Raw genomic sequence first — 144,179 nt, 5'->3', positions numbered from 1 at the left:
GGTAGAAACCGTTCCTTAAGTTCTTCCTCCCAAAAACTTTCCTTTTAGATGTTCCAATCCATTTTGTTTCAAGAAATGCTTTATAAGATTGGTCTGGAGACTTTGGGAAATTGCTTGATTCATGCGCATATGACCTTCAAGCCAAGATGTCAGACCGTGAGATTTGAAGTCTCGGTTGAAATTGAATTTTGACAGTTGAATTTCAATGGTCGACATCGAAATTTCGACCGAAATAGCAATCCGACGGCCCATGGTGTGTGGCTTGATGGTCCTCGCATTTAATGCGCAAGATCCAAGCAAGACCCGAGACTTTGTCAAAAGAACTTATTAAAAGGTGAAACAGGAAAAAATGATAATATTTTATTGATTTCAAATGAAACTTATCCCTATTTTTATATAGGACAAATTACATATAGACTCCCTGTTTTGTAATCAATTTACAACTACTGCTCCTCCAAAAATCAATTAGAAATATTCCCTTATTGTTAAGAATTGAACTAAATATTGATGTCTTCTAGTACAAAAAAAATAATAATATTGTAGTCCGTCACCACTCTTTCTCCCCCCAATAAATAGTAAAAATTAAAACAAAAACTTGATGAAGGTTAGGACGTTGAAAAAAATAATAAGACAAAAATGGATTAGGTACATAATGTGAAGAGGTCTGGTGGTATAATAAGCTCCAAAATTAAAGAGCAATGTTGTTCATGATTTCTACTTATTTTCAAATTTTATATTATAATACTAAAAATGGAAGGTTTGATGTTAATTAAACATTTGTTAACATGTTCTATGCAAAACACATTAACTGGCGCTCGTGCATTAATGTTCTGTCTGCCATGGAAATGCCTAACAATTGGGTTGAAGGCGATGTCTAAGCACTCGTTACTTCGTATTCTGTTGGAGATCCTATTGGAAAAAACTAGCTAGAACATGGTATAGAGGTAGGATTATTTAATCTATAAAGAAGAAGTTACAATTTGAAAATATATTCTAACTACGTAGAATTGATATAGAAGAAGAAAGAAGATCTTGCACTACTGAAGCAAAATAATGTGAATGATGAAACTTGAAGATAATCATCACAATATGAACCACATATGATACAAAGGATCCCACAAACAATCATGGTGCTCACTCCAGCTAGACAGATATATCATTACGTGATATTTTAAGCTTCTAAAAGGTAAAATCCATTTTCCTGTGTGATCTTGAGATATTTATATTTCTAGGATGGAGATGATCAGTTATAAAATCCTCTCTAACGGAAGATGTCAGCCCCCTAATGTTCATTTTAGAATGCCTTTAAAGCTTACCTTGACAAAAATTACGAAATTAAGAATTAAGAAAAAAGGTAGTCTGTAGGTATGCATACGCTTTCGTAATTGTCAAGTCACTGACAATAGAGTTTTTTTTTTTTTTTTTATACTGAACTGACAATAGAATATTGGTCATTAAGATCAACACTCAACATACATCTAATCTTTACATGGATAGACTCTACAAATTCAAAGTTTACTAACCATAGAGAGACTAGTTCTCATATCTCTCATAGTCTGAGTAATTTTAACTTACACCCCTCAAATCCATCATACTCTAATAATGTATATTTACATAATAATACATTATGATAGGTGCAGTCAAGTTGAACAATTTGCTTCAGGTCTGCGCATTTAATAAGCAGCACTGATCTGCGAACGCTCTAGATGAAGCCACGTCTCCAAAATGAATTCTGGCCCTTGATTAACACCATGTGGTATTTTGCTTATTTTAAGTGGAGTAAAATTAATTTGTTTCTTCCATTGTAAATAAGACTGTTGGAATTTATTAATATAATTAATAAATTAGATGCCCAAGGGCAAATCTGGAAACTCACAATTAGGGCGGTTACAGAATATAGGTTATATATTTGTAACCACTGTATCACTTAAGAGTACATGATAGAAGTGAGTGATTAATTTGTACTAGAGCTTTTCTAGAAAAGAGGCGGCTCCATCTCTCTCCATTTCTCCAAAAAACGCAGAAATGAGAAACCCATTGGAGGTTTACTTTCTTTGCTTTAGATCACGCTTCCATCCTTTCCACACGGCATTTGGGTTGTGGAAATAATTCATTTTCCTAGTGATTGTGGAATCTCCTCGGTAGATCTTTGGTGGTGGAACGAGAATGTGGATCCAAATTTACTTCCGCTGCGTATACTTCATATTTGAGAAAACGAATCCAAGTAAGGACCTTTCCCTGTCAATTAATTGAATTAATATATATGAAGTATTACCAACAAAGACCTACATTAATTGGAAGTTGGTGGGCCCAGAAGACCCATATATAATGGATCCCCAAAACTTGGACTAGAACCACTCATTTGGGCAATGGTTTGATCTGCAGGTTCTCTTATAAAAATCATTCTTTTATGAATTCCGAATATCATATTAATGATTCCATCAACCTAACCATTCTCAGGTTTTCCAAGGCCTTCCCTATTTGCTTGAACCTTGCATTATTGATTATCCATCTCCAATCAGTGATGGATACTCTGAATCAACGATTTTGTTTAACGAGTTTGATGGTTTTGTTGATCTTTCTTGCTTTATTTTTTCCAGGTTCATCTGCTCGATCTAACAGTAGGTTTCAAGATTATCTCATTAATCCCACCTCCAAACTGGATCTATATCCAAAATTTATCACAGCGGAATATATTGGAGCTCCAGCAACAGATTTTTTGGTTCATCGGAAGCTTTTTGGTCGTCGCAGGAGACTTCCTAAGGGAGAAAGTGGAACTCCTCCAAATGATAGTGGGCCGGGAGGGTAAGGGGTCTCAATCAACCTTGATCGTAATGTTGTCCATGGAAATTTTAAGCTTTAACTTCATCAACAGATGTGTCTCTCTTTAAGATACACCTTTTTTTCTTCTTCTTGGGGGCCAATATGCTGTACTGTGAAGAAAATAATGAAATAAAATAAAAATAAGTTTTTATTTTCTGTGATTTTTCTTCGTATTTACTTGAGGAGATTATACTGACGCTGGATATGTATTCATCGAGTTCCATTCATTTAAGTAGTAGAAAAATAATCTAGTTGTATATATTAGAATTTTTTTTGGGTGAAATATTAGAAAATAAATTACAAAACAAGCACAATTCAATCTTGGTGCTAATATAAAGCCTTTGATGAACATAAGAATAATTTTATCTTGGGTAGAAATATGTTGGGATTCAAATTCTTTGCAGCGATAGATGTTTTGGCCATCCTTCAGTTGAGTAAAGATAGTATGCCAAGTGTGTTTCCGATAATCTCATACCGTTGGATGATTTAAATTTCAAAATTGACTTCAAAGCTTGGTTTAGTTCGAGTTGGCTGAAACTGTAGAGGATGTGGATACAATATGTTATACCTTGTAACATAAGATCGTTTTTGGCTTTGCTTTTCAGTCCTTTTGCTCAGTGCTTCTGAGCTTCATTTTCTTCCGTTTATGGTTCTTTTAGCTTTACTGTAAGGCTTGGTTCCACTTGTTGAGGTTATGTTTTTTCTGCTCTTTTAAGACCCCAGATTAGCTTTCAGCTTTCTTCATGCAGTTACAATTTGATCAAGTATGTCTTTTGATTTTAAGAGGTATGTCTCTCATAGAATTGTTGTCCTTCACCACTCTCCCATATTAAGAATTGTGTATTTTCAAAATAGTTTGTTAAGAGATGTTTCTTATCAAAAGAAAACATTAAGAAATGTCTTTCTTGAGGGATCAATAATCATGAATTTTTTTCAAAATAAAGATGTCATTATCTTTTTGATTTTTTATTACTAAAAGGACAAAATATATATATCAAACATCTAACTGTAATTGTCAGAATACGATCATTTTAGTAATTAACCTATAATACAAATGAGCAATAACAATTATTTTTTTAAACTATTATTTCTTGGAGTTTGACTTTGAATAGATTTTTAAGTTTGAACTTCCCTGTCAGCCTCAAACGCACCAACCTACGTAGAGATGTGCCTTCCTCCTTTGGGAACTGTTGGTCCACGGTGAAGTTAAAACTTAAAATATTGTTTACAATATTATTTGTTGCAGTTTGAATTTGAATGGTTTCCTTCTCCCCAACTACCATTGACTGAAGTCTGTTTGTTGAGAGAGTTCTATCCACTGCAAGAGTCGTAGCTTCATTGATAGCTGCACTTCTGAGATTGCCACCCCCAACTTTCCCCTTTCCCTTGCACTGTGTGGTTGCATGTTCCGTTGGATGAAAACAGTCAAATTCAAAGATGCAAAATTGAACATTTTCAAGACGTTTTATGCATGCATTTATTTATTTTTGCACTAAACGCAACAACATCACTCTGGAACTAAGTAGCACCAATTTTAAAATACTTGAAAGAGTAGCAACAAAGGGAAAACGAGTTCCTAATAGTCTTTGTTATATTTTGATTCGAATTATTGTATCTGATTTGGAAGATGGACCCACATAGCAATAAATTTTGGTGGGCAATCCGAAAAATTTGTTTGTGGTGGAAGCGAACTGGAGCCCACCACTAATCTCGGTCTGTGGAAGGGGAGTCTATATATAAGTGTTCGCCCCTTCATTTGAGGATTTGACATTTTCAATTAAAGTTTGGGTGAGTCTTGTAATGCCGACCCGTCCCCATGGTTCGAAAAACCTATTTACCCTATTGTTGGATATATCCATCGATTTATGAACCCGTTAAATCTCTGTGTATTTTTTTGAGCAAATTGCAAAGGCACCCCAAAATGGAGACCTTAAAGCATTGATACACCACTTTATGTTTAAAAAGCACAGAGATTTCAAAATTGAATTTTTATTGGATATATTTGTACAATTTGTCACTAAAACATTTTAGACACTGTTTATTATAGGGATATTTTTGAAAATAAACAGTGATTTAACTGTCTCCAATGATAAATTTGACAAATATTTCTAATGAAAATCCAATTTTGGGGTCTCTGTACTTTTTAAATATAAAGTGGGGTGTCAATGTTTTAAGGCCTCCATTTTGGGATACCAGTGCAATTTGATGTATTTTTTATTTTTTCCATTCGCTATTTTGTGGTGTTTGTTCTAACAATCTTTAAAATCTACAAATTAAATCGCGATCTAACATTGAACAATCAATCTAGTTAATTATATGCACATGACGAAACCATTGGTGTAAGAAAAATGAATCCATTCCAAGACTTCTAGACTTGGGAGTTTTCCTTCACAAAACCTTCTCCATGTCTATTTTGCTAGAATTATTCTTGGTAATGTATATATAAAACTAGCGCTTCCTTAGTTTAAGCCTTGCCTCATCATCCTTTTCCTGTGAGTAATAGAGACTTGGAATCATCAATCTTCTTCTGTCGCTTCATCTGCTCTATAAAGTAGAGGATTTCAACATTGTCGCTTCATCTGCTCTATAAAGTAGAGGATTTCAACATTACCTCTCCAGCACTACCACCAAATAAGATGCAGATTAAGTTAAAGTGGAGTATTCTGGAGCCCAGGTAACTGATTTTTTGGTTTGTTGGAAGCTTTTCTTTTAATGATCCAGGTCCTGAGATGGCCCAGATACTGAAGGCCCCAATGGGTTAGGATCTCGGCCCCCCATGTTCTTAGTTTTCTGCCTACCAAGCCTTTCTGATCATAAACCTTTGAGAAAGAGAGAAGGGTGATATTAGAATTTCAAAACTTTGGCAGCGATACAGAAGGGGAGGCACTGGCAATTAGAAGAGCTTTAGTTGAAGCAGCTGAAAATGGGCTAGATAAAATTATAATACAATCAGATTGTTTGGTAATTATCAGCTCTATTTCTAAAGATCAGTGGTCCTCTCATATCACAATTTTAGATGATATCCTATTTATGAAGAGTAGATTTAAGTTCTGTGTTTTGGAACATGTTCCTAGGTTGGCAAATTCAATTGCTGATAACCTAGCTAGGAAGGCAATGTTAGCTAGGAGCATGACTTTGGTGCCTGTTTCCACTCCGTCATTGAAAGATCTTTGAATCCTTTTTTTCTTCGAGCTTTGCTCCTGATAAAATCTCTTTTAACCAACAAGAATATCTTTCATCAAATAACCTTTGTAGGTTAAAAGATATATAAAAATATATATATATATATATATATATATATATATATATATATATATATATATATATATATATATATATATATATATATATATATATATATATATATATATATATATATATATATTGGTTGGGTATATGAGAATAAGATTTCTTGGAAGGGTATAATAGTCTTTGTGATAATATAACTAACTATTTAACATAATAGGACATATGTATTTTTCAAACAAAAAATGGGTGCCAATGCTTTAAAGTTTCCATTTTGGGGTACCAGTGTAATTTGCTCTTTTATTTATTATCCAAAATAAATTTTTTTGGTAAATATTTAAGATGATAAGAATACAAATGTAAAATTGATATTTCATATTATTTTTTCCTAAATAAAGATGATATTATTTTTGACTTCTTAATTCTAAAAAAAACAAAATAGATATTAAACATCTAACTGTAATAGTTTCTTAACACCATTAGAACTGAAGGGGACAAGAGTAGTTTTATCAAGAATAGGGTCTCTTTAGTAATAAGCTATAGTACAAGGGAGCAATGGCTTATTCCTTTAAAATATTATTTCTTGAAGTTTTGATTTTGAATGGATTCTGAAGTTTGAACTTTCCTTTCAACCTCATTCTCAAACATGCCAACCTCCCTGGAGGTGTGCCTTCCTCCATATGGGAACCGTTGGTCCCCCGTGAAGTTAAAATATTGTTTACAATATTATTTGTTGGAGTTTGAATTCGTACTCCCCAGCCACCATTGACTGAAGTGAATTTGTTGAGAGGATTCTATCCACCATAGGAGTCCTAGCTTCTTCCAAGTACCGAAGGACCCAAAGGGTAAGTATCTAGGTCACCCCATGTTCTTAGTTCTCTCCCTATATATTAAGCCCTTTCTGTTTGTAAGCCCTAAGAAATTTTGGGTTTTGAGCTCTTCCAGAATTATGGATTTCTCTCCAGTGAAACACTGCTTGTACTGTGGAAAGAAAAAACTAAAAAATAAAAAAATAAAAAAATAAAAATGCAAATAGAATAAAAACGAAACCTCTCCCTCTTCTCTTTCGCCAAAGAGAAGATTAGTCTATATTCTCCATTTAATCTTTTTTATTATTTCAATATTTATGGATTTTTTTGAAACACTAGTTATAGGATCTTTAGTTTTTAAAATGTTCGGTAACTTTGATAATTTGCCTTTGCAAAACTCAATCAATGAAGAAGATGGGTGAAGAGGAAATCTCTTTAGCCATCTCGCTAAGATTCTACTTTACAAATATGGTTTAAGCTAAAGGATATTTAATTCATTTTGACATATAAGGGTTTTGGTCATATTTTAAAATTTATTTGAATTCTACGATTTTTCTGTAGTTCTTGGACTAAAATGAGAGTCACTGAGTTTTATGGTAGGTGGGTGTGTGTATATACAAAATTTAAATTAAAAAAAAAAAAGAATAAATGCAAATTGGTCATCAAGTGATAATTTGTCTTTAAATTGACTATTTTTTATAGTATAGGGGACGCAGATGCAAATTCTCAGGTTTTTTAGACTAAAAATAACATAAGACTAAACCTCAAAGAGTCCAGATGAAAACTACCCCGTTTTGAATTATATGGATAGAAGAATCAATTTAGGCAGTGGTTTGATTAGGTTTTCTTATAAATATGATTCTTCTTGAATTCCAAAGATCATATGAACATGATTCCATCAAGTGTGTGAGAATTGTTCTAGTGTGAGGATCAGACCATTCTCAAGGGGCTTGCTTCCCTATTAGCTTTGAACCTTGCCTTATCGATCATCCTTCTCCAATCAGTAATGGATACTCTGAATCATCGATTTTGTCTTATGACTTTGATGGTTTTGTTGATCTGTCTTGCTCTATCTTTTCCAGCTTCGTCTGTTCGATTCAACAGTGGGTTTCAAGATTATCTCACGAGTCCTGCCACTGAATTGAATCCAGATCCAAATTATACCAGAGCTTCGGCAAGAGATTTTTTGGTTCTTCGGAAGCTTTTTGGTCATAGCAGGAGACTCCTTGTACGTTCTCCAATACCTTCAGAGCTTGGGAGTGGTCCATCTTCTAATGGGCCGAACGGGTAATGGATCTCCATCAACCCTGATCTTAATGCCATCTATGGTAATTTTAGGCTTTGGGTTTTTCTTGAATACAAGTTCATCCGGCCGGCGTAAGCACACCTTGACAACATCCTCAGGATAGCATTTTATATATAATTTAAATATACAATAAGGCGTCACCTCTTACTCTAAGGTGATTCAAACTTTTGTTTAAGTTTTGAGTTTACTAATAAATATGTCTCTCTCTCTTTATTAAGATATGCCTTGTTTTTTTTACCAATTTGTTGTACCTTTGAAGAAGACAGACAATGAATAAATATAAGTAAGTTTTTGTGATTCTCCTACTCCTATATAAAGACCATTTGATACATATTTATATAGTCGATGTAATTATAGTCAAGCAGGATACTTATTCGTGGGGTACGGTTTTTTTTTTTTTTTTTTTTTTTTACGGGCTGATACTACTGATTAATCCGGTGTTCGATCCGGGTCGCATACCTGGCTGTGGCGAGTGAGTCTCCCAACGAGAATTTTTTGCATTCACAAGGTGCTTACCACTTAGACTAACCCCGTTGATAAACTTTACGTATGATTTATTTTCAATGAACTAAGGGCCAATTTGGTTACATGAATCCAGAGATTTGAAATCTCTGGATTCACAAATGGGAGATTTATACCTGTTTGGTTGTGTGAATTCATAGATTCATGAAATCTAGAGATTCACATTTCTATACTAAAAACATGAATCTGTAGATTTATGGGTATGAGGTGAAATCCAAAGACTTCAACTCTATTATAAAAGCATTAAATATTTGAACCATGACTTCATAAATGTTTTTTTTTATGATGAATTTATAGATTTCATTCCAAAGATTCACGCTAACCAAATAGTTAATTTTATGAACCATGACTCCATAAATTTGAAATCTCTAGATTTTTGAAATCTCCAGACTCAAGTAACCAAATTAACAGGCTCTAAAGGCATGAAGCTAGGTAGAATTCACAACCAGAAGGTTCATGTGAGAATGGGAATTAAGATTACACCGACTAAGGGTTGAAGACTACCGGGCCGCCACATGGTCCACCATCACCTGGACCACTACCAGCTTCAAGTTTCCTATGAACCAAAACATCTGTAAATGGAGCTTTGATATTGTCCGGTTTACCAAAAAAACTGATCAGGTTTGGTGCTAGGGATAGTGACATAGTCTTCGCTGTTGGGTCGAGCGATAGATGAAACCAGACAAGATGCAAGACAAATTGAAAAAACAATCAAAGATTAGAATCGAATGTTTAAAGCTCTTACACAGTGAGAAAACAGATACATGGAAGGCTATTTATAACTTTTAAGGATGGCCTAATATAGACATCTTGGTGATGTTCATCTGTCATCTTGACTTCTTACACTCCGGTCTGTTACGTTCATGGCCTCATTTTGTCATCTGAATAAATTCCTTTTCTACCAAGACAACATAGAGTTGAAATAGACCTCTAATAAGAATTCAAAGATGCAAAATTGAACATTTTCAAGACTTTCAATGCATGCACTTGACAATAGCATTTGCGTAAGAAAAATGAATCCATTCCAAGACTTTTAGACAAAGCATTAATGAGAACTTTTCCTTCATGGAAATTAACCTTCTTCAAGCCTACTTTGCTTGAACTGTTCTTTCATGTTCATGCAAATTCTTGAACCCAAGCCATATGTGGAGGAAAATTTTTCCTATTTATTTTTCATCTTGACTTCCAATCACACCATCTAAAATGACGTGGATTAGGGAATAACATTCTCTATTCCCTAATAATGTGAAAGAAAGATAAATGTACTCGATCCATAGGTAGAGCAAAAATTTAATATATATTTGTCATCTTGACTTCTACTCACGCCATCTTAATGAGGTGAAAGCAACTGAATAGAAGTGTCTGATTTTTTTTCCTCGCTAAAAGGTCATTTGTATTAAAGGCGGAGGGAAAAAAGAGTACATGCAATCATACAATAATACATAGGTTGAAAGGAATCGTAAACACTCAATCCCACAACAATAAGTGCCCCAAATATACCCAATCTCATAGAAACCTCAAGATTTAAACATGTGTTCACTCATTATTTAAAATGATATTGAGGACTCCGAGATGCATTCCAATCTAATTCAATCTTAATCATGGCTAACCAAGGTGAATTAATACAAAAAATTTCTAGTCTTGCTGCTCAACCAGCCAAAAAAATCAGCTGCAATGTTCGTCTCTCTGTAACAATGAGAGATTTTCCACTGGGTTGAGTTCAAGAATGCCTCAAGACCTCTCCATCTTTGAAGAACACACCATGGAATGCATTGCTGTTGTACCAAAAATACAAATACAACGGAGTCACATTCCACCCAAAGATGAGGAAATTTCATAGTGCAAGTCCAATCTAAGCCATGTATAAGAGCTTCAAATTCTGTTTCAAGATTTGACTTGACACCCAAAAAAACCTTAAAAGACCACAACACCCTTGCTGTATGATTTCTAAAAGCTCCTCCTGCCCCTACCCTTCCTCGGTTGCCCAACAACCTGCCATCAATATTTAGCTTTACCTAACCATGCGATGGAGGGTTCCAAAGAGTCTCTTGGGGAGTAGAGATGCTATTGGTTCAAAAATTCAGACTTAAAGAATGAGATTTTATAATCATACCTTAAGTCATTTGTCTGCCAATAAGAGTGTAGGTATGTTGCCCCATGTCCCTAAAAACTTGCCAATCTGGTGAAAATTGAGATTCCTCAAAGCATTTTAGATTTTACACCAGCTATATATAATATGGAATCAAAATGCAACCATTCAACCATCCAATTCCGAACTCACATTTTTTGGATTGATTTAGCCACCACCCCATAGCCTCTTGGGTTGAGTCCTTATCCTCTAGGATAATGTCAAAGGATGAAGACAATCGTATCCAACATTGACATATAAATGGACAAAATAATAAAATATGAGTTAGATCTAAATTTTAGATCTAAATTTGCCATTCCACGTAAGTCACAACGTGAAGCTAATCTCACTCCCTTGGATTTCACCCAAGTCATCAACAACAATCTTCCCATGCATTAATTTCCAACCAAAAATGGACTGTCTCGGCAGCAAGTGCACATCCCAAATCAATGAATTCCAAACCACTTTTGCTTTTTCGGCTCCAACTAAACTCCTCCCTTACTCCCTATACGGAATCCAAAGTGAAATTTTTCTTAAGCTAAAATGTGATTTATATAAAAATTCGAGATTCAAAATATAAAGTAATAAAAAATGGTAACTTTTATTTATATAATTTCCAATTTGGTGTTTCTTTTAAGCTTTTTATTTTTTTTATTTAATTTATCAATTTTAGGAAATTCCTACTACTCACTTTTTTTCTATGTATTCAAAATGATAAGAATACAAATGTAAAAAATGTATTTTATATGATTTTTTTCTTCTAAATAAATATAATATTATTTTTTGACCTCTTAATTCTAAAAGGATAAAATAGATATTAAACATCTAATGTAATAGTCTTTTAACACCCTTAGAACTAAAGAGGGCAAAGTAATTTCATCAAGAATAGGATCTTTTAATAATTAAACTACATAGTACCAGAAGACAATAGCAATTATTCTTTTAAAAATATTATTTGTTAGAGTTCGACTTTAAATGGATTCTGAAGGTTTGAACTTCCTTCTCAACCTCAAATGCACTTTTCCTGCCTTTTTCCTTATGAGAACTGTTGGTCCACTGTGAAGTTAAAATATAGTTTGTTTACAATACTATTTGTTGGAGTTTGAATTTGAATGGCGTCCGTTTTGCCAATCACCATTGACCAAAGTCTATTTCGTTGAAAGAGTTCCATCCACCACAGGAGTCCTGGCGTCATCCATAGCTGCATTTCTAGATGGCCATCCCCAATCTTTGCCTTTTCGTTGCATTGTGTAGTTGCATGTCTTTCTAGGAAACAACCCAAAAAAAAGGAAAAAAAGTTGAAACAGTCGAATTCAAAGACGCAAAATTGAACATTTTCAAGACGTTTCATGCATGCACTTTTTTATTTTTATTTTTTTTTTGTGGCAACATCATCACTGAGAACTGAGTTGCACCAATTTTAAAATACATAAGAGACTAGCAACAAAGGGAAAAAGTGTTCCTACTAGTCTTTCAAATCTACGAATTAAATTTAATATGCCCATCTCAACACTTGACGAAAGGATTGGTGTAAGAAAAATGAATCCATTCCAACATATGTAGACCTGGAGTTTTCGTTCACGAAACCTCCTCCATGTCCACTTTGTTTGAATTATTCTTGGCAATGTATATATAAAACTAGGGTTTCCTTAGTTTGGGCCTGAATTGCCTCACCATCCTTTACCTGTGAGTAATGGAGACTCGGAATCATGGATCTTCTTCAATCACTTTGATGGTTATCTTGTTAATCTGTCTTGCTACATCTTCTGTCGCTTCATCTGCTCTATCTAGCAGTGGATTTCAAGATCACCCTTCCAGTCCTACCACCAAACAGGATGCAGACTTGGTTAAAGTGGAGAATTCTGGAGCCCAGGTAACTGATTTGTTTGCTCGTCGGAAGCTTCTTTTTAATGATCCAGGTCCTGGGGATGGTCCAGATACTGAAGGACCCAATGGGTAAGGATCTCGACCACCCCATGTTCTTAGTTCTCTCCCTACCAAGCGCTTTCTGTCGTAATCCCTGAGTAGTTTTGAATTTTGAGCTCATTCATAATAATGAATTTCTCTTTAGTAAGACACTGCTTGTACTGTTGGAAGAGAAAAAGAAAAAAAAAAAAAAGACAAAACCTCTGCGTCTTCTCTCTCACCAAATCATTACTATAGTGAAACTCCTATTGTAGATTTTTCTTTTTGGGACGATTGAGAATGTGTTGATTACGTGTATGACGGTTTGGCCTATTTCCATTTCTTGGCTTAACTCCGAATGCTTAGGCTGTTTTGCAGGTTGTTTTCTTTCTCTGTCTTTCGTTTAATGGAAATTTCTTACAAAAAAAAACAATTTATTGAAAGAATCGAACCGGAGAAAAATCTTTATTTTTATTTATTTTCACAGTACAAGTAGATTGAGTATCTCACCCAGGAGAATACCTATTGAAAGCTTAACATACCAACCATGACTATCAAACTCAAAGCATAGCATTACACATTATTTATTTTTAATGAACTAAAAACATAAAGCTAGGTAGAATTAACGTTCAGAAGTTTCATGCGAGGGAGGGAATCAAGATTACACCGGGTACGGGTTGAAGGGGCTGCTTTTAATTGGTCCATCACCACCCAGACCACTCCCAGCTCCAAGCTTCCTATGAACCAAAACATCCGTTAACAGAGCTCCGGTATATGTCCAGTTACCAAAATTTGATCAGGTTTAGGGATAGGGCTAGTTTTTAGATAGTCTCTACTGTTGGATTACCCCAGCCAGAAAGCGGAAGCCAAGAAAACTACAAGAAAGGAACCATAAAGGATTGACTCAATTAACAAAGACGAATACCTCATAGGTAAAAGAAGTCTCTATTCCTTTATCTTTTCCATTCTATTGTATTTTCCGACCAGATCAATAGAGAAGTAATTAACCGGAAGAACACATGATTTGACTCATATGGGTAGAAGAACCAATTCTCTAGTGACTCTTCCACATGAATTAATTTGTTAAAAAGACCACAATATTGGTTGACATGTTGGAGGGCCCAGAGGACCCATATATGTTGGAAAAATGGATCCCCAAAACTTTGACTCGACCAACCCATTTAGGCAGTGGTTTGATCTGGTACTCTTATAAATATCGTGCTTCTTTTGTTCTCCAAAGATCATATGAATATTGATTCCATCAAGTGTGTGAGAATGGTTCTAATGTGAGGACAGGACCATTCTCAGGGACTAGACCATTCTCAGGGACTTCCCCATTAGCTTTGAACCTTGCCTTATCGATCATCCTTCTCCAATCAGTAATGGATACTCTGAATCATCGATTTTGTCTTATGACTTTGATGGTTTTGTTGATCTGTCTTGCTGTATCTTTTCCAGCTTCATCTGTTCGATTCAACAGTGGGTTTCAAGATTATCTCACTAGTCCCACCACCAACTTGGATCCAGATGTAAATTTTGTTACAGCAGAGTTAATTACCGGAGTTTTGGCAACAGATTTTTTGGTTCACCGGAAGCTTTTTGGTCATAGCAGGAGACTTTCTTGGTCTAGATCTCCAGCTAGGGCAGGGCCTGGGAGTGGTCCATGTTGTCGAGGGGATAATGGGTAATGGATCTCTATCAACCCTGATCCTAATGCTATCTATGGTAATTAGTTTTGAGTTTTTCTTGAATATGAGGTTCATCCAACCAGTTTAGGTACACTTTGTCAACATCCTCAGGATAGTATTTTATATAAAATTTTAAATATATGATGAGGCTTCGTCCCTCACTCTAATAGATTTGGAACTCCTGTTTAAGTTTTGCCTTTACCATTAGATATGTCTCTCTCTTTTTAATAAGATATGTGTTGATTTTTTGACCAAGTTGCTGTACTTTGAAGAAGGAAATGAAATAAAATAAAAGTAAGATTTTATGATTTATTTCAGCATTTGAAAAGACTAAAAGTAAGATTTTATGATTTATTTCAGCATTTGAAAAGACGCATGACACTTTGGTGGATCAAATAATACATTTGAACTAGATAATAACGGATTCAAGTCGAAAGAGAAAGTAGGTTAAAAAAAATAGAACAAAACCAAAAGCTTTTCTTATTTATGATCATTCTAAAGCTATGTAATGACACTTCAACCGAGAAAGCATAACATTGTATATAGTTTATTTCAATATACTAAAAGTAGAAAGTTAGGTAGGATTCAGGACCAGAAGGTGCACTCGAGAGAGGGAATTAAGATCCATGACCATTTGATCCACGACCACCCAGAGCACTCCTAGATTCAAGCTTCTTACGAGCCAAAAACTCGGTTAATTGATCCATTGATATATTCCAGTTTAACAAAATTTGAAATAGGTTTGGTGCAAAGGCAGGTGAGATACTCTTCGTTGTTGGTCGAGTGGTCGATGAAACCAGCCAAGATGCAAGAACAGATTGAGAAAACAATCAAACTGATAAAATAATAACGAGTTAGAGTGGCCATTACTAGGCAAGGATCTATGAGAAGCAAACTTTTAAAGCTCTCACAGTGAAAGAAAAAAAAAAAAGATATATGGAAGGCTACTTATAAGCATGGATAGTATGAAAATCTTGGAAACGTTCATCTGTTGGGTCTGTCATGTCCATGCAAATTCCTGAACCTATTCCATAGGTGGAGCAAAACTTTTCCTGTTTATTTGTCATCTTGATTTCTGATCACCCCATTTCTGGCTATATTCTTTATTTTAATTGCTCAGGCATATGAAATAAGTAGTCCGAGGAGGATAGAGATCTGTTGTGTTTTTAAATGAGATCAATGCATAAATAGCGTTAAGATCCTTATAATTTAAGAAAGTTTGACGGTAATTTCAACGTTCTTCACTCAAATACAAGAATCATACAACAAATGAGAGTGTTTTTTTTTCCTACCAAATTTTTTTTTTTCTTCCAGTGGAAAGAGTCAGGATTATCTATTTACCAGTGAAAAGTTTTCTTTATTCGTTGGATGTTCCCTTTCTTGCACTTTTCTACTATACGTTTTGGAGTGACTTTCATCTATGAAAAATGATATAGTGGAAGAGTGTGACTGTGTGAGGAGAGTACAATCTTCCATTTGTCTGGATGGAAAATCAGGACTCCCAAGAATATGGATTTAGCTGCTGATGTATGAACAACTAATCCTTTAGATGTTAATGTTATTTTATTTTTTTCATGCAAAAAATTTAATTTTGTCTAAGCCATGCCTAGTACTACTTCCACTCAAGATCCCTTAACGACCATTTGATCCACTACCCAGGTGCAGGTTTCTTAAGAAGCACAATCCCCGTTAATGGATCCCTGACATACTCCAGTTTAACAAAATTTGGATCTGGTTTGGTTCTAGGGATAGTGAGATAGTCTTCATTGTTGGGTCGAGCGATAGATGAAACCAAACAAGATGCAAGACAGATTGAGAAAACAATCAAAGCGATAGCATAAATTGACCCAGAGTCTCCATTACTAGGCATGCAAGGATTAGAAGCAAATGTCTAAAGCTTTTACACGGTGAGAAAACAGATACGTGGAAGGCTATTTATAACTTATTAGCATGGCTAATATAGACTTGTTGGAGATGTTCATTTGTCATCTTGACTTTTTACACTCCAGTCTGTCACGTTCATGGCCTCATTTTTTTATTTGAATAAATTCTTAATTCTACCAAAATAACAGAGTTGAAAGAGACAATCTAATAAGAATTCAAAGATGCAAAATTGAACATTTTCAAGACTTTCAATGCATCGATCCACTTGACAATAGCGCTAGCATTTGTGTAAGAAAAATGAATCCATTCCAAGACTTTTTAGACAATGCATTAATGAGAAGTTTTTCTTCATGGGACCCTTCTCCAAGCCTACTTTGCTTGAACCGTTCTTGGCCAGGTATTTACGATTGTTAGGAATGAAATTCAATTTGAATTTTGAATTTCAATTTGAATTTTGAATTTCATTCAACTAGGTATGTGTAATAGTAATATTAGGACTCAGTTCAGGCCGCCTCATACCTTTCCTGTTTTGTTCTTGAAACCTCGCTGAACAAGCGTTGAAATGACGGAATATATACAGACAGATTAACAAAGTATAAAAAATAATTGGTAAGTCGTGTTCAGGTCTTATATTGTATTTTCTTCGTGGCCTGTGGTGGGAGGGGGGGGGCAAACGGCTTCTATTCATGATCTTTCTAAAGCCACTGACACTTCAACCAAAGGAGAATAGAGATGATAAGAAATGTATAAAAGGATCGAGGAGATTTAGTCACATTGAGCTGGTCTTGAAAATTTTAAATCTTTGTGTTGTTAACCCTTGAAATGCATGTATTGCATCTTCCTATATATGATCACATATAAAGTGATAATCTAGCTTAATGTGTTTTGTGCACTGTCAAAAAAGAGGGCTGGTAGTAAACGTTGTCCATCAATGTTGTCACCTCAAACCATGGGAACATTGAAACTGTTGAGATGGAGTTCCTAAGGAGATGCAAAATTTTGTCTTAGCACATATACTTAGAATTGATGCTTGAGCATGAGATAACTGGTTGGTTTTGCGAGCCCTTCACTTGATTGAATTTGTTGCTTGTGATGTCAAGATGGGTGAATGCCAGATACCAAAGTGGGCCAATAGATTCTTATGTTGTGTGTCATTTAAGAGGATCACCATTTTTTCACCACAAGAAACCTCATTTTCATGAGGTTAATAAAAGTCTCAAAGTTAAAGCCATGAGTGATATACCGTTAGTATCCATCATCGTCAATGGTGTCGATGTCGAACAAACTAGTGTCAATGACATCTCGTTCATTTTTTCTTAGTTAAAGTTAATATTAATTGTGACCGGCAGATTGCTTCGGTAATTCTAATGAAACTCCTATGTGGAATTTCTTTTTCTGGATAAATGAGAACTGTATTAAAAAAAATTACTTCTACTAATAATAATTTATTATAAGAATCACACCGAAGAAAAACTTTTCTTTTCATTTAATTTCAAAGTACAAGTAGATCTCTCTCCCAAGAAAACACCTATTGAAAGCTTAACGTATGAACCATGATTATTAAACTAAAGCATAACATTACATTGCTTCTTTTTTTTCTCTCTTTAGTAGACAAGCATAACTTTACGTACCTATGATTTATTTTCGATAAACTAAAGGCATGAAGCTAGGTAGAATTCACGACCGGAAGGTTCACGAAGAGGAAATTAAGATTACACCAACTAAGGGCCGATGGCCGGGCCGCCACCTGGTCCACCACCACCTGGACCACTACCAGCTCCAAGCTTCCTATGAACCAAAACATCTGTAAATGGAGCTTTGATATTGTCCGGATTACCAAAAATTTGATCAGATTTGTTGGTAGGGCTAGTGAGATAGATTCTGTTGTTGGGTTGAGTAGTAGATGAAACCAGACAAGATGCAAGACAAATGGAGAAAACAATCAAAACGATAGCATAATACCGACCCAGAGTCTCCATTGGTAGGCATGGATTAGAACAAGCAAATGTTTAAAGCTCTTACACGGTGAGAAAACAGATACATTGAAGGCTATTTATAACTCACCAGCATGGCTACTATAGACATCGATCTTGGAGATGTCCATCTGTCATCTTGACTTCTTACTCTCCGGTCTGTCACTTTCATGGCGTCATTTTGTCAATTGAATAAATTCTGTTTTCTACCAAAAGGTCCAAAACAACATAAAGTTGAAAGTGACAATCTAATAAGTATTCAAAGATGCAAAATTGAACATTTTCAAGACTTTCAATGCATCCACTTGACAATAGCACTTCTGTAAGAAAAATCAATCCATTCCAAGACTTCTGGACAATGCATTAATGAGAAAGTTTCCTTCACGGCACTTCTCCAAGCCTACTTTGCTTGAACTGTTTTTGGTGATGTATTTATCATTGTTAGGAATGATATTCAATTTGAATTTTAAATTTCATTCAACTAGGTATGTGTAATAGTAATATTAGGACTTCTTTAGTTTGGGCCTTGCCTCATCATTCTTTTCCTGTGTTTTTTCTTGAAATCCTCTGCTGGATAGATAGAGCAGATGAAGCGATGAAATGTATAGCAAGACAAATTAACAGAAGTATCAACGTGATTGAGTAAGGTCGATGATTCAGAGTCTTATAGATGTATTTATCTTTAGTAAGACACACTGTGGTGTGGTGTGGGAAAAAAAAAAAGGCAAATAGAACATTTTTTTTTTTTTTGGGTAGGAAGGCAAATAGAACATAAACAAAAGCTTTCCTGATTCATGATCTTTCTAAAGCCACTGACAGTTCAACCTAGGGAGAATAGAGATGATAAGAAATGTATAAAAGGATTAAAATAAATAAAAATAAATAAATAAATAAATGGAAGGCTACTTTATAAGCATGGATAATATGAAAATCTTGGAAACGTTCATCTGTTGGGTCTGTCATGTCCATGCAAATTCCTGAACCTATTCCATAGGTGGAGCAAAACTTTTCCTGTTTATTTGTCATCTTGATTTCTGATCACCCCATTTCTGGCTATATTCTTTATTTTAATTGCTCAGGCATATGAAATAAGTAGTCCGAGGATAGAGATCTGTTGTGTTTTTAAATGATATCAATGCATAAATAGCGTTAAGATCCTTATAATTTAAGAAAGTTTGACGGTAATTTCAATGTTCTTCAGTCAAATACAAGAATCACACAACAAATGAGTTTTTTTTTTCCCCTTACCCAAAAAAGTCTAAATTGTTTATTAAAATAGGTCAATAAATAAATAGTTTTAATGATGATGTTTAGGCAAAAGTTTTTCTTTATTCGTTGGATGTTCTCTTTTCTTGCACTTTTTCACCATACATTTAGGAGTGACTTTCATCTGTGAGAAATGATAAAGTAAAATATAAATACTTAGATGTATGTATTTTTCCTAAACATATAGTGGAAGAGTGTGAGAAGAGTGCAATTTTCTATTTGTCTCGATGGAAAATCAGGACTCCCAAGAATATGGATTTAGCTGCTGATGTATGAACAACTAATCCTTTAGATGTTAATGTTACTTTATTTTTTTTCATACAAAATTTAATTTTGTCTAAGCCATGCCTAGTACTACTTCCACTCAAGATCCCTTAACGACCATTTGATCCACTGCCCAGGTGCAGGCTTCTTAAGAAGCACAACCCTGTTGGACCTTGACATACTCCAGTTTAATAAAATTTGGATAAGGTTTGGTGCTAGCTAGGGATAGTGAGCGATAGATGAAACCAGACAAGATGCAAGACAGATTGAGAAAGCAATCAAAGCGATAGCATACCGACCCAGAGTCTCCATTACTAGGCATGCAAGGATTAGAAGCAAATGTTTAAAGCTTTTACACGGTGAGAAAACAGATACGTGGAAGGCTATTTATAACTTATTAGCATGGCTAATATAGACTTGTTGGAGATGTTCATCTGTCATCTTAACTTTTTACACTTCAGTCTGTCACGTTCATGGCCTCATCTTTTCATTTGAATAGATTCTTTTTCTACCAAAATAACAGAGTTGAAAGAGACAATCTAATAAGAATTCAATGATGCAAAATTGAACATTTTCAAGACTTTCAATGCATCCACTTGACAATAGCGCCCTAGCATTTGTGTAAGAAAAATGAATCCATTCCAAGACTTTTAGACAATTCCAGTGGACATTCAAAACTTAGTCTGGGATGTGGGAACTTCCTCAGAATCCAAATATTTCTTTTTCATGTTGGGAGTGCCGCTTTGGTCCTGTTGATCTTGTTCGGTGCGTTTATGCCCTTTTCACCAAAATGAGAAGTTTTTCTTCATGGGACCCTTCTCCAAGCCTACCTTGCTTGAACCGTTCTTGGCGAGATATTTACAATTGTTAGGAATGAAATTCAATTTAAATTTTAAATTTCATCCAACTAGGTATATGTAATAGTAATATTAGGACTTCTTAGTTTGGGCCTTATCTCATCATCCTTTTCCTGTTTTTGATCTTGAAATCCTCTGCGGGATAAAGCAGATGAAATGACGGAATATATAACAAGACAGATTAACAGAGTTAGGTAGGCTCACCCACCATCGACCTATATTTTAACCAGAAAATCTAATAAAGATACAAAGAAAATAGATTTTGATTGATGGCTGTCTATTTTTACCTCTACATGTAAGTGTTCAATAAAACCTTTTAGGTTAAATTTTTATCGGGAGAAAGACTTTGATGCAGTGATCCTAATCTTGTTATGGAGAGTGTGTGCTAGGGCTTTACCGGCGGCGGAGGAGCTTTCCACAAGAATCGAAAGTTTTGATCCGAGCTGTAGCAGATGTGGAGCTTTGGAATCAATCGATCACCTTCTACTGGACTGTGATTTCGCCCGAAGAGTATGGTTTGCATCTCCCTTTTCTTTCTCTCCTCCGGTGAATCCTTTGATGCATGATGCGATTTCAAATTGGACGAGATGCCTACTTGAGGAGAAATCAGATTTCAGAGAAGCATCATCTCTCATCGCATACATATGCTGGAGAATTTGGAAAGCCCGAAATGACTTGGTGTTTAAGGGATTACAATGGTCTCCTGAGCAGGTGATGGAGAAAGCAGCAATGGAGGCAGCGGAGTATTCCAGAAGCTTCACCTCTTCTCTTCGGGTTGCAGTTCGTCTTCAAGCAGAAGAATCGTCCATAATGATGGTAAGATGGGCTTTTCCTCCTTTGGGCTTCGTCAAAATTAATGTGGATGCAGCTCTAAGTGAGGGCGGAAGTGGGCTGGGCCTCGTTTGCAGGGATTCCGATGGAAAACCCATCATAGGGGTTGCGATCCCTGCCTTTTTTGACTCTGTCCTGATGGGCGAGATGCTGGCTATTAGAGAAGGTATTTTGTTGGCTCTAGAGGAAGGCTTTGTTAATGTCCTGGTGGAATCAGATTCGGCGGAGGCGATCGAATTTGTGACCAACAGGGAACTGATTCCAGTGGACATTCAAAACTTAGTCTGGGATGTGGTGAATCTTTCCTTTAGAATTCCAAATATTTCTTTTTTTCATGTTTAAAAGGGAGGGTAATGTTGTAGTAGACTTCCTTGCTGGTAAGGCTGTGTCCGTAGCGTGCCGGACTCTTTGGCCTATGTTAGATCCTGGGTTTCTTGATCTTTGTAATCTGGATGCCTTGCGTGGGTCACGCGTTAATATATAGACCCTTTTCTACCAAAAAAAAAAAAAAGTGGTCAAAATTATAATACCTTCTAGGTTGTGATGTCAATTGAATATCTGAATTTTCTAGACGAAGATTGAAGTAAAATCGGCTTCAATAACTTTCTGGGCAAGATTTCTCAGCTTTATAAATGGTTTCCCTTAGCTTCTTTCTCAGGGGCAATCATCCTTTACAAGTAATGGCAAATCTTAATCAGTTTTGTCAAATCACTTCTCTTCTTATATTAATCTGTTTTGCAGCTTCTTCTTCTTCTACAACTTTGTCTGCTCGACCTGAGAAGGGATTTCGAGATCATCTCACCAGTCGAAGCACCAAACTAAATCCAGATTTCTCCAAGACAGAAGCTCTGGTAGCAAATACTTTGATTATCAGAAGACTCATTAATGCAGGACCGGGGAAAGGTCCAGGTCGTGGGCCGACAAATGGCTTGATCTCGAGCCCAAGCATGCGCCCTTGATCTTATCATGCATCTCTTGATCGACTTTTGCTTGTATTTTAAATCCTTATTTTTTTTTTCGTAATATTAAATCCTATATTATGTATATAGAGTTTTGACTTTGTTAATTAAAGTTCTCTGGTAGTTCATCTCTCTCTCAAGTCAATGAAGAAAGTCTCTGCTAGTTCAGAAGACAAGCTTTCAATAATTACTTTCTTAGCAAGATAATCTGCTTGTATATGCAAAAAAAGTAAATAAAAGAGAAAGCTTTTCTTCTCTTCTCTATGATACTTGCTGAATTACTACTGGATGTACATTTGATGTAACACCATGGCCACCCATTACCTGAGATCAAATTGGAGACTAAACTTGCTTCCAAACACTGGTGATACTGTTAAAGAACTTTCAAGAAAAATGATATAATTTTAATTTTTAATTTTTGGTTTTTAATTTTTCTAAAGAGCATATGGTTAATCTCCTCATGGTCAGTATCCCCTATCCGTATTATATAAATTTCTCTGAGCATTAGACAAGGTGTACATAAACAGGTTCATACACCTTGGTTCAGAAAATGAAATAAAAATCTTCCTTATTTATATTTTTTGATAGAGCATCACCAAGATCCTTGTCTCCTGAGCATGTATCTTCATAACTTATTATTTAGCTTATTAGATAGATTCCATGAACTGTTGCAGCCGAACACTTTAAAATTTTCAGTCATAAAATATAAATGTTGTATTTGATAAATTAAATTCGATACAAGATTCAAATAGAAGTCATACCAATCAGGTCTTAATATTACAATGAGATGCATGGCTCTAGTGTCCTTTCCCAACCTAACCCACTCCAAGCATACATCAAAATTAATAAATATAACGGTAGGAAAGAGGATCCTAAGGGTTGACTCAATCAACAAAGACCAATATCTCATTGATAAGACAAATCTTCCTTATTAAACGAAACAACAAAGACAATGTGACATTTCATAGATAAGACAATCTTTCTATCCGTATCATATAAGTTTCTCTGAGCACTAGTTGTACTTAAATAGGTTCATACACCTTGGTTCCGGAAAAAAAACGACAATCTTCCTTATTTATTTTTTTATGGTAGAGCATCACCAAGATCCTTGCCTCCCAAGCATGTATCTTCATAAATTATTGTTTAGCTTATTAGATATACTTCATGAATTGTTGCAGCCAAACACTTCAAAGTTTTCAGTCATATAAAATATAAATGTTCTATTTTAATGAATTAAATTCGATGCAAGATTGAAATAGAAGTCATACCAATCTGGTCTAATATTACAATGAGATGCATGGCTCTAGTATCCTTCCCCAACCTAACCCACCCCAAGCATTAAAATTAATCAAAAAATAATGATAGGAAAGGGAATCCTAAAGGATTGACTCAATCAGCAAAGACCAAATCTCATAAATAAGAAGTCAAGAGATCATATCACATTTGATTTCATTTTTCGGTTTTTTTATACATTGTCATTCAATGTATAACTACGACTAGTAGAGAAGTAGTTAGCTAGAAGAACACATGTTGTGACTAATATGAGTGGAAGGACCAATTCTTGTAACTCTTCCACAAGAACATTCTCTGATTTTATTCAGTTAATGAATTAATTTGCAAGACCTACATTGGTTGGAAGTTGAGGAACACAGAGGACCCATATATGTTTGAAAAAATGGATCCCAAGACTTCGACTAGAACCACCCATTTAGGCAGTGGTTTGATCAAGTCCTATTATAAAAATCAATTAATTAATCAGGTTCTTTTATAAAAATGCTTCTTTTTTATTGCAAAAATCATTCGAATAATTCCATCTAAGCGTGTAAGAATATTTCTAATGTGAGGAGCTGTGAGAATCGTTCATACTAACTTTGAACCTGGCCTTATTGATCATCCTTCTTGATCCAGTGAGTAATGCATATCCTGAATCATTGATTTTGTCTTATTACTTCGATGGTTTTGTTGATCTGCCTTGCAAGATCCTATTGACCTTATTTTGTGGTTTTTTTTTTTTTTTTTTTCCTACAGCTTCTGAATTTTATGTTTTCTTCTACTGCTGCCTTTTGGCTCACAAATCAATATCAAATAAGAATATTTCTATAATTGTCATTGATTCCTACACACTAGTAGTTGTAGTAACTCAAGCTTTTTTAGTGGCATGAAAATTGGCACAAAATGATTCATAAATCATATTTAATATTGATATTTTTCAGATGAATGTTGAAACATTGTTGAAGAAGCTGCAAATACACTTGATCTTGCAATTCTGAGAGCTGAAACGTACATAATGTACTTTCTTTAAGGTATTTAGACACTCCAATTTGTACAATACAGGTTCTACAGTGTCTTCACCCCAATATCAGTCAGCTCAACCTTTAAAGTTGCACCCCAGATGTAAAACCATGGCCACCCATATTTAATATTGATATTTTTGTATGATACTTATTGAATGACTATTGGGTGTGCATTTGATGTAAAACCATGGCCACCCTCATAAACTGAGATGAAATTGGACATTAGACTTGCTTATACTGTCAAAAAGCTATGAAAAGAATAATATAACTTCTTAATGAGCATATTGTTGATCTCCTTGTTGCAAGGATCACTTACATATGTTATATAAGCTTCTCACCAGGACCATTGTTTCCCGAGCATGTATTTTCATAAATTACTATTAACTTATTAGATAGATTTCAGCATGTATTTCCATAAATTATTATTTAATTTATTAAATAGATTTCATGAATCGTTAAAGCCAAACAATTTAAAATTTTCAGCTAAAAAATAAAATGAAATATTCTTTTTAATGAATTAAATTTGAAACATGATTGAAATAGAAGTCATACCAAATCAGCTGGTCTTAATATTACAATGAGATACACGGCTCTAGTATCCTTCTCCAACCTATTCCACCCTGAACATTAATTTAGGGAGGTAAATCCAATTGACTGATCAATTAGCTGCAAAGAAGTCAAGAAATCATATCTCATTTGATTTCATTCTTTAATTTTTTGTGTTTTTCATTCAATCTATAGTTAAGACTAGCAGAGAAGTAGTCAGCTGAGAGAACACATGTTCGGACAAATATGAGTAGAAGGACCAATTCTGCAGGTGACTCTTCCACTTGAACTTTCTCGAATTTAATTCAGTTTATGTATTAATTTGCCTCTTCCATTGTCAATAAGACCAATGTTAGTTAGCAGTTGGTGGGCCCAGAAGACCCATATACGTTTGAAAAAATAGATCCCCAGAACTTCGACTATTTACACCCATTTAGGCAATGGTTTGATCTGCAGGTTCTTTTATAAAAAAAAATCTTTCTTTCTAGGGATCCATCATACTAATGAGTAATGATTCCATCAACCTGACCATCCTCAGGTTTTTCAAAAAAACTTCTCTTTTAGCTTTGAACCTTGCCTTGTTGATCATCCTTCCCCAGTCAGTAATGGATACTCTGAATCAACGATTTTGTTTTATGACTTTGATGGTTTTGTTGATCTGTTTTGCTCTATCTCTTCCAGTTTCATCTGCACGATCTAACAGTGGGTTTCAAGATTATCTCATTAGTCCTGCCCCCAAACTGGATCTTGATCCAAAATTTGTCAAAGTGGAACATATCAGAGCTCCAGCAACAGGTTTTTTTATTCGTTGGAAGCTTTTTAGCCGTAGCAGGAGACTAGCTGCTGCAGGGCTTGGGAGTCCTCCAGGTAGAAAAGGGCCAGGAGGGTAAGGGAGCTCAATCAACCTTGATCGTAATGCTATCTATGGAAGTTTAAGTTTTGTGTTTCTCAATAGATATGTATCTCTCTTTAATATATGCCTTTTTCTTGGGACCAATATGCTGTACTGTGAAGAAAATAATGAAATAAAATAAGAATAATTTTTTCATTCCTCTGAATTTTTTTTATAGACCATTAGATTTTTATTTAATTGATGTGATTATTGCCATATTGGATATGTATTCATCGCGTTCGATTGATCTATATGTTAGAAAATAAAAAAAATTTGATGAATATATTAGAAAATTACAAAACAAGCACTGTTCAATCTTGGTGCTATATTAACCCTTTGATAAACATATGAATAATTTGATCTTGAGTAAAAATAGTTTGGGACACATAAAATTGTCTGCAGCTATGGATATTTTGACTATCCTTCAGTTGAGTAAAGATAGTATGCCAAGTGTTTTTTGGATAATCTCATATCATTGGATGATTTATATTTTTAAAATTGAGTTCAAAGTTTGGGTTAGGTCCATCTGGTTGAAATTATAGACGATGTGGATACAATATGTTGTACTTTGTAACATAAGATCCTTTTTGGCTTTGCTTTTCGGTCCTTTTGCTTAGTGCTTCTGAGTTTTCTTCTCTTCCATTGCTCGTCCTTTCAGCTTTGCTGTAAGCTTTGGTGTCGCTTGTTGAGCGTATGCTTTTTCTGCTCTTTTGATTAGGCTTAATCCATTTGGTTTCCATTAGGTAAGAGGATGAAAACTTTGACTCATCTCAAGTGCTATTCCCCGTGAAATTGGGTACTTGGTTCATCTCAAGCCATTACGCGTGGAAAATTACGATGTTGTTGATTCTATCCCTCAAGATTGGTGGGTATTTGATCTTAGTGGAGCCATTTGATATTTTTAGTTTACATAAAATATTTCTCTTTTTTCGTTTGAGCTGACGTTCGTCTAGGACATATTAACATTGACCTAGACTACATCCTCAATGGGTAGTTGTTATATATAATTTAAATATAAGGCAAGGCTTCCCCCTAGCCTCGAGGGGATTTGATATATTAAATGTTATGTTATGTCATATTAATACCATCAACCTAAAAACAATCATCATCAAGATGAAATCTTGAGTCGAAATGTTTAACCTATTAAATTTTGTTAATGAAAGTCGAGACATTCTTTTTTCCTATTTTATAGAGAGGCCGCTGCCTATGCTTTTCCTCCCTTCTAAGAAAACTCTTTCGTGGTTGACATGTTTTGACAAGTTAGGGAAAAAAACGGAATTAGAAAAAAATAAAAAAGAAGACTACTTTAACGATGCTTGAATTCTATTTTAGATTAATTATCTAAGAAAATGATTATGCTTTAAATTGAGTAAATGTGTACAAATCGCGCATATGGGTTGGAAAATTTTCTCCTCCAATAGATGGAGCATCCGGATTCTATTTTGAAATGAAATTAAAAATCTTATAAATTCTACTCAATTATTTTGCTCACCTCTTCTTTTATGATCAAGCAAAGATGAAAGGAAATTTAAAACTTAAAATATAATTAAGATAAAATAAAGAGTTTTTAACTGATGACTTCCTTAAGTCAAGTTGAAACTAGAGGTACCTTCATTAAGTGCTCAATATTATTGCTATTGAATGTATAGATCAATGTGTTGGGAGGTGGGTGATTTCTGGTAAGTAACGGTGGTGAGTGGTTTCCTCAAGTCAAGTTGAAACTTAAGGTACCTTCATTAAGTGCTCAATCTTATTGCTATTGAATGTGTATAGATGCGTTGGGATGTGGGTGATTTCTGATAGGTAACAGTGGTAAGTGGTTTCCGATGAGGTAAGATGTAGGAAGAACATGAGTGAAGGGGGAATCCCTTCACATACCTAAGGATTGGGTATATGTGGGAAGTTTGGTCATAACACATTATACAAGGGTAGTTTAATCATTTAGGTTTCAAATTTTGAATTAGTCAACAGAATCTTACTCACTCTATCAAGTGTGAATAACCACTGATAAAAAAGTGAACCACCAGTAATATTTGGCACTTGCAGGAGATACCTTCAGTTTCACTCCACTTAATTGAGGCCATCAGTTAAAAAAACTCTAAAATAAATCTAATAAATTCCAATCTAGCTCATCACATAGAGGAATTGGTGAACCACTTTAATTCAACCATGAATAGTACATAACTCATATTTCTGAAAAGGATATTGATAGCGTGTCAAATGAGGAAGGAGATGGCGGGTCAAAGGAGCTTAACCTAACCATTCACCTACGCAGGTTTTGGGATTAAAATTAGTATTTATTGTAATTAAGATCCGGTACCAATCTAGCAGATTCCTTAGCTTGGTTGACTCTGTCGAAGAGACATCTACTATTTGTCTAATATACTCTATGGCTCCACAATCTATGTGATGAAGATGTCATTGCTTGTAATGCCTCCACTCGACAATAAATGTTTTTCTACCAAAAAAGCTATACACCAAAATATGACTCTAGCTGCTGATGTATGAACAACTAATCTTTTGGATGTTAATGTTATTTTATTTCTTAAATAAAAAAATAAAAAAATATATTTAGGCAACGGTTTAACTAGGTTCTCTTATAAAATTCATTCTGTTGAACTCCAGAAATCATCCGAATGATTCCAATGAAGTGTATGAGAATCGTTTTAATTTGAGGACCTAACCATTCTCAAAAGGCTTTCCTATTAGTTTGAACCTTGCCTTACCAATCATCCTTCTCCAATCAGTAATGGATGCTATGAATTATCGATTTTGTTATATCACTTTGATGGTTTTGTTAATCTGTCTTGTTAGATCTTTTCCAGCATCATCTGCTCAACCCAGCTGGGGTTTTCAAGATTATCTCACAAGTCCCACCAACAAAGTGGATCTAGACCCAAATTTAATTACAGTGGAGTTTACCGGAGCTCTGGCAACAGAGCTTATGGTTCGTCGGAAGCTTTCTGTTAGTCCATTTAGTTTCCATTAGGTAAGAGAATGAAAACTGAGTCTGGCTTCCATTAGTTAAGAGGATGAAATTTTTTACTCATCTCAAGTATTATTCCCCTGGGAACTTATTCATCTCAAGTCATTAAGTCTGGGAAATAATTATGCTGGGTATTTGGTCTTGGTGGGAGCCATTTGGTACTAATAATTTATATTGAATGGTTAGTCATATTAATACAATCGACTTTGTAGAAAGAAGAAAAAAAATCATCACGAAGATGGTATATGTCTTGAGTCTTTCGACCGAAGGATCCGAGTTAAAACTTGTTTCCTTGGAACTCAAGAAACGCTTTTAATTCAACCCCATACAATACATTTATTTTTCAGTCTCTAGAAATCATATTTCTGGGAAGGATATTGGTGGTGGGTCGTCAAATGAGGAAAAGGAGATGACGACAGGTTAAAGGAGGCTAACCATAAAAGAGGGTCTAAGATGGTGTTGATTTTGAAGGCATTCCCATAGAGCTGACTGAATAATGAGAATTTGGACCTACAGGACTTATGGATGGAAAATCATGGCGTGCATGACTACAGTTGTTGAAGAATTGATACAGAAGACCTAGCCATCCTGAAAGATCATGGAAAACCCTTCATCAGATTACAATTTTGCAATATGCATGACTTTCAAATCCTTTCATCTCAATGTACGTAATATTTGGCATTAAAATTCGCGGTTGCTTCTATAATTTCTTGACAAACTATTCATCCGTCATAAACTCGTACACAAAATATGTTAGATGGTGTTTTTCTAGCTCTTTGCCAACAATGATAATAAACTTCTTACAGTTAAATTAAAGAACCTTGATTCAAGATATCAAATTAAATATGTCCCAAGACGTTTTGTTTTTCTTAATTTTGATAGAAGTGGATTTATTTGAACTTGAAACTTCTTGGAAAGTAACAAGTTAAACTGTCTACTAACATAGGCCAACAAGAAGAAGAAAAAAATCTAAACGATGATACTTACACAGAAGTTTTTCTTTATCCATCGAGGTTAGAGTATTATGCTCCTCTCAAGTGTATTCCTCTATTTTCCATATAATTAAGAGGAGAATTCACCCTTGAATAGTGGTAAGATAGACCATAAATTACTCAAAGGTGGACTCATTCCTAAATGTATTATAGAGTATGAAAAAAGCACACTTCTGTCCTTCCAAGTAAAGGATCAGGAATCCTTGGAATTTGAGTGGAATTACTAATGTATGAATAATTAATCTTTTGAATGTTAATGTTATTTAACTCCTTTTATTAAAAAAAGAGAAAAAAGAAAATGTAAATTAGTTAGTGGTTTGATGAGGTTCTCTTATAAAAGCATTCTTTTTGAATTCCAAAAATCATTCAAATGATTCCATCAAATGTGTGAAAATAGTTCTAGTGTGTGGATCTGACCATTCTCAAGTGCTACCATCATTCAAAATGGCTTTCCTATTTGAACCTTGCCTTATTTGAATGGATACTTTGAATCATCCATTTTCTCTCATGATTTTGATGGTTTTTTTATGTCTTGCTAGCTGACTTCATCTAAAATCACATCTCTCCTGGTAGTGGGTTTCAAGATTATCTCACTAGTCCCACCACTAAACTGGATCTAGATATCTCTAAACCAAAAACAAATACTTTGATTATCCAAAAGCTTGTTAATGCAGAACCTGGGCCGATAAACGACTTCTTGAACCCTAGCATGCGTTTTTGAACTTATCATTCATCTTCTACACCGTCGAGTACTTTTGCTTAAAATTTAAGTCCCATATAATGTAGAGTTTTGAGTTAATTCATTAAATTAAATTCTCTGGTAGTTCATCTCTCTCTTTGAAGTGAATGAAGAGAGTCTCTCCTAGTTCAGAAATCAAACTGGCATTCAATAGTTATTTTCTTTAGCAAAATAATCTGCTTGTATATGTGGGAAAAAAAGAAAAAAAAAAAAAGGGGGAAGGCTTTTCTTCTTTATGATACTTATTGAATTACTGTTGGATTTGCATTTGATGTAAACCCGTGACCGCCCCCATAAATTAAGATTAAATCGTAGATTAGACTTGCTTTTAAACAGTCAATTTTTTTTTTAATAAGGCATATGGTTGATTTCTTCATGGCTAGCATCAGCTACTCATTCATATTAGCTTCTGTCCGAGTATTAGATAAGGTACACATAAGCAAGTAAAAAAAAAAAAAGAAAATGAACAATAATTTTATTTATTTATGTTTTTAGTAGAGTATCAGCTCGATCATTGCCTCTTGAGCATGTATTTTCATAAATGATTATTTTAGCTTGTTAGATAGATTGATGAATTGTTGCAGCGGAACAATTTAAAATTTTCAGTTAAAGCAAAGAATTCTATTTAATGAATTAAATTCGATACAATTTTGAAATAGAAATCATACCAAATCAGGTCTTAATATTGCAAGAACATGCATGTCTCTAGTATCCTTCCCCAATCTAATCCCCTCCGAGCATTAAAATCAATAAAGACAAAGGTGCAAATACCAATATTTCATAAATAAGAAATCAAGAAATCAAATCTCATTTAATTTATTTTTTCATTTTTTGTGTATTTCATCCAATCTATAGTTAAGACTAGTAGAGAGTAGTTAGCTGGAAGTCTGTAACACATGTTTTGACAAGTATGGGTAGAAGGACCAATTCTTCAGGTGACTCTTCCACTTGATCTTTCTTTGATTTTATTCAGTTTATGCATTAGTTTGCCTCTTCTAGTTTGCCTCTTCCATTGTCAAAAAGACCTACATTGGCTGGAAGTTGGTGGACCCAGAAGACCCATATACGTTTGAAAAATAGATCTCCAAAACTTCGACTGGATCCACCCCATTTAGGCAATGGTTTGATCTGCAAGTTCTCCTATAAAAATCATTCTGATGATTCCATCAACCAGACAATTCTCAGGTTTTCCAAGAACTTCCCTATTAGCTTTGAACCTTGCCTTATCGATCATCCTTCTCCAATCAGTAATGGATACCTTGAATCATCGATTTTATCTTATGACTTTGATGGTTTTGTTTATCTGTCTTGCTCTATCTTTTCCAGCTTCATCTGCTCGACCTAACAGTGGGTTTCAAGATTATCTCAGTAATCCCACCACCAAACTGGATCCAGATCCAAGTTTTGTCATAGTGGAGTATATCAAAGCTACAGCAACAGATTGTTTGGTTTGTCGAAAGCTTTTTGAGTTAGACCTAAAAAGAAGAGCACCTGGTGGTCCTCCAACTGGTTCTGGACCAGGGGGTTAAAGATATCTCTACGAACTCCGTTTGTAATGCCATCTACGGTAATTTTAACCTTTGAGTTTATCTATAGATATGTATCTCTCTGTAAGATTTGTTTTTTTCATTTTTTTATTTTTTTTACTGGGACTAATATGCTGTACTATGAAGAAAACTAATGAAATAAAATAAAATGAAGCTTTTCTTTTCTGTGATTTCTCTAAAAGGTTGTCCCATCTTGGGCTCAGACCAAGTTTAGGTTTCAATTGCTACTTGAATCCGTGAAATTCTTTCTTCCCTTCTTGGAGTAGGCGCTCCATATTTAATTGAGGCCAGCCCTTTCATTTTGTTTAAGCCAAAACTAACCATTACCATCAAGTAATGTAAGATCCTTTTTGCCTCTATTTGCTAGGCCTAATTTTGCCTCATGCTTTTGGGGGTTTTTTCTTTCTTTCTGCTATGTTATTTTAGCTTTACTATAAGGCTTGGTGTTGCTGATTTAGTCTATATTTTTTCTAGTTCTTTTGATTAAACTTTACCATCTGGTTAGCTTAATTTTGTGCATCTTCCTCCCCCCACCCTCCTCTCTCCTATGATTAATGAATTTATTTATTCATAAAAAAATAAATAAGATCTTTTTTTTTTGTTACAAATGAATAAGAATGTTCCCATGATTGTCATTCCTAAACACCGGTTGGAATAATTCAAGTTTCATAAATTCCTAAACACCGGTTGAAAATGTTTCATGATTGCATGATGTTCTATTGATGGAAGAAAATATTGGAGATGGGTGACCAACGTGGGCTTCTGATGCCATGATAATATCGCAAAATAAAGAAGAAGACACGAGATTTAACGTGGTTTAACATCCACGATGGTGAAAAGCTGTTGTGGTGCTACTGAGTTACAACTCTCTGAATCTAAAGTTGCCTTGGGTATTATAAGAGTGAGTATCCTTCGCGGATTCACATCCTCTGTAATTCCTTTCCCTACAATTCCCTGTAATTCCCTCTTAGGAATGGCTTACATTCAGGGCCAAAAAATAATACAAAGTTTGGATCTAGAGTCAATGCTCTTTTCATACTTTTTCACCACACATCAAGGTATGTCTACTTTGAATGTTGATAGATGAAACAAAGGTAGTCGCAAATAAGCTCTACCCATATTGTGTCCTTGAGAAGTGTGAGAAAAGTACAAAGCACTATCCCGATGGAAAGAGACTCTGGATTAAAGAATACTGTAAGCAAGCCATTTGTCCAATAAACAATGTTATTTTACTATCATGATAACTCATATAAGATTCAGCTTCGTCCATCATATAGTATATTACAAGTAATTATATGAAGGGAAAAAAATGAGGTCATTTATATATAATTTCGTTATTTTTTATCCATAATATAAAGTCTTGTATTCCATCCATTCAACCAACTCTTTTGCTGCTGGATAAGGAATCCAAGAGAGAGAAGGGAGATGATCATCAATTTTTTTCTATTTTTCCATCTCTTATCTTTGATTTCAAATCTTCACTTTATCAAAGTACATTCTTTTTTTATTGTCAATGCAAAGTTGTTTAGTTGGTAAAACCAGCACCTCTTATTGACGAGGTCATGAGTTCAACCCTTAACGGTATATGTAATATCCCCATCCCCTTAAAGAAAAAGAAAGAAAAAAGGAAAGAAAGAAGAAGCTCCCTCCTACCAAAAACAATTGTGCTTTCTCTGCCTTTTTAGTGTGGAAATTCTCCTTTTCAATTGCGTGATTCTTCCATCTTAATTTGTGGCGTGTTCTTTTCCTTTTGAACATATGGCTTGAATTTATGACTTGTATTTTTTTTTAATTTCACACTACCTTCCATTCTTCAGAGATGACTGTTTCTAATGGAGGTGTGAAATGAATAGGCATTGCACTATTTGAGAAGGTTGACAAGTAAGAATAAAACAGTGACTTCAGATTTCCTTCTTTCTTCCGGAAATATTGAACCAACTAGATCATTATTTTCATACTTAATAGTCCAAGCTGTCCAACATTTCCTCTTATGGGCAATGGGACCTGAAAGTTGATATATATTGGCTTGAGTATAGAAAGTTCAACTGATCACTAACTTACCTCTCTAGGAGTTGGTATAGAGTCTTGACCACATTAAATTGTTTTGGTAGTCACGAAAAATCAAAGATGAAATAACATCATTTTCAAGAGTCTTGCGCCCACTAGATTTGACTAACCAAGGGGTCAAGAAACCAATATCAGAAATGAAACTTACCCAAAACCCTTATAAATGGCCTTCCTTTAGCTTCTCCCTCCCTTTGTATAGGAAAGCTTTGTTGGCTAGTTTACCATGCATCCATTTCCAGAAATGGCAACTCTGAATCGTTTACTTTTCATCTCTTTGATAATGGTTTTCCTAATCTTTCTTTCTTCTTCTCCAACTTCATCTACACGACTTGCAAGTGGTTTTCGTGATCATCCAACCAGTTGCAGCACCAAACTGGATCCAGATTTCACTAAAATGGAATATACTGGACCTCCGGTAATACCATTTTTGCTTAGTCGCAAACTTAGTCGCAAACTTATTGCAGGTTCAGGCAGCGGTCCAGGTGGCGGTGGTTCAAATGGTTAGAATGGGTTCTACAAGCAGTGTCCCATAATTTTTTTTTTTTCATTTTCTCTGGTGCAAAGGAAATTTATTGGGAAGACAACCCCAAGGAAGAGGAAGAAATTTCTCCAAGCCAGGAAGAGGAGGTTGTCACGTAAGTTAAAGCAATCAATTTGTATCTTCTTTGAATTCAGCAAGAAATTTGTTATGGTTATAGTATTGGTGTTGTTAATAAGAGGGTCAGGGGTTAAAGTGTCATTGTGAGACATGGGTATGGGTTTAGGGAATATAAGAGAATATTGGGGTAGAGAGGTCATATGACTAGAGGATACCTTGGTCTATAAATGTAATTGGGAAATGTAATTGCAGGTAATGAAGAATATGAATTGTTCTTGTTTCTTGTCTCTCACTCTCGTTTCTATGTTCTTCTTCTTCTCCAACCCTGATTCTTTCTAAATTCTGTCCCAAAACCCTCTTAATTTCTTCTTATCTCTGAACTCAAGATACAAGTTGTATCAAAATTTCTATGTATTTTAAATTTTCACGTCTCCCAGACTGGTGTGATGCTGGCTAGTTTTGGCATGTTAGGCTAACATGTATTCAGCAAATCCGATCCTTAGATTTGTATTTGTAAGGGAGAAAAAAACATAGTAACCCTAAGATACAGGTTTTGGTCTCTCGGAAGCTTATAAATTAATTAGTACACAGTGGAAGGAACTCGTCACCATGTTGTCAGCAGCGACCTTGATCCTCTCTCTCTCCCTCTTAGGTTTTAGTTTTCATTAATAAGAGGGAACTAAAGAACTGCAAAGATCCCTTTCTCCCAGGATTGGAGCCACGTGTGGGAGGCCGGCGCCCATGCGCCGCGGGCGGGCTCTAGAGGGCTAAGGTGCCGGTCTAGCTGGGGCCCATCCGCGGGGGTTGGCCCCCTGGCCGGCTGCCGGTGTCTTGGGCTCTGCCCCCTCTTAATTATCTCCTTTTACCAAAAAAAAAAAGCAAACTGCAAAGAAAGCACATCAATGAGGAGCCAAGAACCAGTTTCATGTATGAAGGTGGGGAAATCATAGAATGATATATGAGAGACATAAAGGAGGAGGATATATACTATATATATATAGGAGTCTATCCGTTTTATTCTAATAAATCTTCATGTTAGTCTTCTTGGGTGATAGATTTCTAGAGGCAAAGTCTTTTTACTATAGTTTTCTTGCTCTTCGTCCACAAGTCAGTTTCTATGAGGCTTTTTCTTTGTAACAATAAGGTGTGCCCTAAAATGTAATAAAAATTTAGAATTTGTAATTTTATTTTCTGTTATCACTAAATGTCTGATTTTTATTCTTTTTGAAGATAATTTGATACTAAATTGGTGTGGAGGTTCATTAGAAAATTGCGTACATAAGCATTTGATAGAGATGATCGTATATAAACATTGGATGGTTCTCTATGCATAGAGCCATGCATGCATAAAACCTTTTGCCAAAAATCATCATGAAAAACTCAAGAGACCTTCATATCTTAATAATAATACACTAATTATTACACTTGGTTTGGAATCAAAGGGTTAAGAGTGAATTAGACTGGGATGCTTCTAAACGTTCTTAATATCGTTTTAAAATAATGAGTGAACATAGGTTTAGATCTTGAGGTTCCTGTGAGATTAGGTGTATTGGGACAATTATTATTGCTCGATTGAGTGTTTAAGGTTTCTCTCAACCTATGTATTATTATATAGTTATACTTTTTTTTTCTTTAAAAAAAAAAAAAAAGAAGAAAGAAAGAAAGAAAGAAAGTTTTCAGTGTTAATAAGCTGCTATAATATCTATTCACCCATTAAGCATATAAACTTAGGTATTGGTATCCGTATCGGCTATATGAAGTGATATATATTGGTTTTCCATATAATTGATGGTTGATACTAGGGGTGTCAACGGTGCCGTTTCAAGCAGTTTTGTGATGAGTTTAACAGTTTCAGGCTGAAAAACACCTAGCCCAAATACTGTCAATTAACAAAATAACGGTTTCGAACTAGTTTCGGTTTGTGTGGTTTGGGTTTGGGCTAATCAACGGTTTGCGCCAACGGTTTAGACTCGTTTTGACTAATGGTGTATGGTGTATGGGGTACAAGAAAAAGAACAAAAGGAAACAATTGAGCATCTTACCATAAAAAAGCCAAAATTCTATACAAAGCAAAAGTACTAGGTCAGTTTTCATCAAAAAATTAAACGTCATTCAAAGTTGTAGAAAACCCACCACCGCCAAAATAATCTAGTACTAAGTAGCAACAAGGGGCCACCAACCCCCTTCCCCAAGCTCCACTGAATGGTCCTCCTGAAACAAATTCTCAAACCAACAACTCATTTTAAATTCAATTTTGTGCTATGATTGATTATTTTGAAATTGGGTTATTGTTATGTGAGATCATAGATTTTTTTCTCCCCTTCTATGAAATCCATTTCTTTTTTGGGTTGATATTTAATTTGATATGCAAATATTGGATAAGTATTTACTCAATTTAAACAAACTTAAGACATTTAGTTGGACATTCATACTTAATGCTTTTAATTGTCCTTACAAGTAGTAAAATGACTATTTGATATATGAATTCATGCTTAATTTTTCTAGTTGTCTATACCAACTATCTAGTGGTAATATGATGATTCAAATATTATTTAATGTAAAATTACAAAACAGGTTGTAAAATGGGTGATAACGGATTGTGGTTCGGTTTTGGGTTGGTGCAAACTTTGCAACCGTCAACCCAAACATAGCCTATTAAATTTCGTTCTAGGCTAGTTAGCATTATAACGGACTAGTGCGGTTCGATTTTAACGGTTAGGACTATACAATGACACCCCTAGTTGATACCGAGTCAACATCATATCAATTGCATATATATATGCATGGATAAGGAGTGATAAAGTTCAAAAACTCATTTTCTAAGAAATTTTAAAGATAAATCTCCAAGAAATGGTAAATCTTAATCTACCAATACAATAAATATCTATTGATGTCAAATTTGATACTATATTGACTTCATATGTTCTAATATTTCGAACTAAAAGTATGCTCATATAAGCAGTACTTGTTCCAACATGTAGTTTGGTTCTCTATTGGGGGTGAACTCAGGATTTTAATATTATGAGGGGCCAAATAATGATTACAAAATTTGTATCACTAATATTAATATATAGGGATAATTACTATTGCCCCCTTATACTTTGGTTTTATTACTAATCAAACCCTATTCTTTGTGAAATTACTATTGCTCCCTCATTTCTAACGGTGTTAAGTGGCTGTTAACATCAAATATGAAATGTCTATTTTGCCCTTAAAATTAAGAAGTCAAAAATATTGCATTACCCTCATTTATAGAAACTATATTGAAAGCCAATTATATCCTTAAAATCTTATATTTTATAATTAGTTTTGGATTTGGTGGGACCACATACTTATGGTTGTTAAAACTTTCACATTCCACTTAAAATTTTCATTATCACCATGATGAAAATTTTACAAACAAATTAGCATATAAGATGCTAATTGATAGAAAATTTGATAATATATATTTTAGATGATTTTCACTTTTCAAATTTGAATTAAATTTGATATTTCTTAATATTTTAGTTTCCATTTTAAGTTTTATTTAATTACATTCCTTTATTTGGTGATTTCTTTTTAGAGAAGAAAAATCACATCTTTCCTTTATTCGGTGGTTTATTTTTAAAAAGAAAATTTAATTTAATGTTAATTTTTTTCCCATAGTTAATTAAGGGTAGTATTATAACTTGACAAAAGAGTAAATAAGTAAAAAGATAATTGCGGGGTTATTTTTGGGATTTTGAATAAATATATAGATGCCACATCATCACTAAACTAACGGAGTTTAACGGTAGGGGGCATTAGTAATTGTAGACAAATTCAAAGGTTGGATTAGCAATTTTAAAAAGTACAGGGGATAAAGTAGTAACAAAATCAAAGTATAAGAGGGCAACAGTAATTATCCCTAATATATATATTAGTTTTCTACAAAAATACGAAAACATATAAAGCCATTAAAAGCACAATGACATTTATACCCATTACCTTTATCGTTGAAATTTTCCACTTGAGGGGGGCGCACTTGTTAATATTTTACACATGAAAAGAGGGCTAGAAGAATTTCTTAGAAAAGAAAAAAAAAATGAGAGAGTGAGGAGGAAATTTTTAGAAAATTGACCCTTGGCCCCAATGAAGCTCTGCCCTTGGTTCTCTATCTTCTTATTGTTGCTTTTATAGGAAATTTTTAGAAAATTGACCTTGGCCCCAATGAAGTCCTGCCCTTGGTTCTCTATCTTCTTGTTATTGCTTTTACCCCCACCTCCGAATAAAAAAAAAATTTGATTCTCTATCTTAAAATAATATAGGACTTTGCTTGAGTCCACCGTCAAGCGAATCATCTTAGAGAAAGCTTGATTCTCTATCTTATCAACCTTAATGCTCATGGCTTAAGCAATTTCGAAAAGTATGAGAATTCTAAAATTATTTGAAATTGGTAAGGATCCTTAAAAATTCTTAATTTTGCGTGTACATAATTCTTAATTTACCTGTACCTAGTTGCAACGTGGCATAGGACTATTGGAAGATTGTTCTGATGATGATGTGGCGCACATGTGGGGCACTTTTGAGGTGCAACCACGTGGAGTGCTTTTAGACGTGCTAGGTCACTTGTGCCAAAACCGATTTTTGGCCAGCGATGGTTTCGACGGTAACTATGAGCTCTTCCGGCTTTCGAGTCTCGATGATCCATCCATTCTCTGTTAGTCCACGCTGCAGATCTAGAAACCCTAAGGAATGAATTGTGAAGATTCAGCATTTTGATTTTGATTCTTCAAATTAACAATTTTCAGTCTTGCTATTCCCTTATCTTTCGATTCCATGGGATTGAGGTCTGACGGAAGAAAGCTTTCTTTCGATATTCTCAGCGACGATGGCTTAACCGGAGATGAAAATCTCTTGTATAGATCGAATTCTGATCCACTTCATCAACATGAAAGAGATGGAGATCGTATTTCGCCTAACGACAACCCTAATCGTCGGAAGAGGAAGAACAAGGGTTCTAAGAAGAAGAAGAAAGCGATTTCGCCTTCTATAGAAGAGGAACCAGTGATCACCGACAAGGCCGTCGATTCGATTTTTGATATCAAGGAACCGTTTTTATATGAAAATGGTTCATGTACTGATGGATTAGATTCGAATTTACATAGTAGTAGGATTCAAGCCGTTATCTATGAGGAGGTGACAGTTAAGCAAGACGATGGTGTCAGTGTTCGAACTCTGCATCAGGTTTCAGAGCCTGATTTTCCTGTTTTGTATGGAGATCGCTCTCCGTTTCCGGAACTGAGGCAGAGGAATGTGAGTGGCAGTGGCGGATGTGACGAGTCAGCATTGCAGACTGATGAGCCTGAAACGGCTGCGAGCAATACAGGATTGAACTTGTCAGCTCAAAAGCCTAATGGAATTGCTATTTCCAAATTAGGAACTGCAAAATCGCTGGACTGGAAGAAACTTATGGCCGAAGATCCCAGAGGTGAGACAAACTCTTACTAAAAATTCAAATCAATGAAAGTAATGGACACCACAAAATTCATTTGCAATCTCTTTGCCTCTTTTTGTTAAATTAACTATCTGAGATGTTTAGTTCCAGTTACTGGTTAATATACTAGTAAATTCACAGAGATTGTAATACCAAGAACCAGTTTTTCAATCTATGCCCAAATTATAGTTATCTTGCATGCTAAACTCCACGCCAAGCTACACTAGTTTACCTATTTCTGAACAAATTGTTGTTGATCAATGTTCTAAAGGTTTATTGTTTACTTAGTTCTGTATACTTCTAAGGAATATTTTGGATTTATTGGGCGTGTGCTCGGGCCCTGCCTTCAAAGTGCTAGGACAGACTAATAGATTACATACATTCTTTGTTTTGGGGAGCAAATCTCTTCCTTGTTTAGATCATCAAACTGATATTCTATTGAGGTCCTGTCCTCTTTGTTTGCATTGACCACAAAAGAAACATTGGATGAGCAACAACATATGTGACATTTTCATGTTGCCTAGGACTTTTTGTATTTGACTTCGTCTTGAACTTCAAATTTTATTTTTCTTATTTTACTGGGTAATTCCAGCCACCCATACAAGTTACATTTATTTGATTGTTGCCAGACATCTCTTCTGTGGAGAAGTCACCTGTGAAATATTTTTTGGAAGTAATGCATAGTGGAAATTCTCTACGAAGCACAACAGATATAGGCAATGAGAAAGAGCGGGAGAGAGTCTATGATACTATCTTTCGCTTGCCATGGAGATGTGAACTGGTAATCCCTGCTTATCCTTTGTAATTTTCATTAGATTTCCAGTGAATGTTGAAAATTGCACTTGTTCATTGTAGGTCCAAGGCAGCCTTTATATTACCAAAGCAAAAATGGTTTAGTTTCTGTGTATGGATAGAGAGTTATAATTTATTTTTATTGTTTTAGTTATTGGGGTCTGAAAAAGACCCTGCATTGAGGTCAGGGCTTCCAAAATCAATAAATTTTTGGAGTTAAGTATAAATTCAAGCAGAAACATAAAAAGTTTTATCTGTCAAGTGTCAACAAGTGATCATTCAACATTCATCAAGAACTTTCTGGTTTCCAATTACCATGAATTTAGGGTTTTTTTTTTTTTTTTTATATAGTTATTTTTCTGTTTTTAATCTCTAAGTTCTTATTGTCGTTCCAATGTTAATCTCTCTTAAATATATGTTAAGCCACAACAATGTGCACCACAAAAGCAGACAAGTGAAAATGATTAGCCCAATGTTCAAAACCTGTGACCGAAGTATAGAAAATTAGGAAAGGACAGGGTAATTCACATTTTGAAGGCCCTTGGACTATAAATATACTGCCTACAATGTTACTTTATTGTGGTTGATTAGCTATTCAGGTTCTGTTTTCCATTCAACCTAATTTTCTATGTATTGGTATCTTCTGTATGATATGATGGAGTTCCTCATATATTAACCACTTTGTTGCAGCTTATTAACGTTGGGTACCTTGTCTGTTTCGACTCATTTCTTTCATTGCTAACAATCATGCCAGCTAGGGTCGCGATGACTTTCTGGAGGTTTCTTAGTACCAGGTGAGATGCGAGACTTTCAATAGAAGTTAGTCTCTTTTGGTGAACTGTCAGGATATGATAGTAACTATTCACATTTTATGTTTCCCTTCTCTCACTCAAAATGATTATGAGAAAATACCTGTGCTTTGCCAACCAGGAACCCTAGAAAAGTAAGGAGGAGAGAAGAAGAGCATGCAGCCCATGGTTTGGAAGACGACTTCCTTAACCAAACTCTGGGATAGTCACAAGTAATTATAATAGAAACAATACATAGACCACTTCCACTTTCACTGACTTAAGTAAATAAGTATACTCTGTACTACCTAAAATGCCCCTCACAACTGACAATGGAACATTGACAAAGACAATTAACAGTTTCTTTTATTGATGCATTTAGTTCCCATATGTCTGCTTCCATGAACTCCTATGTGGCTTTGCAAAAACTAATGATCTCCTTAGGCAGCATGCTTAGTTCCTGGGTGTGCTTTGATGCATGCCAAGGCATCAAGTGGCTTGCAACTGTTTAAACCTGCTGCACTGCCATGACAACTAATGATGTAATAGAAGGGAGAATTTGGGGAAAGGAAGAAATAGAGATAATATAACTTTACACAGCACTTCATGCTTTATTAGTTTAACTTCTTTTAGCTAACATTTCAGTATTTAGTTTTATCATGAGAACTTGTAAGATTTACTAGATACCTGACAATGCTTGTGGCAGGCAGTTCAAGAGACCATCTGCAGCCGAGCTGTCTGATTTTAGCTGTTTGATTGTCATGGCCTTTGGAGTCACTCTTTTACAAGGAGCAGGTGACTATATTGGGATTCCTTGACCACATTACTAACATTTCACCATATCTATTTTGGGGGTCAATTCACATTGGCGTTTTGGATTCATAAAAATGTGATGCTTTTATTAACTTGAATTTCAAGAACTGTTTCTTTACAAAGTTGTTTCTTGCTTCAGATATCAGTTTAATATATCACATGATTCGTGGTCAAGGAGCTGTGAAACTCTATGTAGTATATAATGTATTAGAGGTGCGGAACAGATCTCAAGATTGTTAATTTTATTCATACATTTATTATCTGTTAGAGATTTTTATATATATATATAACATATCATTGCATTTTTCTGTAGATATTTGATAAACTCTGTCAAACTTTTGGTGTTGAGATGCTACAAACTCTGTTTAGTTCAGCAGAGGGGCTTGCAAATTGTTCACCAGAAAATACAAGATTTTGGCTCTGGAGATTCATCTGGGACCAAATATTGGCTATTGTTACATCTAATATCCTTCTTCTAGCATTGATTTATTCTTATCCATAACCTAATTCTGATATCTCCTCTGTTATTTTCCTTAACTACTGGCACTTATCCATTCATTCATCCTATTGGCCCAGGCAATCACTTTGTCCACATGTATTATTGCTCACAATAATGCCTTGCTGGCTTTGTTGGTATCAAATAATTTTGCAGAGATTAAAAGCAATGTTTTCAAACGTTTTAGCAAGGACAACGTTCACAGTCTGGTATACCATGGTAAGCTTTTCTTCCTTCATCTACTTAGTGAGGGTAGTATTATTTCTCCACAAATGTCAATATTCAGTTTAGAGTGTAAAGATGCCTGAACTCGTGCACATCCTGCTTAGCTACTAGCATGATGTTGAAGTATGTGCCTGGCAAGAGTTAAATGTCTTGTATGGGCCCACCTGGGACCATTTTTGTGTTGAGCTCATTGTCTATGGTTAAAGGCATCTGCAATTATTGGGCTTGCATTCTTGGTTGAGCCATTAACTGTTGTCTCTAGTCCTACGATGCTTTATATATATCTTTCAGTTATGATAGATATTATTCTCATTTCTAAGTTTCAGTTTTACATGGGTCTGGTGACTCTACTCTGACAGTCGACCTGGGTTAACTATGGTGTACTACCACATAGATTAGGGATTTGACCATTCTGGTGTCGGATATGTAGGATTCATTGCATGGCCTTGTGTCAACACTTATGGTCCATATCAGCCATACTGCCCACATTGTATTCAACTTTTTTCCTTTCTATCATCAACATTGAGTTGTCTTAATTTTTATTTTTATTCTTATTGCCTCAAGTAGAGAGGCAAAACGAAGAATGGAGGGAGATGGATTCCCAAGGAAGCAATGAATGTGCCTGTTCCTGGGCAATAAAAAACAGTGGCAAAACAGAGATGGATTCCTAAATCTGCCAAACTCTCAACCATTTTCCCAAGTTTGTTTCTTTCCATGTGGTAATTTGTCTGGCTGAAACATGCCATACAAGAAGTTGATGGGTTGATATCTCCAAAAGTTTTTTGTGTTAACTGTACTGTCTTATGGCAGAAAATTCATGACTCATGGAGGGAAGCCATCTGCACAGACTACGGTCCATAGGCAAAAGACCTCCCATGCTGGATGTTTGTGTTGTCTTGAGTAGTTTAGTAATTGGTCTTTTTGGGAAGGATGGTTTACACTAGAAAGTTTCACAATTAATGAGTGGGTTATAAAAAGGTGAGAGTTTGTGGTTGAGTTTTAAAATAAAAAATATATTTAAGGAAATTCTTGTTCTGGCCTCCTCTTGTGCATATGTCATTTGGAATCGAACTGTGGCACCTTGAAGATACCAGGAGGCTGATTTTTTCTAGTATGTACTTTCCTACTGTTGGTGTTGAATCTACCAGGGTTGCAGATTGCAGATCACACCAAATGATTCAGTCCTGGCTCGTACTGATCAGATCTACATGTACCTGCAAATTCATTGAAAGATACTGTTAGAAACGGAGCCGATCGGCTTGATTGGTGATTCGTCTCTGACGATCAAGCCAGTTGAAGGCTAGATGAGATCCCACTAGAGCTCGAGTGAACCCTTGTTTTTTAAAGAGCTAAGAGCAGGAAAGTTGCAGGTTTAGTTCAAATGAAGTGTCGTACCTCTTTCTCACGCTTACTCCCTATTTATAGATTTTCCTTGCTGATCAAGTTTTATCTGGACCGTCGGATGCTCGCCTTTAGATTGATGGCTATGATTAGATTCCCATGTAATCGGCGGTTCAACCTTGTGTTATATTCGTAACTGTCGGTTGACTTGTTACGAACCAATAATTAATGGGTTTACCCATAACACCTACCATATAACCATTAATCTTACACTTTAGTTTCTTGGGGTTTTCTGTGAATTCCTCCCTGTAGACTTCCCTTTGGACTCCAATTGGCAAGCTCTTATGTGTTGACAGAAAGGCCATAAGCTGTAAATGGAAGAATTCTGACTGCTAAACCATTAAAACACATGGAGCAAACATTTTCTCCCAAGAATTTACCCTCCCAAACAACATTTAAGCTACTTTATCTGTTTCACTCTACTGATCTGTCATATAATTTTCCAGCATCAACATGTTGTTGTACCCTACCATTTAACCTTCTCTTCCCTGTAAACTCTGGCCTATTCCATTGACAACATAATCACAATTTGCTGACCTTTTTTGGAGAACGTGCAGAATCCACTTGTATGTTCTTGGTTGGATTCCATCAATCAAATCTTCACTACTCCTTGATTGGGTTAGTCAAACATCATATGGTTATACCTAATATATATGATGATTTTTCTGCAGGCTTTATTTATAAACTTTCTTAGCTATGCCACATTTTCTTTCCACTCCTCCAAAGGTTACTTCACTAAGAAGCCAATGCTTATTACGAAGGCCAGTTGGAATTGTCATAGCAAGCTAAATTAATTGCATTTTCAAATGAAAAAATAATAAACGAGGGGGTGTTGGGGGCATTGAATGGCCCACAAAATCATGTTAATAAGTATGGGTGTGATGGAAACCACGATCTAGGGTTAGGGTTTCTAATGTAATTCCCTAGATTAGGTGGCTGCCCAGGAGTTCCAGGAGTAGATTGAGGGATTTAGAGCTTCAAACAGAGGTTTTAAGCCTTCTAAAACTCAGTTCCAGATCTGAAACTGTGTTAGAAATGAAATCTCAGATCTGAAAATTGAAGTCAAAGTCAAATTTAGGGTTTATGGGGATTTCGGCTAGGTTTAGGATTGGCTAATATCCTGTGTTCTGTTACCCAGAATGGTTCTCTGTTGCTGTCCTTTTAACTGGGTTGAGTTCCAAATTGATCAGACTTAGCAAATTCAGAATTCTGGATATTTGAATTTTCTGCATGGTATCAAGTTGAAGATGACTTGCAGAATTTCCAAAGTCACCAAAACAAATAAGATTTGCAGAAACTAAGGGTAGGACTAGATTCTAAAGCTTCCTGCGATTCTAATGAGGGGAAAAGGAGTGGAAAGGGGGCTGGAAATCAATGAGTTCTAGTGCAGTTTGGACTGGAAGTCATGGGGAAGAAGGAAGAAGAGGGATGGCTGCTGCAACTAGGGGAGTGACCAGGATGGAGGGGAAACGGTATGGGAGGGGAATGGGGTAAATTGCTGTGGGGAGGGAAGGGGTTCTAGGACCTAACAGTGGGGATTGGGGCAGGGGAGGCTATGGACAGATGGGGAGGGGTTGTGAGGGATGCATGGGCTAAGGGAGGGTGGGGATGATTTGTAACTTACTTGGAAAGACGCTGGAAAGCTGGTTTATGCGCAGGGATGTCTTGATGATTTCTTGAAGCTGCTGTAGTTGAAGAAGAAACAGAAATTCTGAACTCAGAAACTGTCAACCAAGGCTCACTCAATGAAGGAGACCCTGGTCCTTAATATATTCAATTAATCATCAAAAATTGCCTTTGACTTACAATGAGGAGACTATTTATAGCCTAACTGACTGACTCTGACTTAACTTAGGACTTCCTTATCAGATAAGGATTCCTTTACTAACTAATTGGACTCTTAATTTTTTTTAATTAAAAAATTATTAATTAAATAAAAAATTATTAACCAAATATGATAGGGAATCCTATCCTAACTCAACTGGACTCTTTCAAACATGACTTGACTCACAAGTAAGCTTCTCAAACCAAAACCTAAACTCACTCAAAACTGGAAACTGAAAAGACTCAAATCGCAGACTCAGAATTGGAGGTGAATCCAACTCTTAACCAAGCAAAAAATGCCTAAATTACCCATCTAAGGGGATTTCGGCAGGGTTAGGGAGGCTGATCCATCTTGAGGGCCCCACTTGGTGTTTCAGCTGGTGGGGTCTTTGTGTTCTCATCAGGGTGTTTTTTGTACTCAACTCATGTGCCCATGTTTTAGGTCCATTAGTTGGCCAATTACAATGTAAATCCGTCGTATGAAGGCCCAACCCATATGTATTGCCAACTCTAAGTTGTTTCTTTAGAAAAAGAAGTCCTATTTGGTACTGGATCTGCATCAGCAGGATTTATGTTACAAAAATGAGGTTATATGTTCAGTAACATCTACCTTATGCACAACAAAAGCCTTGTCCTAAATGGGGTTGGCTACATGGGTTGTTGCCTTACAATCAGCTCTGTAATATTTACCTTATATATATATATATATATGGTTGGTTGGGGAGATGGACTTTCTGATAGGCAGCAAATTTTCATTGCTGAAAATTGGAGTACTTAGGTACTGTGTGGAAAAAGAGTTGCTGGGTATATGATTCTCCTTATTACAAGTTTATATTGATTGCATTTTTCGATTTGTTTCTTGCATATTGTTCTCCTTTTCTCATCATATCCTGTTATTCCATTGTGCATGGACAGACTCTGTGGAGAGATTCCACATTTCAGCATTTCTTTTATTTGTGCTTGCTCAGAATATTCTGGAGGCCGAAGGTCCATGGTTTGGAACTTTCATTTATGTAAGTATTCTTAGAACTTCTAGGAGCCATATCTTCTATAAGGGGAAAGGAAAGGTTTAACCATCTTTAGCTGACAACATTACATGTTTTATTTTTGAAACTGCAGAATGCTATTCTTGTTTACGCATGTGAAATGATCATCGATATCATTAAGCATTCATTCATTGCAAAATTTAATGAAATAAAGCCCATTGCATTCTCTGAGTTTCTGGAACACCTATGCAAACAGGTATTGATCTTTCGGTTTTAGCATCATCCCCTTTGAGTGTTTTTCATGCAGAATTATTGTGGTTACATCTTCTTTGCATTTTCCGGACAAGTGGATTATCGAAATTTGCATGCAAAAATTTTGAACTCCAAAAGCTACATACAAAATTAAAGGATAAAGGAGAGAGTTAATACTTTACACAATATCCTCAACCTTTTGGTTGCATTGATATTACAGACGGAATCTGAGACTCTTTATGGCTTTATGGTGTGATGAGTTTGCATCTTAGAAAATAAAATTTGTGATGATTAGTAATTGAACCCAACTCGATTACTAGAACATTAACCAGACCTGCCCTGACCAATGAATGGAAAACTAGGCGAGAATGAGACTAGTTTGAAATGAAATACCAGACTACTTTATTGGATGAGTGTAACATGATGTCAAGTGCTTTTGTGTATATTGCTACATGAAATAAAAGGATGGTTCAGAAATAGCTGCACGCTTGATTGTAAGACAATCTGCTTTGGCTGAAATTGTAGTTAGCTGGATGCTCAGCTTGGCTGCAGCAATTGGATATTTTAGACTGCTGGTAATGTGAACCACTTTCAGATCAATTAGATTCCCCTATGATCCCAATAGTGATTCTAACAATATGGTTCTGAAATTCTAACAATATGGTTATCCAAGTTCCTGAATTTCAGATTGGGAACATGGAGAGCGAAAGCTTCTGGTAATTAATTCCAAAAATAGAATCCTTCCTTCCACAATTGTCATCCCCCTCCCCCACCCCGTTTTCTTTCTTTAACAAGTCAAGATATAATTGTTTTTCCATGGCAATGATAATCTTATTTGCTGCTGTTATGCCCAGACTTAAATACTGGATCTGAGGATAAAAATAGAATCCTTCCTTCCACGATTGTCCCCCCCCCCCCCCCCCCGGGTTTCTATTTTCTTTCTTTGACAAGTCCAGAAATAATTGTTTTTCCATGGCAATGACAATCTTATTTCCTGCTGTTATGCCCAGACTTTAAACATTGGATCTGAGGATAAAAAGAAAAACCTTGCTTTTGTCCCCTTGGCACCAGCTTGTGTGGTAAGAGCTTGTTTTGTATTATTTGTTGTGAACAATCTAACTTAAGAACAAGGTTGAATGTTTCATAAACTATGTGTTTTGTGGGTTCAGGTTATCCGAGTGCTTACTCCAGTATATGCTGCTCATCTTCCCTATGGTCCCCTCCCATGGAGGCTGCTTTGGACCTTCCTCTTGTCAGCCATAACCTACATCATGTTAGCAAGCCTTAAGGTGATGATTGGCTTGGGTCTCAGAAAGCATGCAATTTGGTACGTCAATAGATGTGAAAAGCGAAAGCATCACCTCGATTGATTGAGTGGATCATATATATGTCAACCATATACAGGCCAGGTTTGCATTTTGAGATTATAAAAGCAGTCGAAATTACTATTTGAGAATGCATGCCGAACAGTCACAACTACTAAGTCACCTGAACCTGAGAGCCTATCAGTGGCCGGAATACAGTCACAGCTCTACCATCCGTGGTGTTTATGGTTAAACCATCACAGGATTGGTGAAGTGAAGGCGCATCCGTAGTTAGCACTGGCTGCTGTGTGTTCATGCTATAGAGTCTACTTCCTCAAAGCTTATCCAAGGTTGAAGTAATGAAACTTTCCCTCTCCATTGTCACCAATAGTACTTCATACAACAAAAGAGCATCAGTCATTTCCCTGTATCATATGCTGAAATCAACTCATTATACACTGAAAGCTTTGATAGGAAGCCCTAATATTCCTCCCCCATTAAGTTTTTCCCCTTTTTATTTTGGACCAGTTTATCCAATAAAGTGATATCAATGCAATTCGTAAGTTAAAATACATACATTATTATATGATGTAATTTCATGACCTTATAAGTTATTATATGGGTTTTGCTTCCAAGTTTCCAGATTCTGTACAGTTCTAAAGTAAGAAAGTTACTGCGGTTGGAAGTTTGAACATGACAAGAGTTTTAATCAGGAATGGATGGTGAGTGTGACTAGAGAATCCAAGTTCCACCACTGTTCAAGGACAGCAGTGTCCATTGCTTTATTTCTCCATTTTCAAACACAAAGATCATTCTCATCTTAATCTCTTAATGGCTTTTTCAATCCCACCTCTCACTGCCACAGAACCCCTGTTTGTTAAACCTTTGTAAATCATTGTAACGTGGTTTCCGCTCGGTAGATCTCCTCATTCAATGAATGGATTGCATTCAAGGTTTGTGTAAGGGAGGAGCACAAAGGTCGTGGAGTTCAACACCTAATCCTACTACTATGCCTTTTCATCTTATACTCCATTTATTTTGCATCAAAACTAGGTCAGGTGTTGCTAGGCTCGAAATCGTTATTTTGCTAATTGGTTGTGTTTGGGCTAGGTGTTTTTTAACCCAAAACCATTATGCTTTGCCCCAAACAGCATTGTTGACATCCATAGTTTTTATACAACAAGCAATTTATTGGTCCGGTTTTGATTGGATATAGTATATTTACGATTTCACCTTTGTTTTTGGGTAAATATTAATGACTTTACATGAAGGGCATGCTATATACAAATAAAACCTTTCATTTCATTCCATTAACGTGTGTTTCTAACCCTAACCCACAAACCTTAGATGTGTAGCTAGCAAGAGTTAAGGATGCCTTTTCTTTTTTTTGGGTAGGAAATAGTGTATTTTATTAGAAAGAAAAACTAAGATTACAACCTAAACTTAAAATATCAAACAACAGAAACCAGTAGAGATGTTTAGGCAGGGAATTTCTTGTAAAAAAGGCGTCTGAGTGAGAACGCCTTCCTTCTCCAAGACATCAACAACCATATTAGCCTCTCGAAGAATATGACTGAAGGAGATAGATTCAATTAAGCAGCCAACCGTATAATATCTACTATGATTGGGAACACCTTTCAAGGTGCTTCATCTAAGTTGTTCCTCAAGATGCCAATGAGAGCTTGGTAATCAGATTCAACTTCCTTCCATAGTTTAAATTCAATGGCCCAAAGTAAAGCTTGACGCATTGCAACCGCTTCAACAATAAGTATATCTTGGGCAGCAGCTCTAGGACAAAAATAAAATAGCATACAACCCCAATGATCCCGTGCAATTCCTCCATAACCAGCTACCATTCTTTCTTTAAATAGTGAGCCATCAACATTCAACTTAATCTATGGTGGTTCTGGGCCACCCATTTGATCAAAAGGGTTATAGCACTGTGTACCTGCATTGTATTACCTAGCGATGAAATTGGAGACCTTTCCAAATTTGAAATTTAACTTGTGAAGGAGATGTGTTATTATTCAATTCGATTTGCCCTGTATAAGCTTTTCACGAAAGCCATAACTCAATCAAGTCGACAATGGCTACATCAAATGCTACACCAGAATTGCAGGGAGTCACTAACTATATAACTTTCTCCACAATTGTCCCATTGGTTGTTAAGGATGTCTATCAATGTTTTCATTTTAAAAAGAAAAATCTTACAAGCCCAAAAAATAACATATGAGTAACTTCAATAAACCTAGTTTATCGGAGAAAAAAAAAACTTCAAATAAACCTTAGCGAATGATGGTTCCAGTCCTTCAAGATCGTCATTGGTGTGGTAGACTAATAGTAGGTTAAGCTCTTCATGAAGTAAAGAATGTGATAAATGTTGTTATTGTTGAGTTGGGATCCTCAACTTGCGAGAGTAGATGAATATGTTCTTCTCATATCCCTCTATTACATGTGTTATGGTCAAATATAATGGTTCGAACTAAGGAACCAGACCAGATTATTGGGCTAAGTCCATGGGCTGAAATCTGGGACAAAGAGAATCATATGGCACTTCTCGGATTTGGCACTTCTCGGACTTGCCTTCCTGTTAGCTTCTTAGGACTTCTTAGCAAAGAATAGGACAAAGTGATGTACAGCGTATCTCTGTCCTCAGCTATCCTCTCATCATTAAATGGCCCTAACAAGGCTCTCAGCTGAAGCATTAAAGGTCTTTAAAAGGCATTAAATGCCCTTGTTGACAAAAGAGTCCATCATGTGGTCCAAGCTTGTCTTGGAGATTGCATCCACCTTCTTGTCCCCTCAGCCATGGGCACGTGTCATATCAAGGCTAAAGGTGATGTTGACTCATCTATCCACCAACAAATATCTAGCTTATGTAAAATCACTCAAGCAAGTTAGCTTGTCAAGCAAGCCACTCTAGAAGCCATCTCCACCCTCCATCTCGTAAACCAGCATCCAAGGGCCATGAAGCCTGCTATATTTTTAGGTATGATTCACTTATATAATCCCTCACCAAGTATGAACGGGGTAAGCTCTACACACTCCAGCCTTCATCTCTTCAGCTTTCCAACCCTTAAGAGCATGATCTTCATTATCTCTTAGGGTTTTTGGCTCCTCAATGGAGTCTCCTGATTTATTGGCCTGGACTAAATCGATCGTCGGAGGTGGCTTCCCATCCTCAGAAGCAGCCTACTTTCACATTGTTTTGGTCTCAGGAGCTGGAGCTGGATCAGGAGCACATCTTGGAGCCAAAGTAACATTTCTAGCACCAAGAACATGTTTGTGAGAAGAAACCCACGTCTTATCCACCTAGTTAATAGTGTTCTAAGTATTAAAGGAACTCTCATTTTTGTTTGTGCCTATGTGAATATCGTCCGTACAAGCCTAACTTTTTTGACACCTATCAAGGGTTTTATCGAACAGAAATAGATAAGGATAATATGGTAATTATGTCGCTACAGTTAATTTTTTTTCCTTTTCGAACTTAACAAAAAAACCACTTTCGTAATAACCAAAATTATCATCTAAGACTCAAATAACCAATCAACCCGAAAACCCTAATCATCGCTTCTGGCAATGCCGCTAGCCATTAATTTCGGAATTTTTTTTTGCTCAGCTCCAAAGATCATTGGCTGGGAAAGTGAGTCACTCGGAATAGGTATGAATAAGATCTATTTCAGATACGATTGTTGAAATTTCCTTTTGTGAACTTGCATTAATTCTGAAGTCTTTTAATGGTTGCAGAGTTTTTGAGGGAAAAAAAATAATAATAATAAGGGGCATATAGAGTTGTGTGCTTTGTGAAAAATTATGCATTGTTATACGAAAACCAATGTGATTGCTGATTACCAACATCTGGTGCGAAGAAACAGTCATCGATTCTAATACAAATATGACTAGTAGGGATTGTCCATGAATTAGATGTTTATTCAATGTGTTAAACTCGGTTCAGATTATTCAATTGTCCATGATTAGGTTGTTGTAGGTTTCAAATATGGATGCTTGATAAAATAGTCACTGGGTTTTTATATTTCTTTCTTTTCAATGATAGAACTAAACTTTAACCTGAAAAAAGAGTTGTGCTTTGTAGAATATTTTGATATATGGATATGTTGAATCTATAGAAACTTTTGAACTAGATATAGGACATGTAACAGCTGATGCACTTAAAGTAGTAGTTGAAAATCTAATTCCTTTGCACGAAACTGACGGAGATCATAAACCTGAACTCAAGGTTTAAAGTATCCCACGACACCATACGAAACTAGCAAATATGTATCCATATTTGACCTAATCGATACGGTACATCTCGATACGTCTCTCCATTGAATTACACTAAAATGTATTAGCTTGAGTGATACAATATTTGATATAGGACGATACGTCTCTTAAAATCACCTGACCAATACGATACTCGATACCAATACTTTAAACCTTGGCTAAACTGATATAAGGAAGATAGAATAAAATACTAATAGAGACAACAAAACAACATCTTCTTGGGGGTTAGAGGTTCACCCAATGGAGAAGATAGATTCAGTCCCAATGATGAAAGAGAACAAGAATGTGGGCTAAGATTTGGTTGAATCTATAATAGTTTCTATTTATTCTAAAATTTGGCCTTTCCTAAATTTAATTTAGATCAAGAGTATGCAATTATAATTACAAAGAATGAGACATTTTAGCTACACCAGCATGCACCCTTCTTCTTTTTAAGGGTAATTTTCATCTGGACCCCCTAAGGTTTAGTCCATGACATTTTTAATCCAAAAAAATGGACACTTTGCATTTGCCTCCCCTGAGGTATTCAATAAAATCAACTAAGGACAATTTGTGATTTTTATGACCAAAATACCTTCACATCTATTATACCGTAAGATTTGCATATTTTTTTCACAATTAAATCCAACGGTGAAAATATAAAGAGTGGGGTGTTAGATTTTAGACACGTAGATCATTCCAATCAAATGAATATAAATCCATCTGAAAAAATACACATTTCTAAATTCCCAAATCTCTCTCATCTCCTTCATCATCTCCGGTTTGGCGTCGCCGCATCTCTACCTTTTTTCTTTCCCCTTCTGCGCTGCCATTCACTTGCAAACCCAACAAACACAACCGACTTGGGTGGTTGTTGATCTAACCACTTGAAAACTGCCAACCACTCTCCTCCAAAGCTTTTCTTAGCTGATGAAGGTGCCGGTGCCGGTGGAAGAACACTGACTGGAATCACAGTTTTTCGGTGAAGTTTCTGTACTAATTCCAGATATCGACCTTCATATTCGCTGCAGCTTCGGAAGGCCAGGGCCTCACAGGCAATAGAGATGAGTGAGATGCGTTCAACGTCGGTCGTTTAGAGGCGTTTTAACCGAAACCCCTCCATACATGGGACTTGCCTCAAACGGCCGAAAGGCAACCGTGGATGAGAAATAGATCCACTTGGGCGGCCAAGTCAAAGATTCTGGAGATGGCCAGTGTTGGGTTTGAGCTTTGCCACTGAGATACTCAAGCAAGGTTCAAGGTATCGGTATCGAGCATTGTATCGGTCAGGTGATTTTAAGAGACGTATCGTCCTGTATCGAGTACTGTATCACTCTGGCTAATGTATTTTAATATAATTTAATATAGAGACATATCGAGATGTATCGTATCGTATGGTATCGTGGGATACTTTAAACCTTGTACTCAGGTGGACCAAAGAAGCAAACAAGGCAGAGCTGTAAACAGAAAACCAAATGAGTGGGATATCAACGTTGAGTTCTCGTGGGATCTCTGCCGCCCAAAAGGGAGAGAAATCGACGATTATCCAATCTGGGATGTCTTGGGAGATGAACTACTTGAGTTGTGGTTTAAGTAGATCATATGCTCTCTTCAGGTATTGGATTTGTCCCATGGCCATGTTCACGGTGGCTGCAGCCTCTGCTGGTAGGCCATTGACGGTAGGTAAGTGAAGTTCCACCAGATTCAGTAGAGCTGCTAAATCATGAGGAATTAAATGGAGTTGAATTCTGCTAAGATTTTTAGTGGTGGAAATGAAGGAGACACGAATTCCAGCTTTGGCTACAGCTATGGAAAGATGGAGGAACGGGAAAAAAGGTAGAGATGGCGGCCACGCAGGACTGAAGATGGAGACGATAGAAGGAGATGAGAGAGATTTGGAAATTTAGATGTGAGGGTATTTTGATCATAAAACTCACAAATTATCCTTAATTGATCTTTTATATTAAATACCTTATGGGAGGCAGACACAAAGTGTTCATTTTTTTTTTGACTAAAAATAACATGGACCAAAACTCAGGGATCCAGATGAAAATTACTCTTTCTTTAATCTTGAAAATTAAAAAGATAAAAAATGGAGTTCAACTTCAATGCATCGCAATTAGTGCAAACAATCAAGATGGAAATCTTTTCAAAAGTATAAAAATACACTTTTAGGAAATGGACGATCGAGTTAGTTAGTTGCAGGTCTCGTGCATTAATTGCAAAGCACCAAGCAATTTCCTGGACAACGTCTCCTCCTGAAAATTCGACACTTTGTGAAAACGGTATCACTGGTTCAGGTAAGCCACGTGTCAACTTAAAAACGCATCACTCGTCCTTATCCACGTCAAACATTGACGGGCCCACCTAGAGAGAACCCAAGAATCAATATTCGACCATGACTACAACTCGAATGCGAGGTTTCATTGGCCTCTCCTCCATCGTCATATTTAACAGCCCAGATTCATTTCTTCCCGCCTGGGGGCTCCTCCTATATATTCACTTCACGCAGGAGTTTCCAACGTCAGTATTCAACTTTCTTTCTTTCTCTGCAATTCTTATCTTTCTTCGAAGCTTGATTCACCAAAAACTTTTTCAGCTCTATTTTTTCGCGAAAACTAGAGGAACCTTTACATCCAATTCTCGCAAAATGGTGAGTAACCTTAGATGATATTTGTTCTAAGATTTACTCGTTTTTCTGAGTTCCGGATTATTCTTAAATTTCTAAATTCTCGACTTATTTCCAGGGTTTTTCGTTATTTCTTGAATTTTTCTTCTGGGTTTTTCCTTTTTTGATGATTCATTTTCATGAAACTGCAGGTAAGAGGTCCCATGAAAAAGAGAAAACCAAATACGATTCCGGAATGGGTTTCTTCATTTGTTACTTCCAAATTCTATGATGAATGTGAAACTCATCAAGAACTCCGAAAGAGCGAGAAGAATATATTCTGTATCGAGTGTGGAAGATGTTTCTGTCACCATTGCTTTTCTTCTTCTCATCATAAATATCATCAACAGCTTCCGATCCGAAAATATGTTCACAATAACGTGGTTCGTGTCGATGTCATGCAGAAGCATATGGACTGTTCAGATATTCAGGTAAAAATCGATCATCAATTTTAATCCAATCTTGCGTTTAATCTCAAACTGATGCACGACCTCAAAGAAGAACACAAGTAAAACAGATTCAAAAAGTTTAAACAAAATTGCTTAGAAAAAAAAAAAAAAAATTCACTCCTGAAAACTTCAGCACTCTTTAACCTAGTAAAATTGCAATTACAAAGAAACTGTACTTAAATAGATTCCTGGAAGACTAAGAAATACCCAAATCCAATAATCTTTATTAACCATTCAATTGTTCACATCTTGCAGGATCATCTGGCGAATAGTGCAAAAGTCATACTTCTACGTCCTCGTACAAATCTGAAACCAACGACAGAAAGCAGTGTCACAACCTGTGAGATATGCTCTCGATTTGTACAGGAAAACTACAGATTCTGTTCCATCGCTTGCAAGGTAAAATCCAAAAACCCAATTCATAATTTTTATTTTGAATGATCGAAAGAGAAAAGTCTGATCTTAGTTTTGGGTTATGCAGGTTTCTGAATCTGCAGAGGGAAGGAATCAGATTTCATCTAGTGTTCCATCAACGTCAGATCCAGTCTCTGGACGCAAACGCAGGAGAAAGGGAATTCCCCGCAGAGCTCCTTTTTTCTAAGTCCATTAGAAAAAGGAAGAACCTTCCATGGATTAATCTACAGTGGTGTTTGATTAGTAACCATTAAGTTTGGATGGAATCAGACGATTATTTAAGTCTGTTTTGTTTGGGTTAAACTTCTAATCATCTTACGAGATCGTTACCATAACGACTGAATTGTGTTCTCTTCTTCTGTAATTAATGTGTTTGATTAAATTTGTTGGATTACCTGCGTTTGTGGAATGGGTGAGACTGGATCTGTAGAGAGATCCACTGAAACTGAAGATTCCCATCTCTATTCTGTTTAAGTTCTTTCTTGCATGAGCTAGGAGCTGAGCTGTGATCTAGATGATCAATCTCTGATACAAGCGTGTTGCATGAGTTCTTAGCTGAGCTGTGATCTAAGTGATCAATCTCTGATGCGAGGGTCTGGTGCTCTCTATTTATGTATGTTTTGACTGCGGAGTACTTGGATTGATGGGTCATTCCCAACTAGGCATTTTTAAATTGCTTGAAGATCTATAGGTAAGCTTCTATACAATTAGTGATCACCTTTCCCTATTTTGATGTCATTAAAACTCTTTCATTCTTCCTTACCAATAAAATACCCAACAATTATGATAGGAAGAAAATTCTTACCGGATAATAATTAATGGATATAAATTGTATTGAATGCCCTAGCTTATATATTACGATGTAGGCAATTACCTTTTATTGAAGAATAAATTTTTTCTATAAGATAAATATCCAATAAAATTTGTTTAATAAACCAATCATCTTGCAAATTCTTTTGCCTGTAAGTGCTGATCTCCTGTGTTTGCATTTTCTCTCCTTATGTTTTTCAGATGCAGGAGAAACAAATCAAATGCATTCTTCTCTCCTTCTTATGCTTTCGAGATACTGGAGAAGCAAATCAAAATTTTAACTTCACTTCCAAGTCTATAAAGACTTTATCATAGACTTCTTGTCTTCTTATGCTTTCGAGCTGCATGATGCATGGATGGTTATATTGTAATTGTTGAGCAAGGTCAACCTTTAAGTAAAAAAAATTGCATTTGAGCAAGGTGAACCTATAAGAACTTTCGCGTAGAATTCATCAAAAAGGGTGCCGGGGGAATCCTTCTAAGTGCCTAATGCATCCATATATGCTCATGTATGTAAAGATTCAAATGATACGCAATTGTTTTGAATGTCTAATTTTTAACGTAATGAATACTAGGTATTGTAAGTTAAATAATGTTGGTCAGCAGAAGAGAATACAGGAAGCCTCTTAACTAGCTACCATTTTGTAAGTATATCTTGGGCAACAGCTCTAGGACAAAAACAGAATAGCATACAACCCCAATGATCCCGTGCAATTCCTCCATAACCAGCTACCATTCTTTCTTTAAATAGTGAGCCATCAACATTCAATTTAATCTATGGTGATTCTAGGCCACCCATTTGATCAAAAGGGTTCTAGCACTATGTACCTGTATTGTATTACCTAGCGATGAAATTGGAGACCTTTCCAGGTTGACAATGGCTACATAACGCATTGGGGTTGACAATGGCTACATCAACTGCTACACCATAATGCCAATGAGTCACTAACTATATAATTTTTTCCACAATTGTCCCATTGGTTGTTAAGGATGTCTATCAATGTTTTCATTTTAAAAGGAAAAATCTTACAAGCCCAAAAAATAATATATGAGTAACTTCAATAAGCTTAGTTTATCAGAGAAAAAAAAAAAACTTCAAATAAACCTTAGTGAATGATGGTTTCAGTCCTTTAAGATTGTCATTGGTGTGGTAGACTGGTAGTAGGTTCAGCTCTTCACGGAGTAAAGAATGTGATAAATGTTGTTATTGTTGAGTTGGGATCCTCAACTTGTGAGAGTAGATGAGTATGTTCTTCTCATATCCCTCTATTACATGTTTGTGAGAAGAAATCTATTTCTTATTCACCTAGTTAATATTCAAAAATAGTGTTTTACTTTCAAAAAAAAAATAAAAAAATTAGTGTTTTAAGTATTAAAGGGATTCATTTTTGTTTGTGCCTATGTGAACATCGTCCATCTTGATCAGTCATAAACCCCGTCCAGATAAACCCCGTCCAGGTAAGTAAACATCGTCCATACAAGCCTAGCTTTTTGACACCTATCAAGCGTTTTATCGAACAGAAATAAATAAGGATAACATGGTAATTATGTCGCTACAGTTTTTTTTTTTTTTTTTTTCTAAAACTTAACAAAAAACCACGTTAGTGATAACCAAAATTATCATCTAAGGCCCAAATAATCAATCAGCCGAAAACCCTAACCATCGCTTCTGGCAACCCTAGCCATTAATTTCGGAATTTTTTTTTGCTGAGCTCCAAAGATCATAGGCTGGGAAAGTGATTCACTCGAAATAGGTATGAATAAGATCTATTTCAGATACGATTGTTGAAATTTCCTTTTGTGAACTTGCAATAATTCTGAAGTCTTCTCATGTTTGCAGAGTTTTTGAGAAAAAAAATTAATGGGCATATAAAGTTGCATGCTCCGTGAAAAATTACGCATTGTTATACGAAAACCAATGTGATAGTAGGGATTGTTCATGAATTAGATGTTTATTCAATGTGTCAAACTCGATTCAGATTTTCTGATTAGGTTGTTGTAGGTTTCAAATATGGATGCTTGATAAAATAGAAGTCACTGGGTTTTTACATTTCTTTTCTTTTCATTAATACAACTAAACTTTAACCTGAAAAAGGAGTTGACATGTAACAGTTGCCAATGATGGGTTAATAAAGCGGTTAAAGACTCTATCTCCCACGGAGAGGTATTGGGATCGCTCCCATTCGGCGGCATTAATTTGAAGATGTAATCGTGGTGCGCGCAAGCTGGCTTGCATGAACCTCATAAACAAAATGTAAAAAAAAAAAAGTTAAATTTGGTAAAAAAAAAAGGACATGTAACCGTTGATGCACTTAAAGTAGTTGTTGAGAATCTAATTCCTTTGCACGAAAAGACGGAACTTATAAACCTGAACGCAAGGTTTAAAGTATCCCACGATACTAGTCAATACGTATCCATATTTGATCCAACCGATACGATACATCCTAATACGTTTCCATTGAATTATACTAAAATGCACTAGCCTAAGTGATACAATACTCGATATAAGATGATACACCTCTTAAAATCACATAACCAATTCGATACTATATACCGATACTTTAAACCTTGCCTAAACTGATACGAGAAAGATAGAATGAACTAATAGAGACAAAGAAAACAAAATCTTCTTGGGGGTCACCTAAGGGGGGAATGGAACGACCGTTTAAATTTGCCCGCTCCGTTGGGGTCGCGTCCGTCTGGATCGGCTTCGTTTCCGTTTCACCTATGGGGGGTGGCGACCGTTTAAATTGCCCTCCGTTTAGGGGTATCCCGCCGTTACTAATAGGAGAGATATGATATACCCCTTTTTTATCGATTATTATCCGTCCGATAAAATTATCCGATTAAGTTACTTATTTAGATTTATTATTCTTATTTTTATAAATTTGTACCTGTGATATGTGACTATTTTTCTAGATTTTATACTAAAATAACTACCAAAGTTGTTAAATTCTTAAATTTCAAACTTAACCCTCACAAATAAAAGGTTAAAGATGTAAACAGGTAGTCGGAAACTTGTATTCAATATGTATTAATACCCATTTAAAAGAATCTACTTAAGAAAATAAATATCCGATTATTATTTGAATCCGACAAAATCCGTCTGAAAACCGATAAGATATTATCCGAATCCGTCCGCATATAATAGGATTAGATCCGAATCCGGTCCGTTTACACCTCTAATTTTAGCTACACCAGTATGCATCCTTCGTTTTTTTAATCTTCAAAATTAAAAAGATGGAAAATGGAGTTCTACTTCAGTGCTGCACAATTGCTGCGAACAGTCAAGATCGAAATTTTTACAAAAGTATAAAAACACATTTTTAGGAAATGAACGATCGAGTTCATTGCAAGTGTCGCACATTAATTGGGAAGCACTAAAGCAATTTCCTAGAAAACGTCTCCTCCCGAAAATCCCGAAACCGTGTGAAAACGATATCACTGGTTCAGGTAAGCCACGTGTCAACTTAAAAACGCATCACTCGTCCTAATCCACGTCAAACATTGACGGGCCCACCTAGAGAGAACCGAAGAATCAATATTCGATCATGACTACAACTCATATGCGAGGTTTCCTCCATCGTCAGATTAATCGTAATTTAACGGCCCAGATTCATTTAACTTCCCGCCTTGGGTGAGACTCCGATCCTATATATTCACTTCACGCAGGAGTATCCAACGTCAGTATTCAACTTTCTTTCTTTCTCTGCAATTCTTATATTTCTTCGAAGCTTGATTCACCAAAAACTTTCTCAGCTCTATTTTTTCGTGAAAATTAGAGGAATCTTTACATCCAATTCTCGCAAAATGGTGAGTAACCTTAGATGATATTTGTTCTAAGATTTACTCGTTTTTTCTGAGTTCCGGATTAATCTTAAGTTTCTAAATTCTCGACTTATTTCTAGGGTTTTTCGTTATTTCTTGAATTTTTCTTCTGGGTTTTTCCTTTTTTGATGATTTATTTTCATGAAGCTGCAGGTAAGAGGTCCCATGAAAAAGAGAAAACCAAATACGATTCCGGAATGGGTTTCTTCATTTGTTACGTCCAAGTTCTATGATGAATGTGAAACTCATCAAGAACTCCGAAAGAGCGAGAAGAATATATTCTGTATCGAGTGTGGAAGATGTTTCTGTCACCATTGTTTTTCTTCTTCTCATCATAAATATCATCAGCAGCTTCCGATCCGAAAATATGTTCACAATAACGTGGTTCGTGTTGATGTCATGCAGAAGCATATGGACTGTTCAGATATTCAGGTAAAAATCGATCATCAATTTTAATCTATTCTGATCTGCAATTCTTGCGGTTTAATCTCATCTTGGTTGAAAACTGATGCACAACCACAAAGAAGAACACAAGTAAAATAGATTTAAAAAGTTTAAACAAAATTGCTTAGAAAAAGAAGAAAAAAAATTTCACTTCTGAAAACTTCAGCACTCTCTAACCTAGTACAATTGCAATTACAAGGAAACTGTACTTAAATAGATTCCTGGAAGACTAAGAAATACCCAAATCTAATAATCTTTACTAACCATTCAATTGTTCAAATCTTTCAGGATCATCTGGCGAATAGTGCAAAAGTCATACTTCTACATCCTCGTACAAATCTGAAACCAACGACAGAAAGCAGTGTCACAACCTGTGAGATATGCTCTCGATTTGTACAGGAAAACTACAGATTCTGTTCCATCGCTTGCAAGGTAAAATCCAAAAACCCAATTCATAATTTTTATTTTGAATGATCGAAAGATAAAAGTCTGATCTTAGTTTTGGGTTATGCAGGTTTCTGAATCTGCAGAGGGAAGGAATCAGATTTCATCTAGTGTTCCATCAACGTCAGATCCAGTCTCTGGACGCAAACGCAGGAGAAAGGGAATTCCCCGCAGAGCTCCTTTTTTCTAAGTCCATTAGAAAAAGGAAGAACCTTCCATGGATTAATCTACAGTGGTGTTTGATCAGTAACCATAAAGTTTGGATGGAATCAGACGATTATTTAAGTCTGTTTTGTTTGGGTTAAACTTCTAATCATCTTACGAGATCGTTACCATAATCACTGAATTGTGTTTTCTTCTTCTGTAATTAATGTGTTTGATTAAATTTGTTGGATTACCTGCGTTTGTGGGGTGGGTAAGACTGGATAGATCTGTAGCGAGATCCACTGAAACTGAAGATTCCCATCTCTATTCTGTTTAAGTTCTTTCTTGCATGAGCTAGGAGCTGAGCTGTGATCTAGATGATCAATCTCTGATACAAGCGTGTTGCATGAGCTCTTAGCTGAGTTGTGATCTAAGTGATCAATCCCTGATGCAAGGGTCTGGTGCTCTCTATTTATGTATGTTTTGACTGGGGAGTACTTGGATTGATGGGTCATTCCCAACTAGGCATTTTTAAATTGCTTGAAGATCTATAGTTAAGCTTCTATACAGTTAGTGATCACTTTTCCCCATTTTGATGTCATTAAAACTCTTTCATTCTTCCTTACCAATAAAATACCTAACAATTATTATAGGAAGAAAATTCTTACAAGATAAAAATGAATGGATAGAAATTGTATTGAATGCGCTAGTTTATATATTAGGCTGTAGGCAATTACTTTTTATTGAAGAATATATTTTTTTTATAAGATAAATATCCAATAAAATTTGTTTAATAAATCAAGCATCTTGCAAATTCTTTCGCCTGTAAGTGCTGCTCTCTTGTGTTTGCATTCTTCTCTCCTTCTTATGCTTTTGAGATGCAGGAGAAGCAAATCAAATGCATTATTCTCTCTTGCTTATACTTTCGAGATGCAGGAGAAGCAAATCAAATTTTTAACTTCACTTCCAAGTCTATAAAGACTTTATCATAGACTTCTTGTTTTCTTATGCTTTCGAGCTGCATGATGCGTGGATGGTTATATTGTAATATTTGAGCAAGGTGAATCTTTAAGCGAAAAAAATTTCGGGGGAATCCTTCTAAGTGCCTAATGCATCCATATATGCTCATGTATGTAAAGATTCAAATGATACGCAATTGCTTTGAATGTCTAATTTTTAAGGTAATGAATACCTAGGTATTGTAAGTTAAATAATGTTGGTCAGCAGAAGAGAATACATGAAGCCTCTTAACTAGCTACCATTTTGTAAGTATATCTTGGGCAACAGCTCTAGTACAAAAATAGAATAGCATACGACCCCAATGATCCCGTGCAATTCCTCCATAACCAGCTACCATTCTTTTTTTAAATAGTGAGCCATCAACATTCAACTTTTTTTTTTTTTTTTTTTGTGTGTAACATCAACATTCAACTTAATCTATGGTGGTTCTGGGCCACCCATTTGATCAAAAGGGTTCTAGCACTGTGTACCTGCATTGTATTACCTAGCGATGATATTGGAGAGCTTTCCAAATTTGAAATTTAACTTGTGAAGGAGATGTGTTAGTATTCAACTCGATTTGCCCTGTATAAGCTTTTCACGAAAGCCATAACTCAATCAGGTTGACAATGGCTACATTAACTGATACACCAGAATGCTAGTGAGTCACTAACTATATAACTTTCTCCACAGTTGTCCCATTGGTTGTTAAGAATGTCTATCAATGTTTTCATTTTAAAAAGAAAAATCTTACAAGCCCAAAAAATAATATATGAGTAACTTCAATAAACCTAGTTTATCGAAAAAAGAAAAAAAAAAAAACTTCAAATAAACCTTAGTGAATGATGGTTTCATCCTTCAAGATCGTCATTGGTGTGGTAGACTGGTAGTAGGTTCAGCTCTTCACGAAGTAAAGAATGTGATAAATGTTGTTATTGTTGAGTTGGGATCCTCAACTTGAGAGTAGATGAGTATGTTGTTCTTATATTCCTCTATTACATGTTTGTGAGAAGAAACCCACTTCTTATCCACCTAGTTAATATTCAAAGATAGTGTTCTACTTTCCAAAAGAAAAATAGTGTTTTAAGTATTAAAGGGACTCATTTTTGTTTGTGCCTATGTGAACATCGTCTGTACAAGCCTATCTTTTTTACATGTATCAAGCAGTTTTATCGAACAGAAATAAATAAGGATAACATGGTAATTATGTCGCTACAGTTTTTTTTTTTTTTTTCTTAGAACTTAACAAAAAACCACGTTAGTGATAACCAAAATTATCATCTAAGGCCCAAATAATCAATCAGCCGAAAACCCTAACCATCGCTTCTGGCAACCCTAGCCATTAATTTCGGAATTTTTTTTTGCTGAGCTCCAAAGATCATAGGCTGGGAAAGTGATTCACTCGAAATAGGTATGAATAAGATCTATTTCAGATACGATTGTTGAAATTTCCTTTTGTGAACTTGCAATAATTCTGAAGTCTTCTCATGTTTGCAGAGTTTTTGAGAAAAAAAATTAATGGGCATATAAAGTTGCGTGCTTCGTGAAAAAATTACGCATTGTTATACGAAAACCAATGTGATAGTAGGGATTGTTCATGAATTAGATGTTTATTCAATGTGTCAAACTCGATTCAGATTTTCTGATTAGGTTGTTGTAGGTTTCAAATATGGATGCTTGATAAAATAGAAGTCACTGGGTTTTTACATTTCTTTTCTTTTCATTGATACAACTAAACTTTAACCTGAAAAAGGAGTTGTGCTTTGTGGAATTTTTTGATGTATGGATTTGCTGAATCTATAGGACCTTTTGAACTAGATATAGGACATGTAACAGTTGATGCACTTAAAGGAGTTGTTGAGAATCTAATTTCTTTGCACGAAACAGACAGAGCTCATAAACCTGAACTCAAGGTTTAAAGTATCCCACGATATCATATGATACTAGTCAATACGTATTCATATTTGACCCAACTAATATGATGCATCTCGATACATCTCTCCATTAAATTACACTAAAATACATTAACCTGAGTGATACAATACTTGATACAGGACAATACGTCTCTTAAAATCACCTGACCGATACGATACTAGATACCGATACTTTAAACCTTGTTTAAACTGATACAAGAAAGATAGAATGGACTAATAGAGACAACGAAAACAAGATCTTCTTGGGGGTTAGAGGTTCACCTAATGGAGAAGATAGATTCAATCCCCAGTTATGAAAGAGAACAAGAATGTGGGCGAAGATTTGGTTGAATCTATAAATAGTTTCTAATTATTCTAAAATTTGGCATTTCCGAAGTTTAATTTAGATCAAGAATATGTAAGTATAATTACAAAGAATGAGACATTTTAGCTAGGGGTGTAAATGAATAACCGAAATCCGCTTTCAAATTCGCATCCGCATCATTTGTTTAGGGGTATCCGAATCAGTCCGATTATTATCCGTCCAATAAATTATCCGATTAAGTTACTTATTTAGATTTATTATTCTTATTTTTATAAATTTGTACATGTGATATGTGACTATTTTTCTAGATTTTATACTAAAATAACTACCAAAGTTGTTAAATTCTTAAATTTCAAACTTAGCCCCCACAAATAAAAGGTTAAAGATGTAAACAGGTAGTCGAAAATTTGTATTCAATATGTATTAATACCCATTTAAAAGAATCTACTTAAGAAAATAAATATCCGATTATTATTCGAATCCGACAAAATCCGTCTGAAAACCGATAAAATATTATCCGAATCCGTTCGCATATAATAGATTTAGATCCGAATCCGGTCCGTTTACACCTCTAATTTTAGCTACACCAGGTATGCATCCTTCGTTTTTTAATCTTCAAAATTAAAAAGATGGAAAATGGAGTTCTACTTCAGTGCTGCACAATTGCTACAAACAGTCAAGATCGAGATTTTTACAAAAATATAAAAACACACTTTTAAGAAATAGACGATCGAGTTCATTGCAAATGTCGCACACTAATTGGGAAGCACCCAAGCAATTTCCTACAAAACGTCTCCTCCCGAAAATCCCGACACCGTATGAAAACGATATCACTGGTTCAAGTAAGCCACGTGTCAACTTAAAAACGCATCACTCGTCCTTATCCACGTCAAACATTGACGGGCCCACCTAGAGAGAACCCAAGAATCAATATTCGATCATGACTACAACTCGTATGCGAGGTTTTCTTTGGCCTCTCCTCCATCGTCAGATTAATCGTAATTTAACGGACCAGATTCATTTAACTTCCCGCCTTGGGTGAGACTCCGATCCTATATATTCACTTCACGCAGGAGTATCCAACGTCAGTATTCAACTTTCTTTGTTTGTCTGCAATTCTTATATTTCTTCGAAGCTTGATTCACCAAAAACTTTCTCAGCTCTATTTTTTCGCGAAAATTAGAGGAATCTTTACATCCAATTCTCGCAAAATGGTGAGTAACCTTAGATTATATTTATTCTAAGATTTACTCGTTTTTCTGAGTTCCGGATTATTCTTAAATTTCTAAATTCTCGACTTATTTCTAGGGTTTTTCGTTATTTCTTGAATTTTTCTTCTGGGTTTTTCCTTTTTTGATGATTCATTTTCATGAAACTGCAGGTAAGAGGTCCCATGAAAAAGAGAAAACCAAATACGATTCCGGAATGGGTTTCTTCATTTATTACGTCCAAATTCTACGATGAATGTGAAACTCATCAAGAACTCCGAAAGAGCGAGAAGAATATATTCTGTATCGAGTGTGGAAGATGTTTCTGTCACCATTGTTTTTCTTCTTCTCATCATAAATATCATCAGCAGCTTCCGATCCGAAAATACGTTCACAATAACGTGGTTCGTGTCGATGTCATGCAGAAGCATATGGACTGTTCAGATATTCAGGTAAAAATCGATCATCAATTTTAATCTATTCTGATCTGCAATTCTTGCGGTTTAATCTCATCTTGGTTGAAAACTGATGCACAACCACAAAGAACGATTTAAAAAGTTTAAACAAAATTGCTTAGAAAAAGAAGAAAAAAAATTTCACTCCTGAAAATTTCAGCACTCTCTAACCTAGTACAATTGCAATTACAAGGAAACTGTACTTAAATAGATTCCTGGAAGACTAAGAAATACCCAAATCTAATAATCTTTACTAACCATTCAATTGTTCAAATCTTTCAGGATCATCTGGCGAATAGTGCAAAAGTCATACTTCTACATCCTCGTACAAATCTGAAACCAACGACAGAAAGCAGTGTCACAACCTGTGAGATATGCTCTCGATTTGTACAGGAAAACTACAGATTCTGTTCCATCGCTTGCAAGGTAAAATCCAAAAACCCAATTCATAATTTTTATTTTGAATGATAGAAAGATAAAAGTCTGATCTTAGTTTTGGGTTATGCAGGTTTCTGAATCGGCAGAGGGAAGGAATCAGATTTCAACTGGTGTTCCATCTACGTCAGATCCAGTCTCTGGACGCAAACGCAGGAGAAAGGGAATTCCCCGCAGAGCTCCTTTTTTCTAAGTCCATTAGAAAAAGGAAGAACCTTCCATGGATTAATCTACAGTGGTGTTTGATTAATAACCATTAAGTTTGGATGTAATCAGACGATTATTTAAGTCTGTTTTGTTTGGGTTAAACTTCTACTCATCTTACGAGATCGTTACCATAACGACTGAATTGTGTTCTCTTCTTCTGTAATTAATATGTTTGATAAATTTATAGGATTACCTGCGTTTGTGGGGGTGGGTGAGACTGGATCTGTAGAGAGATCCACTGAAACTGAAGATTCCCATCTCTATTCTGTTTAAGTTCTTTCTTGCATGAGCTAGGAGCTGAGCTGTGATCTAGATGATCAGTCTCTGATACAAGCGTGTTGCATGAGCTCTTAGCTGATCTGTAATCTAAGTGATCAATCTCTGATGCAAGGGTCTGGTGCTCTCTATTTATGTATGTTTTGACTGGGGAGTACTTGGATTGATGGGTCATTCCCAACTAGGCATTTTTGAATTGCTTGAAGATCCATAGGTAAGTTTCTATACAATTAATGATAACCTTTCCTCATTTTGATGTCATTAAAACTCTTTCATTCTTCCTTAACAATAAAATACCCAACAGTTATGATAGGAAGAAAATTCTTATCAGATAAAAATGAATGTATAGAAATTGTATTGAATGCCCTAGTTTATATATTAGGCTGTAGGCAATTACCTTTTATTGAAGAATAATTTTTTTATATAAGATAAATATCCAATGAAATTTGTTTAATAAACCAATCATCTTGCAAATTCTTTTTCCTGTAAGTGCAGCTCTCCTGTGTTTGCATTCTTCTCTCCTTCTTATGCTTTTGAGATGCAGGAGAAGCAAATTAAATGTATTCTTCTCTCTTTCTTATGTTTTCGAGATGCAGGAAAAGCAAATCAAATTTTTAACTTCACTTCCAAAGTCTACAAAGACTTTATCATAGATTTCTTGTATTCTTTCGAGCTGCATGATGCGAGCAAGGTGAACCTTTAAGCAAAAAATTGCATTTGAGCAAGGTGACCTATAAGAATTTTCATAAATGCATTTGAGCAAGGTGAACTTATAAAAATTTTCGTGTAGGATTCATCAAAAAGGTTGTCGGGGAATCTTTCTGAGTGCCTAATGCATCCATATATGCTCATGTATGTAAAGATTCAAATGATACACAATTGCTTTGAATGTCTAATTTAACATAATGAATACCTAGGTATTGTAAGTTAAATAATGTTGGTCAGCAGAAGAGAATACAGGAAGCCTCTTAAGCATACAAAGTTTGTGTCTAATCATTATAAGTATATATAATTTGCATATAGCATCGATCTTGTATTCCAATGGTTATCAGTTTGAGATTTCTCAATGGTTCTTCTTAATCCTATCATTCTAAATTTTTGCAATTTGATGAGGTTTGTTTCTGAAACTCATAACTGAAACCAGAAAAATTAAACAGCAACACAACTCGTTAGATATCCTATACGCAAAGTTTGTATAGGAGACATAATCCAGAATTTGTTTGAGGAGTTAGAAGGTAAAATATGAGTATTTAATTAATAAGCTTTTTACTGTGCTTTGATGACTTACAAGGTAAAATATGAATATCTAATTAATAAACTTTTTATTGTACTTTAACTCACAACTTCATGAATCCAAATGAGAAAATTGTGATTTTTTTTTTTTTTGGTTTTTTCAAAAGATGCATTGATGATTTATGGCATAAATAAGTGTGCAGTGTCAATACAATTAAGGACTATAAATATTTGATTTCTTTCTATATAGATAACAGAAGTTCTTACCTTCCATACTTGAATAGTTGATATCTTTTGAGCAAATGAGGAAAGAATAGTTGATTCTTTCAAATATTGGTGAGTTTGTCACTTTTGGTTCTGGTTCCAAGAGACTACAAGAAAAGGGATAAAAGTTACTGTTCAAATCATACGTTGTTTCAAGTGAAAAACAAAATGAAGTACAGTTGTTCATTGGCATAAAAATTACAAAGTTACTACTCTATTATCACCTGAAAATTTCTGGAAAAATTACAAGATTAACTAAAATGAATTAACTAAAATGAAAATTTCTGGACAAAATTGCATTCTTCTAGGTTTGGGTTTATCACCCGAACCAATTTGGATGTATTTACCCGTCCCTTCATCTATTTCGTTTATTTACTCTTGTTTTTACTATTTTTTCTTTGTTCTACAAGATCTCCTTAAATGAACATTTGAAATGGAAACTGGAGTCCCAATTTTTTCAAATTGATTATTTGCTCTTCCCTTCAAAATTCTTAGTTTGATGTGTCAAGGAGAAGAAAATACATTGGCAAACCTAATGATAAAACTGTCGCTCCGGGATTTATCTGTGCTCTCCTCCTCCTCATTTACAAGTTAGAAGAAATCCATATTATAGAATTTCTAATTTTTTTTTCCCATTCATTTAAGGGAAGGATGGATTGCACATTTTTTTTCACGTAAATGAGCATTCGTAAAATTGAAAAGGGGTTGGTATATCTAGTTTAGAAAAGGTGAGGGCATGAGTAATTGAAGAAACGAGGAGAAAAAACTTCCAGCAAAGGAATAGCTGCAACATAGGAAAGGGTGAAGATGTCACCTGACAGGAGGGAAGGAAAGAGAGGTAATGTGGTGGTTAGTTCGAAAACCTAAACTCGATGTTGCTAACTTAGTAAAGTGAAATAGATGAGCGTTAGTTCTATAAAATGAAATTCATTAGCGATTAATCTTGTAGTTTTCTTAAAGTTCTTCCGGTATCCATCACAAACATATCCCAAAACCAACCATTTTTGAATTAATACAATATTTTATCACTGATACCTCCGTTGAATTCGCTCCTGCGATGCGTGCAAGCTTATTCATTTCTATGTTTTTGTGACTTCAGTTTGAGTTACATTTCCATAGTTTACTCCAATATCCAATTTATAATTATAATATTATTGTTATTCTCTTGGAATGTTTTCGTTTCTATCTGAATACCCAATAAAACTCTATTCTTGTTTTTCACAATATAATTCTATCTAACAATTCCTTGTGCAAGACATAAAAACCTTGTGCTGCTTCTTGTTCTTGTGCTTCTACTATCCCTACAATTGTATTTGTCTTCCACAGGTTTTGCATGAAAGTTGTGTGCGAATTTGTCATAAGAATTTCTAGTATAGTTAGTTACATCAATAAAGCTCACATGATGGTGATAATAAATTGATAATTTTTAGAAATAGTTTTTATTATTTGCAATTAGAATTTTTTTTTTAACTCGGGTTTATTCAAGCTAGCTTGCACACCTTCACTCATCCTCATACGAGGATAATTGTTGCATATAATTTAAATATAAAACAGATGTAGATTGATTAAACCTATTTATACCCAATTGATTCTATACATTAACATCCAAGTTAAGTGCCCACCTCATTATGGGCTAAATCTTCCATAATACAAATTGGACAATTCTAGAAATCTGATATATACTCTTTTTTTCTTTTTCAGTAACCAAAATCCGGTATATACTCAGCTGCACATTGAGAATGTTGTACTTCCATGAGGGTGTGATTGATATTAGAGCCATAGTGCAAACTTTCGATGAATTTTTCCAGCGAACAGGTGAAATTTTGACAAAAATATGCCATAATTTGCCCCCCATTTCGGGGGATATTTTAGGTTATTTTGGACTCAAATTTGGTATCTAGCCTAATTTGGTGTCAATACTTCGAATTTTTTTTTTATATGAATTCTTCCATGCAAATTCTCCTTCGTAGTTACATTTAACAAATTACCTTCTGAGACCTAAATCATTGAGACATAATTGAAAAGATTACCCGTTGACCTTGAAATTCCATTACAGAATCCCTTCATTATTTAAATTGTTTTCACAAATTCTTTCATATATATACTCTTCCCTAGCCACATTTGGCATGTTGCATTTTGAAGTCTAAATCACTAGGATATAATTGATAAGATGGCTCATTGATCTTGAATATTTTGCTATAAAATATTTTCCTAATTTGAATTATTTTCAGAAATTATTCTATGTAAATTATCCTTTCTAACCACATTTAGCACATTGTCTAAGCTTGAATCATTGGAACAGAATTGGTAAGATTGTCCATTGACCTTGAAGATTCTTCTATAGAATTGCGAGAGAAATTGCCAAAATATAGCAAATATTTGAGATTTTAGCAATATATCAGTCGATTAGGAGATATATCGTGAGATATTGCCGAGATTTCTGCTATATTTTGCCTGTTCAGTTTCACCCCTAAAAAAATTTTGCTTACTAGCAAACCGGCCAAAATTTGACGATATGTTTTCTATGGACCAGAACAAGTAAAAACAAAGAACTAGAATTGTCTTATCAAAAACCGGATCCGCCCCACCCAAATAGCTTATTGGAACCATAATTATTCTAGTGATTTGTTAGAAGGACGGATATGGTCTGTGATCAATATATTGCCTATGATACGCCAAAACACTTTGAAGGTAATGTGCTTTTGACATTTATCTAAAGTTCCAAGTCTCTAACGCTCTTCACATCTTCATGGAGTTTGAATAACCTCTTATGTGCTCCCCTTAAACTTTCTTGTCATACATTGTGTAGGCCCATGTCTAACTACTAACAAAATAAATCAGAAGTAGAACACAAGTACTTAAACATAAACCCCATACAATATATACGAAAAAAAGTCAAAAAGAGATGATCTAGTCTCCCCTTCCTCCCCTCTACTAAGCCTAATGGCCCTAGTCTTTGTGACTGGATTGATGGTGTCAAAAGAAAACCTCTCCTCTTTGATGGTAATGCAGTAGTTATTCCCTCGATGAGTCCTAATCTTTTTCATCCAGCATATACTTCATGCATTCACCCACACTCGTATAAGTGTGAAACACCACATTATTTTGCCGGAGATAAGCAAAACCTATGAGTATGAGTTTCATTACCTCATGCGAGTAAATATAGAAAGGGCTGGCTGCGTAGAGAAGATTTCCACTATCCCTTGATGCCTTGATCTAATCCGTTTGCTACACTCAAATGAAGATTAGGAAATTACTTTGGAACATGTAGAGCATCCATCAAAGCCGAAAGGTTCCATAAAAGGCACAAAAGAATTTTTTTTTTTTTTTTGGGTAAGACAAAAGAAATTCTAAGCTTATGGAGTTCTTGCCAAAAACCCAAGAAAAATTAATAAAGATGTCTTCTTTGAATTAAAAATTTTCGAAAGATGCCTTCTGCTCCAACCCTGAAAGCGAGAAGGCAAGAGCTGACACAGTCACGCAGACGCTTATAGGGTTTTGTGGTTAGATAACATCAATCGCAAACCCTCCCTCTTCTTCTTCGACCCTCTTCCTCTGGATCTATCTCTGCATCTGGGTCTCATTCCAAAGCTCTCTAATGGCGTCTCATCCCCATCACCACCATTCCAATGGTAGCCATCACAGCAGCTACAGCTGCTGTTGTAGTTGCAATTCTTCCCATTCCTCTCAGGTCTCTATAGATCCTCTTCTTCAATCCTTGGCTGCTTGTCTCCTTCAATCGTCGCAAACCCATCATTATGCCCAGTACAATAAACCCCAACAACATCAGTTCAATCAGAAACAATTTCCCCAAAAACAACAAGACCATCAGCAAACCCAATCGCTCCTTTCTTCTCTCCTCCGTCGCATCGATGCTCTTGAATCCTTTCTCCACCAAATCCCCACTTCTTCTCCTCCACCACCTCGTTCGAGTTCTCTCCGTGATGCTGCTGCTCGTATCATACAAACCCACTTTCGTGCCTTCCTTGTCCGTAGATCGCGTACACTTCGACAACTCAAAGACCTAGCTTTCATCAAGGCGAGTCTCAACGGTTTGAAATCCTCAATCTCCGATGGGTCCCAATTCAAGCCTGAGATTCTCTCAGCGAAAGCCATGAATTTGCTTCACAAGCTCGATTCGGTTCAGGTTGGAATAAAATAGGGTAAACTCCCATTTCTAAATTCCCTTTTTCTTCTTGGGAGTAACGTAATCTGGGAATGTTATTTGCAGGGAGGTGACCCAATGATTAGGGATGGAAAGAAATCGGTTAGCAGAGATCTGGTTCGTTTCGTTGAGTTCATCGATGGGCTTTCAACGAAAAGACGGGAGCTTTATTCTCAAGCAACGAAGAGTTTCAGACTTGCAGAAAATAGTAAGAAATCAAGGGTTTTTGTAAGTTCCCAAGATCCAGTAATGGGCATCCCTCGTAGAGATCTAAGAGGTGAACAGAGAGAGCTCTTGGAGAAATTGAGAAGTCAAGCTCGGGAAAGATCTGAGAATGACGATGGAATGGATGTAGAGCTTGAATCTTTTCATCAGAGTAGTGATGATGAAGATGATCCAAGGAGACCTCCCAACCATAGTGGGATTTTGGTGAAACAGGGTGCCCTTGGATCAAAATTAAAGAAAAATGTGAGCTTTGCAGAGAATGGGAATTTAACTAGGGTTTTTGATGAGTCATATTCAGGTGGTCATGAAAATGTTGTTGACCAAGGATTTACTGATGATCAGAGAGAGCTCATGGAAAATCTATGTAGGGAAGTTGAAGAAATTGGAGGTTTCTCTATGATTGCTGGGGATGATGAGGAAGAGGAAGCATACATGGAGAGCAAAGCTTCTGATGGTGACAGAAACCCTGGAAGGATTCTGCAGAGAGAGGTCATCTATGGAAAAAAGGTTCAACAAAATGGGGGAATTTCATTTTCTGCTCCCTTGCCTGTCCAGATGGAACCCATTGTAAGAGAGGTGAGGAATGGAAGGTAAGCATCTGGGTTGGGTTTGGTTGTGGCTGGTGTAGTAGTTTTTGCTTCTTCTCTTTGGGCATTCATCAGATGATTGAAGAATTTAACTGTGACATGATGTATGAGTTGGGTTGTTGTTCAAATTTACGTGGCTGGCTTTTTCTTCTCTCTTTACTGTGATTGTCAGTTTTAACTTCTAATTTGCTTCTGATCAGGTCCTTCAGACTAATTTTGTTAATTGTGTTCATACACCCAAGAGGAATTGCTGAAACTCCAAATGTCAATTTTGACTGTTGGAATGATTTCTTGAAATAGTCAGATAAATTATTTTTTGTCAAAAATTATGATTTTCTTAAGATGTAATCAAAGATACGATGAGGTAGAGCACGTTGATGTATGTGACGAAGCAGAAACATGAAGCAGAGAAATGAACTTACATTTATGAATCACCATTGGAAGGTTGTACCAAGTTCTAATGTCAAATAGGTATAATCTTATCCCTGTTTTAGAGAAGTGTTTTTCAAGATTTGAAATCTATGTTCAAGCATCGTGACTACTCCACTAACACAGTAACACTACAGCCCATGATATGAATGTGAACCATCTTACTATTTTTTGGGTTGGTTCACTAAAGATCAACACCTCTCATATCATAATGAGAAGTCAGGATATAACATTCTGAACTTGATACCTCATTTTAAAAAAAAATGAAGTCTTGTATAAATAGAAGTTGTCCCTTTCTTTATTTTTTCCCCCTTTCTTTCCATAAGGTCCCTTTCTTAATTGTGCAAGTAAATTGGTTTGGACAAACTTCAGTTCCACTAAAAAAAAAATCTTGTTATTGAGATTGACAGAAAAGAGTACAATAATCCAAAATTCCATATTTTGTTCTACATTATCAAAAATATCGTAGATGGTGAGAGGCCCAAATTGGTTTAGATTAAACACTCATTCTTGACCCTATCGAAGTCAAAATATTTTGACTATGACCAACTTTCAAGGTTAGAGTTTTGAGCTTAGAGCCTATTCGACGTTTAGGCGTTGATCCAATACGGTGGCGGTGGCGGTGTTTAGTAATGTTATTTATATAAACAAAATACATTTATTCTCTACCATTACTATATCGCATATCACATGGTATTACTTGTGCCATTATCATATCATATCAAATGGCATAGTTATATATTATCAAAAAAAAAAAAAAAATGGTATAGTTACATCATATATGGATATTATACCATATTTATATGGCTTGCTACAATTGGTATTTTAAAAAAAAAAAAATTGTTGGCTTTTATATTAGGGGGTGAGACTTTTACATGTACCAAAGGGAGCGTTGAACCAATGACCTCGTGACTAAATAGTATCAGTCATTATCCACTGAACAATCCTTCGAGGGTAAACGATATACTTTTAGTTTGAATAAATTATACATAGTATGAATTGATACCCTTGGTGTTCTACACTCTTAGGAAATTTAAATCATCATAACTGAACTTGTATAGAAAAACATGGGTATTCTAAGACAAGACACCCATAGTGACCAAAATTTGTCGCTAGCACTTCTCCACTACACATAAAAAGTGGGTCCACATGATACCTGTTTGGATTTTTAACTTTAATTTTTTTCAATATTTACAAGGCCCCACCACTACTTTGTGGTGGAAGAATGTCAAGAGAACACTGAGGGGGAAGGGCTGGCGTCTTCATTTTCCCCATTTTCCCCTCTGATCAATCGGGGAAGAATTTAATTAGTTGAAGTCGATGACAGTTTGACGATAAACTCCAACCACTCGAAACCTTAAAATTTTACAAACAATTTAGAAGGGCACGCGAACTTTCCGAGACTGACGTGGCTTTCAGTTACCAACAGTTACAATTCTTCAATCCTGTTCTTTTTTCCTCCATTTTTTCTCTTCTTTTTTTCTTAAATTGTCCATCATCTTCGTTTTGTTAATCTTTGGTTGAATTTGTCTCTCTTACACTTTTCAGATTTAGTTTCTAATTTCTTCAGAGATTTACATTGGTACTGCGGATTCTTTCATCTAATATCAAATGTCGGTAAGTTGTTGATTTATTATCGCGTTCTGTGTAGAATCTAAATTGGGTTTGCAATCCTTGCTGTTCATTGATGCGTATTTGATGTATTAGATCAAAATGATATTTATTAATGCTCATTTTTTTTTCTTTAAATTTGATGATATGTAAAATTAGTGAAGGTATAATGTACATTGTTAAGGATCTGTAACTTATAATTTTAGCTGTGCTCTGTAAACCTGAAGAACTATGTTCCTGTATGGGAAATGCTTCTCGTTTGACCGTTGAAGGAAGAGGTGAACTCCAGAATTTACGACTCTTCATCGTCAAGTTCATTATTTGCATTTTTTTTCCCCTTTGACAGAGACTTCAAGATCGTTGCTTTTTGTTATTGTATGGCATTTACAAGTACTTATTTGGACAATGGCATATTTCATTATAACGGAATTGATGGTATTCTGCTTTCAATGGTTCAAACTTTTTTTTTTTGGTAAGGAATGGTTCAAACTGAGTGTTTATTGTTTTGGGGCATTGTTTAGTTTATATTACATTATGGGTAACCTTTAATCTCCTTTTCTTCTCAGGAGAAACTTTGGAATCTTTCATCTGATTCAATTATAAACCGAAGTGCTAACCAAGAAAAGTATACAAAAAGAATGGCTTTCCTGGATCAGGGCCACTATTTTCAACCCCCCCACCCCCAACAAAAGGAGACAAATTCCAGAATTGTTTACCATATTTTACATGAATTTCTTATGATACCATGAGTTAAATGTCTTGTCAGTAAGTAATGAGAGTAGCTAGAAGAGTTATCCCACTAACTCTTTTAATGTGCCTACACCACAGATTAGCTTGAAATAATCAGCATATTTCACAATAAGTCTGTTCTTGAGTGATTTGGATTGCTTGAAAGAAGATAGATGGAGATCCTTATTTTTGTGAAGATGCTTCATTATAGAGAGTCATAATCACTAGGACATGTTCATTGACTTAAAATGGTTGAATTTCTGTAGTGGTTAATGCTTTAGTTGAAATCCAGGTCTTATGTTGATCTGCTAACAGATGACATGGTGGCATACCACAAGTCTTGCCAGATCTTGACCTAGTACTGCAACTACAGATGCTCTGTTGGTCAATGGCTACAGAAAGGTGTAGATATCGTATTTGGAAATTTTAGAAAAAAGAACTAAGTATACGGACCAAACCCCCAAAACCCACAGTATAAAGTTGCAGAGTTGGCAGCTTCAATCTGAATTTTTACTTTATTAAAAGAGACAATTAGTTGGAAGGCCATCTGCAATAATGCTAGCTCCAACCTCTCCCTTTTGCCTCTTAAGCCTCTTGTAGATACCCCAAGGAATAGGCATGTTATTGTTAGCTGGCTCATCGCATTCCTGATCACGTGTGTAACAAGACAATGGAAAAATGATATCTTTGTACCGAAGAGATCTTTTGATAATTTTAAGTCTCAAATGATTTGTACTTGGTTACCTTGCTCAACTAAATAAAGAGATAGCAAAAAGAGTGGTTGTGTGGTTACATGATTTTAGGAGAAGATTCCAAAAAGATAATTATGGGGAGATTGCATCAGTTGGAGATTCTTAACACTTTGCTGAGCTATGAGGTGAACTGTGGGTTTACTGAAGCCTTCATGTTGCTGAGCTGTGAGAAGGTAACAAAGTTGCTGATTCAGCATGCTCCTGCAAACTTGACTGGGGCTGGTTCATGAGGAGATGAAAGGATTTCCTTGACAGTGGCTTGGTGAAGACATCCGCAAGTTACTGGTGGGATGGGATGTACCAAGATACAATAGAAACTGACCTTCTCATGCACAAAGTGGTGGTCGAATTCTACATGCTGTGTCCTGGCAATAAAGACTGGTTGATAGTCAATCAAAAGAAGCAGAGACATCATCACTGTGTATAGAGTGTATCACAGTTGTGAAAATGAAAAAACGAGCGTATCAACTGCATGATAGTTGATTATTTGAATGTTCTATGGTCTCAACAGGGGCGGGGGTGTGGGGGAAAGAATAGTTCATGGTCTGCTGTGTTGTTTTTCCTTTACTGTCTCAGAACATTTGATTTCTTTGCCAGCTGCATGCAAAAAGACAGATATGATCGTGAGACATATTTAGCAACTCCAACTCCTATGCCCAACCAATTTCTTGTAATCTTCCACATAGATAAATTGTTGCTCCTTATTTGATGCATCTATTCTTTTGCATTTTATTTTTACCATACTGCCTTTATTTCTTAGCTTATCAGGAAATTAAGGGCATTTCCCCCTATAATTTTGAACAGCAAGACAGCAGTATTAGTTGTCACCTTCTTGGCTAAACCATGCATTATCTGAAGTCTCGGATGTTGACGGTTAACCCTCATCATGATATGGGCATATAGGACCTGATCAAGGCATATTGAAGTGAATGATCATGTAGAGAATGAAGGAGAATCCAGGGACTTTACTTTGCACTTTTCATTTTGGACTGTCAATGGTTATCGATGCCTTTTTATAAAAGGAACTTTTTCTGATATTCTTCCAATATCTGTATTAGAGTAAATATATCTTTGTCAGCACTGAGAATTCAAACCAGTCATATTTGTTACAGCTCGTTATCTCCAAAAGCTGTTGTTAAGTGCTACAACAATGTATGTCAACAAACACGAACTCTCCCCCAGGTGGTTGGGCAGGCCCTAACACAGCTATGCGTGTGATACCATCACCCAATACTAACTTGACCAAAGTAGAGGGGAAAAAGAAGTCAACAAGCACATGACAGAAGTCAGAAACCCCTCTTACTTACCAAAAATGAACTACTGACCTCCTGGCTCCGATACCATGTCACAATCGTTTATCCCAAAAGCTCAAGCTTTACATTAGGGCTAAAATAGTGCATATCAAACACAACCAAAGTATTAGTCTATGTTTTGCTTGAATACTTTGGTTTTATTTTCCTCTTCAAGAAGCACCTAATGGGCATTTATGTGCAGGTTGCAGTGGATCAAAGTGATCCAAGCAAAGGCCCGGATTCCCCAGTAGCTGCTACATCAAATTGGACAATTAATGTTTCAGATGTGAGGCTAAAACTTAGTTGAAATTCCATTTTCTAGTTGAAATTATAACAGTCCTCTCTTTACTAGCTGGGTTCCACTATTGGTACATAGTGTTTTACTCAAAATAATTGTGACTGCAAAATTCTTGGTATCATGTTGATGTACAAAGAAAGACCATGCTCTAGGAAATGGAATCCAATAGAAAATTTTGGTTTGAAAGCAATTTATAAATCTCCCCATTTAAAAATAAATAATTGGGCTCTTGAAAGAAAAATAATGCTTTCTACATCTCCCTTTTCTAATGTTGGTAAAATGGGGTGTGTATATGTAACATCTTTGTGTTGTACCTCTAGAATGAGTTTCAAAGCTCCACGCTCAAGCTCTATCCCCTTCAAGTCCCACTCTTAGGGAAGTAAAGTATTTTCTCTCTCTGAGAGATAATGCATCAGAATACTGCCTCTTTTGGCCTTTCACAATTCTTAAACAAAGAAAAGAGTAAACTGATGGGCTCAAAGTCTCTACCTCATCGTCTAATTCTTAGAATTCTTGTTCACCTCCACCCTCTTTGTGGACCAACCATTAATGATAATTGTCACAGTGTAGGTGATTCCCGGCATTAGAGGGAAAAACAAGGTATGTAGGTGACATCTTGCCAGATATGCCACTAACTAATAAGTAGAAGTGGAATGTACGCATTCATGCGTATGGGATAATTATAGTTAAAATCTTTACCCTAGTTAGATAAAAGTGGAAACTTAGCAAGACAATAGGTATATGTAGAATTGGTAGAAAGGTATAGTAAAGGTGTCTTCCTTTTCTGTTAATTTTTTTTTTTTTAATTGGGTTTTTTATTATTTTTTTTTTTTTAAATTTTTTTTTTTTTTATTTTTTTTTGCCGTCCCCTCCCCCTCTCTCATGTCAACTGTTTGTGGTTTCATGTTATTGTTATGTGATATATGCATGTTCCAGTTGTTAATACTGCTTTCATTTTGGACTAGGGATTTGTCAAACTTGTGATTCTGCTGTTGTTGGGTTCCTGATTTTATATTTGATCTTTTAAACACACTTTATATGTTAAATTTCTTGATAAACTCAAATTGTAGTTTTTCTTGGATTTTGGAATTTTTCTCATTTTCCATTTTCCCTTGTATCAGATAAGGACGGTGAAAGTCAGCAATATTTCATTAGCTGCATCAGAGCGGGACATCAAAGAATTCTTCTCTTTCACTGGTGATGTACAATATGTTGAAATGCAAAGGTTGGTCACTTTTTATGGACCTGCTAGCTCATTTGTGTACTAGTTCGATACTGAATATAACTTGCATCACCTAATTCTAGGGAATCTGAAAAGTCTCAGCTTGCATATGTTACATTCAAGGATTCACAGTCAACAGATACAGCAGTTCTTTTGTCAGTGAGTAAATTTATTTACTCTTGGAATAGGGGTCAGGATTTCAAGGGTTAAAATTTAGGGTAGCAGGGGTGGACATTATATTCCCATCGTATGGTTCTCTCTTTTTTTTCGCCTTTCAAATAACTTTAAAATTTCATGCAGGGATCCACTATTGTTGATCTTTCTGTCTCTATAACACCAGTTGCAAATTACCAGTTGCCTCCTGAAGCTATTCCAGCAAACCCGGTAATTCTTGGGCTTGCTTAAAATTATATTTTCGCCTAAGCTTTCTTTTTGTTTACAAGCCTCCTAACTGAATATCTGACAGCTAAGCCGCTAGTTGACAGAAGAAGTGCTTATGTACATATTCATGCTAAGAGAGAAACATTATCCTTGGTTCTGTATTTTAAGCATTTCTCCTCTAATAATTCATTTATGTGGTAGGAGCCCTCTAATGCCAATTCAGCTGTTAAGAAGACTGAGGATATAGTAAGCAGCATGCTTGCTAGGGGGTTTGTGCTGGGGAAGGATGCCCTTAACAAGGCCAGGGCTTTTGATGAACAACATCACTTGATGTCAAATGCCTCTGCCACTGTATTGTCCCTTGACAGACGGATAGGCCTGAGTGAAAAGATATACATCGGGACTACTTTGGTCAATGAGAAGATGAGGATGGTGAATGACCGGTTCCAGGTTTCTGAGAAGACAAGACTAGCAATTGCCTTGGCTGAGAAGAAGGCAAGCAGCACAGGATCAGCCCTGATGGAGTACCGCTACGTCTCAGCTGGTGCATCATTGGTGTCTAGTGCCTTGAGCATGGTTGCCAAGACAGCTGAGGACTTGAGCCACATGACAAAGGAGAAGGTTGAAAAAGTTGAGGAAGAGAAGAAGGAGATTATTTCCAGGCAGAGAGAAGGGATCATCAACAACTATGCTCAGTTGCATCTAGATGAGCCTCCAACAGGAGAGCCACCAGTGCCAGTTGGTTCAGCTGATGAAGGCAAGCTTGGCATCATATGATTCCTGAGGTTTACGATCTTTTTCCATTCTTTTCCCACTTCTTGTATATTCTTTTTGGGGAAGTTCAATGCTTAGCTAGTTCATTATTGTTGGATTGAATATTATGTATATCGCTTGGTTGTTTTAGAAGTCGCACCTCGTTGTTTCTAACGATAATGAATGCCCATTACACAGTTCATCATTTCTTTGTTTTTTCCACCCAAAAGACATGTAAACTTACTATTCTTCTATTCAAAATATGGAATTTCTGTGAATGAAGAGACTTTAAGAAATTCTCCTTCCTTGCTTTCCGCTCGGAATTTCTCTCTCTATTACTTACTCCATGATTGCCAGTTTGAGCTTTGGAACTACACATTGGCTCTTTGATATCGAACTTCTGAGAATTCACAACTTGAAAATTTTGGAAGTGATTAGCACCTTGGTTGTTTAAGCTTTCTGTACCACCCCCCTTCCCCAAATGAACAATGGGTAACATTTTCGTCGTCTCACCGTATAAACTTAAAGATGTGAGAGCATAAAGTGTAGCTCCAGCCTAACAGAAGCAAAATTCCACAAGAAAGTGCAGAGGGGAGTGAAATAATACATTTCATATGCAGTTGTAATAGAAGTTGAGGTGGAAGACTACAGTAATGTTTTATTTCCTCTATTTCTTTGAGGAGATGAGGTCAGATTGCTGGGAGATGTGTGTTATTATTTCTGCATCTACTTGTTTTGAGTCATTTGTAAATCCATCTTCTGTGGCTCTACGTTTTCACACATGGCGAATAGTATCACAAAAGGCCAATTTACCAACTATATTGCAGAGTTTCCTTTGGAGTTTGTATTTACCCAATTGCATTCCCTTGCAACAGATTAACCTTCCAGAGTAATAGTATTAGCTGAGTTATAGGGATTCATTATTTATGAGAACTAGGGCTGGACATTTGATCCATCTCTCTGAACCTTCTTGTCTTGCTTGCCTCCACCAACCTTAATCCTTGCACGGTTTTGGATCTACCCCCTTCTGTTGCATGGACTGTCCTGTGAGTTTGGGATAGTTGGATGCAAGATTTCGGTTGAGATCTTGATCTCGATCATTCGTTGTGCAGGACTGAAGCAAGGTCCTCTATTGTAACCTCCATCCCTGCTACCAACACTTCTCTGGGCTTAGTTCCTACTGTTGCCACTGACCTATCTGTCTCTCCTCTCTTCTCTGAAATCCCTACCTCTGCTCATATTTGACATGAGAATAGACCATCTATTTCTTTATGGATAAATGACACGTGTTCAAGGTTAGATTTAAGGGTTGAGGTTAGATTTGAAACATAGAAAGTTTGGCTTCTTCTCCTTCTTTTTTTATTTATTTTTATTTTATTTTGTTAAATTTATCTTCAATCCTTAGACACGTGTCACCTCATGCATAAGGAAATGGATGGTCTATTTCTATGTCAGAAATGGATAGGATAAAAATTCTCCTTTACCCTCCCCCCACTCTAGCTTGGGCGCAAGACCAAGTTTCCTCCTCTTCTGGGCTTGACCCAACTTTTTCTGCCCCTTTTGATCCATCCATCTTTTCTTTCCCTTACCCCTACCGCCAGTATACTCTTACCCCTAAAATCCCCTCTCATAACCCACCTAACACAAACCTTCTGGGCCCACCTATGTCAGACGGATTGTGAGAGGAAAATTTTGAAAATACAGGGGCACAGAGTGAGGGGGAGTTAGAGGATCTTGATTTCTTTTGGTGTAGTGGCAATGTTGGCGAACAGGATAATGCCAAACCTAGGTGATCTTCCAGCTCTAATACCCCTTTCTCTACTTCGGAATCACAAGAGAAGCAACTTCATTGTCGAGCTCGAATTCACAAGGATGACACACAGATTAGTGTGGTTCATGCGACAATGCAATTTTTTTTTAACCGGGAAGAATGGAATTTCACTACAAAAAGGAGTTCTCTCAAGAACGCAGATTTAGTGCGGTTCACACAAGAATGCACTTTTTTGTTAGCCATACAAAGTTGAAGATAGTTCACTACATATATGTAAGAATGTACAAGGGGAGCTCTCTCAAGAACACCCAAAAGAAGTCATCTATAGATCACATCTCCAAAATCCTGAATCTTATTTGTTTTCACATATTCTACAACAAAGACAGGTTAACACTCCTGCAAGTGGATTCATCAATCAGGTTGGGTCATGGACATAAAAAAAATTCCCATTTGAATCGCCACAAAAAGAAAATGTCAGAACAAAACATGTCCAGAAATTCAGCAAACCCAGGAGAGATGGGAAGGTTTTGACAATCAGATTAGTTAGTTATGATGTCCTTGGCAGCTTTTAACTCTCAGTGGCCCGAGTCTGGTTCCCTTTGCAATAGTCCAAGAGATACATGACAGTAGATTTGAGTTTGCTGCTCACTCTGTCTGTTAAGAATATGGAAAATGGCACCTTTTCCAACTGGGTGGACAAAAACTTTATTTGCCCAATGGGAGTGACTCAAAGAAGAGAAAGCAAAACCTACTGAACAAAGAACACTTCAAAGGAGCCATATACTGTAAGGCCTGAACAAGAAAGCCAAAATTACAACATGGCAAAACTCAATTGAGCAGAAAAGAAACAAAGAAAAGCTCATAAACCCAGCTCAAAAGATCAAATGAGACCGAAACTGCAAAATAAATTGTTAATGGACAGGAGGATATAAATAGCAGAGGTATGTACGAAGCAGAGACCGCGTACATGTTTATCGTACGTTCCTGCCAGCATTAAAAAGAAGATTACTCTTCCAAAAGTGGAGCCTCTTGGATCATCATACTTGCCTTTTGAGCATAATATTTATCTGTTATCTAATCAAATTTGCTGAAATTATTGCAAAGGGTCTGGGAAGATATTCATCTTTCATGCCCTCTATCAAAAAATTTGGCACACCCCTGTAACCATGCAGTTAAACACCCATGACCTGTAAATCACACATTAATAATGACATCCATCTATGACCAGTAGACATGTATAATTTTAATCATCGAACTATCATGAACATTCTACAACTGAAATCCATATAATTTTAGAAATGTAAATGTCCAGAACCACCTAACGTCAATGTATGTCAATCTGCACCAACAAGCTGTTCTACATTATCTTGTCAAAGTGATAGTTAGCCTTTCAAAGTCCAACAATTTGTATCAGTGAATCCCATCATAGTATTTGTTAATCTAATTACATAAAAGGTTCTTACTGAAAAATTAAACAAAAGGCTCCGGACACGTCATCTCCAAATCTCCTATTAGGAAGGTTGGACACCTTCCCCTGGTCATCTGAATCAGTTAATACAAAAAGCACTCCACATGTGTATACCTGTAAGAAACATTGTAGCCATGGGTGTTCAGATAACTGAAATGAGAAGGAAAATCAGTATTGTCATGCTCATAAACTTAAGAAATCATGCTATGCCGTGAGAAACTTATGCTATACAATGCTATAGATGGAATCCCAAAATTTAGCATGCATTATCTGAACATCATGCAAATTTGAATGATACATGAAACTCAAAGGGAACATTAACAAAACTGACAATTTCACTAAGTCTTGAGAGTCAACAATTTCTTCACTTACTTTATCTACTATGCTGTTAATCCTTTACATAGCTATTTATATCTAGATTACTTATTGATTCTGTTCTCTAGCTTACATTATCTGGTCATTAATGAATTTAATTCACCTTAAATAGCCCCGAAGGTATTACCTGCTATTAGTCATAGGTCATCCATCTCAATGGGATTACCTGGTCTTTGTATGATTTGCTTTACCTCAAAGGATCTTCCATCGCGAAGGGGTTTTCTGATATTGATATCTTGCATTACCGTACCCTCACAAAGGGGTTGCCTGGTCTTGGTATCATGCTTTGCTACCACACTCATTCTTCCATCACTTTGGTGTTGCCTAGTCTTTGGTATCAAGAATTATGCTTTGCCTCATATGGTCTCCTACATTAGCAGGGTTGCTTGTTCTTGACCTTTATTATATCATTGATTTCATTTTTTGTCATGATATTTGTTCATTATTGTGCTAATATCCTTTAAATACACACACACATAATTACAATTTACGCACACACATACAAACTACATTCTCATGGGCAGCAACACAGATACACAAACTGAAAGCACTCACAAACAAACACCTGGACAGAATCTAAACACCACGCACACAACACCCGAGTCACATAGACACACCTCCAAGTGCATAAACATATGCACAAACACCTTAACAGCAGATAAACACACCCATAAAGACAGCAACTGTTCTTGCTCTTCAATTCCTCTTCCTGTGCGAGCTTCTTCAAATTTCCTTTTTTACAACAACAACAAGCCTTGTCCCAACTAAATGGGGTCGGCTTCAAATTTCCTTTTTCATTCTTCTATTTTTTTCACTGTTCTGGGTTTATCTTAGATGAAACCAAAAGCATTTTCTCCATTTTTTTTACCCCTATATATATATATATATATATTCCTCTCATGGTTCTGGGGTTCTTGCTGGCTGGAAACTCTAATAAAGACAGGACCCGCCCGTTTTTCCTTTTCATTGGATCCCAGTCACAATTCATAACTTCTTCGCTTTGTTTTTGATCAGTATCAGCCAGTCACGGTTCCTTCCAACCCCAAGAACAGTCTGCGGTTGGCTTATTATTTTTATTCGTTTGTGCTCGTGTTTTAGTATTCCTACATGAGGGTGCTTTAGACTTTGTTTTGGATTCTGTTTTGCATTTTATATTTCAACTAGGATTTGGTTTGAAATTTTCAGTAGCTTGTATTAAGATAAAATTTCAGGTTGAATAAACGTTGTGTTGATTGGGTTTCCTTCCCCTGTCTTTAGTTCCGCCCTCTTCCTCTTCCTATTATCCTAATTCTCCTTCCTTGAAGGCCGTCATTTGCAGTTCTATTTTAGGACAGCATCAGTTTTTCCATTTCAAGATTTTCAACTCAATCACCTGGCTAAATCAGGTTTGAGGGGGTTGTGCACCTGAGTGCCTCTGCTTCTTATTTGATTTTCTCAATTCCACTCACCGTTCCTGCTCCTGTTCTCGACCTTGCGTTCCCTCCCCTTCCAATCATTCAAGCTCACTAGTCTCAATTGTCTCGGGTTTTTGAGTATGAGATGGGGTTGAACCTTGGTATCTCGGAGGACTTAGATAAGTTAGTCAGAACTTAGTGGTATATATCAGAATTTTGCTGGTAATTTTATGCTTCCCACCCTTATCTAGCTTAGATTCCCTCCTCCCCTACCCCCCTATAGGAACAAGGGAGGAAAAAGCAACAACAACATTATTTCTTGGGGAGATCTAACCTCAGTTTAACTCAGTTTTTTGGACCAGCAAGTTGGTCCCTTGGGATCAAGTTCTCAAACCTTCACCATTTTCTTTCACTCTAATGCCGAGATCCCCACCAATGAGGATCCCACAAACCTCTCAATCCCCAGTAATCACCTGCCCTTGCAAACTCCACGATGCCATGTCCCACTAAAGCTCCCAAATTCTTGAAGATAATCACCCAAAACCTCGTTGAACACATGATTTCAGCTCCTTGCCTTGCAGGCCATGATTTCAACTCCTTGTGTTGCTGACCATGATTGCAGAATTTGCAGTACTCCTTCCTTTCCTATCAAATATGGTTTACCACTCTTGTTTTCTTTCCCTACCTGTCTCTCTTTCTTCTTTCCCTCCCCCTTAATCTCTTTCTCATTTTCTTCATCTTTTCCTATCAACAATGGTTCACACCTCTTGTTTTGTTCTTCTAAAGGACTAACCCCATGAAGAAGTCACCCACTGCTACAACGGGGTAGCGGGAGGATCCTAATGTAAACAGCCTTAACCATGCTTTTGTGGAGAGGATGTTTCCACTTGGTCATACTATGGAAATTCCATGTTAACCCTACATAACTCCTTTTCTCCTAACATCTGCCCATGATCCACCCTTGGTTTTTTTATCCTTTTTTCTTTGAATGAGCCAATCCAATCTTTTTCTAGTAGAAACAAAGAAAGTTCCAACAATTTACTAACATAAATAAATAAATTTCCACATAAAATTCAATAAAATGCAAAACACATTTAAAGTGACATTTTGAATCTTAGTCCCTCAAAATCAAAACCATGTATAACCATACCACAAGCAAAGTCTTTAAATTTCAAACATCTCACATTTGGGTAAACTTACCCATCTCAGGGTACGGTTGAAGAACAAATCCTGCCAGTACCTGGTAGTAACAAAGAATTTGTAAGTTTAATCAGGGTGCAGGATATCACATGGGAGATTACAAGTAAATGTGAACCAATGAAGATTTAAAGAGATAGGATCCATGTCTTTCCAAAGTCATCAAGAAAGTAAAAGGTGTAATTCAAATAACCTATTGAGCCACAAATGCCTCTTAATGATATAATATGGAAAAAGATCTATGGGCCTACATCAGCACTCTCATCTCTCTCCTCATTTTCTGAGGAGAAAAAAAGATAGACACATGGGAAGTGCAATATATATAAAGCAGTTCATGTCTGTAGCATCATGCACAATTGGATAAATGTTGGATGAGGACAATAGGGGGTTGAATGATCAAAACACCGTCCCTATAATTAATCCAGTTTATAAAGCTATGGTGCTATAAAGTTCCAATAATTGGTCATAAAATTATTTCATTGAAATCTTAATGCATCACCTCCCTTTCTTTGGACTCAGATCTTCTATGTAGAACATTCAATCCCGTTACAAAATATAACTTATACAATGGTAAGAATAACACTATCAGCCTCTCTAATACATCAATGGAAGCACAATTGCATAAACAATTTAAATTCCATTAATATTTGCATTTGGATTGGATTTAACTTTCTAGCGAGAGAAAAGTGAGGTCTCTCCCTCCTTTTCCTTCCCTTTATGATCGCCTCTACCTTAGTAATGTAGAATGATGTGCATCTGAATGGAACTTATAGAAGTAGAAAGAATTAATTGCAAGGAAAAGGTGCTTACTGTAAAATCCTAGAAGTCAGTAATTAGGTTGTTCACCCATCTATGAACCACTCAGGTGGTTCATTAAAATATAACCCATCCGGCCACCGCATACCCTTGCAAGCAATTTGGCAAACCACCTGAATAGACAATCTTTGATCATGGAATATCTCAGCCCATTGAAATTCAGAAAGAAGTAAAGTAATCCTGATAAAGATCTTTTCCAGCCAAAGAAAAGTTTTCCATTCTCCAGAAATAATAGCATCAATTAGCTCTTTTGCTTTAGAAACCAAAGCAATGCGCCGTACACCATGCCTGCGAGCAAATTGTAACCCATTAAGAATTACTTTTGCTTCTGCTTCAATGCTATCTCCTGCATCTAGTCTCTTCCCTTCGATTGCAACAAAACCACCACTAAAGTTTGTAAGATAGCCTCCATAACCATATTGATCTGGGTGGTGAAAAAGTGCAAACACACGCATAATATAGATTGGCGGGTCCATGAGTTCCAACTGCTGTGATTGGGAAGGAGTAGCTCCTGTAATTTGATCGAACATGAAACTCTTCTGCATCAATTTATATTAAAACATTAGTAAGAATAGATCCTCCAATCTTAAATCTGTAAAAAAATGGAGTAGCTGGGTGTAGTACCCGTAATACATATCTTAGTGAGCGCAAACTCTCTATGTAGAAGCTAAGGAATGACCTCTGTTCACAAATAAAATCACTAGAACTTGCAGTTTGACTATCAAAATAGAATGGCCTCCCGTCGGATGTCTGAATAAGCACTTTATTTCCATCATCCTGTATGTCCCTAGCAGCATATAACTCAGGAAAGTAATAACAGGATAGATTATCCCCCACTGGATTCAAATCAATACAATACTCTTTTGCCCAAGAAAAGGTGCATGTCTCATAATGGTAATCTTTCAGCATCCATATGTCCATTTTACCATCTATAACATATGAAACACAGAGTAGCCCTATCAGTTCTACCAACTGCAATTCCAAGGGATCAATTCGTGTTGGATCACTACAACATCTGGGAGGTTGGACGAGTCTAAATTCTTCAGTCTCCAAGTTGAATGCCAAGATTGTTTCTGAGTGGTACATGCGGTTTATCAGCCAATGAAGAGCTCCATCCACAAAAGCCGGACAACGGTTTCGCTCGAGATTATATGGGGAATTTCCTGCATGTCTCCAAGCCCAAGGAGAAGCATAAGAAGAAGGAGAGTCCTTTCTCATTCCCAAGGTGAAAATTCTGCATTCCCTAGGGAACACAGGACTATCTGGGTCGTAAGCTTCAACATAATGACCACACGAATTGTATGGTTCAATGAAATGAACTATTTTATACTCATCCGTTGATTGAACATACCCAAAACCGAAGGTAGAACTATAAGAACCCCGAAATGATGGCAAGGTTATGAGCTCGAGTGTGCTGGGATTGCAGACATAAAATTTGTCTTTGGATTTGAAACATACCAGATCGAAACGGGTAGGCAGCCAGAGAGGGAATTTACAATCACTGATCTCGAATCTGTTAAGTAAATTTCCTTGCATGTCCTTGGAAGATTGCAGAAGAGTAAGCATTGGACGAGATGGATCACAATGTCTCTTGGGTGATCTACCTGATAAGGTGAAGAGAACAAGTGGCTTGGACTTGGATTGTTGAAGATGAAGTTGAAAGAAATGATAATCATTTGATACGATATCAAACCATCTTTTGCTTAGGCACTTGATTCTGAGAAGGGACTTCACGGGGAGCCATGAGAAAACTTTGATCAATACATCTTCAGGTAACACAACATCGTCGCTCCTGATTCGACTCCGGTGATCTCTGTTTGTCATCTTCCCTCAACTCAATCAAGTAATGTTTTACGAACCTATGAATGCAGAGAGGAAAGGCATGAACTGATTATTACAAATTTCCCTAATTAAAAAGAATTGTAACTTAAAAAAACAAAAGGAACTTGTCAAGGGACTAGAATCGGCCTTCAAGAACCCTAGGATAATTCGCTCACGTATCCTCGAACAATGAAGTTCTTGGGTTTTCAGTGTAAATCGGCCATGCTGAGCGACTCAATTCGGCCACGATTCCCATGCGATTTTCCCTCTTTTTTTTTTTTTTTTTCCTGTTTTTTTTCCTGTTTTTTTCCCTTAAAGGCATGTATGGGATCTCCACCGTCCTACTTGTCATTCCATCATTTTACACTCACATATATATAAAGCTGTCTAATAAGGACCGACTCTGTGATCGTCTAATAAGATCGATATCTTTTAGTGGAGAGGTTGTGGGTTCAACGTTTGCCGACCACATATGTGATATCCCCACCCCCTATCTATAAGAGCGTCTGTTCCAAAAAAAATAATCATTTGTTGTGCACATTTCCCTATTGTACATAGCAATGCAGTACAAGAGAATGACACCTGAAAAATGCGAGTTGAATGGTTTACCTACATTGTTTTCTTCTTTTCACCTAGGACATTACACAATTGATATATAATTTCAAAATGGTTTTCTTTCTAGGAATTCATTTCATCTTATGCCCATTTGAGGTAAACTTTTCATCTAGTTTCTCAACTAAACCAAGGGGAAGAAATTACAGAAGCTTTGAAGATGATGATGAAATGAATACATGCAGATATTAAAGCTTTAGTTCTAAAAATAGAGAATGAGCTCTTGGCACTGGAGAGAAAACTTCCCCTACTAGAACATCCTTAATCGCATTCAATGTGAATTTACTGGAGAACTAGTTTTTCCAAAGATCCAGAAAAAGACTCGGGTTTACTTATTTGGGGTAAATAGATCCGGTAGATTAAAATGGGTTTAGATCCGTATCACTAGGGCTTTTAATCTCAACCACATATTTAGCATTTTTTAAGTGTCATTCTCTATTGCTACACTGCTATGCACAGTGGAGAGGTGTGCAACAGACTATTTTTTCCTTGTGAGTTTGGGTCCACTACCACATATGAGTGTGAGGAAATGGTTTGAGGAGAAGCTGGGGCTTATGTTCAATTTGATCTTTGGTAAGCCCATTTACTACTGTACCATGATTCAAGACCTAAAATTATTGTCATTGATTGTTGATGGGCCAAGTCAAGCCCAAGTCTTCTCTCATTGAGTCATTGTCCTCGATTGAACCAGGTCGAGATGGATTGTCCTTGTTCATGTGTCTATCCCTAACTAGCCATGTCCTTGTACATATAAGGTTAAGAGCACAAAGCCATAGAATTACAAGAAACCTAAAGCCAATGAGTGGATAGAACCACGCCATTGGACGCCTAACAGAATGGGCCTTTTTGGTTAGGGTATCAACCAATACATTGGCCTATCTAGAAATACATTCAATAGAGCAAGAGGGGAACATAGACATGAGGTAGTGTATGTCTTCAACCACCACTAGATGAACACGTAAAGAGACTACTTACCTAATTGAGACTGTTACAATGTGAATTGACATTGAAAGCCTTGAATTATTCCTTCCATGAGCCATGCCTCCCAACCCCACATCAGTGTTCGTTAGTTCAATTAGCTCCAATTTAGAATCCCCTTGAATCTCCAAGTCTTTGACCACCAAGCCAATCCCAGACATGCTTGAATTTTCCTTGATTGATGTCCCTTTGGCTCTATAAATCGAGTATAACTCAAATACCTCAATATTTCATTCCCCTAATCAGCAACCCTTCACCCGCAACCAGACCTCTTGTAAAAAATAACTTTTGCTTTTCTTATTAGCTTATAATATTATAAAAAATTAAAAAAAAATCTTTATTTTCAAAATACTTTCCCATCAAATCCTTCTCCATGATTCTCCACGATTCTCTATATGAGTGATATTTAAATGTTGTGCATTTAATGCGCAACATTGAATTTAAACCACCACTATATTAGCCAAAAGTCATCGACTCACTACCCACATACACAAATGAAGGAACTTAGTTTGTCAACTTTTGATGTGCTATCTCTCCTCAATCTATGGTGATGAGTGATCACTTTATATCTCCATTTACTTTTCCAACACAAATCACCTCTATCATAGGTGTTTAATATCATACTTAATTCATTGAAGAATCAAATTAAGAAGAGGGAACTTTTTCTTTTCCTTTCCTTCTTTATTTTTCAGTCAAGTCATCATCATCCTTGAACCAAACAACCACCGTGGAAAACCAATTAGAAACAGTGTTACCATCCCATTTTCAAGGCATTTCATTTGACTTTCAAAAGTTCGTGCTTCTGATTATCTTTTCTGGGCACCAAGACACACACATCATCACTACTAGAAAGCTTATAATTCACAAGCTTCACACCCCCAAAGCCTATTCAAAATGAAGGCTAGCTATGGAGATGAAGATGGTGTTGAGTTGTTTCATGGATCTTCTTTTGCTTCTTACCTCTCTCAGAACAGATTCTCAACTTGACTCCAGTGAGATGATCAAGAAAGAAGAAGATGAATCTGCTCCAGAAGTAATTCTTACAGCCCAGAAGCATTTTCGCCAAGTTCAATGTATTCGTGGACCATAGATAAGTGCCTGTGTTTGCTTCTAACTGTTATGATGATGAGAAAACTGATCTACTAGGTTATCTATGATTTGGTTATAACTTATAAGTAATTATATAATCTTGATTAGTTTTCTTTAGATCCCAGTAATATGAGAAAATTAGTTTAAGTTCTTTCTTTCTTATTCTCAACAAGACTCGATGTTTATTGCTATTAACCTTTACCCTATTGGATTGGGTTTTCAAACTACATTTTCCCAAGGCCAAACAACAAATTTTTATAAACTCAAAGAGAAATTTTGCAGAATACTTGAGTTTCAATAAAGAAATTTTTATTCTCTTTGCAAGTTGATTCCGTTCCATTTGAATTACAACAATACACATATTAATTTTATCCAATTGAAAAGACAATTTAAACCCTAAGATTGGGCATAAAAGAGAAGTAGTTCTTCTTCTTTTATTATTTTTAAGGTTAAGAGCACAAAGAAACGTGAAGGCATAGAGGCCACGCCATTGGACACCTAACGAATGGGCCTTCTTGGTTAGGGTATCAACCAATACATTGGCCCATCTAAAAATACATTCAATAGAGCAAGAGAAGAATATAGACATAAGGTGTCGTACGTCTTCAACCACCACTAGATGAATATATAAAGGATAAAAATAAAAAAAACCATTCGATTTCTTCACCCAAATCCAAATTAATAAACCATTTGGAGATAAATGATTTAAGTAGCCTATTTAAGGTTCTTCTAATCCTAATGATGATTACCTAACTATAGATATAATTATTTATAAATGGAACACGGTTGTTCAACAATATTAGCCTAATACTTAAATTATGATTAAAATATTAGATCAAAATCATTTGAATCCAACCGGTTGACACCCTTATTTGTGAAGTACGATATCTTTCCCACCACACAAATTGAACAATACAGGAAATTCCTTTTCCATGCGCCTACTCCCCCCTTGCTGCCCAACCTCGGATCATATTGCACTGAAACACTTCCCGATCCAAATGGGAGCGGGGAGAGATCTCTTCGCTTGTTTGTCATTATCAATGTTTCGAAAGCAGATCAAAATAAGCCTTGCATATCAATCTTACCCAGCTCACCGTCCAAATAAAGTGAACATGTTTTTATCCACCATCAAGTATAAATTACCAAACCTCTCAATAAGTGGCTCACAACCTTCGCTATAAAACGTGATTTGAGCTCAACCAGGCTAGTTAGATAGTCTTTGCGGCAATGTGTTAGCTAGAAATGGGTTGGCACTCAAGGAGATTTCGATTCCTCTGTTAGACCATTTGACTAAATTCTTCACATACACAAAGGAATAAGCTTTTATTTTGTCAAATTTAGATTAGTGTCCTAATCTCCTCAATCTATGGTGATGAGTGATCACTTTAAATTTCCATTTACTTTTTCAACACTAATCACCTCTATCATTAGGTGTTTATATCATACTTAAATTCATTGCAGCTAGAGTCAAAGAAGAGAGGAAATTTTTTTTCGTTTCCTTCTTTATTTTCTTATCAAGTCATCATCATCCCTGAAAAAGCTTATAATTCACAAGCTTCGCACCCCCACAGCTTAGTCAAAATGAAGTCTATGGAGAAGAAGATGGTGTTGAGTTGTTTGATGGATCTTCTTTTGATTCTTACCTCTCTCAGAAAAGATTATCAACTTGATTCCGGTGAGATGATCAAGAAAGAAAGAAGATGAATCTGCTCGAGAACCAAAACTTACGGTCCAGAAGCATTTTCGCCAAGTTCAATGTATTCGTGGACCATAGATAAGTGCCTATGTGTGCTTCATACTGTTATGATGATGAGAAAAATGATTGTTATCTATGATTTGGTTGGTAATTGTGTAAGTTTTTTCTGCTAATTAAAGTTCCAATGCTTAAAAGTTACCTTAATTATATAATAATCATGGTGGCATGCAGCTTTCTTTTCTTAGTCTCAACCAAGCATTTTCCCATGGCCAATCAACAAGCTTTTACAAACTCAAAGAGAAATTTTGCAGGAATACTCAAGGAATTTTTTTTTTTTGGTTTGTAGAAAATATAGATTTATTTATTCAAGAGTGAACCACGAGAGATCTTACATCTCAGAGAATCATAGAGCAGGATCCACGTTAAAAGGGGGGAAGGGGTATGGTGGTACACGAATCAATCTTGAGATAGCGCTGTAGGTTTGGCCAACTCATCGGTGGCGAAATTTGCTTCACGATGTTTATGTGTGAATGAACAATTTGTTAAGGTTGTCGCTAGGTTGAGAATATCATTGAGTAAATGGGAGATTTTCCATTTGTAATAGGTTGCTGGATGTATAATCGTCTGCACCCGCGCATGGTTATTACTTTCCACGAGGATATGGGGAATCTAGAAATTTAGGCAAGACTAAGTCTACGCCTAATGGCTAGTGCTTCAATAGTAAGAGAATCCTGATAGCCCATTCTTTGTCCAAAAGCAAACACCACCAGGGGTGTCAACGGTGTGGTTTGGAGCGGTTTCGGGCTGAAAAACCCCCAACCCAAACCAGCCCATTTAAAAGATAACGGTTTCGGAGCGGTGCGGTTTGGTGCGGTTTGGGTTCGGGTTGATTAACGGTTTGGCCTAATGATTTGGATTCGGTTTGGCAAACGGTTTGGACTAAATTAAAAATCAAATATTGAAATTTATTTTTATTTTTTCCTCAACTCCAAATCCTAGTTTCTCACACACAAAACTACAAAAGATAGAGGATGGTGTTAACGAAAAATTTGAAATCTTGATGCTTGATTTCACAAAAGTGAAAATGTGAAAGACTGAAAGTCTGAAACTGGAAACTGAAACAGAGTTAACGATTAAGATTAAGAGTTATCAATTAAGACTTATAAATTTTAAAATAATAAAACTAAATGAAATTTGAAAATTAAAAAGTTAACGATTAAGATTAAGACTTAAGAGTTAAGAGTTATCAATTAAGACTTTTAAATTTTAAAATAATAAAACTAAATAAAATTTGAAAATTAAAAAGTTAAAACTTAAACCGTTGAAAGTGTTAACACTCAACTCTCAACTACCCAAACTCGAGTCTCAACGTCTCAAAGAAATTCGTGGATCATTAATTACATTTAAACAATACAAAAAAAATTAATTACATTTAATATTTTAATTTTATTTATGTAAAAGACTAACGGGCTGACGGGCTCGCACACGGGCTGGGCTGGGCCAGCCCGAAACCGTTCGGGCTGAGGACCCTCAGCCCAATTACGGCCCATTAAGGATCGATTAGGGCCGGTTCGGTCCGGTTTTAACGGTTCGGGTTGAAAATTGACACCCCTACACCACCTTATGAGTACTTAGAGTTTCAATTAAGAGATCTAAGGGCTAATCGCCTTTCGCTGAGTACTGGGAATAGAAGTTGTAACTTAAGAGGGAAAATTTTACCAATGCATAAGAAAGAATGCAGCCCATGTAGAATAGCTTTTACTTATGTTTCAATTGCATCTCCTGCAGCTATTCATTTTCCTTCAATTGCAGCAAACCACCTCTAAGATTTGCTAGATATCCCCCATTAAAACTCCTACCTCCAATATTGCTGCAAAAATCTGCAAAAATGCATATAATATAGATTGGTGGATCCATGATTGCCAATTGCAGCAGGTACTGGGAGGGAGTAAATCCATTCACTTGATCAAGCTGCTATTCTGCAAAAATTCACAAACATTAGTCTTGTGCTTCTAGTCATCGATTGATGCTAGTTTAATTATTTGAGTAATTGTTGGATTAATTATACAAACCTGCTTAATTCAATACTTATCTTAATAAGCACAGACTCTCTATATAGAAACTGAAGAATGAACGGCAATTATCCTTAGAAATAGAATGCTGTTTGAATATTGTAATAAAATGATTGTCTAGGAAGTTTCCTCCCTTACGACTTCAAGAAGGATTTTAAACCTCTTCTTCCAGTATATACCTGGGAACACAGTACCAACATTGTTGAGGGTGGCGATTTATAGGATGATTTAGATTGAAAAAATTAGTGAAATGGGCCCAAAGAGAGTCTGGTAAGGCCAAACTGTATTGAGTGAGAAAAAGTCGCTCCGCCTGGGAAGCTCTGCAACACCTCCCCTGTTCTTGTTCCTGTTCCTGTTCCTGTTCCTGTTCCTCTTCACTCATCTGTTCTTGTCTCGGTCTTGAGTTTTGGGAGTTGTGGAGTAGGTTGCAGAGTAGGAGGAATAGGTGGAGAAGGTGTATTGGTGGGGGACATTTGAGGGGTTGACTGTGGAAGAGTTTGATCAGAAATAGTAACTCAGAGAGATGAGGAAAATGTGTATAAAGGCAGTTGCAATTTCAGGGGTTTTGCAGAATTCGTGTTTGTGAGTATGGGAAGGCAGTAAAAACTAAAAAGTAAGTGATGATCGACTTAATTCATACTAAAGTTTGTCTTGGTGGGATGACTTGCAAAAGACGGGTTCTGTTGCAGAGATATGCCAAACAATGCAGCAATTCAGGAGCTTTAATGGATGCAGCAATTCATGTCTTCTAGTGAAGTGAAGAGGACCACAATATTACCGGAATAATATTCTCCTTGCTACGATGCCCTTCTCCCCTGCCCCAAGACCTGCTCCCTTCCCCTTCTATGAAATCTCCTCTGCTGAAAACGGTACCTCTCGCAGCCCTCCGCAGCTCCTCCGCAGCTCTCCTCTCTCTCTTATCTCGCCAATTCTGATTATAAATGTTTGTAGACACTACAGCGAGAGTCGTCCTCCCACTTCCTTCTCAAGCTCGAGCTCTCTTCTATCTCTGTAAGATGGCAGATCCAAATCCAAATCCAGATTATCCAGATTTGGACTTTCCCAGGCCACAGGGGGTGGCTTGGCCACCTCCAGTTCTTCCATGGATTTCCTGGTTGCGCCGCGGAAACACTCAACAGCCTTTCTTTATTATGAGAAAACTAGTTCCAGCAGCGTTTTAACTCGTCCGAGAATCATTGGAGATCACAGGAGCCGAAACATGGATACGTTGCTTGGAAAATCAATGCACGCTGGTAAAAGTCGATGGGTAAATGTACGTGCCCGCACTGTCGCCGGAGCAATTCAGAACTTTAGGTGCAAAGTGAAATATGATTCAAATATAGATCCTTACCTACGTGACTTCAGGTTCTTCGGGGAAGGACCGCGCCCGGGGCAAACAAACAAGGGGGTGCCCCCCCCCCCCCCCCCCCCCCCCTTTGTTCATTGTGCCACCGGATTTGTTGATGCAGTAGGTGTTTTCAGATGTTTTTCACAGTTTTAGGTGTTTATGTTGTTATGAATGTATTAGGTGTTTTTATATGTTTTTCAGTTTTAGGTGTTTGTGTTGTTATGAATGTATTAGGTGTTTTTACTCAGTTTAATGAATGTATTTCAGTTTGAATGAATGTATTACTCAGTTTTAGTGAATGTATTTCAGTTTGATGAATGTGTAATAGCTGTTTTTAGTAGATTGTTTAAATCAGAGCACCACAAAATCTATGTTAACATGGGCTGAATTTAATTTATTTTAATTGAAAAACTTATTGGCTTAGGTCAAAGTGACCGCTGGGCTGGGCTGGGCTGGGCTGGAGCGATCTAGAATTCGAACCGAGTCTAAAATGAATATTGGGCTGGGCCCTAAGTGAGAGATGGGGGGGGGGGGAGTCAGAGATAGGAGAGGATTCTCTTTCTTCGTTGCGTACTTAGGGTTTCGGAATGTCATCTGATCGAGTCAAGAAAAATGGGCGATCGGATCAGTGTGTTCTCATGGCTAATCTTGAATTGCTCGTCGGAGTCAGAATCGAGTACTTAATAAACGATGTATCTTGACAGGCAGTAGCATTCTCAATAATTATTTCCATGAAAGCATCCTTTACACGAAATTTCAAGCATTGGGAGTCGAGAAGAGCGATGTATAGACTGAACCGGAACGGTATTTCCGTTACATTGTGATTTTTTTTTCCAAAACCCCCTTTTTTTTTTTTTGGGGGCTCTTTTTCTTCTTCAATGTCGATTTTTTTTTGCGAGAAAGCAGCGGGGGGGAAAATTTGTTGATGCAGGGTACTGGTGGTTTTCAGATGGTTTTTCTTCATGCCATGTTTTAGTTCCGTTGTTTATGTTGTTACATTTTGAATGCATTAGGTGTTTTTATAGCCTGTTTTTCAGTTTTAGGTGTTTGTGTCGTTATGACCATGGTATTAGGTCGTTTCTTTTACCTCAGTTCATCAATGAATGTATTTCCAGTTTGAATTTGAATGTATTATCCTCCAGTAAATTTAGTGAATGTATTTTAAATTTTTTTTTTTTTTTTTTTTTTTTTTTTTTTTTTTTTTTTTTTTCTCTGGGGGGTTGGTTTTGGTTGCCAACCGCCTCCCCCTCCAAATGGAAAGTTGGATATGGTTTTATACTTTAGAGTACCCAATGTGTACGTAGATTTCTTTTCTTTTTTTGGGTGGGGGTTGGGTAAAATGTGTATGTAGATAGAGACCTTAAATTTGTTGATCTTCAAATTTGACTGAATTTGTACTTGTGTCTGATATTTATCTATGTCACAGTGTTTAAAAGCATATACATGTATATTGATTTTCACTTCTATTTTATCTAGTTTTTATCTCTAGTTTGTGTCAACTTATCGTATATATGTAAGGGTAATGTCTATGTCTATACAATACACAGTCAACTTTGGTGATGTACTCTTTCTTTCAGTGTTAATCTTCCCATTCACAAGATATACAGGTAAGCTAACAATTTAATCGATCATAGATTAAGAGGAAAGAAATAATTGAGAGGGTACTGTCATTGACATGGAAGAACAATATAAAGGATGACTTGATGATAGTTAATTTTTTTCAAACCCAAAGCATTATATCTTGGTTATGAATCATTGCCACCTAAACCACAATTGAAGTATTAGAGCTGTTTTTCATCCAGTAGTACTGTCAGATTGATTGGTTAGAAAAGATTAGAATTTTGAATTTCATAAACATATATTACCTGTACCAATTAATCCATTAAATCGTTAATTACCCTTAATCCACATTAATTACTTGATAGAAGATGTTTCTTCCATGTAATGTATTCAAGAAGCTAGATAAAGGGAAAATGGAAACAAAAGGACTTTTGCAGCTGCTGGGCTGGCTGAGTCGGCTTACTAATTAACCTTTCCCATGAAACATGCCAGGTAGGTTTGACTCTCCGGTCTTTATTTTTTGGTTAAAGTTTGATGACTTTCTGGTCATGACTGCCAAAATCACACTATTCAAACTCAAACTGAAGAATCAGAGGTTGGAGTGGAAGTTATAAAGTAGAAGGATGGAAGGGTTGATTTGAAGAAAATAACTCTGTTCATATTTTAGTTTCTTGACCTACTAGAATTAATAAGTCAGTGTGCTGGTATTTTAAGAACACTCGGGTTTCATAAGGTGTCTACAAGGAAGGAAGCCTAGCTATGAACTGTCCTATTCATAAGGTGGCTGACCTCATTGATCCTCTTATTAGACAATAGAAACTAGAGTTGTTGGAACAATACTTTAATGTGGAAGATAGACAGGTTGTCCAACCAACGTATGAAAATCAGCATATTCCCAAGGCAAGATAAGCAGGTTTTTTTTTTGGAGGGCAAGTAAAAATGGTTATTTTACTACTAAATCAGCTTATCATCTTCTACCAAAAAAAAAAAGCAGGGACAGGAACAATAGGTCCGCGGCATCAACTTCGAAGATTACACATTTGGGACAAGGTGAAGCCTAAGGGATAGTGGAAGCTCATTTGGAACAGCAAGTTAGGCCATGCCCAAGGTCAAAACTTTCTTATGATGGCAATCATGTGCACAAGCTTTAGCGACAGGGTTTTGAGACTTTGTTAGCAAGATATCGATACGGATGACTGACTATATATAGTTGTGTCCGGTGTGGCTTACTTTTCTATCGAAACAATAGACCACATTTTATTGGGATGTAGGTTTGCAAAGCTGGTGTGGTTCGGCAGCCAGCTCAATTTCATCACTCCGGAGGACGATAATGTAACATTTCATGTTTGGTTGGAGAAATGGGGGTTGATCAATTTTGATAGCAAACAACATATATAGTAGGGGAGTTCTCAGCAGATGTGCCTATTTATGTTGATATTTGTGGCTAGCAAGAAATGAATTGGTGCATAAGAATGTGGTTTGGAGTCCTCAAGAAGTGATCAATAAGGCACAAACTGCATTTTCATACCGGAACCTTGCTTAAGCGAACCAAGCTGCTTACCACTTGGACCAACCCCGTTGGTACTTAGTTTCTTTTTTTTTGAACCTTTAACCGGCAATAGAAGGTTAATTAATTAACCTATAAATAATAGGAAGGAAAATAGAAATTTTAATGAACGATTCAGATTTAGTAAACAAATCTAATGGTAGAACTGTTCAGCTAACCTTTTCACATGTCCGTTCAGCTACCACCTTCTCATATTTTATTATATTTAGACGTGTGGGGCCTACATTAAAAATTTAGGTAAATTAAGCTGAAATTTTAAGTGAGATTTGAATTTCCATTAATAGAAATGAAATTTTAGGAAAAAGTTTTAAGGATTAAAAAAAAAAATTATTATGATTAGATTTGATAAAATCAATGGGTGAATTCTAATGAGATTTAAATTGCTATTAGTGTAATTAAATTTTAGAAGAAAGAAAGAACAACTAAATAAAAAAAAATTATACTTTATGAAATGAATACTAGAAAAATTGTGAGTGAGTGAAAGAGAGGAATAATTTGAGAAAGAGAGTGAATACTGATAACTGTGGAGAATATTTCGAAAAAATTCCAATGTATGCTAACTACTCCACTATTTTGTGAGACGATTGAGAAAAAAAAAAAGAGAGAAAAAATAAGAATAATAAAGAGGAGATTCATGAGAGAATAAATAAAAATGAAAATATAAGAGAGAATATAGGGAGAAATTTATGAAACGTGAGTTATTTTTAATTAGAATTTAAATTTTTATTCCTTAAAACTAGGGGGTTTAATGATAACAATTAGATTATGATTAAGAATGACATTTATACCCATCATTTATATCTTAAATTTTTATTTTTAATTTTTGGAAAGGGACCAAATAATAGTATTGCTACAGAGGGAAGCTCTCTAACCCCTTGTTCCTATTAAATTAATATAAAACACCATTTAAAAAATTATTGCTAAAGAGAGTAAACGAAGTTCGGATCTTCACAGTTGCAGTGGCTTTCGCACATTCTAATGAGTTATTGGATTTAACTATGTTTTTTTGTTTTTAAAAAAAATCTATATTATTCCACCAAGGCGGAGCAAAATACGGGTTAAAGAAGGTGTTCAAACTTTGAATTTACCCCTCTACGGGTAATCAGCCATATAATAGGTAATTAGTTTATTTTCTCATTGCTCTCTTTAACTTATTTTTGTAAATTTCAATTCGTTCACAGTCTCAGCAGCGAAAAGAAAGAAATTCTATTTTTCTGATCGATGACGAACGTGGGAGATCATCCAAGCAGTCGGAGGAAGGTGATCAGAAGTGACGACAGAGATAATGAGAATGAGAAGAAGGATCGATCAGATGATGTGGTGCTGCTTGAAGATTTGTTGATAAAAGTGTTCTCACGGCTTCCAGTGAAATCTCTCCTCAGGTTGAAGTGCTTAAGTAAAAGATGGAATCACATCATATCCAGTGATCATCATTTCATCGATCTCTACTCCAAAGAATCCAAATCCAAACCATTTCTTCTTGCTTTCTCATCCTTTAAAAACCTTAAAATCAAACCCACTGTTTTTCTCCAATCTTCCATAGACATGGAAGGGAATTATTCGTCAAACGGCAAATTCAAGATCGGTAGAAGAACCATGGAAGATCTATCATATCCGACGATGCTTCCTACTCGCTTGGATCTGGTATGTTGCCAATGTGATGATAAAATCTATGTCTGCAATCCAACTACACATGAGTCCATAACATTGCCAGCCTTTGGTCTCCCCAGTGATGAAGTTCGCAGTCTGGGATTTGGATATGTTGGATCTACCAACGAGTATAAAATAGTTGATTTGTCTGCTGCATTATACGATTCAGACATGGAGGAATATGATGATTCCACCCTCGACCTCCCTACAGAATGCAGAGTTTTCACATTGGCTATGCAAGAGGACTCTCCATCTTCCTATGCTTCTCCTTGGGATTGGAAAAAAATACAAAATTCCCCTTACAATGTCGAGTTAGGTCGACATTGTCCAGCTTTAGTTGATGGAGTTGTTCACTGGTTGATCAATCGCAAGCGTCATCCAGAGTTTCTGATCGATGTCAATCCATCCATCTTGGCTTTCAGCTTGGAGACTGAAGAGTTTCGAACACTCCCACGTCCCAGTGAGTGTCGTGATCTGAGAAACACCATAGCCGTGAATGTCCAATTGGTGGAATTGAGAGGACTGCTCTGCCTTCTCTTGTGTCCAAACCGATGAAACCAAAATGGGCATATGGATGCTCAGAAGAGATTATGATGATCATCATCATCATAATCATAATTTTATCTGGGTGAAAGAATACACTATTGATTTCACTACCTTGACCTTGTTGGATCCTTTTTGTACTAGTTATTTTTTCAGATCCGATCCACCTCCTCGAAAAATCCCTCCTCGTCATCCTCGATGTTATTTCTATTTAGTTCCCAGGTATATACTGGAAGAAGAGAATAAGATCCTACTCGAAGGCGTAGGGGACACAATTCCTGTACGCTCGTTTTATTACGATATTCAAACAGCTGGGTTTACTAAATTTTTAAGTAAAGATGATTGCCGATCATTCTTCAGTTTCTATAGAGAGAGTTTTCGGTCACTAAGCTACGTATTGCAACAGGCAGCAGGTACGTATCTACAAGTGTACAACTAACTAATCCAGCAAATTTTTTATTTTAAATAATAATTAGCATTCATTCATTCATCAATGACTAATTTTTTGAATGTATTTATGCAGAAAAGCAGCCTGATCATGCTTGATCAAGTGATCGGAGTTACTCCCTCCCAATCTCTGCAATTAGCAAACATGGATCCACCAATCTATATGCATTGAGAAAAAAAACTTTTCAACGGCTTGAAAGGTTTTTTGACAAGATTACTCAGCTTCTTTCTTAATTTATTTGGGCTCAAGTATTCCATGATCACGGACTATCTACTCAAGTGTCTGCCCAAATTGCTTTCATCCTTGCAAGAACAAGGACTTTTGTTTAAATGAACCCCCTAAGTGGTTTGTGGATGGATAACCAAATTTTGTGGCTTCAATTCAAGTCCAGCTAGAATTTTACAGCACTACTTCTCTTATGATTTCTTTTGGTTTTTCTGTTTTTGTATGAGATTTCCAATCTGATGTCTCCACATAAAATAATAGCAGGTTTTAGTAGTTGATCACTGCTTATGCTCTGGTTAAATAAGGGTTCAAATATATACATTGATTGGTTTTTTTTTTTTTTGTTTTTTTTATTTTACTTTGGAGAATATTGGAGAGATAGAGAATCATATGGAAAACCAAAACCAATTCAATTTTTGAATTCAACATTGGTCAGAAATAGCACAAGTGAAGATGGAGATTAGATGTTGATGCTTTTAGGCGCTTACTACGCTTTTCTTAAGACTTTATTCGCTCTTACCAATTTTTTTTTTTTTTTTTTTTTGGTAAAGATTTGCTCTTACCAACATACAAAAGGATTATAACGAATAGTCTCCAAGGATACAAGAAAGCCCCACTAAAACTTATTTAGAGCATCTGGGAAAGGAACTTTGGAAATAAGACAAATATATGAAACATTTAGAGAAGGAGCCATGTATCCTATCGAAAACAATTCATTAACAAAATTAATTAGATCAGTTCAAATATAAGACCCCATTTTTTGAAAGACTTTAAATCTATGGAAAGTCCATCATTCCCTGGAATTAAGGGCTTGGCTGTGGAATGAGACTACTCTAATCTCCTCCTCTACTAGCTTTTCTGTCAAGAGTGTTCATTTCCATTGATACAAAAGGAGTGATGGTTCCAAAAGGATGTAATTTTAGGGTTGAATGGTCAATTGGTTTAGAAGTAAAAGTCTCCATCAAATGCTCAGTGAGTAGCTATTTCAATATGGTTTGTTGTCCGGGCACCATTTTGCTTCTTTAATTTCAAGATCTTGGTGGGTTCATGTAACTCCCTTAGGCATCCGGGAAAGTAACATTGGAAGTAAGACAAAGTATATGAAACATTTAGGGAAGGAGCCATGTAGCCTATCGGAAACACTTCATTAACAAAATTAATTAGATCAGTTCAAATATAAGACCCCATTTTTTGAAAGAAAATATGGGAACAAGTTTACTTTTCCCCTTGAGAAAATATCCCCTTGGGCAATGAGACTCTCTAATCTCCTCCTTTACTAGCTTGTCAAGAGTGTTAATCTCCCAATAATTATGTTGAAGTGATGGTTCCAAAAGGATGTAATTTTAGGGTCATGAATGGATCAATTGGTTTTGAAGTGCAATCCTGCCATCAAATGCTTACATGAGTGAGTAGCTATTTCAATATGGTTTGTTGTCAAGCATCATTTTGCTTCAAATCTATGGATTTCTAAGATCTTGGTGGGTTGTCTCCTTGTGGAATGAAAGTAGCATGCAAGCTAAAAATTTATTTGATTCTCATTTTCATGTCAACCTAGTAATTCTCAAGTTTTTTGAAATCTCGGATTATTCTTCTTTGCCAATAAATCTGCAAACAAGTTTACTTTTCCTTGAGAAAATATCCCCTTGGGCTGTCTTTGCTCTTTTTCTAGTTGTAATGTTAATCTCCCAATAATTATGTTGAATATTTGCAAACGCTTCTTTGAGGAACATGAAAGGAATTAATCCATTTTCAATGCATCCCTTAACTTCTCCATTTTTTGTTGTGTATTCTTTGTATCCATTAGAAATAGACGGTAAGGATTTTCTTTCATCAACATCAGATTTTTCAGAAACTTTATAGTTAGAGGAGCTCCTACTATACATCTTGAGTATCCAACTAATCAACTTGAAATCAGCCCATGGAGACCCTGGCACCTACGCACGAAAAGAGACTCATCCAAGGAATAATAAAATAGAGCTAACAGAACAAATAAACTCAGGGAAACAAGATAATTGAGTTTATCTCAAAAGTTCGTATTGAAATTGAACTTACAAAAGAAAAATAAGCTCCTTTATAATTTTCATTTTACATGTTAAAAGAAAACGTATTATTGAGAGGAATAGAAACCAAAAAACAACACATCAGAGCTAAGGATTCAATGCTGATGGGGTCGAACTATCATATATTAGATAATTACCGGAATTTTTCCATTTGAGCTAAGGATTCATTCATGTAAAAGACACGGATGTTAAAATAAAGAAAATATGATCTACCAAAAAGGCTAAAGTGTAGTTGATCGGATGTGGGAATAGGTTAGCTGAACGGCTCTAAATATTCACCGTCAGAATCGTCCAATAAAATTCTTATTTTTTCTATCATCTCGTTCTTCTTCCTCTGTTCCTTCTCTAATATAGTTCTTCTATAGGTTCAACACAACTAATTTTTTTGAGAGACTTCGAAGAAAAAGGCTGGTTTTTGTGGGAGATTCACTGCATAGAAATATGTAGAAGTCTCTTGTTTGTATCATTTGAGATGGAATTAAAAACAAGAAAATAATCTACGAGATCTCAAGGAAGACAAAAAAAAATATTTTCAAAGGGTCCGAACTTGATGAACGCAGATGAAAGAGTTTTTAGTGAAGCGATGGAGAGGGAACAAAACAAGAAATAGAGAAAGAGGAAAGAGATGTTATTCTAACTGTTAGAGTGTTGTTTTCTTCTTTCTTTTTTTTTTTTTTTTTGAAAGTTATCTTAACTAACCCACAAAAAAGGGACAAAAAGTAAGAATTTTGTTGGACGATTCAGATTTAGTCAATAGATCTGATGGTAGAAATTTAGAACCCCTTAATAGATTTACACTTGTTGCGATTCGTTTAGTCAATAATCCGATGGAAAATTAGAACACGTTCAGTTATTACACTTCGTTTCACCTTCCAAAAAAAAAAGTAGACACAAAATGCTGTTTTATTTTTCTCAAGTAGACATTTGAAAATATTTTATAGGGAGATAACGCTAAACTACTGATGAATTCTAGTGTAGATCACTAATAAGTAACAAGATGTATGAACACCTAGAATGATTTTGAAGCCACAAAATTAGGTCATCCATCTACGAACTAGTCAGGTGGTTCATTAAAACTAAAGCCATCATTAGTCCAATTTGAAGAACAACTTTTATTGGGGCTTTCTTGTATCTTGGAAGACTATTCGCTGTACCCTCTTGCACAGTGGTAGGGAGCGAATAAAATCTCAAGGAAAGCAACGTAGTAACGTGCCTGAAAGCATCAACATCTAATCTCCATCTTCACTTGTGCTATTTCAAACCCGTATTTTTCTAACATACATATGATTCTGAACTTCACCAATGTTGAATTCAAAAATTAATTGGTTTTCCATACGATTCTGAATCTCACCAATTTTCTCCAAAGTCAAATAAAAAAATAACCAATCATATATAAGCAGTGATCAACTACTAAAACCTGCTAATCGTTATTTTCTGTGGAGGCATCAGATTGGAAATCTCATACAAAAGCAGAAAAAAAATAAAAGAAATCATAAGAGAAGTAGTGCTGTAAACTTTTAGCTGGACTTGAATTGAAGCCACAAAATTTGGTTAACCATCTACAAACCATTTAGGGGGTTCATTTAAACAAAAGTCATTGTTCCATGGGGCGCAGAAAGCAATTTGGGCAGACACTTGAGTAGATAGTCCGTGATCATGGAATACTTGAGCCCAAATAAATTCAGAAAGAAGCTGAGTAATCTTGTCAAAAAACCTTTCAAGCCATTGAAAAGTTTTTTTCTCTTGATCAGGAGGATTATTATTGATTACATCAACTATCTTCTTTGATCCAGCTGTAACCAATGCAATGCACTGTACACCTTGCTCACGAGCAAATTGCAGCCCACGTAGAATGGCTTTTACTTGTGTTTCAATTGCATCTCCTGCAACTATTTGCTTTCCTTCAATTGCAACAAATCCACCTTTAAGATTTGTTAGATATCCCCCATAACCCCAATAACGAAGGCGAAAAACCGTGAAAATCCGTATAATAAAGATTGGTGGATCCATGTTTGCCAATTGCAGAGATTGGGAGGGAGTAACTCCGATCACTTGATCGAGCTTGATCAAGCTGCTTTTCTGCATGCATACACGTTCAAAAAATTAGTCATTGATGAATGAATGAATGAATGCTAATTACTATTTAAGGAATTACAAAAAATTGCTAGATTAGTCGTACACTTGTAGGTACGTACCTGCTGCAATACGTAGCTTAGTGACCGAAGACTCTCTCTATAGAAACTGAAGAATGATCGGCAACCATCTTTACTTAAAAATTTAGTAAACCCAGCTGTTTGAATATCGTAATAAAACGAGCGTATAGGAATTCTGCCCCCTACGCCTTCGAAAAGGATCTTATTCTCTTCTTCCAGTATATACCTGGGAACACAATAGAAACGATATCGATGTGGGACATATTGAGGTTGATCAGATCTGAAAAACCTACAAATAGGATCCAACAAGGTCAAGGTAGTTAAATCAATAGTGTATTCTTTCGCCCACATAAAATTATGATGATGATGATGATCATAATCTCTTCTGAGCATCCATATGCCCATTTTGGTTTCATCGTTTTGGACACATGAGAAGCAGAGTAGTCCTCTCAATTCCACCAATTGGACATTCTCGGCTGTGGTGTTTGTCAGATCACGACACTCACTGGGACGTGGGAGTATTCGAAACTCTTCAGTCTCCAAGCTGAAAGCCAAGATGGATGGATTGACGTCGATCAGAAACTCTGGATGGCGCTTGCGGTTGATCAACCAGTGAACAACTCCATCAACTAAAGCTGGACAATGACCTAACTCGACATTGTAAGGGGAATTTTGTATTTTTTTCCAATCCCAAGGAGAAGCATAAGAAGATGGAGAGTCAGCTTGCATAGCCAATGTGAAAACTCTGCATTCTGTAGGAAGGTTGAGGATGGAATCATCATATTCCTCCATGTCTGAATCGTAGAATGCAGCAGACAAATCAACTAGTTTATACTCGTTGGTAGATCTAACATATCCAAATCCCAGATTGTCAACAAAATCCCTACGGGGACCAAAGGCTGGCAATGTTATGGACTCATGTGTAGTTGGATTGCAGACATAGATTTTATCATCACATTGGCAACATACCAGATCCAAGCGGGTAGGAAGCATCGTCGGATATGATGGATCTCCCATGGTTCTTCTATCGATGTTGAATTTGCTGTTTGACGAATAATTCCCTTCCATGTCTATGGAAGATTGGAGACAAAGAGACCACTCATCACAATTTAGGGTTATTTCAGAGTTTTCTTCTTTTACCTCTGGGTATATAATGGAAGAAAAAGCGAGAAGAAATGGGTTGGACTTGGAGTAGAGATCGATGAAATAATGATCACTGGATATGATGTGATTCCATCTTTTACTTAGGCACTTAAACCTGAGGAGAGATTTCTCTGGAAGCCGTGAGAACACTTTCATCAACAAATCTTCAAACAGCACCACATCATCTGATTGATCCTTCTCATTCTCTTTCTCATTATCGCTGTCGTCACTTCTGATCACCTTCCTCCGACTGCTCGGATGATCTCCCACGTTCGTCATCGATCAGAAAAATAAACGTACACAAGGAAGTTTTGAACAAGAATTTCTTTCTTCTCGCTGCTGAGACTGTGAACAAATTGAAATTTACAAAAATTAAGTTAAGACAGCAATGAGAAAAGAAACTAATTACCTCTTTTGGGGCCGATTTATCCGGGTTAATTCAAAGTTTTGAAAAATAATGAATAAAATTGGGGATAGAGATAACTAGACAGTGGTTAGAATACAACGTAATTAAACGTAAAGATCTATCATTAAAATTATGGATAAATATCACTTATCTCCCCTCTTACCTAACAAATATATCAAACACCTCCCCTTAGTTAAATTTAACTTTTACTATTAAGTATTTTTCAAAAACCCCAAACTATCCTTGGCTAAAATTTTTTTTTTAAACCGTAAATTAACGTAATCACCTAGCAGTTAAAATACTAAAATACCATTAATTAAAATAATTGTTAAAAACCAAAACACCATAGTTAAAACTCACTCAAATTATCTTGAATAATTAAAAGCCCAATATACCCTTTTTTTTTTTTTAATTATCAAACAATTAAAAAAATCCAAAATAGTAGTACGTGTTTAATTTTATCAACATACCCTTTTTTTTAATTGCCTTTTTTTATTTTACTTGACAATAGTAAGTGTTTTTTTAATTGCTTGATAATTAAAAAAAAAAAAGAAGGTATGTTTGGGCTTTTAATAATTAAAGATAATTTAAGTTTTAACTATGGTGTTTTGGTTTTTAATAATTATTTTAATTGAAGATAATTTAGTAGTTTATCTGTTAGGGTGATTATGATAATTTAGAGTTTAAAATAAAAAATAGGGTGGTTTGGGGTTTTAGAAAAATACTTAACAGTAAAAATTAAATTTAACCGAGGGGAGGTGTTTGATATATTTGTTAGGTAAAATGGGAGGTAAGTGATATTATCCAACTAAGAGGGGGGTGTAAATGCTATTTGTCCAACTAAGAGGGGAGGTGAGTGATATTTACCCTTAAAATTAGTTAGTAAAATCCTAACCATTCATTAACTAATTCTTATTTTTCTCTCATTATTAATCCGTTATTTCTAATAACCAATTGATGAAGTCACCCTTACTATTTTTCGGTTGAAAATTAAAATTATTTTCCTCCCAATTTCTACTTATATGAGGTTCATATAAGGAGTTTCTCTTCTCTCTGTTTTTACCCTCATCCTCTCTTTTTTCTGTTTTTTTCTTCCTTCCAACTTCTAATATGATGAACGTCCTTTCTCTCTTTTTTCATTGCAATAAAAGAAAACTAGAGCTGAAAGAGGGTTCCGGTGGAAAAGGGTTTCCCTGAAACAGAGGATTCCAACGATAGAGATGGAAAGATTGGATGCGGGAGATGCTTTTGCTGAAATGAATTTGAATGGAGCATCAAAGGAGGAAATTGACCAGATGCAACGAAGCAATAAGAAAGTTAAGCGAGGTCATGGAGCAGATATAAAGCTTCCACCGGTGGAGGTGCAATGATCTTATGCAAAGATGGTGACTAGAAATTATCCTAGCCCTAGCCAAGAAGAGGGTATGGAGATTGAGGAGATCGACGGTCTCAATGATGATGGATTTTTGAACCAACCCGATTATGAATGGGACATGGACGATGAGAATGAGGATGATGGTGAGAAGGAAGACGATGCTTTCTGCTGCCCTAGTATTACCTTGTCCAAAAAAGAAAAAGAAAGATTGCGGAAACCATGGCAACAGACATTGATTGTTAAACTGGTAGGAAAAACGGTGGGTTTTAAGTTTTTGTCCGGTAGATTATCAGCCCTATGGAAACCTACAGGAGCGTTGGACCTTATTGACATTGGCAATGATTATTATATTGCAAAATTCGCTTTTAAAGAAGATTTTCAAAGAGCCCTAGTTGATGGTCTTTGGGTAATTGCTGATCACTATCTATCAGTGAGGAGATGGCAACCGAATTTCAATCATGAGGAAGAAGTGCTGCAGAAATTGGCGATATTGGTGCGTTTCCCTGGAGTATCCATAGAGTATTTTGATACTCGATTTTTTATCAGACTGAGTAACCGAGTAGGAAAGGTAATTAAAATTGATTCAACAACAGCCCAAGCTATCCGCGGTAAGTATGCGCGGGTCTATGTCGAGATTGATTTATCCAAACCCTTGCTGTCCAAGTTTAGACGCAAAGGTCGTGTTCACTAAATTCTTTATGAGTCAATGAATTTGTTGTGCTATGATTGTGGAAGATATGGCCATCATAAAGAACAATGCTCTATTTTCTATGGCGGAGAGGAAGATGTACCAACGCTTGAACCCGAAGAATTTGCACAAAAGGCAATTGAAACCATTAAAAATTCTGAGGCAAAAAGGGCACCAGCAGATACAAAATTCAAAAAAGACAATCGCCGGAACCCTACTGATAATGCCGGAGAGAAAAATGGCAGATCAAAAAGAGGAGGCTAGAGTGGTACGGAAGATGGAAATAAAGTTAATGGAGTGGGATCCGGCTCTAGATTTGTAGCACTTGCAATGGTTTCCCAAGAAGATCAGGAAGTAGTATCCAACATGGAAACTAACACGACTCGTGTTTCGGCCACGTGGCAGCGTATCACACATCAAAGAGAGGGTAGAAACATGATGGCTCCTCGAAATCATAATCAAAGAGGTGTGTTAGAGACTAGACAGGAGAATGAAGAGAATTCAAAAAGTTCAAGGCTTCCGTCAAGTGACCAACATGTGATTAACTACTCTTTACCTGTGGAGTTACAGAAGGCGAGTAATATGATAGCAAATTTGACTAAAGAAGTTGTAAATGAGAAGGAACTTCAGATGCAGGACCAAATAGGAGAAAAAGAGGATGTGGAGAATTTTGATCCTAATCTAATGGTTGGAAGAAGTGGAAATTGCTTTGAAAAAAATAACCACTCAATTTGCTCTCTTGCTCTCTTACCTGAACAAGGTAAACCTCCTGATGAAGTTGACGATATGGATGAAATTGTGGTCGAAACACCGATGCTCAATGAAGGACAAAACCATTCCCTTGGGAATGATGTGGTGATGAATGACGGTAACCAAAACCCATATCAAGTTTCTTTATGAAGGTTTTTGCATGGAATTCAAGGGGAGCAGGCAATAAAGCATTTGCCCTATTCTTAAGCATTATAGACAAAATCATAATCCTGATTGTGTTATCATTATGGAACCTCGAATAAGTGGAGAGAAGGTAGAGCGTGTCATTACTAAAATTAAGGGTGTGCGTCATTTTAAAAGCGATGCAGTTGGGCTATCAGGAGGCATATGGTTCATTTTATTCAATACAAGTTATCAGGTATCTCTTATTCATACACATACCCAATTTCTTTTTATTGAAATTTTGGATACAGTCAATAATAATAAGTGGGGTCTTGTGGCTATGTATGCCAGCCCCATTGAATCCAATCGGCATGAAGGGTGGGAGGATTTGGCTACTATATTGAATTTTTATCATTATCCATATTTAGCAGTGGGAGACCTAAATGATGTACTTGATCAATCTGAAGTAAGAGGTGGAAGTCCGGTGTCGATCAGAAAATGTACAAAGTTTAGAATAAATTAAATCTATGCAATCTTATAGACTTGGGATTTGTGGGTCCAAAATTTACTTGGAGAGGACCCAAGTGGAATGGTTATCAAAGAATCTATAGAAGGCTGAACCGTGCACTCTATTCAGGTGGGTGGCGTATCTTGTGATCAGATGCTATAGTTAGAGTGCTGCCCAGACTCAAATCCGATCATCATCCTTTATTGGTTGAGACAAACTCGGTTAGAAGTCCCAACAAAAAGAGACCGTTCAGATTATAAGCTATGTGGTTCACCCATGTAGATTTTGTTGATACTGTGCGACAGAGCTGAAAAACAAACCATCCTTTGCCTGCTATCTTACATCATTTGCAAGAAGAATTGTCTACTTGGAACAAACAAACTTTCGGGAACATTGAAGCTGCGAAAAGAAGTTTATATGCTCGCCTAGGGGGAATCTAAAGTAAACTTGCAGCAGGAGGTCGATAGACATGGTAGAAACAACCATCAAATACAGATCCCATGGTAGATGATCCCATGCTGCATAGACCTTAACCGTTCTCCTCTATGAGAATCTGCTAACATTTAGGGAAATTGAGATTTAAATTATAGGAAAAAAATAAAAGAAAAGGAGCAACCGAAGATAAGCAGAACTAAAACGTTTCTCTAAAAAACTCAATCATCAAATACGGATCCCATGCCGCATAGACCATAACCAGTCTCCTCTATGAGAGTCTGCTAATATTTAGGGAAAAACTAAGATTTAAATAAAAATAAAAATAAAAAGAGAGAGAAGAAGAAGAAGAAAAAGAAAGAAAGAAAGAAAAGAGCAACCGAAGATAAACAGAACAAATAAGAATGATATCTCAAACCAATTCACTCACCACATGGTGGAATTCTTTTAGGGCCTGTTTGGTTACATGAATCCAGAGATTTGAAATCTCTGGATTCATGAATGCGAGATTTATACCCGTTTGGTTGTGAAAATCTCTAGATTCATGAAATCTAGAGATTCATCTTTTTACACTAAAAACGTGAATCTGTAGATTTATGGGTATGAGGTGAAATCCAGAGATTTCATCCCTATTATAAAAACGCTAAACATTTGTGCATTTACAAAAATCACTGATGAATCCACAGATTTCATTCTACATAATCAGTTAACCAAACAGTTAATTTTATAAATTATGACTCCATAGATTTGAAATCTCCAGACTCATGTAACCAAACAGGCCCTTAGAAACTACCCCTACACCCAAAATTCAAAACGTTCTTCTAGTGTCTTATTAATGTAGGATTATCTGTTAAGGAAACACTCACCCAATGGACATTAATGTCTCCAATGTGTGAGCTGTGTGGAAATTGTGTCGAATCCCTTTGGCATGTTTTTGTATCATATGACTGGACAAAAAGAATTTGGGTGGCGGGTCCCTTAGGCATCAAAACAGAAAGATTGACAAGTACATCAATCAATGGTCCGTGCAAGTCTTTCATTTCTGAACTTGGGCAGGATAAATCAATTAAAAAATGGGTGGTCTTTGTCTTTATTATCACTTGCTATTTTGTTTGGAAAGAACGAAACAACAAAACCTTTAAGAAGCTTAAACCCAATCCAAAAAGAGTGTTATTTAATACTTCAAATTGGATCCAAGATATAAACCTCAACACACATGATTCTTTAGGGATCACACATAGGAGGACATATATAATGATTTCTAAACCAAATATTTGTTTATGCAAAAGCATGACTAACTTAAGTCAATTATCAATGTTGATGTGTGCAGGGGTACATAATGCAGCATTGGATAGTATTGGATGGAGTGTGGGACTTTTTTGGAAAGGGCAGCTAAAGTATTTCAGTGCAGGAGGACTAAAGAAAGGAAAGATCATGGAGGCTCTCTTAAGTGAGATGAAGGATGGAATAGAAAAGCACAAGCGTACAATATCCAAATAGATGAGATATGGTGCAATGAAAAGGAACTGCTTAATCTACTCTCATCACAAAACCACAAGTAGCCAATAGCTTATCTCCCAATTTTGGTAAATATAATATGTAATAGTAAGGACCCTAACCTTAAACAATGTACTCAGATCACACTATAGCAATGGCTCACTTATATCGCATATATATCCTCCATAGAGTATCAGGAGAAACTAGATGTAATAGATGCTACTAATCTGTGTACTTGCTATATTAAGTAATACTAAGTTTTGTTAAGTGTTGTGAAAAAGTACAATGCAAGTGAACGCTGTCGTAACAAGTAATATAATGATAAAAGATCGAACCCTCGAAGACTATAGATTAAGTACCAAATTAATTATACCAATTTCATTTGAACAAATAATAAGGAAGAAAATTATTCTAGACTATATTGCAAATTGAAAGTTAAATTGAGATTATTAATTGCTAAAGACCTAGGGGTCAGATTTCACCATAACTAAGCGTTCCCACCCTTTTCTCCCTCTTTATAATTTGAGAAATATTTTCTTGATTGATAGTCGAGATTCCCTTCCCTATCTACTAGTCTCTCTCGAGTACTAATAGAAATTCCCTCAATTGCTAACCCACTATATTTCTATGTGGGTTACAACAACTGAGAAATCATTAAATTCTGTAGATTCCCATGTAACAACTACACAAACCATATAAATATATATATCTATCCTACATGTAATTCATGGCTTTTACTCCAATGAACTAAACACATAAATCCCCTCTCAGTTCATTATGATTAACAAATCAATTGATTAGTGGCCAATTAATCAAAAGTATGAAGAATAGAAGTAAAAACTCAATCAAAGAAAACAATATTCAAAATTATATTGATGAAATTCATGGCTTTTACTCCAATGAACTAAACACATAAATCCCCTCTCAGTTCATTATGATTAACAAATCAATTGATTAGTGGCCAATTAATCAAAAGTATGAAGAATAGAAGTAAAAACTCAATCAAAGAAAACAATATTCAAAATTATATTGATGAAGTCAAGAGTAGGAATTCAAAGATAGGCTACATCTGATCCCTAGTAAAATTAAATTAGTTAATACTCAAAATTAAAAACATTACAGAGGAGTTCAAGAACATTGAAAGAAGATGAAGAAAAACTTATTCCCAAGCTTCAGATCTCCAAAGCCAACCAACGTCTCCTGGTTCGATCTCTCCGCTTATCCAAAGCTCTAAGAAGGTTCTCCCTGGTGTTCCAAAGCTCCCAAAAACGTCCTTTTTTCTCTTCCTTGGCTTTGCTATACTTTTATAGATTAATTAAACTCAGAGTTTGAATCAAACTCAGAGTTCTTATCTGACTTAACCAAGGAGTGTTTTGATGTATAAATCGGACTAACTTAGAGATCTCCAATGCATAATCCCACCGTTGGATTTGAAGAACAAGACATCGTGAAGCTCTCCTCCAAAAATCGGCTCCATCGGACACCATATGACCATCCGATGAAGATCTTGATCAAAACTGGACAGAGACACTCAAAAACGGGATTCTTCTATCTTTCTTATTTGAATTGGATTCTTTTTCCTCTTTTCCCTTCTTTGATCAAATCCTAAATAGGAAATAAAACATAGAAGCATGCAATGACTCATTCTCTCTATGTTTTTGACTTGAGGTAGGACTCTTGCAATAATACCCAGATTTGATTGATAATTTTCTACACGTAAAAGTAATAAATCTTGATTAGAATTTGTTAGAAAATATATAAAATCACCAAAATTATAGAAATTAAAGGAAATGGTGCAACGTATTCATTTTCATATTATATTAGGGTAAATTGATATAAAACAATTGTAAATACATGGAAATATAGTAAATTAATCATATAAAATAATATGCATGAAATCAACTTATCATTAAGTATCAAAAAAAAATGCAGAACTAAAACGTTTCACAATCACGGATCCCGCATAGACTGTAACCGGTCTCCTCTATGAGAGTGTGTCTTCGACTTCCAGTTATCCTCAGAAAATGCACGTCGATCCACAATCGAAATAGCCTTGTGAAACAAGAAGAACGGCTAACAAACGAAGGAAGTCTCAGTAACAGAGCTATGGAGAAAACGACTGGGCCACCTCCAAATATCTCAGTCGTTTTCTCTGATGCATGCATGGGTCTGTTACCTCCAAATCGCCTCAGCTTCTCCTTCTTGTGCCTATAGAAGTAAGGAAGTAATAGAGACTAGCTAGCCTGCAAAGTTACTTCTCATTCTCCCATGCTGCCAGGCCCAACCCACCTCTGAGATCTTCGTCAATAAAGGATGCATCGCATTGAATTCTCTTCATCTTTCTTGCCTAACTCTTTCATTTCCACCTGCAGATTCCCTATCTTTGGCAATATTATAACCTGCTAAAGACCAAGATTCAGAAAATGCAGTTTGTGCCTTATTGATCTCTTCGTGGGGACTCCAAACCACATTCTTATGCACCAACTCATTTGTTGCTAGCCACAAATATCTCAACATAAAATAGGCACATCTGCTGAGAACTCCCCTACTATATATATATGTTGTTTGCTATCAAAATTGATCAACCCGGCCCCATTTCTCCAACCAAATTAACATGAAATTAGTGTTACATTATCGTCCTCCGGAGTGATGAAATTGAGCTGGCTGCCGAACCACACCAGCTTTGCAAACCTACATCCCAATAAAATGTGGTCTATTGTTTCGATAGAAAATTAAGCCACACCGGACACAACTATATATATATAGTACTCAGTCATCCGTATCGATATCTTGCTAACAAAGTTTCAAAACCCTGTCGCTAAAGCTTGTGCACTTGATTGCCATGCCCATGCATAAGAAAGTTTTGACCTTGGGCATGGCCTAAGCTTGCTGTTCCAAATGAGCTGCTTCCACCAACAACAACTCTAGTTTCTATTGTCTAATAAGAGGATCAGTAGTGAGGTCAGCCACCTTATGAATAGGACAGTTCATAGCTAGGCTTCGCTTCCTTCCTTGTAGACACCTTATGAAACCAGCACACTGACGTATTAATTCTAGTGGGTGAAGAAACTAAAATATGAAGAGAGTTATTTTCTTCAAATCAACCCTTCCATCCTTCTACTTTATAACAACTTCTACTTCAACCTCTGATTCTTCAGTAAGTAGTTTGAGTTTGAATAGTGTGATTTTGGCGCGCAGTCATGACCAGAAAGTCATCAAACTTTAACCCAAAAATAAAGACCGGAGAGTCAAACCTACCTGCATGGTGGCATGTTTCATGGGAAATTAAGGTTAATTAGTAAGCCGACTCAGCTAGCCCAGCAGCTGCAAGAGTCCTTTAATTTGTTTCCATTTTCCCTTTATATATCTAGCTTCTTGAATACATTACATGCATGATGCATGGAAGAAACATCTTCTATCAAGTAATTAATGTGCATGGATTAATTAAGGGTAATTAATTAACGATTTAATGGATTAATTGGTACAGGTAATATATGTTTATGCATGAAATATATTCAAAATTCTAATCTTTTCTAACTAATCAATCTGACAGTACTACTGGATGAAAAACAGCTCTAATACTTCAATTGTGGTTTAGGTGGCAATGATTCATTCATAGCCAAGATATAATGCTTTGGGTTTGAAAAAAATTAACTATCATCAAGTCATCCTTTATATTGTTCTTCCATGTCAATGACAGTACCCTCTCAATTATTTCTTTCCTCTTAATCTATGATCGATTAAATTGTTAGCTTACCTGTATATCTTGTGAATTGGAAGATTAACACTGAAAGAAAGAGCACATTACCAAAGTTGACTGTTTATTGTATAGACATAGATATTACCCTTACACACCAGAAGTTGACACAAAATAGAGATAAAAACTAGCTAGTCTGGATCAGACAAATTACCTAGATATATTAAATAAAAAGATAATTAGATTTCTATCATTGATTTTTAAAACTGAAAAACACGTAAATTAAACTCTGAAGAACGCCTAATATATTAACTAAAGCTGAATAACACTTAAAACTGAAAAACACCTAATAATGAAAAGCACCTATGGCATAGCTGGCGGCATAGCTGGCTGCACCGGTGGTGGCATCGCTGGCTGCTCCGGTACCGCTTGGATCGCAAGGTAAGAATCTACCCGTTTAGGGTTATCCGGGTCAGGGTGCGGAATACGTTAACCCCACATGTGAATCAATCCCGTTTCCCCTTCGGCTATTCCTAGGAATAGCCGATCAGGCCTGAATAGAGAAAGGTGAGGGTCCATGTTACCATCACAAGTGATTAAACAGTTAAATGTAGCAATTGCTCCAGCCCTATTGCACGCATATACAGTTACGGGTATACGATCATGCCGTCCGAGTGAATCATTAATCAATGTATACACGTTTTGGCTTCTATGTTCTCCAATGATCCTCAGACGCGCTAATTCGCCTATTTGAACCGTCTTTTCCATCATGAAGAAAGGCTATTTAGTTAAGCTGCCCCCGCCGTAGCAAACCCATTGAACTTTTGGTAGTGGCAATTCCACCCCCGGTGGCATGTTAAATAGCTCATTTGGATAAGGTTTATTTCCCATCTTACAGCAGCATAGAGAGTTCGAGCTAGAGAGAAGGAAGTGGGAGGTTGTTGTTTGTTGAGGACGAGCACATCTTAAATAGCATTCATTCATGCATTTGGACATAGGTTCTAGTCTTCTTGTCAATTGTGTGTTTTGCGTTTTTCTCTACAAGTTAGTTCACGCCAATTACAGTTCCATGCATGGCAATGTTAGTTTCATGAAAAGTTGTTTTCAAATGATTATTCATAAATATTTCATTTTGTTTTCATCGTTTGGAAGACATGAAAAGCAGAGTAGCTGTTAGGTTTTTTATTAAAATCTATATTATCTATATATTAAGTTTCAAAATTAGTTTTTGCATTTCTTTTATTTAATTGTTTTGTTTGTGGTGGGACCCATGAGGTAAGGTGGTAATGAGGCACCATGTGTAAAAGAGGCACTTCATGACCTTGGTTATGAGATTCTTCTTGACATTGGTCATGGGTCTTAAAAGTCTTGAAATTCTTACTCTTGACATTCATTTCTCATTTCAACTTCATGACCATTCATGGCCATTACCATAAGTGGGGTTAAGGTCTTTGAATGGGTTAAATCATATTCATTCTAGAGAAGTGAATATGAGAGTTACTTCCCCAAATATTTATATTTGTAGAGCCACTCATATAGCAGTGTTTAGTGTTGTTCATTGTTTTCAATGGAAGTTGAATAGTTCACACCCAACCTAGGTATAACTTGGTTCATCAAGTTATGGGGTCCTGTGGGGATAATTGGGCTGAAGGTTTGAAAACCATGTTATTAAAATATAATTAAAAAAAAATTTATCAATACCACCTTAGTTTTTCACAAATATTTTTAGATCTCCACAAAACAAGTTTTGAAAAGTTCAACTTCTCCATATGGAGACTAGAATTTTCTAAACTATTTCATTTACACCTCTTAAATTTTATTATATTACGTTTACACTCGTTTTACTTCAAATTTTATTATATTACGTTTACACTCATTATACTTAAAATAATAAATCAAATGCACCCTTACTGTCAAAAATTATGGGATTAGAGTGATGATTTAACACCTAATGCAGTTTTTTAAATTCCTAAGCTACCACCTCCCATAAATTCCATTCCTTCCCAGCAAACCCTTTCTAGCTCTTAATTAAAGAGTGGCCTAATTATGGTTTTGAAGTTCATTAGAAGTTAATGCTTTTTTTTTTAGTAAACCATTAGAAACAAATGTTTTTTTTGGTCTAATAATAAAAACATTTTTGCTTCACAAGCCAAGAATCTAAAGAAGAGAAAAAAGAGCAAATTGCACTGGCACCCCAAAATGGAGGCCTTAAAGCACTGACACCCCACTTTATGTTTAAAAAGTGTCCGGGTCCAATTTTGTTAGGATGGTTAGTTATGTAATTGGAAAGACCATTATACCCTTCGTCCCTCCAACATATTGTCTCTCCTCAAACTCTCCGTTCCTTTGCCTCTTCTTCTTTGGCTCCGGCAACGCCAATTCTCACCGGGGTGGTCATTGAAGGCGTTCCATCTTCTGACTCTTTTCTTTTCTTTTAGGTGCTACAATTCCATGATTTATTAGAAATTCAAAATTTTCAGAAATTGGCATTCGGATCCAACCTGAAATTAGGATTTTTTGCTGGTATTCCATCTCCTAAAATTAGGAATTTTCTGCAATTAGGATTTATTAGAGATCAGAATCCAGCCTAAGAACATGCAAGCAAGGAAGATGATGTTAAAGAAAACAACAGAGCACCAAGTTGCTGCAATTTGGAATGTAAGGTTCTGTTGCATTGGGGTCAGAATAAGAGATCCTGTTGATCCATATCAGAAAACCATTCGGTGATGGATAAAATCAAAGTGCAAGACATGCAAGTGTTTAAGATCTAGAGGAGACTGGTGCCTGGGTTGGAAAACCAGTCATCTGCAACGATGATAATGCCACCACGACTCCCTCTGTGCGTCACAGCCTTGCTTACTTTCTCTAAGCTCTCTTTCTCATGTCTCTGAACCTGAAATCTCCTCTTCTGGGGGCCGTTGGAGACACCAAATACACTCGTCGCCAACCACCCATCAAAGGTTCCCTTTGCTCCATTCTCCCGTTTTAAGAAGCTAGGGCGCATTGCAGATTGGACTCGCACTACAATAATCCTTCTCGTGGCAACAAAAACCCCTCTGACGCTGTTTTTTCTTTCACCTTGGATGATTCCTTTGCTACTCTTGCCGCCTAAATTTTTTTTATTTCAGACGATTCTAATTTCCGCCTTGTCGATGGCAAACCGCCGCCGCGCCTGAGGTTTGGACCCAAGTGGCGCCATCAAAAGCGTGAGGCCGAAAGGAATGTGCTCGTTGGTCTGCGATCTTCAAGTCTTCCGTTGATATCCAACTCGAATGGACCATGCTCGAGCAGATTCCCTTATCTACTTTCTCTAAGCTCTCTTTCTCCTCCTCTGTGCTTCACGACCGTAGGTTCGGTCGTAAAACTCCAGAGCTAAAGCCTATGTGTGACCTTGGGATTTTTTTTTTCTCGTGAGATATTGGTAAGGGTATTTTTGGAATTAAAGAAAAATAAACGGTGGATTAACTGTTTCACTAATAGAATGGACTAACGTGTTTAATGAACTGGGGTGTTAGTGTTTTTTAAACATAAAGTGGGGTGTCAGTGTTTTAAGGCCTCCATTTTAGGGTGCCAGTGCAATTTTCTCAAAATAAAATAAACACTTTGTGCTTTCTATTAAGGATGGGTGGATAGGTGGAGGGCAGGCCGGGTGTCTCCTAAATGAAACGGTCCAACCGTCCACTCAAATTGAATTTAGCGCTAGAAGAGTATAAATGGGTTCACGATCACTGGGAGCCGAGTATAAAAGCCAACTAGCGAAGGTGGTTATTCTACACAATCAAACTTCAAATTGGTTCCTCAAATTTCAATCGGTACTGTAACACTCGCAACAAGCTTTGCAAATTGTTTTGGAGAAAGTTGCGCGAAACTTTCAGAATCATCGCCTTTTCAATCTTCGGCAACTATCCTGGCACTTACTCTGATCTCGATTTCTTTTACGGTTTAGTTTGAATGAAGTTAAAGATCAATAAAGCGTGCGATTTGAGTTCGATTTCAGTTTTTCCTCCTCATTGCAGGTCCGATCTGATAAAAGTGGTGGATCTGCTTCTTCTTGAGTGTTGTCGTTGCTTATTCAATACCTTTCTTAGCGTTTTGTTTATCATTTTGAGTTTATTTTCGCAGGAGAGGAAATGCAAATCCAATACCTTCTTCAGCGGATTTGGCCTTTGGCAGATCCCAAGGCTATCAGCTTCGATCGCAACAATCTCAGCAGTCGTTCTCGCAACCTTCAACGCAGCTTGGAATGTCGTCTCAGCTCTCTCAGAACTCTCTTGATGAGATTGTGACGAATGAACAGGTAAGAAGATTCTTAGGAAGAAAATGCATCGTGACATGAAATTTTTATCTATTTTGCTTTTGAGGACTTTGATACTGACCTAAATAGATGTTGATTTTCCATAATTCGTTCTTCTATGAAAAACTACTGTATCTCAGTATGATAGTTCTCGGAAGTGTGAATTCTAGTTATTTGTTTCCTTTTATTTTTTCTCCTGTCTCCGTAAACTGGAGAAAACAAACTGTGAATAACAATTCTTAGTATTTCATAAAAGCCACCAACTTCTAATTCTGGACGAACCTAGAAGCTAAGGTATCCCTCGTTTGCTGACACTCGATAAAATTTCCGACTCCTTTTCTTTTCTTCTTCTTATTTTTTCTAGTGTCACTTTTATTTATAGCCATTGCTCTGTATCTGTGCGTGTTCTGGAACTCTTAAAACTTGATTTCCTTGTTTGAGGAATTAAATTTAGAAGATTTTACACTTTCGGATGCTCTGTCGTGCAGTTAAAACTTCCTGACTTCTGCTTCTTTTTTTCTTTTCAAAATTTCTGAAAATTTTGTTTCCAGTTACTTTCTTATTCCTTCTGGCTACCTATGGTCCTGAAAGAAAGGAATGGAATTGAAAATGGTATTTTATTTGCCACTTTCACATTTTTTTATACCATATTCACCTACCCCGACTACAGAGGACCTGTATGAACCCTTCCAACGGTATAGTCATCTCAATGCAGTATCTGAGGAGCCATGTGACGAAGTTTAACTCATTGCTGTCTACTGTCTTAGCTATGTTTTAAGTATATAATTCATTGCTTGTTATTCATAATTCTTGAATTTCTTTTGCAGAGGAATTAACATGAAGAGTGAAGTGTTTCAAATGTAGAATTGACCTGCTTTTCTGTCATAAACTCATTACATTTTGTGCTGGTATTTATTGGTTTTGGATTTCTTTATTGATGTGTGTTGCACGCTCTGAAACAGTAGGCTGATTTTAAATGATTTTAGGATGGATCTGAAAGCCAAATGATAAAATTTTGTATTCTCTATGTAATATTTTTCATCTTATTGTAGTCAGAGTGATATTGCTTGAAAGAATCTGCAGAACTCCAACACCCCCCCTCCCCTATGCCTATTTTTCTTAATTGCTAATGCTATATATCTGTATGTACGTCCTTCTCTATTAATTTTCCTCCTTACACAGAAAATTTGCTCTCAAGAACGGAAGAGTACCATGAAGAGGGTTTCTTCCTTGCCACCAATAGCAAATACACGAGATGAGTCTCAGATGGCAGTGTCAATGTCTTCCAACAATCCTATACGAAAGTGGAGCTCAGTTTCAATTTCAGACCAGAGATGTAATGTAGCCAATACATTCCAAATGAATCAATGATAAAGTTCTGAATATTCATGATTTAGTTTTTTTTACAATTCACCCAATAGGTGAGGTTGTCAATAGCTGTCCTCTGACTGGAGCAAATATGTAGTTTGTTTTGTTGGCTGTTATAGAAGCCCTATAACTAGATTAAATTTCATGGTTAAATGAGCCTGAGAAAGCTGTTGTTGCCTTTGTTTCTTCTTTTGTACACCTCTCACATATATAATATTTAACACCTAGTATATTACATTTATAATTTCGTTATGAAAAGTGAAGTGTTTGCTAAGTTAGTTGTGGCTTTAGTACTTGGGAGCAGGCTTTGATTTATGATCCTGCTGTTCTCTGGATCAAAGTGAGCCCAATATTGTGCCAAGCCTAAACTGTACTTATCAAAATCTTTTTGGCAGGCCTGTGCCTTGTACCAAAGGCCAACCCTTAGTTTAGATGGGAATCAGAAGCTGGCAAGGACAACTTAAGGTGAATTTGAGACAGAAAGTTTTCAGTCATTAATTTGAATTAAACATTTAAAATGCAAAAGTATTGAAAATTGGGTGCAGGGTTGACTACCTCAGTGAAAGGATTTCAGTGACAATTTTCCCCTCAATAGATGGGGTGTTTATTTACACTAAAGCCCAGTTCCACTTCAGGAAGGAAGAATGCACCAATGTTGTGTTTTTAGTGAATGCCACTTTGCTATGACTCTTTAATCACAGGGCATACCGTCATAGTGCTAGTATCCCACACTATATTTCATTTCTTAGTTCCAGCTTGCATCATTGCAGGCACAAGTTCATTTTGCAAAGATTCTAACTTTGGTACCCTGAACAGGTCAGGTTACTGAAGAACTTGAGCATAGGATTGGACTGATGGAAACATCATTGAGAAGGCTTGTGAGGGATCTGGATTCTGTTCAAGGTGATATCATGCAAGTGAATAAATCAATTAAAGAAGTGCCAGGAAAGGTCCTCGACTCTATTCAAGGTGAAATCATGCAAGTGAAGAATGCTATTAAAGAAGTGTCTGTGGAAAGTAAGTTTCCTTGTTTCTTAATTGCTGGAAATGGGAAGGGACAAAGGGACAATGGTTTAGCTATTATAAAGACAGATAGTATTCAGTGGCTACAGTGTATGTTGCCACTGTCATTCATTGCAAGTGTGTGTCTGTAAATCTCTATAAGTTCATGGTTCATTTGGAGCAAAATGTATCAATGGATAATTGGTGCTTTCCAACAACTAGTGGCGTATAAAACAGTCTTGTTTCAGCTTCTTTCAATAATCTGTCATTGTACTCTTGTATTTAGTCCATAATTTCTTTATCTAGGTAAAAATGACACAAGGAAGAAGCTGTAATTTTCAGAGTTGAATAGGGAAACTTATATTTTTGTGAAAGGTATTCCAATATCAGAACTCTATTGTATATCCCACCTGCCTGGAGAAAAAATATTAGAACTCCATAATGGCCAATTAATCCACATTTGTCTGTTCACGTCTTAGGGCAGTGAAACATTGATGAAGAACTCCCTAACTGCAAAGGTCAATATTAAGCACCAAGTAACTTAATATAAAACCATCATTTCTGAGGATAAGTAAAATGAAAACTGAAAATGTCCTTGATCATTTTATATATTTTGTTGTTGACTTGAATTTTGTGGTTTCGAAGTGGGTGTGGGGAATCTTAAGGATGAGTAGACCCTCCATAACTCCAAAAAAATTCCAAATGTTCTTGTAGCAAAAGAAATTCCACATGTAGCTTGAATTTTGGTGTTTTATTCGTTAAGTAAAAGTGAATAAATTTTCATGATGAGTTACCATTTGCCTTGTTCTAAGGAATCTTCGCCACTGGATTACACTTCTCTAAGATATTCTTAACAAACAAGGGATACGATATAGTGAATTATAGAATCATGAAAATAATCACACATCTGAACAAATTAATTTTGCATTGTGGTTCCTCTTTCAGTGGAAGGCCTAGAACAGAAGTTGATCGCTCATGATAGTTCTCTACAGATAATGGTAACAGAAGGAGATTCCATCTGTTAACCTCTTTAATCTTTACATCTTTCATATATCCATGAATGTTACAACTGAAATGAGATGCCGATGAATTGATGACAACCAGCTCAAGGGACAGGAAGACTTTAAATCCAGCATCGATGGGAGCTTGAAATCAATTCATGGTCAACTGAAAAAAGATATGTACCAACACAAGTTACAAGAGACTATTTCTGTGCTTTCTGCTTTGCCAAACCAGATTGAAGCACGATTGCTGAAGTTACAACATGAGCTTAGTGAAGCCTTCAGTAAGGAAATGGAAGTATGTATGGTACTCTCATTAAGATTCAAATCACAAGTCAACTGCTTCAGAATTTATAGCATTTTTATTCATTCTTTGGGAAATAAATGTACCTCATTGAGACCATAGATCTTTTGAAGGAAAATCTTGTTTTGTTTATTCCTGTTCATTGAAATGCTTCTCTTTTCTCTTACAGAAAATGGTTAGCAGTATAACACCCCCAAACCAGAGTCTTCAGATGCCCACCAGTCAACCACCAAAGGTACTTTATTTTTACTCATAGAATGATGTTCTTATAGATTCTTCTCTTTTGCCCATCTATTCTGCACTCCTTTCACCTCAGAAGCTTTTCACTTCATAATCAGCAGAGGAAAGGCCGTCGAGCTGCTCAGCTTCAGAAAAAGCAACCAATCATGGAGTATGTTTCTGAGGCTCAGATTTTCCTTTTTGAACTTGGTTGTTTGTGCAATCATCTGATTAGATTTTCATCCAACCGAGTGGAAGGGAAGGTCATTTGCTTACATTACCACCAACCCTCCCCTCTGTGCCCCCCACCCCGAAAAAGATAATAATAAATAAATAAATAGAATCCCAGTAAAGGGGTACTTAATTCTCTCAGGGTTGGATAATGGGTTTTTTTTTAGTTACAAATCTCATGTGTTGAGAAATTCCTTTCAAAAAGTATGCAAAGAATTCATAGTTAGTTTGGATATAGCTTTGCTATTCAGTTTTATTGTATCATCATGTATCTTTACCTCATAAGAGAGAACTAGCATGGAATATTTAGATTTTTTTCATTTACAATTGTCATGTGTTAAGAAAATCCTTTTAGAAACTATACGAAGAATTCATAGCTGGTTTGGATATAGTTTTGCTATTCAGTTTTATTGTATCATCATATATATTTATCTCATAAGAGAGAACTAGCATGGAATATTTAGTGCTACATAATCATATAGTTTATTTTTGTTATTAACTACAGATGCTTACTTATTTTTGTGATATAATTTGGGATAGAAAAAGTGCACCTGCATTTTCTTCTTTTTGGAGAAAAAAAATATAGGTCTCCTCACAATTGAATGTTACTGAATGTTTGACAGATGCATGCATGCAAAAAAGATAAGGAATCTTAAGACACCTTATGGAGAACTAGAGCACCACTAGACAATGCTAATCTTTTGATGAGTTGAGGATGATGCATTCAACGTCCTGCATTTTACTTGTTTTTGCCACGTGACATCTAGATGCTAGCTATGTGTAAGATCTCATAAAAGAGGTGGCATAGCCAACGGATATTTGAAATATCCAATACCAACTGATGAGTTCCATTGAATTTTCGGAGGGCCTATATTGATCTTGTCTAATTTCATTAAACCATGCAGAAGTAGATCTAATTGCATCTGGAAACACATGATTAGCTTATTGACTTTAGAAATAACTGTTAGATGTACTCTCATTTTGTCCATCTTCATGGATCTATCTAATGATCTATAAATGATATATAGCATTGTTGGATCATATATAGTAGTTATGTTTTTGCTTATTTGGTACTTTATTGTATCATTTACATGTTTCTTTCCTATTTTTAGCACCCAAGAGAATATTTCTCTTGTCAGTCCATTGATGCCGCCAAAGGTTAAAGCACCACAAAATATAAACTCGGAGATACAAATAGGAAGATGGTTGTCTGTTAAATCACAAAAAGCTACTTCTACTGTTAAAGAGGAAAATGCAGAGCAAAGGATGGAGGAAAATCACCTCACAGAACAGGTAATCTTAGTTCTTACTAACAATTTATTGGTCGGTGGGGGTGTACATTTATATCCTTTATAATAATCTATCAAGAGTTTATAAATTAGAATAACACTAAAGTTGGCTGGATAATATCCTTTACATTATTCTTTCATGAATGATATGGAGAAGACTAGTGTGTTGTGAATGAGAAGCAATCCAAAACTTTCTAATGCCATAAAAGAGTACTAGGATACAAAGGGAGGAGGAAAAAAGAAGAAGAAGAAGATAGATAAAACAAAAGAAACATGTATCATGGGGAATCGGTGGATGGTCTCTAGAAACTATGGTAGTGGGTCAGTCCTGGATGATGGCTCTATTAGACTGCATCATGGTTCAGTTTGTTTGGACGTAATCAGGTCCTATTGGGGCGGAGGATTGTATTTGCATGGAGATGGTCTCTTTAAAATTATCAGGAACTTCTGACCTGGAGAATTTATGATAAGGTAATCACGGTAGGACATTTTAAACAATTTTATTACTTGAATGTCTTGACATTTTAGATTTAAGAGGAGCCTTGAGATTTCTCATTTCATTTGATTAATTAAGCAGCTTGCATCTAAGTAGAATAGATTGTGTATCTTTGAGTGGAATCCTAGGAGACATAAGGAGCTGACAATGAATCTGCCTACGAGTTGTAAAGCCCTGGGTTAAGTCATGTTGATAGCATTCATCTGCAAGGAAAACGATAGGTTGGGTGCTCTCACTAGTTTTGCCTTTTCCCTCTGGCTTGTTGTAACTTCTCCCTTTGATTTTCAATTCAAATGCTTCTTATGTAAAAATATAAAACCTCAAAGTGGATTGTACATGAGCTGCTGCAGTTTATGGCTTCTATGAAGAAGCTAGAGAGGAATTTGGGCCTGATTTTTCTTTGCGGGAGCTCTACTTGGAATATATAAGGCAAAATTTTGAATCTCTGGATGGTCTTCATATGGATGGCCGGTACAGCATATCATGGAATGCTGAGAAATAAAATTTTGATCCAAATGGATAACTTGCTTTCAGTAGTAAATTTATGTCTCAGATCCTTTACATATTGTCATAATAATTCTTCCCTTACCATGGGGCTCTATTTCTTTGGCATAAAATATCAGTAACTTGGTAACCGGGGAAAATATATGCGTTAGTATGGCCAATTTCCTATTTTCATTACAAAAAACCTTTAATTACATTTTTAGAAAGCTACAGGTAGGCACCGAAGGTATCAGTAAGCAAAGAAGTGGTGAACTACATTTCCAATTGTGAAACAAAAGTTGCAGCAAATAAGAAATGTTGATTGTTTATATATTTTCGTAATCAATTGCACTTCTGAGAGTAATTTTTTTTTTAATGAATTTTTAGATTTCTTGGATGAATATAAATTCTAGTATTTAGAATGAAGTTGACTAGAACTTCTCCAAGCTTTGGAAAGTTGCTAATGCGTTACCTTGTCATTTGGCCATGACATACTCATGGACGAATGGTGGTATCTATGATCCGAAGTTTATAGTTTTTTTTTCGATGTTGTTATTTTAGAATGCCCAATGAAGATCATTGTCCCACCTTATGGGCCTGAAGACTGCTAAGTAATAAAGAAAACTTCTATTGCGACTTCATTCTACTTCCTAGATGTTTACCATTATATTATGTGGGAGATCCATTTGACATGAACTGACTTGAGCTTGATTAACTCAGGAAAAAGAATATAAAACAATCATTGAGTCCGATGAAGATAATGATGGTGGCTTCTCCTTCTTACTTGAAGAAAAGAATACGGGTAAGTAAACCAAGGTTGGCTTCCAGATCTTATGAGTAATCTCTTGTTCATCAGAAACCATCAAGATAATGATTTTTGAATTTCTTTAAGAACTAGACAGTTGATTGGCCCATTTTCCAGATGCCAATTCAACTTTAGATCCTTAAGAAAGGGAGCATAGTTTGCTGCTTATCAACTCAACTAAGCTAAGGTTTCATATGCCAGTTTGAGGTAGAATTGATAAATGTATGTTAGGCAATAGATTAGTCATCAACCAACTAACTGGTTCCTAATCATATTATATCACCCTGGTGTCCTGTATTTCTGTCCATCTCCTTAAATGGAGAGTTAATCAGTAAACATGACTCTCCCCCAGTTTCTTGAAGTCTGATCAATCCTGTCAATTAGTTTTTTCTTTTTACATGCTTGAAAACATACATTATATGACTCTATGACAATCCCATGATGAATCTTAAGTAATTTTTTTTCAGTAAGAATTTTAACTGTTATATAAAGCATAAGACAATGGATATTCAGTTATTTTGACACATTTTGAGATATATAAATCTAGTGACATAAGAAAGTATATAATGGTAGTGTTTAAAGCTTTATCAATAACCTTATACTGAACTGATCTTTATTCTTGGTGAAGGAATACAAAACTATTCAACCGAACAAACACAGAAAGAAACAGATCAGATTTTGAGGAGAGCAAGGAGAAGGCGAAAAAGAAAACTCCTCAAACCCATAGTTTTGAACTAAAGGTATTCTAGCAATTTGCAACTGTTATATTCTTGCTTCTCAAAGAGCTGTACACTTTAGCCTTTGTTTTCAATGGTCTTGATCAACAATCTAGGGAGTGGTAACCAAAACGTAGTAAGAATACTCTTTTGTGAACTCCCCAAAGAGCAATAACTTAAAAATAAATAAATAAATAAATACCGATATGATAGTTCACTGAACACTTGTTCTTCCATCTTCTCACTAACAGCTCATAATTCAATTGGACTTCACTCATCTATTTGTCGACCATGAAATCAATTTTGGTGTTACAGGTTAGAATTAGCAATGCGAGAAAAATTGACCTTAATGTTGTTTTTTATTTTTTGTAGGTCAGGAAATTGCAAGCTGGCGGGTTTCTGCTTGAGATTTGTGTGCAGCTTTCCAACTTTGATTAACCAATGGCTTTGATGGATAGGGAATTCAAATTTACTAATGTGTCACTCCAAAATGTCAGGCTAGATGCTACCTCCATAGGTAATAAAAATAGATAGGCTTATGAAGGATTCCATGGTTAGAATTTAACTAAATTGGGTACCAAACTGTGATTATTGGATCATTTGGGTTGGTTCATCTCAGTGAGTTTCTGATTTACTACAGAGGGTTGGAAAATTGCAATTAGGTGAGGATTGATTTTTATTCTTAGCTCTTCCTAAGAAAAAGAAAAGAGATATCGTTGCCTTTACAGTAATTGTTGCAGCCTTCCTGTATGTTCTTCTTCTTCTTCTTCTTCTTCTTTTTTCGTCATTCTGAGCAGCTCTTCTTATTGCTTATTATGTTTATTACCTCTTCTTTTCTTCCTGCTCGTGTGTATTTGTGTTTTGACTCTTGAGGGATGTTAACAGGTTAGCTGGCGTGAATGTGGGATTCGCCCTGTGGGTCTGGGCTTGTGGCCCATCTACTTTGGTTTTGGGCTCGAGCCCAGGCCGATCTGATGTTGTTAGGGGAGGAAGTTCTCCGAACAAGTGGTTGAGCTCGACTTACTGTGCTGTAAACGGTTGAGATTTCGATCTTGTCCGTCCGTTTTTCAAAAAGTGTGAAAATCACTATTTGGAGATAGACGGTCGAAATCAAAATTGCGGTCCAGGTTGAGATACCAGTTGCAAATGCTGCGCATTAATTGTGCAGCAACCATGCAATTTTAGTAGAAGACAGTTTTGGTTAACCTCCACCGTGGGTAGGCACTATCCTTATGATGTAAATCCCCGATCTGGATTTGGGTGAAATTAGCATAAGATTGGGTTTCTCATTAATGGCAAAGGAAACATGTCCATCATACATTCTGTTTCTCAGTTTAGGCGATTAATATTGAAAAGTGACAAACTTGAATAATCACGATTGAATCATAGAAAGGTTCCAAGCCTGGTTTAATGCTGGAAGCAGCTTCATGAAGGGAATGAGGAAGTCAAAGTGAGACATTATCAGAAAATAAAAATAATATAAAAAGGGTCTGGAACCTAATCTGTTTATTTTGTTCTTTGTAAAATATTATGTCACCTAATTTCAAGGGGTAGGTTTAGTTGATCAATGCCTCATAAAATGACGTCAAAATTTTGAATTTCTTTGATTTTTTGAATATTTATTTTTTAATTTAAATAAAATTTCATTATATATTTAAATTATATATACAAATATTATTTAAGGATATAATCAAGTTATGCATAATAGACCTTACAACCCAAAAAAATTAAAAAAAACTATGCCGCCACCCCGTCATCCCACCTCGAACCCCACACCCTAACATGTAAAAAATAAAAAAATAAAACACTACAAGCTATAACTAAGGCCTTGAAATCGTAACCTTGCCACCTTGGGCTTGCTATAGCCTAGATAAGGCCTTAGGCGAGTCTTGATCACCCCCTAGAGGAAGCACATAGTATTTTCCTCACATTTTTTCAACACACAGTAAGTGTGGCCGTGTGGGGTTCACGTTTAAGTACTAACAAAATAATTTAGAGATGATTTTTCAATGGATCCCATATGAGCCTGAGCTTTACTTGGGTACTGTGTAATTAATGTACAACACTATATAGTTCACAATTCAAATCGAAACTTGTGGTCGAGGTAAAATTTAGACTACTTGTTTCACAGTTAAACTTTGAACCCAAAAAATCATTTATGCGAAACAAAGCAAAACGAGTGATCGAGATTTTGTTTCGACGACAACTTTTAATCTTAACCGTAAGCAGCACATTGTGTGCTTTGACAACTGGATGTGATCCAGACTCATTACGCCAAGCCAGGTTAAATCGGTCTACGGGTGCAGTGGAACCGCAAGATTCCTTTTTAAGGTATCGAAAGATAGTGTAGGAGTGCATTGGAGCCGCAAGATTCCTTTTTAAGGTATTGAAAGGTAGTGTGGGAGTAGGACTGTAGGAGGTCAAGGGAGATAGATGGTCACATGTCGACCAACGACACATGAAGGAATATTTTATTTTTACCCAAACATCGTTTGAGCTGGTAGGGGTCTTGCTCCCATTCATTCGTGTCAGAGGGTTTTTTTTAGCTACCAAAGGGAGACAAGTAACGGAGAAGATCAGAAGCAGAGTTTAGTGGAGAACGGAGGATAAGAGGACTGAGATTCCAGCAGTTCCTGAATTTTCCTCAAGTCTCTGCGAAATCCTCCCCAGGTATCCACCTACCACTTCCTTCTCAGCCTTTAATTGTCTTTACAGGTATTTCGTTTTCGTATTTTATTGTTTTCCTTCTCTTTGCGATTTGGAAAGGAACAAAAAGATCATTTCTCAGGAGTTTTGTTCTGCTTTTTCTTCCCATTTTCTTCTTTTGCATCTTGTTGGCATTAAGTTGATGAATTGTAAAGCACGATCATCGTTTCGGAGTGGATATTCGTAGTAGTGGATTATAGTTACCATATTACGATGCGCCTGTTGATCTAATTCAAGCAACCTTCTGTATGCGTCAATCAGTCTGAAACATTGATATTCATGAGAAGGGGCCAGGAAGTTTATGCTTTTAGAAAGAAAAATTGGATTTTTATTTGCTGCTTCTGTAACTTTTGTTTGCTGATCTATTATCATTGGAGGCGAGAACCTTGGAAGATTTGGAGAAACGGGAGAATATGCCAGAAGAACGACCTAGAAACAGGAAAGAACCTGAAAACTAATGAAGATAGAAAATAACTCGTATCAATCGGCACCCCTTGATTTTAATATTTACGAAACCTCACTCACATCAATTCCTTTCCTGTCTCAATCGGAACCAGAATTTCTTGGTGCTAAGACTCTTCAACTTCAGTATATCGAGGACCTTAACAGATGAAGAAGAGGAATGCAAGTTTATCCCAACTACCTAAATCAGTCCCCCCTCTCAACAAAAACAACAAAAATCCTTGTACTGTGTAACAACATTGAATGGAATGATGGAAGACGAAGTGGATGAACAACAACAAGCCTTATCCCAACTAAATGGGATTGGCTACATGGATTCTCACCTCCCAATCAACTCTATTTGAGGCCATACTAGATACAAGGCTAGAGGCTCTAAGCCACGCATATTCTCTCACCATCTCTTCTAAGGTTATTTTAGTCGGCCCTAGCTGTATTAGTTCCTTAAGTCAGGGTTAAATCATTCCTATATGGGCATCTAAAGTCCTTTAAACATGGTCATGCAACCTTCACTGGCTTTCTTGTAGCTTATCATTTATTTGAGCTACTTTCAAACTAGCTTTAATGATAATTCCTTACTTTGTCATTCGTAGTTTTGCTACTCATCTATGGTTACTGAATTGCTATAGATTAGTTCCTCCACGAATGACAATAGATCTTTAGCAAAAAAACTTGGGGCAAGAGCAGGTTGAAAGGAAATACATAGTGGAGAAAATAACTAAAGAGGGGGGAAATGCTGCCTTACATTGCAGCGTCAATAGAGTGGAGTGCAGCAAACATCTTCAGATAAGGTTATCTGATGGTGAATAAGGTCGTACCATTTTAGAGGGGAGTTTTTTTTTTTTTTTTTTTTTTTTTTTTGGGGGGGGGGGTGTGAGAGGTGAGGCACACATAGGAGACTCCATCCCACCACTTTGGCTTGGATTACCTTTTTCCCTTTCTAAAAATATGGTTCTTGGTTTTTTTTTTTCACATGCCGTTTTAGTATATTATTTCTGGTTCAAAGATTTTGGGTTTTTCGAGGTAATCTTTTATTCCTAGTGGGTTCTAACTATTTTGTGCTACCTTCAGTATACCTAGTCAATATTTTGTCATTCTGAATCAATAAGTATGCCGTTAGTGAATTAATTGTTGTGTTTTTGAGTTTTTCTTTTTGTCCTTTTGTCTTCCAAGTCCGTCCTCTTTATTACTTCTCATTTTGTTACTTCAGTCCAATAACCTCTGGCTGCTTCAACTGATAAACTCTTAATTGGATTATTGTATTCCCATTAGTATTTCTCCTTGGCACTTCTTTTGGGGTTTGGGGGAATGGGAGTGGGGAAGCAACAGATACATGGAACAGTGTGTTGGCCTCTTTCTGGCCCTTGTAAAAGACCAGCTGGGTTGATTAGATCTGATCCAGTCGGTCCAATTGAAGCTGGTTTGGTTCCGCTCAGGTTCTACATCACCTCCTTTTAGAATCTCACAAAGCGGACAGTGTTGGTTGTAGCTGTTCAGGAAATTGTTCTGTTCACTCTATGTGCTTTAAGGTAAACCCTTAAGAGAGAAGTATATGTGGGGAGATACCTATGATGTTTTGGGTTTTTTTCTTAATTTTTTATTCCATATGAACCTATAGTCTTCCATCACATAAAATATGATGGATCATCATGCTTCATCTACTTTTCTGATAAATATTTATGTATGGAAGCTTTGGTACCACTTTCACACATGGGCACAGGCTCTTGTGTTTATTGTCATGTGCCTCCACAAATGGTTTTCTTTTTCCTACTTCTCAGATTATATTCTTTTTTTTTTTTTTTTGGGGTTTGGGGTTTGGGGGGGCGAGAAATAGTCAAGAGATCAGTTGCATTGGCAAGAAGTGTAGAAGAAAAATTGTGTGTTTGGATTACTTTATATATTTGGATTAAGAGGCTAACTAGACAGTGTTCAATTCTTGGTAGATTTGGGTCTGTTGAAGGTCTACACTAAGAGAAGATTTGAACTGAGGTATCCTGGAAGTATTTGAAGGATAACAGTTAATAATGACAAATGATTTATAAATTTGAAACAACAGGGTCCAACTGGGAGGGAAGTGATTTTTTGGTGTCAGTGACAGTCAATAAGAACAAATGATTGATAACTTGAAAAAACAGGATGCTTTCTCCCCCTACATTTCTAGGTCAGTGGTCAAGACCTTTTTTTTTTTTTTTTTTAATGGAAGTCTTGACCACTGACCTAGGCATGTAGGGGGGTGAAAGGATCCTTTAAGTACTCGGGAAAAGTTTTCTAATGGTGAGTGTACTACTTAGACATGTAGGGGGAGAAAGGATCCTTTTAGCTGTTTTAAGTACTTTGTCAAAGTTTTCTAATGGTGAGTGCACCACTGGCTGAGACACGTTGGGGGGAGGGAAAGAATGACCACCCCACCCTGAGTAACCCAATTGTAATTGGGAATCCATATGTGCCTGATTAATCATACATGATTAGTGTAAGGAAATGAGGTCTTAGAACCAATCCTTAATGTGCCCAATTTGAATTGGGAATCAGTGTCTTGACCTACCACTGATCTCACATAGGTAACCATGCCCTATGCATATCCTTAATTATATTTCTATAATTAGTTAATTACTCGACACACTTCTCCTCATGGTACATGTCATATTAACTCTTTAGGGATTATATCATCTTCTATTTATAGGTTAATGAGATCTCACATGGGTAACCATGCCCCTATGCATATCTTTAATTATATTTCTATAATTAGTTAATTACTCGATGCACTTCTCCTTGTGGTACATGTCATATTAACTCTTTATGGATTCTATCTTCTTCTATTTATAGGTTAATGAAAAACATAAAGTGATCCGTCTTGCAAGCTCTAAATCATTCCAAGAGCCTCCTAACTAAGTAAATGGTTACCATCATGGTTCTCCGAGATGCTAGTTTCTTTTCTTAATGGGCCTTAGTAAACCTCTCCATAATTTTATAGTGACTCATTAGTTTTATGCCTCTTTGAATACTAAAGCTACTGTCACCTATAATTACTAAAGCAGTGGTAATTTTTGTTGGATAGGACTTATTTCTTGTTTAGTTCCAGACATTACTATTAACTTTTGCTCTTTTTCAAAATTTCAAATCTTCATTCATTTTTTCTTTATCTTCATGTTTTTCCTATGGTTATTATCATCCATCATTAATTGTTCCCATTTTTACTATCTTAAGAATTTGTAGCTATTGATGTTTTCTATGTTTTTATGAAATCCTGCTTATTCTTTTTCCATTTCTTGGAAGAATTATTTGTAATCTGGCTTACATACAGGTGCCTAAGACGCAATCAGTCGTAAAAATGTCAGCCTTTCGAGCTTTCTGGAACAGCCCAGTGGGTCCGAAAACAACACATTTTTGGGGGCCTATTGCCAACTGGGGCTTTGTTATCGCTGTATGCTTCTGTACTCTTAGCTAACTGTTATGTGATACTATTTATGTTTATCTGGGGTTGCTTTTAGATGCAGTATTTATCCCTTAAATGTATTCTTGAGGTAGCTAAGATGCTGCTTTACAAAGACTCTTGATTTCGTCATAAAATTGGACGTGGTTGCTTTTACAGGGATTGGTTGACACACAGAAGCCCCCAGAGATGATATCTGGCAATATGACTGGAGGTTAAAAAAAAAAATCTCCTGCTAATTTTCAAGTTCTTCATGCTCCACTGACAATTTTTATTATCGTCTAATATTTCCCATAAATTGTTGTCACAGCAATGTGTATTTATTCAGCATTGTTCATGAGGTTCGCCTGGATGGTCCAGCCCCGCAATTATTTGCTTTTGGCATGCCATGCCTCCAATGAGACAGTTCAGCTCTATCAGTTTTCTCGTTGGGCAAAGGCTCAGGGGTAAGGAACTGGGTCTCTCTAACTTGCTAGGCCAAGAAGTTTTTTATTCAGTCCTGTCCCTCAAATACTGGATATCTTCACCCATTTGTGGGGTTTCCCAGTCTCAATTACTGGGAACCTCATTTGGGTCTTCGCAGTGTAACTGATTCTCAACACACTGCCCTTACAATGATGTGGAAACTTTTAAGTGTAACATACTCAAACTGCTAGTATTTCCTTCGTGGCAGGTACTTGGACCAAAAGAAAGAGGAAGCTAAACACCAGTAGCTTGTATGTGGCCCTTGCTTCTCTTTACTTTATTTGGGAGCATTTGGATTGCTTATGATATGACACATTTCATTGTATTAATTATGCATCGAGGCATTCAAACCATTGATGCCTGTAAGGTAAGAGCGAAGGAAAACCTTCCCTTCTGAAATTTTCTTTTCTTTTCATTTCAGTGTACAAATTCTGTTTTCCTTCAATTCCCATTGCTTGCAACCACTTTATATCCTCTATTGCAATCCATTGTTTGAGGTTCTATAATTGTTCCCTTCAATTCCGATTACTTGCAACCACTTTATATCCTCTATTGCAATCCATTGTTTGAGGTTCTATAATTATTCCCTTCAATTCCGATTACTTGCAACCACTTTATATCCTCTATTCCAATCCATTGTTTGAGGTTCGAAAAATTATATACCAACTAAACATGGGTTCCCTTGAGCCTGCCTTCTTAAATCACGTCTGTCTTCCCTCCATCAACGCCGAAAGGGAATGCAATATGGGGATGAGATCTACAATTATGAATAGCATAATTTTGGACTGGTAATTTGCAGTTTAAAGGACAGAGTTTCCCTTCATCCACGGCAGGGGTGGACTTGCATTTTCATGAACATCAATATGTCAACAGATTGAGGGGAAGGGAAGTCTAGATCCTCCCCACCCATGTGGGCTGTCCACCAATTCTCCCACAAGTTTGGATCACCTTCTTATTGCAAGAGCAGTATGTGCTCTCATGATGTTTTTTTATCACAAAAATAATAGGGGGTCTATGGAGTGACCATGTGGGTTTTACGTCATTTTTGTGATAAAAAAGTGTCAGGGGAGCACGTACTCCTCCCACGAACAGGTGATCCTGACTCTTCTCCCACAGTTACAGTGGGTCTGATACATGACTGCCCATAGTACATTGGCAGATCTATGTGTGAGGGTAGAGGGATGGGAGGACATGCAGTTGGATGGAGAGGATGGATTTGCAGTCGGGGAAGGGGAGTTGGATTCCAGCAATAATGTGGGCTTCTCATTATGAACGAAGAGTATAATCATATGGAACACCACTTGTTGAGAGGATTCTTTGAGGGAGCTTAGCAACTTGACCGTATAAAATTAATTTGTGTTGCTTTTTGCTTATACAAAGTCCTCGATTATTTTTATTATAATAATAAGTTTATTATTAAAAAAGCATTAGACTTAAGAAAATATGGTTTCATTTCTATTTTCTTTAGAAACCCTCAACCAATTATATACGTGTTTTGGTGAAAAAGGATTTCAATGATTTTTCTTCACTTTTTGGGACTGAAACTAATAGCACCTTAGTTCGCTGTAACCTTTCCGCAGCATCAGGAGAATGAAACGTCCATAGAGGAACGGAAGTTTCTTGCGACGGACCGTATAGCCGTCCTTTACGCGGTGTTGTGCTGTATTTTCCGTCCCTAATGTAAAGGAGGATCGTTCCTGTTTTCTTTGGGGACCGTGATTATCCATCTGTTCAGGTGAAAACAGCAATTGGGACGGTTACGAAAGCTGTTTAGCGACGGTACAAACTGTCGCTGATTCGCGAGGGTCCTTATTTCCGTCCCCAAACAAAGCATGTGTGACGCTCTTTTCCGTCCCTAGAAAGACATCTTCCAACGCTTACTTTTTGGGGTTTTAGCGACGGATAGGCAAACAATTTCCCACACAGTTTTCCGTCCCTAAAACGTGCTGTTGGATGCCGGATTTAGTGTTTTTTTAGCGACGGAAATGTAAAGGCCTTGCCCGCCTGGGCTTTCTGTCCCTAAAAGCAATAGAAACTAAAATTTCCCTTGCAGCTTTAGAAACGGAAAGCTGTGGCTTAAACTATCCGTCCCGTATGAAGACTGATAGCGACAAACGTTTCCCTCATGTAACCACATTCCGCTAGGGTTGGGATCAGAGATGTAAATTCCTTACATATATAATACTTTCTACTACTCCACCTACGCTTTCAAAAAAGTTGGACACAAACGTAGATCCACTCACTATCTTTTGTATGTCTGTATTTTCTTTCGAGTTTATGAATGAAGTCTTTAACTTACCAAAAAAAAAACCCCGCAGGGTTGGGGGCGGAGATGTAAATCCCTTGACATAGAATACTTTCTACTCCACCCACGCTCCTCAAAATAATTGTTCCAATTGAATTCAGCTGAGGGACACGGATGTAGATTCATTCTCTCTCTCTCTCTCTCTCTATAATACATGTTTAAGATTTGGATTCCCATCCAATCTACAATTTAGCAGGGGTTTCGACTATTCAGATTAACCTACCACTCATGATACAAAAGAAAAACAACAGCAAGGCCTGAGGGTTTTCTGTCATTTTGACCATCAGCTGTAGACTTGTTGTGGAGAAGGCTTTGGATTGGTGCAGAAACTGCGGAACCAGACATAAGCATTTACAGAGATCGATCAAGTGAATATATTACATAATGGGGAAGTGCTATCTCTTATTTGTTCTTCCCCAGTAGAGATGATTTCTCTCTGCTGTCAGATATTTTCTCACTAGAAATGAGCATCTTTCATTGTGTGAGAGAACAGTAACAAGAGACCTGTAATGACATTCAGGGACTCTTTAAGCCAACCTGTACATGATTATAGGGAATGGAATAAACAAAAAACCACTTGACAACTAGCTGTGCGACTTCCTCTGAACTGGACACAGCTGCAAAATTACCTGCTGCGAATCATGTAAGTAATGAATTGGGATTCGCATAACTGTCGCCTGGAACCCCTTCCACCACACATTCAGACCTTTGAACATTGGCACGGTGGACCTCTGCTAATGTATGGTAGCAGGGTGCCAGAGTGTCATGGGAGGGTTATCCTCTATCCTCGAAGGTAGAGTTACCAGATTCGGAAAGAAGAACTATAGTCAACAAACAGTAATCTGCTAAAACATGCTGTGATATGACCTATTGTGGTAGGACCTTTACCAAGTTATGTACAACAAGAATGGGAATCTTCTGCAATGCGTGAAAACCTGAAGTTGCCAATGCCCTCTTAGAACTTGCAAAACATTCATGTTTGGTCGCTTGGTCCACTTAAATAGAGCTTCTGTCCATCATAAATGATGTCCACATCCAAGATTTGTCCCCCTTCTTCTGACAAAATGCAGGAGGCACCAGAGTACTTTAGCTGCTCTGCTGCCATTTCAATGAGCTCTTGGATCGTGCGTGGAATCCATAAAACAACTCCAGATCTTCTTTTCTCCTTTGGATCCCATGGGTGGAAGGGGAAAATGGTACATTTCCTTGGGTGCATTTTATCTGTAATTTTCAGATGACAGTTGCTGTTATACTTGATAGGAATAATGATAGAAATAAAAATAACAATAACAACAACAATTATCAGGAAAGAGCAACAAATCAATGGTAGCTAAAAGAGTACTATCACTCATTGGTTGTGGTAAGATCTTTCTAAAAGAGAATACAAATCACATGCTGTGGTACTAGTTTAGACTGTTGTATGAAGCACAAGGATACAAGAATTCTATTAGGGTTAGCACTGACAGCCTTCTATGTTTCTTTCTTTTTTGTTCTAATGGAATTCAGAAACATATTTCACCTTCATTATATAAATTCTACAAGAAATAAAGCCACAAGATCCCATTGCAAATGACAGTCATTGGACAAGAAATATGTTCAACTTCTTTTACTGGATATGAATATTCTGTCGCATAATGTCAAGTTCTTCTTTAAAAAGTAAGAAGTCAAAGACTATGCCCACAATACCTCTGATTTCTTGGGAGTGCACAGACAATTGAGCACCTTTCGCATCTTCTAGAAGCTTGATCAAATTCTTGTTGCCACATATGTGACATTCATCAAGAGGAGTATTTCCCCATCTGCAAAGATCCAAAAAAAAAGGTTTGTTTTAACAGATTTTAGAATGAAGACAAACATTAACTCTCTCAATTAATTTAAATTTTATCTGCTGGTTGTCCACTAATTGCAGAGTTTGAAATTTTACAAGACCATGGACAAACATTGATTGTATTCCAGAGGAGTTCAAAATTTTCACAACAGGACATGGTGGAATAGAAACACTGAGAAAGATCTGAACTCTCTCTAAAATCGTAGAACAGTGGACGAACTTCGACAGTATTACACACATTCTGAACTTTCATGAGAAGATACAATGGAATAGATCTGAACTCTATCCAAGGTCATATAACCATGGGCAAACTTTCATTGAAATCTTTTCTAGACCATGGATGAACTTTAATTTCAGTCTTTCATGGTGATGCAAATTAGAATACCTATAGTGCCACAAATTAACACTCCCACCCCCCAATAAAAGAAAAAAAGAAGAAGAAGAAGAAATATGGGATGATGATCATGACAGAATAAGCACGAAGCAGTATTCTTGCACGCTTTTTCTCCTTGCAATTGATTTCAGGGCAATTGATTATCTTCAAATTTATGCTCGAGGATGGAAGAAAGATCAACTACAAATGAGAGCAAATTGGGTACTGGGATTACTTCATGTGAGAGATTTTTCCTAATTCT

General features: G+C 36.3%; 8 protein-coding genes and 1 pseudogene across 10 annotated transcripts in view; 6 read left to right on the top strand and 3 right to left on the bottom strand.

Moving 5' to 3' along the window:
• The first annotated feature begins 39,709 nt into the window (after positions 1–39,709).
• On the top strand, positions 39,710–49,858 carry LOC149000703 (protein POLLEN DEFECTIVE IN GUIDANCE 1-like). Its single transcript, XM_089139780.1, has 11 exons — positions 39,710–40,571; positions 41,207–41,358; positions 42,060–42,163; positions 42,864–42,952; positions 43,110–43,183; positions 43,284–43,434; positions 43,518–43,685; positions 47,832–47,929; positions 48,036–48,158; positions 49,165–49,233; positions 49,324–49,858. Exons 1-11 carry the CDS (start codon positions 39,920–39,922, stop codon positions 49,522–49,524), a joined length of 1,881 nt encoding a protein of 626 aa, XP_088995906.1. The 5' UTR covers positions 39,710–39,919; the 3' UTR covers positions 49,525–49,858.
• Positions 49,859–54,493: 4,635 nt separating this feature from the next.
• LOC149000702 (UDP-glycosyltransferase 91A1-like) lies at positions 54,494–55,721 on the bottom strand (annotated as a pseudogene).
• A 17,932-nt stretch (positions 55,722–73,653) lies between these two features.
• On the top strand, positions 73,654–76,221 carry LOC149000701 (calmodulin-binding protein-like protein). Its single transcript, XM_089139026.1, has 2 exons — positions 73,654–74,384; positions 74,469–76,221. Exons 1-2 carry the CDS (start codon positions 73,836–73,838, stop codon positions 75,219–75,221), a joined length of 1,302 nt encoding a protein of 433 aa, XP_088995152.1. The 5' UTR covers positions 73,654–73,835; the 3' UTR covers positions 75,222–76,221.
• Positions 76,222–76,851: 630 nt separating this feature from the next.
• Positions 76,852–83,144, top strand: LOC149000700 (binding partner of ACD11 1-like). The gene is made up of 7 exons (XM_089140783.1): positions 76,852–77,071; positions 77,192–77,260; positions 80,230–80,313; positions 81,447–81,550; positions 81,631–81,706; positions 81,848–81,931; positions 82,130–83,144. Exons 2-7 carry the CDS (start codon positions 77,255–77,257, stop codon positions 82,703–82,705), a joined length of 930 nt encoding a protein of 309 aa, XP_088996909.1. The 5' UTR covers positions 76,852–77,071; positions 77,192–77,254; the 3' UTR covers positions 82,706–83,144.
• Positions 83,145–84,813: 1,669 nt separating this feature from the next.
• Positions 84,814–91,762, bottom strand: LOC149000699 (F-box protein CPR1-like). Of its 2 annotated transcripts, XR_016170832.1 has the most exons (4): positions 90,327–91,762; positions 89,697–90,241; positions 88,890–88,929; positions 84,814–86,034 (listed from the first exon to the last, which is right to left on the bottom strand). XR_016170832.1 is itself a non-coding variant. In XM_089140811.1 (3 exons), the coding sequence occupies exons 1-2, from the start codon at positions 91,524–91,526 to the stop codon at positions 89,729–89,731; spliced, it is 1,713 nt and encodes a 570-aa protein (XP_088996937.1). In that variant the 5' UTR covers positions 91,527–91,762; the 3' UTR covers positions 88,211–88,929; positions 89,697–89,728. The 2 variants fall into 2 exon arrangements, 1 of the variants encoding a protein (XP_088996937.1); XM_089140811.1 differs by lacking the exon at positions 84,814–86,034 and having other exon boundaries at positions 88,211–88,929.
• An 11,708-nt stretch (positions 91,763–103,470) lies between these two features.
• Positions 103,471–105,002, top strand: LOC149000698 (F-box protein At1g30790-like). Its single transcript, XM_089141104.1, has one exon. The coding sequence runs from the start codon at positions 103,667–103,669 to the stop codon at positions 104,648–104,650; it is 984 nt and encodes a 327-aa protein (XP_088997230.1). The 5' UTR covers positions 103,471–103,666; the 3' UTR covers positions 104,651–105,002.
• Positions 105,003–123,903: 18,901 nt separating this feature from the next.
• PRD3 (putative recombination initiation defects 3) lies at positions 123,904–133,359 on the top strand. Of its 2 annotated transcripts, none has more exons than XM_089140379.1 (12): positions 123,904–124,159; positions 124,266–124,440; positions 125,620–125,773; positions 126,622–126,822; positions 127,753–127,805; positions 127,912–128,106; positions 128,282–128,347; positions 128,451–128,503; positions 129,675–129,855; positions 131,551–131,632; positions 132,264–132,375; positions 132,724–133,359. In XM_089140379.1, exons 1-11 carry the CDS (start codon positions 124,095–124,097, stop codon positions 132,371–132,373), a joined length of 1,335 nt encoding a protein of 444 aa, XP_088996505.1. In that variant the 5' UTR covers positions 123,904–124,094; the 3' UTR covers positions 132,374–132,375; positions 132,724–133,359. The 2 variants fall into 2 exon arrangements, with proteins under 2 accessions (XP_088996505.1, XP_088996506.1); XM_089140380.1 differs by having other exon boundaries at positions 128,454–128,503; positions 132,724–133,357.
• A 1,461-nt stretch (positions 133,360–134,820) lies between these two features.
• LOC149000696 (mitochondrial pyruvate carrier 1) lies at positions 134,821–139,882 on the top strand. Its single transcript, XM_089140468.1, has 5 exons — positions 134,821–135,021; positions 138,818–138,937; positions 139,106–139,160; positions 139,257–139,392; positions 139,620–139,882. Exons 2-5 carry the CDS (start codon positions 138,845–138,847, stop codon positions 139,657–139,659), a joined length of 324 nt encoding a protein of 107 aa, XP_088996594.1. The 5' UTR covers positions 134,821–135,021; positions 138,818–138,844; the 3' UTR covers positions 139,660–139,882.
• A 1,659-nt stretch (positions 139,883–141,541) lies between these two features.
• Positions 141,542–144,179, bottom strand: part of LOC149000695 (potassium channel SKOR-like) — a 13,972-nt gene continuing 11,334 nt past the window's right edge. Inside the window, exons 13-14 of the mRNA XM_089139598.1 lie at positions 143,403–143,515; positions 141,542–142,937 (exon numbers count right to left, since the gene is read on the bottom strand). Of these exons, the coding sequence (XP_088995724.1) occupies positions 142,690–142,937; positions 143,403–143,515 (361 nt within the window). The 3' untranslated portion in view covers positions 141,542–142,689. The remainder of the gene's footprint in view (positions 142,938–143,402; positions 143,516–144,179) is intronic.

The sequence above is a fragment of the Hakea prostrata genome, chromosome 11, assembly GCF_041222555.1.
Source record: "Hakea prostrata isolate BN-2017 chromosome 11, UWA_Hpros_2, whole genome shotgun sequence".
NCBI lineage: Eukaryota > Viridiplantae > Streptophyta > Magnoliopsida > Proteales > Proteaceae > Hakea > Hakea prostrata.
Note: the sequence above shows the minus strand (reverse complement) of the source record. Positions and strands in the feature narration are given on the sequence as shown.

Excerpts from the sequence above, each read along its gene's own strand:
- LOC149000699 (XM_089140811.1), bottom strand. The coding sequence starts at position 91,526 with ATGACAAACAGAGATCACCGGAGTCGAATCAGGAGCGACGATGTTGTG. Across the intron at positions 90,242-90,326 it reads CACTAAGATATGTATTACGG|AAGAGTTTCATGTTCGATCA; the intron begins GTACTACACCCA and ends AAATTGATGCAG.
- PRD3 (XM_089140379.1), top strand. The coding sequence starts at position 124,095 with ATGAAGTTAAAGATCAATAAAGCGTGCGATTTGAGTTCGATTTCAGTT. Across the intron at positions 128,107-128,281 it reads CCTTCAGTAAGGAAATGGAA|AAAATGGTTAGCAGTATAAC; the intron begins GTATGTATGGTA and ends TTTCTCTTACAG. Across the intron at positions 131,633-132,263 it reads ACTTGAAGAAAAGAATACGG|GAATACAAAACTATTCAACC; the intron begins GTAAGTAAACCA and ends TTCTTGGTGAAG.
- LOC149000700 (XM_089140783.1), top strand. Across the intron at positions 80,314-81,446 it reads GGACAATTAATGTTTCAGAT|ATAAGGACGGTGAAAGTCAG; the intron begins GTGAGGCTAAAA and ends CCCTTGTATCAG. Across the intron at positions 81,707-81,847 it reads ATACAGCAGTTCTTTTGTCA|GGATCCACTATTGTTGATCT; the intron begins GTGAGTAAATTT and ends AATTTCATGCAG.
- LOC149000698 (XM_089141104.1), top strand. The coding sequence starts at position 103,667 with ATGACGAACGTGGGAGATCATCCAAGCAGTCGGAGGAAGGTGATCAGA.
- LOC149000696 (XM_089140468.1), top strand. The coding sequence starts at position 138,845 with ATGTCAGCCTTTCGAGCTTTCTGGAACAGCCCAGTGGGTCCGAAAACA. Across the intron at positions 138,938-139,105 it reads ACTGGGGCTTTGTTATCGCT|GGATTGGTTGACACACAGAA; the intron begins GTATGCTTCTGT and ends TTGCTTTTACAG. Across the intron at positions 139,161-139,256 it reads ATCTGGCAATATGACTGGAG|CAATGTGTATTTATTCAGCA; the intron begins GTTAAAAAAAAA and ends TTGTTGTCACAG.
- LOC149000701 (XM_089139026.1), top strand. The coding sequence starts at position 73,836 with ATGGCGTCTCATCCCCATCACCACCATTCCAATGGTAGCCATCACAGC. Across the intron at positions 74,385-74,468 it reads ACAAGCTCGATTCGGTTCAG|GGAGGTGACCCAATGATTAG; the intron begins GTTGGAATAAAA and ends TGTTATTTGCAG.
- LOC149000703 (XM_089139780.1), top strand. The coding sequence starts at position 39,920 with ATGGGATTGAGGTCTGACGGAAGAAAGCTTTCTTTCGATATTCTCAGC. Across the intron at positions 42,164-42,863 it reads TGGAGGTTTCTTAGTACCAG|GCAGTTCAAGAGACCATCTG; the intron begins GTGAGATGCGAG and ends TGCTTGTGGCAG. Across the intron at positions 49,234-49,323 it reads CCTTGGCACCAGCTTGTGTG|GTTATCCGAGTGCTTACTCC; the intron begins GTAAGAGCTTGT and ends TTGTGGGTTCAG.